The sequence below is a fragment of the Salvia miltiorrhiza genome, chromosome 3 (genome assembly GCF_028751815.1).
Source record: "Salvia miltiorrhiza cultivar Shanhuang (shh) chromosome 3, IMPLAD_Smil_shh, whole genome shotgun sequence".
Lineage (NCBI taxonomy): Eukaryota > Viridiplantae > Streptophyta > Magnoliopsida > Lamiales > Lamiaceae > Salvia > Salvia miltiorrhiza.
The window spans coordinates 46345275-46460666 of record NC_080389.1 but is presented as its reverse complement, the minus strand read 5'-3'; the positions used below and the strand labels follow the sequence as shown (position 1 = coordinate 46460666).

Below are 115392 nucleotides of genomic sequence, written 5' to 3'. Positions count from 1 at the left end.
GTTGGTCATTTGATGATTGTCCAACGCGATTGAAGGATGCCAAAAGCTCATTCAATGTCCTTTTGAGCCGCTTCTTGCACCAACTTGAATCTTCTACTCTTCTTGTCCGACGAAAATGAAGAACTCTTCACGAAAGTGGCCCAATTAGGGTAAATGCTATCGATCAGTTAATACTCCATTGTGAAGTAAGAGCCATTAGCTTGAAATGCTATCAAAATACGCATGTCAGATCCAAAGATTTTGGGATGTGATCACAACTCTGAGGATGATCGTTGACTCGCCCTGATCACCTCGAGTGTATGCTCCTTGCCACGCCACTGGAAAATTCTTCCACGTCCAGTGCATGCAATCCAGGCTCCCTAGCATCTCGAGGAACCTGTGCTTTGCCTTGTGCAATGCAAGAAGCTTTTGACAGTCAGTGGACTTCGGCCTCCTCAAGTATTTCGAGCCGAAGAGTTGGACGATGACTCGACAGAATTTGGTCAAGCACTCCATCGATGTAGATTCTATAATCCGCAAGTACTTGTCGTATTGGTCGGTTGCACCTCCATTTGTAAGTTGTGGAATAGCAATTGTGCATTTCTGTGCGGTGAGAAGTCGGGTCTGCCAAGTGCGTCTATATGTTGTTGGAAGTAAGGATCGGATTGCACGGTGTTGACGATGCCCAAAAACAAGAGGCCGCGCATACGGAACGACGCTAGAACAAGGAGTCGGGGTAGACAGGATTTGGGTCAAAGTAATCCTCGTAAAGATGTTATGCATCGGCTTCACGATCCCGACGAATGTAAGCTTTCTTTGTTTGTCGCCTTCATCTAAGAGGACTTTCCGGTAGACCAACAGTGTTTGCAATTTCATAATTGTGACACGAGTTGGACGAATTGGACAACACTTTCATCGCCAGAGCTTGAGTTAGATGAAGAGTGAGAAGATGATGACATTTTGTAGAAAATATGTTGGAGAGAAGAAGTTTGTTTGAAGAATAGTTGGAAAATGATGTGAGAAATGAAGTAAAAATGAAGTGATATTTATAGAAGAAAAAAAAATGGGAATAAATGATCACTATTTTTATAGCAACAATAACTGCAACTAAACAGTGTAATTGTAGTACGAAAACAGCAAGCAGAGTATCGTATCCACAGAGACTGTAAATCGAAATTACTATATCTATCTCCTACACAGACTCTCACAGTATGCAAGTGAAACGAAATTGAAGGTGAATTATGAACTAAGATTAACTAAATTAAAATTAAAGAGCATATAAATAATGATTGCTTAACTCAAATATATGGAAAACTCTGACCCTAGGGATGTACTTTCACTAATCAACTACATGCATTTAACCTATTGATTCAATTACCAATTTTAATCCAACCCTGATGGAAGATCACTATATTATTCACAAGCGTCTCTAACGACCACCTATGAACGTAGATTAATTAATCCCTTTTCGCATTCAAGACTCCAAGGAATAAATTAACTCCCAATAGCACATAAAGAATAGCTTCCTATAGCTTCACCTATCGCATTCAAGACTCAAGGCTAACACTATATCATGCATTCCTGAATCGGCTGAACAATTATCGCATTCAAGACTCAAACTGAACAGCTAGACATGTAAATCATTGATCAGATAATTCACAAGAGAACAGGCACCAGGAATCATGAATCATAAGTTGGAAGGCAAATTGATATCAATAAATTAAAAACACATAATTAATCAGCTATATACAAACCCTAGGTTCAGATAAAAAAAACTAGCCAGACATAGTAAAATCAAACATAAACATAATTAAATTGAACGCAATTGTAAAAACAAATTGTATAAAAACCGAATTGAAACGATTGTAGCGGCTTGAATCTTCAATCTTGATCCAAGCCTTGAAAACTGGAAAGCTAAAAAGTTCTAAAGCTATAAAACTGAAATATGAATGTTGGGAACTGAAAAACTAAAGCTGGGAACCCTAGATAGGTCTAAAGAGGACCTATTTATAGTCTTAGGGTGAAAAACCAAGTTCTAAACCGAAAATAACTTGAAAAATCGTAAAAACGCGGAAGGAAACGGAAACACGCCTCAATTCGGCGACCCGTTCGGCGGTCGCCGTTCTGGTCGCCGAATTTTGGCCGATTTGCACTAGAAAACGGCGACCGCCGTTTTTCTCTCTGAAGGCCAAAATCCATCCAGGGAAATCGGCGACCTGGCCGGCGATCGCCGTCTTGGTCGCCGTTTCACCCTTTAAAGCTCCAAAAATCGGCGGTCAACTCCCTTTGACCGCCGAGTTGCTCATTTTCCGTCCCGACTCCAGAATCTTCGTCTTTTCTCGATTTTTGGGCTCGATTCTCTCAAAACTCTTCTCTTCAACATGTTCCTTACAATCCATGCTCCAATATCACTCAATTCTGCATCCAAACAGTCAAAACTACACCCAAACGTGAAATCTCGAAATAATAGTAAATGAACTCCAAACAATAATGAAACGGGTGTAAAATCGACTTAAACTACAGAATATAAACCATAAAAACCTATGCAAAATGAGTGTTTATCAACTCCCCCAAACTTAAGATGTTGCTCGTCCTCGAACAACGAGAAGAACAAAACAATAAACACGAATGGGTAAGATGATTGGATCATCGATGCCTCAGAAAAATAAAACCTTTCGAATTCCCTCAAATTCTCAACACATGAACACAATAATCACCAACAAGCATAATCAATGGCAAATTTAACCTCGACATTCCAACAATTGACTCTCAAGATAAAAGTGTTTCGCTCAACTCTCAATTGATGGAAAAAGGACGTGTATCACTCATCGAAACTCATGAAATGCAGATTACTTACCATATGCTTGCCAATTGTCTCAAAATCTCCATCGCTAAAAGTGTGTCAAGGGTAAGATCAAATAGGTCTTAAATTTGGGTTCTAATGTAGGGACATTGGATTAGGTAGGGAAATTCGGCTAAGTGACTCAAATTAAATTGCTCTCACCAACCTTATGACTTCACCATTCAAGCATGGAATAAATTCCATCTTCCACCTAACAACATCTCCATAATCATCACAAACCAAGGGATATAATCATCATAAATCAAACTAGACATTCTTTTATGCTATCGTTTTTCTCATAACAACAAAGTCGACTATCCATGAATTTTTCAATTATCACTCGACTTTCTCAATCAACTTTCATCAAAATTTCTTTCTTTTTCTCTTTTTTTTTTTTTTTCTTTTTCTAGAGCTTATAAGAATGACTAGAATCATGTTTCACCCTTATTTCAATCAACCCACAGTCATTACCACACGACGATCCCCATATACTCCATCACCCCCTATCATCCGGTTAATGAATCAAAAGTTAAAAAGGCTCAAACACGGCTAACAAGGGAATAATATTTTTAGGACAGTGTTTGGGATATAACGTGGATCACGAAAAATGGCCTAAGATCATCTCAAACTCTTGAACACAACAAGCAACCTCGACCAAGACTCATGGCAAGTTCTAGAAGCGCACTACATGCATGACAACACTCAAAAACAAAGAACAAACTGCAAATATGGGCAGTTAAGGCTCAATTCCTCACTAGCTTGTTCAACGTCAAAAGTCAAGGCAAAATCTACTCATCAATCACACACATCGGTTCAAATCATGTCATCATATCAAGAAAAATTGAGAATTACCTTCTTTTTTTCGCAGAAATCGTCACAGGCACCTTACCAATCAACTAAATGGAGCAACAACCATTCAAATAGCACAGAAACTATGGAGTAAGTCTGAGAGATTATATCAATTTAATTACAGGCCCACGAATTAAAAGACTAAGAAACAAATCTCCTCAAAAACATAAAAAAGAACAAGAAAATATGCTAGGCTAAAAATGCAAACCATAACTAATCTCCATCCCCCTCCCCCAAACTTATTAAGGAGCGTATGCTCGAAAATAAGTTTGGAGGGAAAAATAGATAAAAGTTATGGTTAGCATACTTACACATCACTCAAGATGGCGGTCCTCCTTGTCTCCTCTGGAACTCCTGAAACTGTCGTAGGAGTTCCTCTTGCATAGCCATCTGCCTCGCATATTCTTGCTGCTGTCTCGCCATCTCAGCCCGCTGCCACGCCTCAAAGGTTGCCTGCCGGTTAAACTCCTCCCGGGCGTATGTCTCAAAAGCGCCATAATGAGCAAACTGCTCGCGCTGATATGCATCCATCGCTTGCTGCTGCAGGCGGACCGCTGTGACATCAGTGCGCATCACCGTGAGCTGCGCTGCTTGTTCTTCGGCGAAGGCCTGCAACCGCTGCATCCTGTCGGTGAGGTCAGTCACATCAAAATGGGCTCCTGCTCCCCATTGCTCTCCTTCTGCTTCTGCCGCGGGCTCCTCCTGCTCCTCTTCCTCCTCATGCACCTGCTCCTGCTGAAAGACCTGCTCATCAACCCGCTGTCCTGCAATAGCCCTCAAGTGGGAGTCAGTGTTCATTAGCCAATTTTGCGTCTCAAAGCGTCCGCCCACTCGGGTGAGAGGCGGGTTCGGCAGGGGGAAGTGGTCTCCATCACTTTGCACCAGCTTGAATGGGGGTTGGACGCTCGTCAAGAATCGCATGTGGACCATTCGGCGACCGTTGAGTAGCGTATCACCTGCCAACGCATCCCATTGAGCAACGGCGGGCAAGTGGTGTGAGCATCCCTCCAATTGTAATCACTCCTCTGGTCGCGCTGGATGCCTTAAACAACTGCTTAAGGCGAATGTAAGTCAAATCCATTGGGGTGCGTGTGAGCATCCCCCATATGATGAACAGCTCCTGCCTCGTCACATGAGTGTTGTCCTTCCTTGCCAACACCGTATAAGCTAAGATGCGGTGTACCATTCTGAGGATAGGATTTCTTATGTCCGCCGCATTCGACGTCCCCGACACAAATGCCCCAGCGCTCGGCAGGGCTATTTCTCTCCAGAATGCTCCATCATTGAACTCGGCACCAATAGTGTGCACAGGTGTAGCCCCCTACTCTGCAGTTGAGTGCCGTGGTGATCTCGGTCACCGCAGTATCCGCCTCCCAAATATTATTGAGCTGGAAAGAGATGGTTCTCGGTCTGTTTTCCTTGAAGGCCGACTGATCCAACGAGCTCAGAATCTCCAGCGTTGCTCGTTCATAGGTGGGCCATCCACCGTTAAAGATGTGGACCCACCCCACATGGTAGAACAAGTCTCTCACGTCGTCATAAATGCCCATCTCCCGGAGAAGGTCATGATCGGCATACCGTGTGATTTCAATCCCCTTCTTGGCAAGCTTCTTAAACCGGACCCTATCATCGTCGGATAGAAGGACTACCCCATGGAACTCGGGGTCCTCCCGTGTGTATTCGTCCGGTTGGCGGGAGCTTGAGGCGCCGGCGGTTCTACGCTTCTTTGGGGCCATGGTACCTGGATTAATTGCTAGTTAGAAACCATGTAAACATCCACAAGATTTCAAAACAAGCCAACTAGCACCCCCTTTCCCTCTCTCTTGACAAAAATCAACTTCTTGTGTCTATCATAATTCCCCACATCATGCTAAGTCTTTCAAAAGATACAAAGCCTCATGAATAATATCAATGCCACAATCAACAACACATATAATCTTCAAATAAAGACCAATCAAAATCAAAGTAAAGACAATATCCCCTTGAAACTTAGCAATTCTAGAACTAGCATGCTCTTGTGGATTCCATCACTCATCAACACCAACAATGATCTATCAATAAGTTCAAACACCAACACAAAGCAATTGATTCAAACTCCCTAAACAATGAAGCTCACAAAATAATTTCTAGCATAAACCCTAGCTCTACTAACTCATCAAAAATTTCACAATCAAACCAAAGAAACATAGTAGTAGCATAGGAATAACACTAGATTAAGAGTTAGAAGCACATACCTTGAGGATTTAGGAGTGATTTTCGAAAATTCAAGTGTTCTTGAGCAAAAACCCCAAATTCGTGAATCTCCCGATTTGGTGGATGAAAACCCGAAGTAATCGGATGGAATGGAAGATAATGATGTGGGTTGAGGGTGTATGGAAGGAATTGTGAAGATTCAAAGCCGTTTGGGAGTAATTGGATGAAGAAATTTCGAAATTCTTACTACTATGTGTGCTGAGTGTGTGTTTTAGGTGAAAAGTGGGAGAAAAGGAGAAAAAATCGCAACTTAAAAGATACCTGGGCAGTTCGGCGACCAACTCGGCGATCGCCGAGTTGGTCGCCGTTTTTCGGCAAAATCAGTCATGAATTCGGCGATCGCCGAATTTCGGAAACATGCGTAAATTTCATCCAGGGAAATCGGCGACCTGGACGGCGATCGCCGTTTTGGTCGCCGTTTTCAGAGCTGGGTCGCCGAAATTCCAGTCGAGTCGCCGTTTTTCGATTTTTCGATTTTTCAATTTTTTTTTTTTTTTACTGCAAAAACGAAACACACTAGGAAAAGCATAAAAACGAACATAAACTAACAAAAAAAAAACTAAGTAAAAACGAGAAGAAAGAAACGACAAACGAAAACAAAGAAAAACAAGCAAAAACTAACAAAGCAATAAAAATTGGGTTACCTCCCAACAAGTGCTAAAATTAACGTCTATAGCTTGACGATACCTCCAATCATGGATCAATAAAATTGACCACTTCCACGTCGTGGTCCAACTCAGCTTTGAAGTACGGTTTGAGGCGATGTCCATTAACAGTGAAAGTGGACCCATTCGATGCAAGCAACTCATAAGTCCCATTCCAATTGCTCTTGTGAACCACATATGGACCTCTCCATCTAGACTGCAGCTTGCCAGGAAAAAGTCGAAGCTTAGAATCATACAAGAGTACCTCATGTCCCGGCTTGAATTCCTTTGTGCGAATGCTCAAATCATGGAACTTCTTCGCCCTTTCCTTGTAGATACGGGAACTCTCATACGCTTCATTCCTCCACTCATCCAACTCCGTCAACATATCTCTTCTTGTATGACCGGCCTCCTTGAACTCCAAATTGATTCTCCTCGTCGCCCAATATGCCTTGTGTTCTATTTCAACAGGTAAATGACAGGATTTGCCAAAAACAAGTTGATAGGGAGACATACCAATTGGAGTCTTGTAGGCGGTGCGATACGCCCAAAGAGCATCATCCAAGTGCTTTGGCCCAATCTTTCTTGTTGGCGACACTCTTCTCCAAAATCTGCTTGATTTCTCGATTTGCCAACTCTGCCTGCCCATTAGCTTGAGGATGATATGGAGTCGTCACCTTGTGCTTTACTCCATACTTCGCCAAAACGCTTGCTAGCAGCTTGTTGTTGAAGTGCGAACCCCCATCACTAAGCAACGCTCTCGGTGCTCCGAATCGAGTCAAAATATTCTTTTGCAAGAATTTAATGACTACCTTTGAATCATTGGTGACAGTCGGGATCGCCTCCACCCATCTAGACACATACTCCACCGCAAGCAATATATAGGAAAAACCACAAGAAGGAGGGAAAGGACCCATGAAGTCAATTCCCCACACATCAAATAGCTCCACCTCGACAATGATGTTTTGTGGCATCTCATCCCTCTTGGTAATGTTGCCCATGCGTTGACATCGATCACAAGACTTTACAAAAGCATGGCAATCTGCAAAAATTGAAGGCCAATAGAAACCACTATGATTTACCTTCATGGCAGTGCGGTTGGCTGCAAAGTGACCTCCACTAGGTGAGCTATGGCACTCCTCAATGATCTTCGGCCATTCATGCTCCCTAACACATCGCCGAATAAAGCCATCGGCGCACCTCCGGTATAGGTAAGGATCCTCCCAATAATAGAACTTGACATCATGGAGGAACTTCTTCTTTTGATAGTGCGACAACCCCTCGGGAAGAGCTCCAATAACCAAGTAGTTGCTATAATCGGCATACCATGGATCCTTAAATAGCACCGCCCAAATCTGCTCATCGGGAAAAGACTCATTGATGGCCATCTTCGGATCATCCCCCTCAATCGGATTCTCCAATCGAGACAAGTGGTCAGCTACCACATTCTCACATCCCTTGCGATCTCGGATCTCCATATCAAACTCTTGCAGCAATAAGATCCAACGAATCAAGCGGGGCTTGGAGTCCTTCTTCGTGAACAAGTAGCGGATGGCGGCATGATCAGTGTAGACAATTGAATGAGTTCCAATCAAATAAGAACGGAACTTATCAAAGGCATACACCACAGCTAGCAGCTCCTTCTCCGTGGTAGTGTAGTTCATCTGCGCAGAATCCAAAGTTTTACTAGTGTAGTAAATTACCTTGAACAGCTTATCTCTCTTTTGCCCCAACACAGCTCCCACGGCCCAATCGCTAGCATCGCACATCAACTCAAACGGGGCACTCCAATCCGGCTGTGATCAAAACTGGCGTAGTGGTCAGTGCAGCTTTCAACTTCTCAAAGGAGGACGAGGACACTCATCGGTGAAGACAAACTTCACATCCTTCTCTAGCAAAGCACAAAGTGGCTTGGACAGCTTGGAGAAGTCTTTGATGAATCGCCTATAAAATCCTGCATGCCCCAGAAAACTCCGCACCGACTTCACAGATGTAGGAGGAGGCAACTTCTCTATAGCCACGATCTTCGCACGATCCACCTCCAAACCTTGGGCAGAAACCTTATGCCCTAGGACAATGCCTTCACGAACCATGAAGTGGCACTTTTCCCAATTTAGTACTAGTGCCGTCTCCTCACAACGCTGCAACACTTGAGCAAGATTGTCCAAACAATTATCAAAGGAGGAACCAAAGACAGAAAAGTCATCCATGAATACCTCCATAATGTTCTCAATCAACCCATGGAAAATCGCCATCATGCAGCGTTGAAAAGTGGCAGGAGCATTGCAGAGACCAAAAGATATCCTCCTAAAAGCAAAAACGCCATAGGGACAAGTAAAAGCGGTCTTATGCTGATCCTCCGGGGCTATCATAATTTGATTGTAGCCCGAGTACCCATCCAAGAAACAATAGTACTCATATCCTGCCAAGCGGTCAAGCATCTGATCAATAAATGGCAAAGGAAAGTGATCCTTACGTGTGGCTGCATTCAAAGCTCGATAGTCAATGCACACGCGCCATCCTGTGACCAGCCTCGTAGCTATAAGCTCATCTCTCTCATCCTTAACCACAGTCATGCCTCCCTTCTTAGAGACAACTTGAGTTGGGCTCACCCACTCACTATCAGAGATGGCATATATGATTCCTGCATCCAACCACTTGAGCACCTCCTTTCTCACAACTTCTTGCATCGCCGGATTCAAACGTCGCTGCGGCTGCACCTTAGGCTTGTATTCCTGCTCTAATAAAATACGATGCATGCAAATAGAAGGACTAATTCCTTTGATGTCAGAAATAGACCATCCTATAGCAGACTTGTATTTCCTCAACACTCGCATCAACTTCTCCAACTCCAACGGAGATAAATAAGCAGACACAATAACAGGAAACGTTTCATTCTCACCCAAAAATTGGTACCTCAAGTGCTCAGGAAGCGGTTTCAGCTCAAGTTTGGGTGCAGCTGCAGCTGCAGCTGGCGCAGGAAACTCAGCTCCTTTTTCCGTGGACTTGCTTCCCCCATCAACAGGTTTGTGAATATCCATGTAGGGCACAGGATCGATGGGATGGCTCTCTACGGCTTCCAGCTCTGCAATATAATCTAAAATCTCATCACACGCCTCATCAAGATCGGAATAAGGATATAAGGACTGTGTGATGCACTCCTCCAAAGGATCATCTACAGCTGCAGGAAAATCCACCATAGTATCAATTAGGTTGCAATCCTCAACTTGTGGCTCAGCTGGCTTCTTCATCGCATCATAGATAGACAACGTCATCTTCTCATTATTGACACGGAAAGTCAGATCTCCCTCCTGAACATCTATCAACGCACGGCCCGTGGCTAGAAACGGACGCCCCAAGATCAATGGAGTATTCTTGTCCTCCGGCATGTCCAATACTACGAAATCTGCAGGAAAGATAAACTGCTCCACCTGCACTAGAACATCCTCCACAATTCCCTTGGGATAAGTAAGGGAACGATCTGCCATCTGCAAAGCAATAGATGTAGGCTTGATTTCTCCAATCTCCAACCGGTTGAAAATAGAGAGAGGCATCAAATTGATGCTTGCCCCTAAATCACATAGAACACGTGAGAAATTCTGCCCTCCAATCACACAAGCTATAGTAAAGCTGCCAGGATCCTTCTGCTTCAATGGTAGCTTTCTTTGTAGCACAGCACTGCATTCCTCGGAAAGATTAATCGTTTCATATTTCCCCAACTTCTTCTTGTTGGAGACTGCATCCTTGAGGAACTTGGCATAGCCTGGCATATCTCTCAAAGCATCAAGTAAAGGAATATTGATATGCAGCTTTGAAAATACCTCCATAAACTTGGCTAACTTCTCATCCATCTTTGGCTTTGCCAGGCGACGCGGGAAAGGCGCTACAGGCTTGTACTCTGGCCTGGGAAACGTAGGAGTAGGATTGGGCTCCTTCACAGCAGCAGAACTCGATGCCTTAGAAGTAGGCGGCGAATCGCAAACAATCGTCTCCAAATCCTCCTCCTCAATGATCTCTACACCTTTTTCCTTTCCATCCTGCAGCTCTGGATGATTCTGATACTGAGTCCCGCTCCTTAGATGAATCGCATTACACTGATTTTTAGGATTGATCTCAGTGTTGCTAGGAAACTTTCCTGGTGTGTGCTGCGCAGCTGCTTGGTTGGCAATTTGACCAACTTGAGTCTCCAAAATCTGCACTTGTTTGGACAGTGATGAAACATGATTTCCTATTTGACTCACTTGGGTCTCCATGTTGGTCTTCCACGCACCTACATTCGTTTCCAAACCACCTATCTTTCCCAACACCTGCTTCATCATGTCTTCCATCGACTCTTTCTTTGGCTCATTGATAATTCCTCCGCTAGACACAGAAAATCCAGGTGGAGGCTGCAAAGCGTTGTTCGGATTGCCGTAAGAAAGGTTAGGATGCGGGCGTGCTCCTGGCTGGAATTGCTGATGACCTTGTTGGAATTGTTGACTTCTGCCATACATTCCTGGCTGTCCTCGCTGGAAATTCCCATAATTTCTGCCATTCACAAAATTTACATCTTCCATGACTGACGGATCTATCACAGCTTGCTCAGGACGTCCAACATTCAACTTCACCAAGTTTTGTAGTCAACTCTGCCAGCTGTGTAGCCATTGCTGACTGCTGCGTAGCCATCGCTGCTTGTTGAGTGACCATTGCTGCAATAGGATCAGAACTGGAAGCAGCTGCAAACCTTCTTCAATTGTATTCGCTCAGATGGCCATTGGTAGCTTGTGGAAGCCATACTATCAATAATGTTCCAAGCATCAGAACTGCTCTTCTGAAGTAGAGAGCCACCTGCAGCTGTATCCATGTGCATCCTTGTACGCTCCCCGCAGGCATTGTAGAACATTATCACTAGTGTGCCTTCATCGAATCCATGGCCTGGGCACTTTCTGAGCTTCTCCTGATACCGCTCCCAAGTCTCCGCTAGCTTTTCTCCATCGTACTGTTGAAACTGCACGATGTCCATCTTCAGCTTCAATGTAAGGCCAGGCGGATGGAACTTGCGTAGGAATGCATGAGCCAAATCTTCCCACACGATATTATTTCCCAGCTGTAGCGTATGATACCACGACTTCGCCTTATCCCGCAATGAAAAGGGAAAAAGACGAAGACGGATAATGTCGTCAGGGACACCATTCATCTTCACCGTGCTACACAGCTCCAGGAAATGCGCCAGGTGCGCATTAGGGTCTTCGATCGCCTGTCCACCATATTGGCTCTGTTGGACCATTGTGATCAACCCCGTTTTCAGCTCAAAGTTGTTAACGTTCACTCGTGGGGGCTCCTGGTACACATACTGTGGTATGAACGCTTCATTGATAGCTGGTTGTTTCTGAGCCTCTCTCGTCTCCTGTGCATCAAGCAGCTTCTTCAACTGCTCTTGCAGATCTCGAATTTGGATTTGCTCTGGAGTAGCCATCATTTCTGTCTCAACTTGATCGTTCTGCTTCTTTAGATTGCGCAAGGTCTTGTTGATTTCAGGGTCAAACTCAAAGAGAGGATTCCCGTGAGATCTTGTGTTCATATGCAACCTACAGAAACACAACTTGTAAAAGTTAGAAAAGAAAAATAAAAACAAAAAAAAAAAAACTTGCAGTACTATAAAGTCCTATTGGAAATATTAAAGCAAAATCTAAACAGTCCCCGGCAACGGCGCCAAAAAGTTGATCACTATTTTTATAGCAACAATAACTGCAACTAAACAGTGTAATTGTAGTACGAAAACAGCAAGCAGAGTATCGTATCCACAGAGACTGTAAATCGAAATTACTATATCTATCTCCTACACAGACTCTCACAGTATGCAAGTGAAACGAAATTGAAGGTGAATTATGAACTAAGATTAACTAAATTAAAATTAAAGAGCATATAAATAATGATTGCTTAACTCAAATATATGGAAAACTCTGACCCTAGGGATGTACTTTCACTAATCAACTACATGCATTTAACCTATTGATTCAATTACCAATTTTAATCCAACCCTGATGGAAGATCACTATATTATTCACAAGCGTCTCTAACGACCACCTATGAACGTAGATTAATTAATCCCTTTTCGCATTCAAGACTCCAAGGAATAAACTAACTCCCAATAGCACATAAAGAATAGCTTCCTATAGCTTCACCTATCGCATTCAAGACTCAAGGCTAACACTATATCATGCATTCCTGAATCGGCTGAACAATTATCGCATTCAAGACTCAAACTGAACAGCTAGACATGTAAATCATTGATCAGATAATTCACAAGAGAACAGGCACCAGGAATCATGAATCATAAGTTGGAAGGCAAATTGATATCAATAAATTAAAAACACATAATTAATCAGCTATATACAAACCCTAGGTTCAGATAAAAAAAAACTAGCCAGACATAGTAAAATCAAACATAAACATAATTAAATTGAACGCAATTGTAAAAACAAATTGTATAAAAACCGAATTGAAACGATTGTAGCGGCTTGAATCTTCAATCTTGATCCAAGCCTTGAAAACTGGAAAGCTAAAAAGTTCTAAAGCTATAAAACTGAAATATGAATGTTGGGAACTGAAAAACTAAAGCTGGGAACCCTAGATAGGTCTAAAGAGGACCTATTTATAGTCTTAGGGTGAAAAACCAAGTTCTAAACCGAAAATAACTTGAAAAATCGTAAAAACGCGGAAGGAAACGGAAACACGCCTCAATTCGGCGACCCGTTCGGCGGTCGCCGTTCTGGTCGCCGAATTTTGGCCGATTTGCACTAGAAAACGGCGACCGCCGTTTTTCTCTCCGAAGGCCAAAATCCATCCAGGGAAATCGGCGACCTGGCCGGCGATCGCCGTCTTGGTCGCCGTTTTCACCCTTTAAAGCTCCAAAAATCGGCGGTCAACTCCCTTTGACCGCCGAGTTGCTCATTTTCCGTCCCGACTCCAGAATCTTCGTCTTTTCTCGATTTTTGGGCTCGATTCTCTCAAAACTCTTCTCTTCAACATGTTCCTTACAATCCATGCTCCAATATCACTCAATTCTGCATCCAAACAGTCAAAACTACACCCAAACGTGAAATCTCGAAATAATAGTAAATGAACTCCAAACAATAATGAAACGGGTGTAAAATCGACTTAAACTACAGAATATAAACCATAAAAACCATGCAAAATGAGTGTTTATCAATAAAGCCGCTGAACATCATTCTGTAATATATATTCGAAATCAGACTGTTGCAGAAATTAAAAAAAAATCATATTTTTTAATGGGTGCGTGCACTGCACACGCCTTACATTAATCCTCTCGCACCCGGCTCCCCCCGTCCGGCTGGCTTCGAACCGCCTCAACCCTAAGAGCGCGCCAAGCTCTAGTGGCCCGAATCGATCCGACTGAGTCTGCATTGGAGATGCTCTAATTAAATATTATGGACTTGTTTATTCTATTATAAGTCAACAAAATATGTTATTGTTGCTGCGGTTTATACAATATGTATGGTGTCCAAATTAGATCAAGATTTGTGAATTTTTTTAGTAATGTCCTTTTATTATTTAAATAATTATTTTGATTTATATTGATCATGGTTCTACACTCCTCTGTGAGAGGTCTTGGGTTAAATCTCACCTACAAGCGGTGATGTTTTTCCACTTTAGGTGGTGTTGTATTCTCGCCTGCGTACAGTGTTGTATTTGTTTGATGTTGAGGTCCCACACACATGGCGTTTCTCGCCTGCGTGCGGTGATGTTTTTCCACCGTTTGGATGGTGGTGAGGTCCTGCCTAGAGCTGGCAAAATGGGCGGGCCGGGCCGACCCGACCCAGCCCGGCGAGCTTTTGAGATTGACCCGAATTTGACCGGGTTGCCAATTTTCAGACCCAACCCAACCTCGACCGGGCTATCGGGCCAAACCCGTCCAATGATTTTTTTTCACTAAATCATGTTTTTATTTTTACAAAAAATTAAATAAATTAAAATAAATTCAAATAATAATTATAAACAAAATAGAAATATAAAATTTGGTGTGGAAGTAAATTTCACCATAAGTCTGTATAAGCAATGCAACAAGGGCAACTGTATAATCCATATTCATAAAGTAAGAGAACAAGTATCACTAGTTTGTAACTAAAATGAAACTTTGACTCATTTAAGCATAGAATGCTTAGCAAGAAAATCAACATGCTGCACTATCGTATACCTATATTGCAACATCAACCATAATATTTGACCCTAAATTGCTGAAGCAAAAAAGTAGACATATCCGCCCAATTTTCCCTATCTCTCTCCATTCTTATTAGGTTCGTCTAAACTTGCCAGGGTGCTGCTGTTCCGCTTGGAGCTAAAATGAAAGACATGGAACTGCTAGGAGCTAAAACAAAAGACATGAAATTAATTATGCAAAATAGTCATTCACCATATCTTCACAAAGTTTACATACGATTCATCCTCAACGCTTTACCACAACAATCTCTAGTTGATCGACCAAATCTCACGGATTATCACCATGCCTGAGTAACAAACAAGAAAGAGAAAAATATGATTCATAACTAGAAGAAAACAACATTATCTTCTGAATAAATTAGAATCATAGTATAGAATGTAGTTCAACTAGCATACTATAGATATCATACTTTAATTGCCAGTGATTTTCTTTTTCAATCCACAGAGAATACTGTTGGAGCTTCTTCAAGTTCGAATCATGTTAAAAAAAAGTCTACCTTCCATTAGAAACAGAGAGCTTGCAATCCCACATTAGCTAGAGAAATGAGACTTCTTTCATAGTGGAGGGAGAAGGTAATAAATAATTAGAATAATAATTAATAAAATAAAATATTAAAATGAATCGGGCGGACTTTTTAGCCCCGGGCCCGATCAGCCCGGCGGGCTGATTGGGTGGGCTTTTTAGGCCCGAGTTTTTTTGGGCCTACATTTTGTACAGCCCAGCCCAGCCCTAAACACGGGCAGGCCGAGTCAATTTTGTCAGCTCTAGTCCTGCCTGCGTGCGAGTTGCATAATTGAATAATTGATTATATTCAGATACCTTTTGTAAATTCAAAAAAGAAAAATATAAGTTACTAAAATTAAGTAGCTATAAGACACAAGTAGTTTTATGTTTATTCTTTTTTTTATTGTTTATGAACAAATTATTCAATCTAAACAAATATTCTAGATGTCAAGTTCTATTATATAACAAAGCGCAACTCAATTAGCAAAACGTTTCTCCTCCGACTAATAAATTGAGAATTTAAGTCATCAAAGAGAAAAATGAGGAACTATTCTTAAAAAAGAAAATGAAAATGAAAAAAGAATTCTACCATACTCAGTGGACTTGGTTATTTATTCGAAGAACAATATGTTTTTTCTTCTTTTGCAATTTTAGAACGATTTGAAGTTAGGTCTTGTATATTTTCATTGGAAACTTGATATAGACATCTTTTAATTTAGTATGCCAGATTTATGAAAGTTTTAATACCAATAAATGAAGAAAAACAATTCATAAAGGAAGACTTCAACGGAAGAACACTACCATTTTTCAATTTCTCAATTAAGAAGAGTTATGGCTGAACGAAATTTTTGAACTGTTTGACGTCGAAATGGATTTAACATTAGCGATGTGTTTGTTTGGATATGGTCTTTTTCTTTTCTGCAACTAGTAAAAGATTGTGCTCGTTTTGGATTTTTTCTTCTTGTTTCTTATAAAGAAAATATTATCCGTTATCCAAATGTAGGATTTTGGACATTTTTTTAATAACTTGAAAATTTACACTAGGAAAACCTTATACAATGCGACGCGTCATGCCTGAATGGTGATAATAACACAATTCAAAAATTTAGGAGGTTCAAAATCCTAAGTTGAATATTTGATCATAAACTTTTTTAGAGGGATTTTTTAGAGTTAATTGTCTATAAATACAAGAATTATATTAAATTTTGATTTTTAATTAAATTTATTTTTTAGTAAAAAGATACATAATTTTTTATTTTGTAGTTATTGATCTGAGCACAAAGTTCGCTGACAAATAACTTGATTATTTGGACTTCGATGGAAAATTCTAATATACCATTGAAAAGCTCTTGATGTTGTATATCTTTCTAATTAAACTTATATTGTTGGGTTTTATCCACCAAAAGTGGTCTTTAACTGGCATGAAATTTGATATCATGGAACTCTACATTTTTTTTTCTGACCACTTTCAGTGACTAAAATCCAACAAAATAAGTACTATTATTATAAAGATAACATTAAGAGCTTTCCAACGGTACCTTCGGATTGCTTATTAGACCCCAAATAATCAAGTTAATGGTCAGTGAACTTTTGGGCTCAGGTCGAATTCCAAACAATAAAAAGTTCATGTACCTTTTGAACAAAAAAATAAATTTAGTTCATTGTATAGATTAATTATTAAAATGTATACGTTGAGTATAATTTGTTTATTTATATGTATTTTTTTTATAAGACACGCGTATGCATCAATTGATAGATTGATTTTTAAAATGTATATGTTGACCTAATGGTAAAATAATCTTAGATTTGAGTTTATTGTGATGCAATTTCTAAAATTTATTTAATTTTTTGATGATTTAAAAGTTTTAATAAAATATTAAAAGAGTCAATGTTTGACTAGTTTAGTTTTTTTTTTTGTAATAATAATAAAAAAGGTTAATTGCAACAAATATCACCAACTTTGTCCGAATTCTATTTTTCCTATAATTTTAAAAAAAATCATTTTTTTATATCACAGATTGAATTAGCCGTTCATTTTTTCCACAATTTTTAGCTCCGGTGACCGGAATGTTGACGTAGCGTTGATATGGATTTAAATTTACACATAACATTGATGTGGAATATATATTAATTTAAAATTACTCAAATAACAAAATCACACAAACAAAGCCCTAATATCACTTGAATTAGAAAAAAAAAATCTCTAAGAATTAGTTGTCTTCTTCTTCAACAAAAATAGGTGTCTTCTTTTCCTCCATCTAGGGGTGAGCAAAACCGGACCAAAACCGACGGACCGGACCGAACCGATCGGTTTTTTCGGTCCGGGTCGGTTTTGGTCCATGTATTGGTCCGGTCCGGTCCTATTTTCTTGGACCAAAAATATTTCGGTTCGGTCCTGGTCCCGGGGAGGCCAAAACCGACGAAAACCGAACCAAACCGAATATATATTTAATATTTTTATTAATATTATTAATATTTTTATTAATTTTTAATATTTTTATTAATATATTAATATTTTTATTAATTTATAATGTTTTTATTAATTTTTTTATTAATTTCTAATGTTTTTATTAATATTTTTATTAATATTATTAATATTTTTATTAATTTTTAATATTTTAAAAATTGTCGGTTTTGGACCGAACCGGACCGAGAACCGATGGCGGTTTCGGTCCGGTTTCGGTTCGGTCCTAGCGTTTCAATTGGTCCGGTTCGGTCCAAAAAATATTGAAAATTCGGTCCTCGGTTTCGTCGGTCCGGTCCGGACCGACTGCTCACCCCTACCTCCATCCCAATCTCGTCGGCCGCCACCCATCTCGCCGTCGGGCCGGCGCTTTGGGTCGTCGGCACCCACCACCACCTGTCTTCCATCGCGCCGCCAAAAGAAGCTCCGCCTATTTTCCATCGCGTCGCCATTCATCTCGTCGACCGCCACCCATCAATCTTGTGTCTTCCATTGGCTGAAATAGCCGAAGTCAACTGAAGCTCCGCCGTTCTTAGCCCTCAAGCTCGAAAATACAGAATCGAATTGTCCCTACAAATCATTGCAAGCCACCATTCAAATCGCTGAAGCTCCAGGCAATGTGGGTGAAGAATGAAAAAAATGAAAAATTATGGAAAAAATGAAAAATTATTGAAAAAATAGCAATATATACATTATCATTTTTTTTTCCAAGAAAAAAGTTTTTAAAAAAACTCATCATTCATCAAATCGAAGTGATGAAGTACAGTCTGTTGGTAAGACGCTTCTTTTTCAATTAATAGATTAGGAGTTCGAATCATTTAGAAGATTAGAATGTGAGTGTGTTTTTTATTTATGAGAGAGAAAAAAAGGGGGGGAAATCACCGTGGACCCCATTTATGAGAGAGAAAGAGGATTGGAAAATGAAAATGAAAATCCACAAAACAAAATACCAAACTGTCCAAACATGGAGGACAATTGAGTCCATTTTCAAAATGCAGTGACCGTGACCAAACACGCCCCACCTGTTTATCACGAGATTCATATACGTACAACTGTACAAGTTAGGTCTGTTTAGCTCCACCGTATTTTTCTTTCAAGATTTTTGGGGCTATTCTATAGTGATGAAGTAATTAATTTATTGTAATTTTAAATTGAAGGACTATATGCGTGAAGTAGTGTTTTATTTTTTATTTTCAAATAAAGAGTTATAGCGGAAAAATGAGGACTATGTATGATTCGCCTTAGAAAATATTTATTTTACTTGATGAGTATAAATATACATGGGGTTATTTCAAAATTATAGTCGAACTTTTATCACATGATGATTTATAGTTTGAACATTAAAAATTACAAATATAACATATACTTATTCTGGTTGGCCATTATCACTTAATAGCTTGAGTCACAATATATTTTTGGGTAATTTGAGAGAGTTTTTTTTTTCTTCTATTTTTAATGTACAAAAAACATTTTAAATCTTTTATAGGCATATAATTGGTTTTAATATCTATTTCTTGAAGATACATCTATAAGTTGGCCAAAAATTCCGAACTATTAAATGAACAACAGAGATAAGTGCATGTTATATTTGTAATATTTTAAAATTGAATTAGTTGTCTATAAATAGTAAATACACAAGTTATACTCTAATTTTGGTTATTAACCAACACTATTTTTTGGTCAATTACATGAATTTTCAACATTTCACATTTAGCCCGAATGAAATTTCAGCAACAATTAATCATATGTGGATGCCAAAAGTTTCTTACGTGGAATTTCAACCGATAATTAAAACGTTGTGTTTAATATAACATACAAACGACATTGTTTCTTCCTCTAATCACGCATTTAATATAATCATACAAACGCTTTTTGATTATCGGTTGAAATGTCACATAATAAAATTGCAGTGTCCACATACGTAGGATTAATTGTTGTCAGAACTTTAATTCAGGTCAACTTTTCAAATGTTGAAAGTTCACGTATTAATTAACCAAAAATAATATTGATTAAAAATTAAAATTTAAGTATATTTCGTGTATTTGCAAGCAATTAGCTTTCTAAACTAAAATGTCACAGTGAATCAAAATTCGAACTAGAGAATAACTCAGTACACAAGATACATATCGTATGTTCGGCCTCCACTAGCGTCTAAACAAGTTGAGAAGCGCAACTCAATTGGTAAGACGCTTCCACTCCAACGGATAGGTCGGAGGTTCAAATCACCAATGAGAAAATAGAGAATCATTATTGATCCTCTTTTCATTTTTTTTTTTAAAAGAAAAAGCAAAAACAAGCTAGTGTCCAAGTTCGTTTAAGTAAAAAAGAAATTTGGGTACGTGACGAATACTATTATGGGCCACTTTTGCCCAAATCGACGATTGTCACCACATACTAATCTAATGATAAGAAATTCGTGAATAATCGTGATTCCTACCTAAGCTTATTTAATCATGGGGTTTGGTGTTTGATAGATAGGAGAAAGATAATGTGGTAATTCTATATTTTCAAATAAATTGACAAGATATTGCTAAAAATCTAGGAAAACTTGAAGAAATCTCACATAAGGTTTAACAACTTTGACTTCTGCCACCTAGAAACTTGCTAATTTGTAACTTATAAAATATACCCCCTCCTATTCCTTATGTAGGTTGTCCTAAGCATGGACACCTATATTAAGAAATTTCTTTTTCTCAACTTAAATTTGATTATTGATAGTTTAATTATTTTGAATTCTGCAATCATTATCTGATAAGAAAAAAAAATGAAGAAAACACACATCATGTTCTTTCTTCACCGTACTTTTACCGGGAAAATTCATATACAAAATTTTGAGTTCGAGCAAAAAACTCAAAATATAATGGGAATTAACTCATGAATTGGTGCAAACTCTTATTTATAAACAATGAGGTCTAGGATTCAAACCATACCGCCCCTCCCCAAAATCCAAAAAAATAAAATCCTCATGAATTGAAACACTAAAATTTGGAAATAAATTTCACCAAAAGATTTGAAATTTGGTCTGATGTACATGTCCTACAAATTTGGTCTTATGTACATGTCTTACAAATTTGGAAATAAATGACATTTTACGATGTTAAAGTGTCATTTGTATGTTGAAGTATTGTCATTCGAAACCTGATTTCATCGTGAAACTGGTTTCACAGAAGACCACCTGGAGAAATAATTGACAAGTCAAATTTCTCTTGGTTTCCGAATTAAATACAATAAGTAATACAATCTTCATAATTTGTGTCATGAGATGATTGGAAGTATACTTTTTTGACTCAAATGTGTAATGCATGTAATAAACATGTTGGATAAGTATAAATATGATTGAGATCGATATCATGGATAGTTTAGTCCATTTGGGTAAATTCTAGTATTTTCCACATACACATCAATGTGAGTATTTTAAATTCTCAACCTATAATATTAAAATATTAATTATCAGTGTGTTATAAATAATAAGAACAATATTGTATAATAATCAATTATTTATTTATTGTACAATGATAAATAACAAATTCATTAGACAATTGTGAGTGCCTTTCAGAGGAAAGTGATATTCTTATAAGCCAACATTTGCCTTTTATACTAGTTATGGATACAATGATGTGGTATATTCCCCACGTCACCAAAAAAGATACTCCCTCCGTCCCACTCCAATAGGCTCGCTTTCCTTTTTGGGACGTCCCACTCCAATAGGTCCAGTCTAAAATTGGAAATAATTAGGGCTTTAATAAAATTCAATAGTTACTTAATTAAAGGAGATATACCCCTTAATCTACTCATTCAAAATAATTTCACTTCAATTTTTCCCCTCTCTCTCTCCGGGAACCTTCCCCTTCCCCCTTGCCCTTTCCGTCAACTTCCCCACTGCCGCCGTTCTCCGTCACCGCCGCCCCCTCCCCCTTCTCTCTCTCTCAACCGCTGACTCTCCAGAGCTCTTCCGCTTCGCCGTCGTCTTCCTCCTCCTCATCCTCCAGCGGCTCCTCCTCCGCGGCATCTTCTTCGTCCTCCTCCTCGGCCAGCAGCAGCGCCGGCGAAGATGAAGAACTGGGCCTATTGGCCTGGGACGGAGGGAGTACTTACTTATTTTTTTTATTTTAGTTCGTTTATAAAAAAATATACCTTTTCGCATTATTTTTTTTAGTAAGTATACCCCATTAATCATAATCATAAAAAATACTCATGTTCTTTTTATAACAATATTGTCATTACTAGATTCAACACTCAACCAAATTAATCGATTTATACCTTTGTTTTACAAAAATTTTATTTGCCTATTATATCACCATATATACTTAATGTAAGGTTATTTGTGTAATTTAATATACCATACATATAATAATCTAAAAATATATTATAGTATGTTTTATATTTTAATAATTATTTAAGTAGAAGTATCCGTTAGAACTCTTTATCCACATAAGTTATTACAAAAAGCATTTATTTATTACTCCCTCCGTCCTACGAATCTTGACATGTTTTCCTTTTTGGGCCGTCCCACGAATCTTGACACGTTTCCTTTTTTGGTAATTATTACATTCTCTCTCCTACTTTATCACCTTTATTATATTCTCTCTCCTATTTTATCACTTTTATTACATTCTCTCTCCTACTTTATCAATTTTATACTTTATTAATTACACACTTAAAACACTAATCTACAACTCCTTAATTCCCGTGCCGAATCCAAACGTGTCAAGACTCGCGGGACGGAGGGAGTAGTTTTATTAGAAGTTTAATTTTGCTATAATTCTTGGAATTGAAATTAATTATGTAAAGATGAAACTTAGAAAATAAACATGAATTTCATATCAATCTTATTTTCTTCCTAATGACGACAAAATGAGATGATGCTTAAGTAATTAAAATAATTGTTTTTATTAAATTTAAATGATTTTATTTTTCAATTTTATGAGTTCTATAACACTATAGTTTTTAAACATTATCTAATAATTGGTTCGAAAAGTATATTAAAATGATAACTGTTACTATAAAATGAAACGCAATATAAATTTAGACTCATAAAAAATCATTTATTGAAATAATTCATTTTTACATGTAATTGCACGTCATCTCTACTAGTCAATTTAAAATTATAATAAGAGCGAGACTCTTATTCCAATTTATTAAAACTTGTGTCATCAATTTATTAAAAATAATGTCATTATAACATAGATACTTTTTCAGTAGATGCATGAGTATTATTTAAAAAATTATGAAATCCCGGCTCCTTAGTAAATGCATGTGGTGTAGAAGCTGATATCAATTGTTATTGTGATTTAGCTGTTTGATTCATCTCCGTACGTTGGATTTCTCGCGTTACCAAAGCACTAGTTAAAAGCAAATATTTACATACACACATTTCACAAAAAATGTCAATATTTATGAATGTTGTGCACCTCCAAGAGATTGAGAATAGTTGATATCCAGATTTTAGATTGCATTTCATCTTCAAATAGTAGCTTTATAACCCCATTCTTGGTGTTCAGACATAGCAAGCAATTTCCTTGCTGCTCTCTTCTCTCCTGAGTGATATTAGTGACCTGATCTGCAAAACATGAGTGTTATAATCTTGTTGAGTTTTATTTCGGAAATTAAATTGATTTATTACACTCTTTTGTTGAGGTGAGGGCTCCTCTTAGGTACTTCTTTGTGAAGCAGAAGATGAGATGTTGATGCTTTAGGTAGACGCTCACCCTCGTGCACTCCTTCCGCCCTGCAACGCCGACGCGTTTCTTTGAGGCATTTGAAGCTAGCTAGCAGATGTATGAAAATAGATTACATACCAGAAGGCATGATTGTGCGTATCTCAGCGCTTATCTTGAGCATTTCTTGCACTCTCGATAGGGGGACGGCCGTCGCCCTCGTCTTCAGAAGGGAAGCTCCTCGTAAGCCTGCTTAAGCACATGTTATGTGTGTGTGTAATGTAACAGTACATGTTATGTTGAGATTAATTACATGTTGCTGCTGTGGCTGTGATGGCTATCATGTCGATAGGGGTCTGGATGGCCACCCCGGAGTCGACAGCGGCTTGGACCTCAGCCCTGTTGGCGCCCAGGGACTCTGCTGCCTCGGCACACACGTTGGTCACCAGCGCTGCAGCAGAGGACAGCACGTTGGCCATGTCCTGGCACGGCGTGCCTTGCTGGAATGGGGAGCCCTCTTCCTTTCCCGTGGTGCTGCTGATCCCGGCAATGGCTGCAGCTAGCTGCGTGAGGGAGAGGGCCGCGTGCAGCTGGGCTGTTTGGAGCCGTCTCTCCTCTTTCTTGCTCTCGTTCCTCCACCGGAATAGGCTGCTCAGGAACTGGCCCCTCGGCCATGTTCTTCGTTGCTGTGAGTCCATCTGTTTGTTGAGAATTTTGTTAGTTTGGAAGTTTTGGATTTGGATTGGAATTTGGTGGTGTTGTTACCTCTATGTTGTTGTCCTGCTTCAGTGAGGCTTTTGGGGTTGAATGTGCACTTCTGAAGTTCTCATCATCTTCTTCATTTGTGTCATTTGGCAGCAATGAGTTCTGTGAATTTAGAGAAATAATATATAGATAGTTGAGTTAGTTATAAGTTGCTTTTTAGCTAAATTTAGTTCTCTAGATCTGAGGAGTATCACAGTTACCTATATTGCTAAATGGGATTTAAAATATCATGAAGTATTTTATTCACTGAGCTGATTAAACATGTGCCATCAATTGAATTTTTCCCTGAAAATACACTTAACTACAGAGTTGTAAATGAGTCGAGTTGAATACTAACAAACTCGAACTCGACTCGTTTAAATATTCGGATGCTCGAGCTCGGCTCAAACTTGATTCGAGTTTTTGTCTTGTTGATCGAACTCGGCTCATCATCCACTTACTGAGCTCGAGCTCAGCTCGTGTAATACTCGATAATGTCGAATTAGATCTCAAGTTCGGCTCGTTAGATGCTCGTATACATGATGTTTGAGCTCGAATTCGTTAAAAGTTAGAAAAGATCGATAAATGTTTAAAATGTGCTCTCGATCTTAATTAATATGTTACTAACTCGATTGAATGTTTATGATCAGGCTCGCAAAAAGTTTGTGATTAATTGAATTCGAACATGTTCGCAACCTCAACGAGCCGAGTGCTGTCAGGCTCGAGTTCGGCTCATTTACTATCGAATCAAGCTTTGAACAAGCTTTTTCCGAATTGAATCTTGAATAAGTTACGAGTAGGCCTACTTAATGGGCGGGGCGAGCCCACTGGGCCAATGTGTCGACCCGAATATCAGGCTTTTGGGCCGGACCGACATTTTTTTGTGAACATAAAAACATGAAATGGTTAGTATCAAAAGGATTCTCACATTGGTTGTGAATATTTGCAGGAAATGATGAGATGCAGAAGGGCTCCAAAATCTACTGTGGAAATCCGTAGCTCGAATCGGGCTCTCCGGCATCTCCAGTTGCTTGTAACAGCACACATTCTTTCCTTTCATGCCAAAAACTTGTGATTTCTGTTAATATACTTTCAAATTTAGAACTCCCTCAACCAAAAAAAGAAAAAGAATAATATTAGTCAGTTCAACGTAACTCACTGTAAATGAAACATCATCTATTATTATCTCGTCCTGTAATGGCTCCATGCACCTACTCCTCTTTAAGGTCACCTGCATACACAACATATATATAGTTTAATTAATGTATGTAACAGTGATTCATAAATTTGTGCAAGAATGTAAGATGTTTCCAAGAAATTAAAAGAAGATGATTAATCAGTAATTTCACAGTTTAATGATGTATAGCATCTTAATTTAGAATATAAAAGAACAAATTAAATAATTATATATGAGTTTGCTCAAAAAAAAAAAATTATATATGAGAATGCAAACAAAATAAGATGGTGGTTACCCTTTCCTCTTGAAGCTTCTCAATGTACTTGTATCTCAAAGATTGCGAAAGCATACTATAAATGGAAGCCTCAACCCAACTACTTGACAAAGTTTTTTAATAGATAAATGCCAACTACATGTAGAAGTTTGGACATTGGAAAGCTCCAAAAATTCTAAATTGTCTGGAAATATTATTTCTGCATATAGTGCCGTGATTGACGTCCCCAGTTAGAAAGGAAAACATATATAGTTGGGTTCAATTATTATTTTTATAAATAAATAAATAATTTTAAAGATCGTACGATGAGGAATTCAAATCTAACACTTTTGATCTCGAATATTAATCACACTACAATTAGATCAATACTAGAAAATGCAGCGTTAACGACCGATTTTTATTTTTTTATATTTTTTAACGGATAGAAAATTCTATTGTTTATAATTGTAATTTTTAATATTTATTTAACAATCAAAAAATCGATCGTTAATACTCCCTCCGTTCGCCAAGATTATGTCACAATTACTATATTGGCGTCCGTCAAAATTATGTCACTTTCCTTTTAAGGCAATGGTCCCACCATTCTTTTTAATATTTTATTCTTACTAACACTCTTTATTTATAAAAAAACAACCCAAAATTCAATCTCAACCACGCATCTCATAAAGTGGTGAGACCATTTTTCCACTACATCAAAATCATCACCAATTTTATTAAATCATGTGCCCAACCAATTTGACATAATCTTGGCGGATGGAGGGAGTAGTATTTTCTTCATATTTTTATTTATTTTTAAATACTTTTTATATTTTTTTTAATGACCAAATTTTGATCGTTAATATATTTTTATCTTTTTAATTATGTTTTATATTTTTTCTTATTTTAAAATCGATGAAAATTTATTTAAAAAAATTTAGTGATAGCATTATCTTTAAAAAATTAATCATAATAGTTTTTTTTTTAATTATTTTAAAATCGATAGTTATTTCTATCGTCACTCTTCCACCAACACCACAAGTAATAGATATCCTTCTCGACATATTCTAAGGGTATGTCGTATGCATGAATGAGACTGTATATTAAAGCATAATTTAAATAAATTGATAGATAGTAGTTATATCAATAATACGCATCTTCTATACTGCTGTTTATTCAAAAAAAAACTTCAAAGTTGATCGCTCTAGACTTGGAGCACTTCCATGAGTGGGGACCCACTAGGAAGTAGGGGTGAGCAAAAAATCGAATGATCGAACCGATCCAAATCGAAATTTGAAAATATGGTTCGATTTTTTCGATTTTTCGGTTTGGATTCGATTTTTTCATAAAAATCTGGTTTTTTGGTTTGGTCCGGTTTGAATTTTTTAAAATCGAACAAAATAGAAAATTGAATTATATTTATATTATATATATAATATTTTAATTATAATTTTCTAATATCTAACTTCTAGTCTAACCCTGATTATAATATTTTAATTATTTGTTCTTAAAATGAATGATGGATAATGATAAAATATATAGTCTAATTTTGAACAGTTTTTTTTTGTAATTTTAGAAGAAAAAAATTGGTTTTTTCGTGTTTTTTGATTTTTTCGAATTTTTTGGATTAATTCGATTTTTCGGTTCGGTTCGATTTTAATTTTAAAAATTTCGGTTAATTCAGTTCGGTTCGTTTTTTTTAAAACCGAACATAAATTTGATTTGGTTTGGTTTTGACAAAAATCGAACTAAATAACCGAATGTACACCCCTATTAGAAAGTTTACCAACGCATATACAATTGAGTACAAAACACGTTAGAAAGACCCATAAGACAAAGCTAGCTAGGATGCCACAATTGAAAATGATTTTTTTTTTCTTTTTTCAATCGAATATCCGGTCGTTAAAAATAAAAATGAGTGAAAATTTTGTTATTTGGGTAGTGTAGAAAATAGGATGACGATAAAAGAATTAATTCAGAGCCGAGGCGAGATAAAATCTCTCTCCGTAAGGCAAAATTACTTCCGCTCTTGTGCTTGCGGATCTATAGTAATTGCCCCCAAGATACAACGGTATAGGGTCGATAGACGATTCCTTAGCACTAGGAGATCATTATCCGGTCGAACGGCTCGATACTCGGGACTTGAGTATGAACACTAACTAGTATGATAGGAGATGATGTGAATGGAATGATTTGAACCACATCCTGGAGGGCCTATTTATAGTATGTAGAGGGGTGCGGTGGAAGGGTGCGTCTGTTGGGAGAAGGCCTTGACCGAACCATCACATCCATTCGGTCAAGGGGTGCCATGACCGAACCATTGCAATGGTTCGGCCCAAGCAGCCGCCCAGCCCTGCCACGTCAGCGGAACCGCTTGTGCCACGTCACCCGGACCTTATCCGCCATGTCATGGAACCGCCTGTGCCACGTCAGCATCCGCCCACCCTGCCACGTCACCGAACCGCCGAGCCATGTTGCCACGTCACCCGAGCCACCGTTTCATTTGTCAAAACTAAAGGCTCCTCAATGCTCCTCGCGACGACGCGAACGAGCGAAGTGCAAAGTGCGCCTACAAAGCGCCCATTGCGACAAGTGCGACGTGCACGTGCTCGGCCTCGGCCTCGGACTCGGACTCGGAAGGTGCTTCGCACCTTCCTCGTAGGAATCGAGTTTTAGCCTTAAAAGGCTAAGTCAAAACCTACTTGGGTGCACCATAGGTCCACCATAGAGGAGCACACTTGATTATTCCTTTATGGTGGAGAGCACTTTATAAATAGCTTTACACTTCCTTAATTTTCCAATGTGGGATGACACTCCACATTTCCATCTTCAATGGCTATCTTTGGGCATTAATTACTCATTCAATTCTTAATAGATTTGAACAAGTAAATATACCAAATTAATCTACTCAAAATGTAGATTCCAAATATACCATTTAATTCCATTAATTACAAAGTAATTATGGACTAATAAAGCCATTTATTCCAACAATCCCCCACATGAATGATGATTAATGCAAATGCAAAAAACTAAGTCCCGACGACCCATTATTGCATTAGGATAGGTAGTTGTTAGCTTTGAACCTTCCTTAGTGTAATGCCATCGGATTTACTCGTTGCTCGGTGAACATGATGTCTTGAACCGGTCAACTTTTGTGTAAATCTAGTCAACAACATACACACAATAATAGATCTAATATCTTTCGTTCTCACGTTGTGTCCATTTCGGCCTTGGACCATTTCTTGGATTCACAAGTGTTATTGATAATTTGAAGCGGCCCCACTTCTTCACTTGTATAGGTGATCTCCTATAAAGAGTATCCTTCCATACTCCACCTAATAAGGCTATAGGAATCATTAAAAGCTTTTGACGGCTTACCCTTTACCACAAGCTGCAGGCTTTGCACTTGAGCAGCTATGAGAATGGATTTTGAAAATTTTCAAGTGCTCAACTTGAACTTCCATAATTTAGTTGTCTCATTGAACCAAGTTCTTGGGATCTCCAGTCATTATGGTTGAGTTACCACTATGAAAGTTCTTAACGTGTGGATTTTAATCCCATTCCCCTTACTGCGTTATACAATTGATCACGATTAATACCTTTAGTAAACGGATCCGCAATATTGTCTTTTGACTTTACATAGTCAATGCACATTATTCCTGTAGTGATCAATTGTCTAACGGTATTATGTCTTCGACGAATGTGTCGAGATTTACCGTTATACAAACTATTCTTTGCTCTCCCTATGGCAGCCATGCTATCGCAATGTATCATAACAGGGGGCAAAGGTTTTTCCCAACATGGAATATCTTCTAAGAAGTTTCTTAACCATTCGGCTTCTTCGCCGGCTTTGTCTAAAGCAATAAATTCCGATTCCATTGTAGATCGGGCTATACATGTTTGCTTAGAAGATTTCCATGATATTGCTCCTCCACCAATGGTAAATACGAACCCACTTGTGGATTTAGAGTCTTTAGTGTCGGATATCCAATTGGCATCACAATATCCCTCCAAAACTGCGGGATATCTCGAATAGTGTATACTATGAGAGATTGTGTGCTTTAAGTATCTCAACACTCTTGTCAATGCGGTCCAATGATCCTTCCCGGGATTACTTGTAAACCGACTTAATTTACTAATCGAATATGCTATATCAGGCCTTGTACAATTTGACAAGTACATTAGGCTTCCAATAACTCTAGCATATTCTGATTGTGATACGGGTTCTCCTCGATTCTTGGCTAAGTGTATACTTAGGTCAACGGGCGTTTTAGCCGGAGGCAGATCAAAAGCTTTGAATTTCTTAAGTACATTCTCAACATAGTGAGATTGTGATAAGACTATTCCATCGGGTGTTCTAAGGATTTTAATTCCTAGAATCACGTCAGCTAATCCCATATCTTTCATGTCAAAGTTTCTCTTTAACATCTCCTTGGTTTGTATGATTATTTTATTGTTGCTACCCATAATTAGCATATCATCAACGTAGAGACAAACAATGACAAAATTATCGGATGTTCCTTTAACGTATACACATTTATCACATTCATTGATTTTGAATCCGTTTGCCATCATTGCTTGGTCAAATTTCTCATGCCACTGTTTGGGAGCTTGTTTGAGTCCATACAAAGACTTTACAAGTTTACAAACTTTCTTTTCTTGACCGGGAATCACAAACCCTTCGGGTTGTTCCATATATATCTCATCTTCTAAATCTCCATTTAGAAATGCAGTTTTTACATCCATTTGGTGTATCTCAAGATTATATAATGCTGCTATAGCAAGTAGCATTCTAATGGATGTAATTCTAGTGACTGGAGAGTATGTATCAAAGTAATCATATCCTTCCTTTTGTTTGTAGCCTTTAACTACCAAACGTGCTTTATACTTATCAATAGATCCATCGGCTTTATATTTCTTCTTAAGAATCCACTTGCAGCCCAAAGGTTTATTTCCCGGAGGAAGATCAACAATAAGCCAAGTGTGATTGGATAAGATTGACTCGATTTCACTATTGATAGCTTCACGCCATAGATCGGCATCAGGACCAGACAATGCTTCCTTGATTGTCTTTGGTTCGTCTTCTAAAGTATAAACTACGAAATCCGGACCAAAGGTTTTCGCAGTTTTTGTTCGCTTTCCGCGTCTTGGTTGCGGTGTTAGTTCACGTGTTGGTCCGTTATTCTTAAGCGAAATTTCATCATAAGTTCTCTTTTTCGAACTTATGTCATTCTTCTCTTTCTTGGGGAATATTTTTTCAAAGAAAATGGCATTTCTTGATTCTATAATCATTCCCTCATTCATATCGGGTACTTCCGATTTGTGTACCAAGAATCGGTACGCACTGCTATTGTTTGCATATCCAATGAAGATGCAATCAACAGTTTTTGGTCCTATTTTTATTTGTTTGGGTTTAGGTACTTCAACTTTTGCTAAGCACCCCCACACTTTTGTATATTTATAGGACGGCTTCCTTCCTTTCCATAATTCATATGGAGTTTTTTCTTGTTTCTTTTGGGGTAATTTATTCAAAATTTTATTAGCCGAAAGAATAGCTTCCCCCCACATGTTATGTGATAGGCCTGAGCTTATCAACATAGCATTCATCATTTCTTTCAATGTTCTATTCTTTCGTTCTGCAACACCATTTGATTGTGGAGAATAAGGTGCAGTCGTTTGATGAATAATGCCATTTTCACGACAAAATTCCTCAAAAGGTGCAACGTACTCGCCACCTCGATCACTTCGAATCATTTTGATCTTGGTGTTAAGTTGATTCTCAACTTCACTTTTGTATGTTTTGAAAGCTTCGAATGCTTCGTCTTTGCTTCTCAAAAGATACACATAGCAAAATCTTGTGCAATCATCTATAAATGTTATAAAGTAATTCTTTCCACCTCTTGTTTGCACAAGTTTTAAATCACATAGATCGGTGTGAATCAATTCAAGAGGTTTCGTTGATCTTTCCACTGAATGAAAAGGAGATTTTGCCATTTTTGCTTCAACACAAATTTCACATTTTTGATGTTGATTGAAAGACATCTTTGGCAATAAGTCTAAATTTACTAAACGACGTAGTGTATTTAGATTTGCATGTCCTAATCTATCATGCCATAAATTAGGAGACTCAACCAAGTAAGAAACATTTTTCTTTATTTCATTGTCACGTACAAGTACAGGGATAGCATTAAGCTTGAAAAGGCCATTATCTAGGTAGCCTTTTCCTATATAGTGACCATTCTTGGTCATTACAACTTTGCCTGCTTCAAATACTAGTCTAAATCCGGCGTTGCACAAAGCGGATCCTGAGATCAAGTTCTTGCGAATGTCGGGAACATGCAACACCTTCTGTAGGGTTATCTTGAGTTCCGACGTCATCTTGAGCACAATGGTTCCAACTCCGATGATAGAGGATGAGGTAGAATTGCCCATATACAGCTTTCTGTCGCCGGAGAGAGCTTCATACGAGGAGAACATTGTCTTGTCGGCGCAGATATGCCGGGTAGCACCGGTGTCGATCCACCATCCTTTTGGACTCCCGACCATGTTGACCTCGTCTATGACGGCACACAAGTCAAGTTCGCCTAAGTCGAGGGGCACAGACTTTGTCTCCGTCACGTGGGCTTGATGGTGACCATTGTGCTTGTCTTTCTTCGGTTTGCGACAATCTTTCGCCATGTGGCCGGGTTTGCCGCAGTTGAAGCAATCTCCTTTGATCCTCTTCTGACCTTTTGAGTCGGGATTTTTGCCTTTGAACTTGCGTTTCTTCTTGTTGCTAGACTCGGCTAGGTTTGCTTTTGCCTCCATGGAAGTTTTGTTCGTCTTGTTTTCGGAGATTCTATTGTCCTCTTCGATTCTCAAGCGAACGATCAAGTCTTCAAGTCCCATTTCCTTGCGTTTGTGCTTGAGATAGTTCTTGAAGTCCTTCCAATGTGGTGGTAATTTCTCTATCACCGCGGCCACCTGAAAAGATTCAGACAATTCCATACCTTCGGCAAGAATGTCGTGCAGGATCAGTTGAAATTCTTGCACTTGCTCCACAACGGTTTTGCTATCGACCATTTTGAAGTCTAGAAAACGACCGACTATGAACTTCTTCAAGCCGGCATCTTCTGCCTTGTACTTCGTCTCCAAGGAGTCCCATAGTTCCTTGGACGTCTTGGCGCTAGAGTAAACATTATAGAGAGTGTTGTCTAGCCCATTCAGAATATAGTTGCGACACAGAAAGTCGCTATGATGCCATGCATCATATGCTATCCGCAGTTGCGAATCAGTCTCGTCTTCCCCCACAGTTGGAGGAGATTCATTCACAAAACGAGCCATATTCAAAGTAGTAAGATAAAACAGCATCTTAGACTGCCAACGTTTAAATTCAGAACCTGCGAATTTTTCCGGCTTTTCGGCAGCAGCAGGTGCTGGAGCATGTGGAACGTTGGTCGGAACTGGTGGAGCATTGTTGTTGGGCGGAACATTGTTGTTGTTGGTGTTGCTTCCTGTCGCCATCTTTTCACACTAATTTTGCCTTACGATTGTTATTTGGGTAGTGTAGAAAATAGGATGACGATAAAAGAATTAATTCAGAGCCGAGGCGAGATAAAATCTCTCTCCGTAAGGCAAAATTACTTCCGCTCTTGTGCTTGCGGATCTATAGTAATTGCCCCCAAGATACAACGGTATAGGGTCGATAGACGATTCCTTAGCACTAGGAGATCATTATCCGGTCGAACGGCTCGATACTCGGGACTTGAGTATGAACACTAACTAGTATGATAGGAGATGATGTGAATGGAATGATTTGAACCACATCCTGGAGGGCCTATTTATAGTATGTAGAGGGGTGCGGTGGAAGGGTGCGTCTGTTGGGAGAAGGCCTTGACCGAACCATCACATCCATTCGGTCAAGGGGTGCCATGACCGAACCATTGCAATGGTTCGGCCCAAGCAGCCGCCCAGCCCTGCCACGTCAGCGGAACCGCTTGTGCCACGTCACCCGGACCTTATCCGCCATGTCATGGAACCGCCTGTGCCACGTCAGCATCCGCCCACCCTGCCACGTCACCGAACCGCCGAGCCATGTTGCCACGTCACCCGAGCCACCGTTTCATTTGTCAAAACTAAAGGCTCCTCAATGCTCCTCGCGACGACGCGAACGAGCGAAGTGCAAAGTGCGCCTACAAAGCGCCCATTGCGACAAGTGCGACGTGCACGTGCTCGGCCTCGGCCTCGGACTCGGACTCGGAAGGTGCTTCGCACCTTCCTCGTAGGAATCGAGTTTTAGCCTTAAAAGGCTAAGTCAAAACCTACTTGGGTGCACCATAGGTCCACCATAGAGGAGCACACTTGATTATTCCTTTATGGTGGAGAGCACTTTATAAATAGCTTTACACTTCCTTAATTTTCCAATGTGGGATGACACTCCACATTTCCATCTTCAATGGCTATCTTTGGGCATTAATTACTCATTCAATTCTTAATAGATTTGAACAAGTAAATATACCAAATTAATCTACTCAAAATGTAGATTCCAAATATACCATTTAATTCCATTAATTACAAAGTAATTATGGACTAATAAAGCCATTTATTCCAACAAATTTACAATCAAAATCAATATTTATAATGATTGATTTCTCAGTTCATTAAATTAACAATCGAATTTTCGATCTTTAGAAGATGAAACTATCGTCCAAATAATGACCCCCCAAAAATGACCATTAATCATTTTAATGACTGAATTTTCAATTTTAGTGACCGAATTTTGAATTGTTAAAGTCTCATCTTCTAGTTAGTAGTGGAATCATAGCCTTTTGAAGAGTAGTATCATACTTCCTTCGTCCCATAATGAGTGTGTTACCTTTTTTTTTGAATTGTCCCACAATAAATGATATCTTTCTAAAATAAAAAAAGTCACCTCCATCACATTTTATTTTTTTGGGGGATTATAGCAAAAAAATACACGAACTTTGATAAAAGTTGCAATTTTCACCTGAACTTTCAAATTGGCCAAAATATACATGAACTTATATTTTTTGTTGTAAATTTCACCTCGACGGAGTTCAATCATTGCAAGTTCAGGTGAAATTTACAACAAAAAATATAAGTTCAAGTATATTTTGGCTAATTTGAAAGTTCAGGTGAAAATTGCAACTTTTATCAAAGTTCGTGTATTTTTTGGCTATAATCCCTTTTTTTTAGTTTTTAAGTATGTTTATTTAAATTTTCGTGCTGAAATAAATTAGGACATTTATTATAGGACGGAAGAGGTAATTAAATGAAGCTCAATTTTCATGTGTTGAAGACGCTACAAATGATATGGGTGCAATCGCGACACGGAAAGTTGATATCTTCAAAAACGCGTGGGCAAGGCACGAAAGTGTGTGCCTTTCAACTCCAAGAAAAGCATTTGGATTGAGAATTAGTAATATGATATGAATATCTTTTCTCACTCCTTTTCATTTCTTAGCTCGTCCAATCCTTAAACTCTTACATGCTACTTCAACCACACTTGAATCTTTTGAACATCATCCCAACTTGGATGTCTTCACGTGGCTTTACGTGAGAGCAAATAAAACCATTGATGATTTCAAATGTATGACCGATCAAATCGTTTTGTTACGTTAGCTTCAATTCAATAATGCTATTTCATTAATTAACTTATACTCTTCTCTATCAGAGTTAATTAGATTATTATAGACCATCATATTATAGCTAGGTTAATGTGAGGAGAAGTCTAATTAATTAAAAACCCACCTTTGTCAAATCTCGTTGTCCGATCTCACCAAAGGAGATGATGCAGTGACGATGCATAAAATTTCATGGTGATCATTATTGTTTAAGTTTCATGTATAATTGTATAGATCTTTTTTGGATCAAATATAGAAAAAGAAAAGGATTTACAGTGGTTTATCATTTATGTCTCGAACTTAATTTCAACATTTTTTGTAAAATGTCTCGAACTTTCGTTTTCTCCTAAAAAATCTCGATCTTTCAGCATTTTCTATAACTTAAATATTCCGCTATATACAAAATTCGATGACGAAAAGATGAGATCTTCTCAAACTGGTTGCAGTCAAGTTGTGAATCATCCACCACCAAGTTAATAACTCAAGATGTTATCTAGCGAGATGAGCCATCTTTCAATCACTGAATTTTGGATAACGGGAATAAGTTTGGATATCTAAATAATTAGACAACATGTATTTGGTACCCCAAATTATTAATCAAGAGGGCCTAAGATAAAACCAATTAAGATCCTCTCTTATTTCACCTCACCTCGCCCCTATGATAAATTAATCTTAATAATAGAGTAACAATTCATTATATTACTTATCTTATTTTTATTAATCAATCCATTTCTAGACATAGATACCAAACAAGTGATAAAGTGAATGTTTGATAAGCATTACTAGATAGTTAAATAATCGTTACATGTGCGTTCGGTACCCCAAATTATTAATCAAGAGGGTGGGATTCGGGATAAAACTAATGTCCTCTTTTATTTCATTATTTATCTTTGAAAAATAACTTCATCTCACTCTTGAGATAATTATTTTTAATGATAGTAATAATTATTGATTGATATTTACTATATTACTTATTTTACTCTTATTAATTAGTCCATTTCTAAGCATGAATATTAAACAAGTGCTAATTATATATTTTCTCCCTCAACCTCCAAATCCGAATCGTACATTTCCAGATACACAATTCAGTTTATGCAAGATGGTTTTTAAGAAGCTCAAACATTTAATAGTACATATATTTTCATTCCAAACTTTGGTGTCAGATATTTATTTTCACAACCATTTTTAACTCGACTTATATTCGCTGCCACTAAGAATTATCTAAGCTACCAAACACCCCCTTAGATATTCAAATTACTGACCTTTTAATTAACGAAAATGTGCAAACTATATAATTACAATTAAACCAACTTAAAATAACCTTTTTTTTTTGTCATGGAAATATTTCGAGGGTGTTTAGCTAAGCTTGTTTTAAGGGGACGTTTACTTTGAAGGATTAGCCTTGATAGATAAAAATAATAAGACTAATCCTTTGTTTACTTTGTTGGATTGAAATTTTGGGATATCCCAAAACCCTTGATTATTTATATCATTTAAGCTAGTTTTGCTTGTTTTGCTTGATTTTTATCTCATCAAAAGGGTGAGATTAAGTAATCATACTCTTGAGGATAAAAATACTCAATCATCCATTTTATCAATCACGCAAAGTAAACGTTCCCTAAAGAGCTTATAAGCTCCAACAACTTATAAGATGTTTCAAGAGTTTATAAGATATGGTTTCTTAAGAGCTTATAATTTGTTAAAGTGTTTGGATAATTGAGCTTATAAGTTAGAGAGTTGATTTTTTTTCATAAAAAGGAAATATATTTTGGAAAAATCCGAATAGAAATAAAATTGAAATGATATATGATGAAAATAACAATTCATAGTTGAAAATATATATGTAATGATTGTTCCATTAACACCATTGCTACAGTAACATGTTATTACTTTTGGTGATAACCATTTTGCCCCTCAAATTCGAAGATCCAGCTTTTATAATTTCAATTCGCGCTTCATTCACAGATCTGTTTTGACTCATTCACAATTTGGCGCTCTCTTCACCAGCGACCACCAGGTAGCAAGGTTACCGCAACATCAGTTTTGAATCTCTATAGATGTTAGGGCTTTTTTCTTCATCATTTGAGTTCGGGTTGCATTTGACTTGTTGACAGCCAAGATCGAGCAACAATTGTAGATCTGTGTTGCTAGTTACTTATGCTCCGAGTTTGTGATTTAATTTCCGAAACAAATTATTGCCTTTTTTTGTTTGGCTTGAATAAATTTCTAAATCAATTTTGTGATACAATTTCTGTCTCAATTTTCCGATTTCCCAGTTGCAAAGGGGCTTGAGTATCTTAATAATAATTCTTCCTTTTTTTGTGCACATCTTCTCTGAAACCTGTTTCTACATTATGAAGATGAAAAAATGTTCCTTCTCTGTTGGTAGAAATATGTATATTTGCAAGTACTTAGCCGATGCTATCGGCGCGGCGATTAATGAATCTTTGTTAAAAAATTTGGGGCGCCTTATGGATTCGAACTTCCAGAGTAGGAAAAATCAAGTTCAGGATGTTGATGATTGATTTAGTGTTTGGGGTCGTCGATTTACGGGGAACAAAAAAAGCAACAGGTATTATGAGTGCAAACATTCAATTAGGTAACACCCTCAACTTACGAGTGCAAGGATAATAAGAAATTTCAAACCAAAACCAATGACGCCCTAAACTTATATAAAGCAACAGGTATTAAGATGGTGCTATGACTAACAAAAGCTCTTTTCCACCGCAATACATATTTTACATGCAGCATACAACCCTAATCAGCTACAGAGGAATGCTAAATGAGATTATCAGACACGACCCATACTACATCAAGAAAACAGATAAAGTAAACTCACATTGGTGAAAAGAGCTCATGATTGTTCTACTCTTTAGACGAAAATATGTGAATTGTCCCCGCATGAGAATCTGCCGAGTTCTTCAGTTGAATCCACTGTCTGAATCAATGGAGATGGCCGATTTTTTTGTGTCCGTTGTGTATATTAACCCCCTTTGTATCTGAAAAGATCATGGTGTGAAACTTAATTGGCGCCTCTGTTGATTTTAGTTTCCCCCCGAAAGTGATTGAAGAAGAATTGAGGGAATTTTGATGTTACTAGAGGGTAAAAATGTCAGTGATTAAACTACATCCCCACCTACCGTATCAAACAAGAATACCCCTATTCTCAATTTTAATCTACCACTATCAAACACCAAATTTGTCTAATGCTGGTATTAATTATGAACTATCAAACATGAGATTTACTAATTAACCATACATTATCAACACTACTTCTTCACCAATAATTACTATTTGCTTATCTCTAACACCCTATCAAACGAGCCCTTAGGAGCTTATTTGTCAAACACTTTGAAGGATAACTTATAAGTTGTTTTGAAGAGCTTATAATAAGTTCATCCAAACTTCCCTAAAAAAAAAAATAAGTTCATCCAAACACCATTTATGTGTCTCGTTAAGTCGTGATGGGATTTTAACAAAAATATGAACTAGCATTAAAGCAACGAGCAATGTCGTTAGCTTCCTAAAATTTAAAATAACATTAACTAATTTTTAACCCGTCAAGTTTCAACAGAGAATCATTTTATGTTGTATTATAAGTAAATTTATAAAGATAATTTCATATTTAGTTAGTGTTCAATCATCTTGAATCGTTGATCGTGGGAGCACGACGATGAATCAAAATGATGAGGATAATACGGTTCAACCACTTAAATTCATCCAAAATATGTGTATCAGTACTTGTCTCAAAACCCAATTAAAAAGTGGTTCAATTACTCGTTATAGTTTCAAACACAAAGAATAATACTTGTTAATTACTCATGCCCGTTTGAATATTTATAAATATAATTTGTTACAATAATTGGTTAGCCATCTCAATAACAATTCAAACATTACAAAATAAACATTAATGATAAATATAATATATAACAAAATGTCCAAAATTATGAACCATTTAGAATTTATGTACTCATACACGTTTCAACCCGTTTAAAAAAATAATTTTACTACTCGATTATGTCTCAAATCCGTATAGTAGTAATACCCTCTAAATACTCAAACTCATTTAAATTTATAAACTTTTTAAATAATTAAATACAATTTGTTACAATAGCTTATTATTTGTATTAATAATACTAGAACATACTGAGTGAACATTAACACTACATAGTATAAATACCTAATAATTACCCTTCTACAAACTCGTACAGTAACTTATTGACTCTACAAACTCGTTTGGATTTAGAAAAAGAAGTTGTTATAATAATTGATTATTTATCTCAATAAAATTCAAATATTACAAAGTAAACATTAATAATAAATTGTATAAGTATAAAAACATTTTCATCTCATCTGAAATGGTAATTGAGTTTTGAAATATAAAAATAAATAAATTCAAAATATATATTTGGATATTATACAATTGATTAAACTCATTTCGAATTTATAAATCGATACCCGTAATCATTTGAAAACCAATAATAAAACTATTTTACTATACATTTTTTTATTTAAGGACAATTTATAGTAATACTCACTATTAATCGAACTTATTTAAGTTTATAAACGTAAACGCAAATTTTAATATATTCAATTTAATGAAATATAAAATATGTACAAATCTTAAAAATATGGATTGAGATGTATTAGTGTGCGGATTGCGATTCTCTACTTGATCATATGATTATCCTATTCAAAAGTTTCTTGAAATCTTTGGAGGGGAGAACGTCTTCTTGATTTACTTGAATTTGTATTTGATTGATGACTTGATTCATAGGGGTGGAAATCGGGTCGGGTTCGGGTACCTGAACTCGAAAAATGTCGAAGATCTGTACTGGTACCGGTATCGAATTTGAAACTGGGTGCCCTAATACCCGACTCAGGTATCCGAGTTCAGTATTCGGGTACCCTATATTACCCAAAGTAATTCAATTTTGAAAATTGTCTCTATATTAATCGGGTATTCGGGTACCAAATTTATCTGATTCAGGTTAATCGAGTATTTGAATACTATAATACCTGAAATTAAAAAAATAAAATGCATTCCCCATTTTAGTTTGCAGTCAATACACTTCAATTGTATAAAGTTTCACCTTTTGCTAAACAAAAATAAAATATAAATATAAATTTCCAGTTTAGTTTGCATAACAACAAATATGGTTCCATATTTCTTTACAAATAATTCCTAGAATGCTCTTGATGCGCAATGGTTGATGCTCTCAACCTTCGATACTCGACACTTGATGTGCAATGCTCAAGTATCGAGCAATAGTTCAAATTAAACTATTTTTCAATGCTCGACACTTAAATTTTTTATGCACGATCTTGCGTCGAGCATCCAAGTTAAGCATGTATGGTGATAGTAGTAGATATGTGGATTGACCGCGGTGGTAGTGGTTGATTTATGATTTACGATGACCGGTAGTGGCGGTGGCATGGATTTTGTCGATGTGTGTTGTTTGACTTTTTGCACAAATGAATTTGTAAGGTTTCTTATTGCCCATTATAGGCGTAGTTTGAGTGGTAGGTATAATGTTGATCCCACAAAAAGTTGGTGTAGCTTGTCATTTTGTCACGGTAAAAAAAACAAAATTGGGGGTGGACTTTTTTTGTGAAAGGTAAATGAGTTTTATTAAGGTAAGAAAAGTACCAACAATACCACTCTTTTCAAACTGGAGAAGTTACAGAATCTGCACACAGCACCAACCCAACCAAAATACAACAAAAAACACCCCTTCAGACTAGACTAGTTACAGAACCAACAAACATCGCCAGCCCAAGTAAAATACAACAAAAAAAAAAAAACACACCATTCACCAACAAGAAGGAGTCAAGACACTTTAGAAGGAAAACAACTAATGGGGTTCAACAACCACTCATAGGACGAATAACAAAAATGATTGGGAGACATGACTTTAAACCATCTCCACGTGCAAAAAATAATATCGTCCACCATTTTGGTGTTGGGAGTGAACTTATCATTGCCCTGATCATGGGAGACTTTGTCACGATTTCAAGGGACTGTATCTTGCCCAACATGAAGTAGAAAAAATAAACTAAAAAAATTAAACATGAAAGATTAATATTAAAAGAGAATTTGGGCAAGACATGAACTCGATTGATCATTGATCAAAACTCTCACTATAGTATGTACCTACCAATTATAAATTAAGAATAATACGTATCTTCGTCGCACGATCTTTAAATTTTATTTATTTATTAAAAAAAAAAAGAATGACATGTGCCTTCTATTATCACAAAATAGTAAAGTAGGATCATTGTTTAATTAATTTACTTTCATAAATTTTTGTAATGTTTAATATTAATTGTTAGATTGATAACTGTCAATATATATACTTTTATTTTCCAAAATCAAATATTTAAAATAAATAAAAAATAATTAATGCTATTAAATGTCAAAGTATGTAATTAGATTGAGATTAAATTAGCTCGTGATTATTTTAGATTAATTTTGTCGTAAGAAAGGTCAAAACTCAAGAAATAACATTAATTCTATGTAATATTATTTGAGATTAAAGTATGGAGTGTGTTCATCAAATCAAATAATTACTCTAATTCTAACACTAAATACTTTCTAATTTGATCTTGTTGGGAACCTTGTGGAATATCCTAACCCTTGTTTTGATGATACCAAAATTCATAGGACTTAACTGTAATAGACTAGAATCGTTTTTGAACTCAAGTGTTAGAGTTCGTTTCTAGTTTAGTTTGCGGTGTCGATGACTGAAGACTGAAGAACGAAGGACTGAAGACTGAAGACTGAAGAACGAAAGACTGAAGACTGCAGATACCAACTGAAGTATCAGTTGAAGAATCAGTTGAAGACTGATTACTTAATGCGCGCAAAGGACTGATACTAAAGTCAAGTATCAGTTGAACATTCCTCCTAGGACTGATCTTCCAACGTTCAGAGGAAGCCACGTACTCACAAAGTACAGCCGCATTAAATGCAGAGATCTCAGGATCTTATCTCTGCAGAGGTCATTCCTATCTGGTGGTTACTTTTCAGAGACGTCACATCTCCTATCCATCAAAGAGAGCCGTTTCCATCCAGACAAGGAACCTCGAAGATTGAAGCCTCAGCCCAAATTCGAATTGCTCTCCAACGGAAGAAATCTTGAGGACGATTTACGCCAACGGATCTATTCAAGAGTTCTCCTACAAATAGCGCTCGAGGATCACTTCAACCTTCACCGATTCAACAACATAAGCTGAAGCTCTGCCGAAATTGCTACTCAGCCTTAAGCTTAAACTCCCCAAAGCTTGAATCGAAGAAGAGAATTCCAAAGCCAAAATCAGTCACTGCTGATTACACACATTCTCTTAGACCCTAGGCATATATCTGTTTACCTAGAAGCCAAAGGTCAAACTTGCTTCAAAGAATTTGTTCTTTGTAAGTATAGTTGGCACTCGTTCAAACCTCCACCCATAAGAGCGTTTTGAGTGATTCGGAGGTCAGAAGGGTTTTCTGACTCTGAGAGTCTTAGCACGGGTTGTGTTAAGCAAGGGAAATTCGACGCGAGTGAAGCGTGGGTACTGGAGAAGGGTTTTCTTCAGTGTACGGTTGTGTGCACCCGGCAAGCACACGGTTCGGAGTGCACCTGTTAAGCACTTGCGGAGTGGATTGTTGGTCTGATCAACCAACCGTGGATGTAGGAAAGGGTTTTTCCGAACCACGTAAAAGTCTCTGTGTTGTTTACAGCTTTCAGTTTTACATTCTTACTTGTGTTATTTCAATTGATAAAACTGAACACTGACTAACTGCAAAGAGAAACCATTACCAACAACTTGCTCCACCGAGGCTATTTCGAAACTAAGTTTAATTTCCGTTGCGTACGATATCAGTCTGACTCATCTATCTTCTGATAGTCAGGAAGAGTGTTATCGTCTCTGTTTTAGCAAACTCGACTGAAGCCCTTACTTGCATCAGTTAAGTTCCAGCAACTTAACTGATAACTCTTTATTGAGGGAGTTGTTGTTTTTTTTTTTTGAGATAACTGATAACTGATAACTCATGCGAGGCTATTTCAATTGTTGTTTTTTTTTTTGTTCAAAATCTTTTCTCAAGATCCATCTTGAGATTGCTTGCTCCGTGTTCTTTTTCTGTTTCTTGTGTGCTTCTCCCTGTTTTCCCGACAATGTACAGGAACAAGAAAGACTCCTCCAACGATTATGTTCATACTTACTTCCGAGGAATCAACGGACTTGAGATGGGGGCACTGGATTCTGATGAAGAAGATAGATTCATCTTTCAGAAGAAAATCAGAGTCCAACCCACTATCAGTCAAAAGAAGCAAGCAGAAATGATCAAACACGACTAGAGTATCAACACCTAAGAACGAGATTTGAAAATCTCCTTAGGGAGCACAAACATATCATCAGAGAGATTGATCTTGTGCAAGATGCTCGAAGGATCATCATGCGCCACTTCATTACAGATGAAGACGAAGCAAACAAAAGAGATGTTCAGGAGCGCAGATTGATCAACAGACTGAAACTTCTTCAGTCTCAGAAGCAAGAACTTCTACAACGTCTCAAGGAAACAGAGACAGAATTCAAAAAGACGTCAGAAGTCTTCGAATGAGTGATCTGTGAAGAATCACTTCAATACAGAAGAAAGATGAAATGTGAAAGGAACGTGCAGCAACAGCCAACGGATTTGAAATCAAAGGAGAATCAGTCATAAAACTCAGGGGGAACTTGCACTTCAAACAACGAAGTATCTAGTGATAATCACTGTGTAAGCTTCTCTCAACGATTTCACTTGTATCTATGACTGCTTTTCTTTATCCTTTTTCGGCTGAATTGTGCTTAGTCTGACGTGTCATGTTATTTACACTCTCAAATCTTTTTAATTGACACGTGCAAACTTATTTTAAAACGGTTGACACACGATCACACGATCCCGCCCTTTTTACTAACAAGAGGAGTGATCCACGTGTCACGACTCCATTTGCACAGATTTCAAACGTTTATTGAAACCGCCTCATGCACGATCTCTCACACTCTCTTCAAAAATGTTTCATCTTCGACTAAGGATTTACTCAATCTCAGAGAAATCTTTTGTGCAAAAATTCTTTGAGTATATCTTTCTCTGCAAGACTAACAGTTAGAATCCACAGTTCAATCTCTGTGAGAACCAATTTACAAACTTTTGTAGAAAATCTCTCAAAAAATTCAAATGGGAAAATCAGCATCTCAACAAGTTGTCTGTTACGAATCTTTTGTAACACTGGAGTCACTCCATAATCTTGCTGATTTCAACGAGATCAACGAGATCTTAGAACGACATCGATGGATGAAGTTCATTCAATGTTCTCCGGAGTTTCTTCTCAACGAATCGATCATCAGAGAGTTCTATGACAACATCAAGACTGATGAATCGACTGGTGAACTCAAAACAGAGATTTCTGTTTTCACTAATGAAGAGTTCTCAGACTCAACAAGGATTTCCATCAACATCTCTCAAGCGGCAAGAGAAGTGTTCAGCCTCCCAACTGATGGACCAGCCCCATTCTTCACCGATGATGAAGCGACAGAGCTCATGAGAGAAGCTCTGATGAGCAATGCATCTGCCGACCGCATCATCACCAATGTTCTGAGCATTTCAAGAATACATCATCATCTCAGACCCATTGCCAAAATGATCAAGAAATGCTGGTTTGGCACTCTTGGATCCCCTGGTCATCTCTCAAGACCACACAAACTGGTGCTGATCGCCCTGCTTCAGAAAGGCCCATTCAATTGGGAGAATGCCTATCTTCAGATTCTTGCTGAAGAGAAGAAGGAATCCCATTCCACCAAGCATCTGCGACAAGGAACCAGAGTCTCGGCACTCATTCTTTATAGTGCAAAGGAGACACCATGTTTCTGGAATGACACCACTTAAATGTCTTCCACCATCCACCTGTTTGAAGGACAGAGAAGCTCAGTCAAAGGAAATTCAACTGAAATCCCTCTCCTCACTTCAGAGCCACGATACAAAACTCGAGGCTCAACCAAAAGAAAGTTCGATAGCTTGTCATCTCCAGTCAAGATCTCACTTGACACTCCTCAGAGGATTCTCATTAAGGATCATGAAGAAGCTGCACTAAAAGCCTCAGAAGAAGTGCTAATTCCAAGCACTGAAACGACTCAGCAACAGGCTCCCACTGTTCCTCCACAAGATGAAGGAAATCAACAGCCAGAGGAGACGCAAGCAACCAATGACAGAGAAACTGATTCTGAAGAACTTCCTCTCAGAGGTTTCTTTCACTACTGTCTGGAAGGGTTCAACAAGAAGGCAAAGTTTGATGAACCTGCTGACATCAATGCCGCATCCTCATCCTCAGACACTGTCAATCAAACTGCCCTTCTCAAAAACTTCGTGACACAACTGTCTGAACACTGTGTCACAACCCTTTTTCCCTCAGTCTTAGCTTCCCTGAATTCTGAAGAGTTCCAGGCTCTTGTCAGTTACTTCTTCTTCATCTTCGTCAAAACCTTGCCCAAATCTCAATACAGAGAGATTGATGAAATTCTCACTGAAGGAGAAATGGAAGCATTGGAGAACATCATCTTTGAGAAATTCAGAGTCACCAATGTTTGGGATGCTATTCACGACTGGGCACCCAACTTCAGACTGTACCTCACTTACAGAGGTCTTCTCAAAGAAGATGATGCTAAGGACACCGAAGTCCATCATGAATCTCCACCGCATCAGACGGCTCCAGCCGACAAAAGAGATGAAGAAACACCAGCTGAAGAGCAAAGATCTGCAAGACCCTGCACTGATGAAAGTTTTGAAATGCTGGTAGAGAGGCTGGTCATTCAAGAAGAAGCCACTTATGAGCTGAGAGTCAAAATAGCGATTCTTGAATCAACAGTCACTCATCTTCAACAGCAACTTGAAATCCAAAACAAATTCAGCGAGGCTCCTGAGTCTGATGACAAAGACAAACGAGAAGAAGACAAGAAAGGGAAAGGGAAGATGACTGAAGAACCAAAAAGAAGTCCCCCAAGGAAGCCAAGCAAACAACTCCGCATCAACTAAGGACTCAGGAGGATCAAGGAATGTCATCTTATCAGAAACTCTTTATTTTGTATATGATGTTCTTAGATTGTCTTAGTTCATCCTTCTTTATTATGTTCTTCTGCACAACTTTTGATACATTGTCTTTTACTGATCTCAAGCTAATTTATGATTATTCAGACTTTGTTCTCTTTGCCTATATTTACTTGAGTTAAGTATGGATTATCTATTTAGGGGGAACTATGTTTAAGTTTTTTCAGTACTTGACTGTTGTCCTGACTAATTGTTGGGAACTTGTTCGAATACACTTTTCGATTTGACTATTAAAGAAAATAGGGCCTATGAGTGATAATGATTAACTGACGACTTTGCGCGTTGCATTGGACTTCCAAATTCTGAAAACCTCTTTTTATGCATATCTTTTCAAATCATTGCACGCTTTGTACGCCGCCTATTTTCAGTATGAGATCATGCCAAATATTCCATATCTGTTTTTATATCTCTTATTTTAAGGGACTCCTCTGACGGGCATTAATCACGGACGTCAAAATTCATTAAAACTGATTTGGCGCGCAGATTTCAAACCGCCCACGTCTTTTCGATTGCCCTAGGAAACTGTTCATCTCCCACAATCACACTTTCTCCATTACATCTTCCATCATTTTTGTATTTTCTCTAACTTTCAAAATCCACAGCACTCTACTGTGAGATCACTTCCTGTAAAATTTTCTTCACAGATTTCTTATTCGAAATGGCAAAGACCAACATGAAGAAAAATGACAACAAGAAGGAGGCTTCGAGAGAGAAAGAAGTCAGATATGAGCAGTCTGTGCACAAGGAATCATTTGAGAAGAAGCCGAAATTTTCAAAGGTCTCAAAAATTCTTCACCGGCACGGATGGACCAAATTCATCACCAGTGAACCAAAGTACCTACTCGATGATGCTGTTAGAGAATTCTACGAGAATCTCAAGTTCAACGATTTCGAAGAACTGATCTCAAAAGTCAGTATCATCAACGGGACAATCTGCATTGAAGAGACTCTCAACGTCTCTGAGATTGTCAAAAAATTGTTTAATCTCCCAAACAATGGAAATTCCTTCTCCAGTCTAACTGATAAGGAAGCAAACAAAACTCTCAAGTCTGCACTGAAGGATGAATTCGAATCGACGGAAAGTCAAGTTACTCTTTCCCATCTTCATCCGGAATTTGCCATGCTGGGCAAAATTATCCAGAAGTGCTGGATAGGCGCAACCGGGACTCCCGACAAAGCTTCACAACCTCAGAAGAATGTCATGGCAGCTCTTATGGAGAATGAGTCCTACAACTGGGAAGAAGCCTATCTGAAGCTGCTCTTCAATGAAGCTCACAACACGAGGCCGGCGACGATGGTTCGACAAGGGAACATGGTCTCCCAAATCATCATCGAAGGAACAAAGAAGCACAAATTTGTGTAATGGCCGAAGATGATCGAATTCACAGACAGTCTTCGCCTCTTCAAACTGGCAAGAAGAGAACCCAAATCTTCTCCCAAGGCGAAGGTAATTGATATCTCCTCCATACCATCATCTGACTCTGAAGCCCCTGATTCACCTCCATCAAATCCTCCTACTCGCACAAATGTGCCACGCCGAGTTCGTACCATCCTCCCTAAAAGACCCTCCAAAAGACCTACTGAGATGCCTTGGAAACTCTCTCCAACATCCAAAGGCAAAGCAGTGTTGGAAGCTGTCCCAGAACCAGGCTCCATCTTTCTTTCAAAAGGTACCCATGAAGCTGTTGAACTTCAGACTGAAGCTCAACAAAATGCTACGAATCACCTACGACGTCTAATTGATGATGTTGATACGTCCTTAAAAGTCTACCGGAACCTTCATAGACTTCTGACGTATACCTTCCTGAAGACGGCGCCATGCCCAAGAATCAACAGTCTTCATAGCCCTGAAGCCGAAGACTCGTTCGAGATGGAAGAGGCTTCCCTAATTAGCCTCTTTCAAATTGAAAGTGTTTGGGATGTAATTCATGACTTTGACAAATTTGCCATGAATTACTTGTATTCTTCCAAACAATTCAGACGTATCATGTCACTCAACGACGATGCTGGAACGCCAAAGACGTCTGAAGAGCCTCTCATGATAGAACAAGTAACTGATGTTCTCAGCTCTCCAGTTGGTGACACTGATCAATCGGCGGAATCAATTGCTGATCCTGCTGCTGCTGAACAACCAATGACTGATTCGATCAGTCAGCCGATTTTGCCATCAACTCCTCCAACAATTTCTGCCGAAACAGACAGAACTTGCATCCCTGAAGTTGATGCTCCTCTACCAGAAGTCGAACAGAGATCAGTTGACAATGCTGATCACCCAGTTTCTGAAGGACAAGTCGAAGACATCTCCGAGTCTTCTCAGCCTTCATCGACACCCCTCTTGAACACTGATGTGCCTACTCCTCCTGAAGGCATCAACATCAGTCAAGAGCAGTCAACTTATCAGATCCCTGCTGAAGAAAGAGCGGAACGTCCTGCTCCAACCAGTCAAGCCGAGGTATCCACATCCAAAGCCCATGAAGATCGTCAGCAAGCGCAGAAGTCTCCTGCCGAATCAGACATTCCAATAGAACACGTAGAGCTTCCTCGCGCAGAAGGACCTGTTCTATTTGATTCAGATTCAGAAACTGACGAGCGCCTTACCCTCTGGAAACACAATCGGCCACACAGGAATCTACTACGGATTTCTGATGATGTTGAAAAACCGATGGATGCACTGCTTGAACAGCTTGCTGATCAACGGCTTGAAATCGACTTACTCCGACACGAGCTCGAACTACAGCATATATATGGTAAAAAGTTTGTGAAGAAACTTGAAGAAGTCGAGAAACAGGCAACCGCAGACATGGTCTATCATGCCGGCTTGATCAATGAGCTCCAACATCGGATGGGAGCAGAAGAAGTTGCTTTGATCAAATACAAGGTAGAAATGCTTGATCCAAAGAAAGGTCTCCCCAAAATCACGAAGGATCACGAGGAATTGCACAGACTTTTTCTTGAATCGGAGATTCAAAGGAAGACGCAATATATTGAGCTGTCTGAGAAGATCAGAGAAATGCATATTGACTTTTTGAAGACATTCATTCCAAGAACAGAAGTCAACCTCCTCATCACAAAGACAGTAGAACCTATTCTGCAACGACTAGCGCAGGTGGAAAGGCAAATCCAACGACCTCAAGAGTCCCCTAACTCCGCCCTCCTTCAAAAAATGTTCAATGATCTTCAAGAGCTGCAAAGCCGACTTCCTCCCGCTGATGCCAAAAAGGGGGAAGAGGATATAGTGAAGCGCATCCGAAGGGAAGCGGAAATGATCCCCTCTGTTTTTAATAGGGTTGAAAACAAGGCTGAAGAGATCATCGCAAGGGTTGCTCCTACTTTTGCCTCAGTCGAAGCCAACAGAAAGAGAAGCAGAGAAAGCTCTTCAAATGAGCCAGAACTGAAGAAGAAGAAATCGACTTTGTTTCAACTCTAAAGGAAGGTCAGAAGCTTGAACACTACTTCAAGAATGGATTGATGGTATCACATCTGGAAAAGTTTGAGCGACCAGACAAATGGATAAAGTCAGAGTTGAACGACTGGTGGGAGAAAACCAAGGAATGCTACACCAAATGGATGGTTTTTGCAAACGTCCAAGGTGATGGGGAATACAGGAATGAAGCCTGGAAGTATTTTCTGTTGCAACTGGAAGAACGAGACTTAGTTCTTCAAATGCAAGACGCTCAGAGAATATATGGAAAAAGGATTCCTGACCCTCAGAAGAAAATAGTGACTCCACCAAGGATCAAGAATGGAGTCGACAGAGAAAGGATCAAGAAAGAAGTCAGAGCCTTATGCAAGATTTGGAATATTCATCCAGACTCCAGGGACGGCAGACAGATCTGGGAAGCAGTTTTCAATCTCTACAATCAGAAACCGTGAGTCGTTTGGATGTCCTCTGTATTGTTCTTTTTCGTTTTCAAGTTGTAACTTAGACTGATGATTTATCAGTCTTTTATCAATGAAAAGAACTTCTTTTTGATCTCAACCTGAAGACAATGACTCTTTGTCCAGGCTCTGATTATGTCTTTCTGTCTTCTCCTTGTTCTGTTTTAGAATTGTTTTCGTTCTTAACTCTTAGTACAAGTTTTTAGGTTCTATTGTCAAGGGGGAACTGTTTTCACCCCATGTTTAGAACTTGTACTGTGAGTTCAGTCTTTTTGCTGTCTAGAACTGCTGTGTGGTTTTGGCATCATCAAAAAGGGGGAAATTGTTGGGAACCTTGTGGAATATCCTAACCCTTGTTTTGATGATACCAAAATTCATAGGACTTAACTGTAATAGACTAGAATCGTTTTTGAACTCAAGTGTTAGAGTTCGTTTCTAGTTTAGTTTGTGGTGTCGAAGACTGAAGACTGAAGAACGAAGGACTGAAGACTGCAGATACCAACTGAAGTATCAGTTGAAGAATCAGTTGAAGACTGATTACTTAATGCGCGCAAAGGACTGATACTAAAGTCAAGTATCAGTTGAACATTCCTCCTAGGACTGATCTTCCAACGTTCAGAGGAAGTCACGTACTCACAAAGTACAACCGCATTAAATGCAAAGATCTCAGGATCTTATCTCTACAGAGGTCATTCCTATCTGGTGGTTACTTTTCAGAGACGTCACATCTCCTATCCATCAAAGAGAGTCGTTTCCATCCAGACAAGGAACCTCGAAGATTGAAACCTCGGCCCAAATTCGAATTGCTCTCCAACGGAAGAAATCTTGAGGACGATTTACGCCAACGGATCTATTCAAGAGTTCTCCTACAAATAGCGCTCGAGGATCACTTCAACCTTCACCGATTCAACAACATAAGCTGAAGCTCTGCCGAAATTGCTACTCAGCCTTAAGCTTAAACTCCCCAAAGCTTGAATCGAAGAAGAGAATTCCAAAGCCAAAATCAGTCACTGCTGATTACACACATTCTCTTAGACCCTAGGCATATATCTGTTTACCCAGAAGCCAAATGTCAAACTTGCTTCAAAGAATTTGTTCTTTGTAAGTATAGTTGGCACTCATTCAAACCTCCCCCCATAAGAGCGTTTTGAGTGATTCGGAGGTCAGAAGGGTTTTCTGACTCTGAGAGTCTTAGCACGGGTTGTGTTAAGCAAGGGAAATCCGACGCGAGTGAAGCGTGGGTACTGGAGAAGGGTTTTCTTCAGTGTACGGTTGTGTGCACCCGGCAAGCACACGGTTCGGTTTGCAGTGCACCTGTTAAGCACTTGCGGAGTGGATTGTTGGTCTGATCAACCAACCTTGGATGTAGGAAAGGGTTTTTCCGAACCACGTAAAAGTCTCTGTGTTGTTTACAGCTTTCAGTTTTACATTCTTACTTGTGTTATTTCAATTGATAAAACTGAACACTGACTAACTGCAAAGAGAAACCATTACCAACAACTTGCTCCACCGAGGCTATTTCGAAACTAAGTTTAATTTTCGCTGCGTACGATATCAGTCTGACTGATCTATCTTCTGATAGTTAGGAAGAATGTTATCGTCTCTGTTTTAGCAAACTCGACTGAAGCCCTTACTTGCATCAGTTAAGTTCCAGCAACTTAACTGATAACTCTTTACTGAAGAGCTTTCAGTATCAGTCGTCAACCCTGTTTGGTCAAAACTGATTTCAGTAAAACAGGCGTATTTGTTTGCATGCAAAGTTTCGTTTTGATCTCTGACTGAAATTCCTCTGATTGAGGATTGATTGAAAAATAGCCCATAGGTGTATTCTCCCCATACACCTATTCGAGACCCTCAGGACCTAACAGATCTAATCCATCAAATCACACACTATCATTATTTATTACTCCATATAAATAGATTAAGAATTATTATAATGCTATTTATATTATCAAAATAAAAGTTGATGAGCAGAGTATAAGAAATTTCAAACGGTCGAGCTATTCGGCTCTTAACCCTCCAAAACAAATTGAGCTGCAACTTTTGAAGCTAACTATTGTTTCAGTTTAATTATTATTTCAATTTTAATTTAATTCTCAGAGAATGGGAATTCCGGCGTTTTACCGGTGGCTGATCGAGAGGTACCCGCGGTCAGTAGTCCCTGTGTTGGAGGATACGCCGCCGGTCGTTAACGGAATTAGGTTGCCCGTCGACGTTACGAAGACGAACCCTAACGGCGTCGAGTACGACAACCTGTATCTCGACATGAACGGCATTATACATCCGTGTTTTCATCCTGAAAACGGGGTAATATTTTACGCATAGTGTGTGAAATTCATGTTGGTTATTGACGGAAATATGAATTTGGTGTTGTTAAATATTGGATTTTTTTTGGTTATAGTCCACTCCGAAATCTTACGACGAGGTATTTGCGGCGGTTTTCAAGTATATCGATCAGATTTTTTCATTGGTTAGGCCTCGCAAGGTTCTCTTCATGGCAATTGGTAGGTGGAAAAGTTGTGTTTTTTGCTTGTTAGTTTGGAATAGTGTTTTGTTTTTTTGGTTGCTTTAGTTGTAGAGTAAGCACTTAAGCATTCAATGAAGGCTGTTATAAATGCTTGTATGGTGGTGGAAACAGTGTTCTAAATGCCACACGACGTAGGACGTCGTTTTGTCGGCGCTTATTAATCATACACACTATTTCTTTGAAGAAAAATCATTTATTTACAATTTAATTAGGAAAGGGGAAGTGGTTAGCATCCCATCCTTCCCTCATATAATATAATTTGACTTGTAACATCTCTTAGATGGTGTTGCACCAAGGGCTAAGATGAATCAACAGCGAGCAAGACGATTCAGAGCAGCCAAAGATGCAGCTGATACGGTAAGTATGGTGTTTGTGGTTTCAGAAGCACATTCTTAAGATTTCTGCATCTTGTTTAGGGTGGCTAATGAGAGTCGATATATGACTGCTATCAGGCTTCTGTATTAGAGAAACAAGGAAGTGACTATGTAAAGAAAGATGAACACTCAGAAAGTAAATTGCTCGACTCTAACTTAATCACTCCCGGGACTGAATTCATGGAATCGCTGTCATCTGCACTTCAATATTATGTACATTTAAGGATTAACAATGATCCTGGTTGGAAGGGAGTCAAGGTAAGAAATCTTACAGCTTTAAGTTAGTATTTTCATCTCACTATCTCAGAAGTTGATGCAAATATGTCTGGTAATTGCAGGTAATCCTTTCTGATGCTACTGTACCTGGCGAGGGAGAGCATAAAATAATGTCTTATATCCGCTTGCAAAGAAATCTTCCTGGGTTTGATCCAAACACACGGCATTGTTTGTATGGTTTGGTAAAATCATGGAGCAGTTTCGTTTCCTAACTCTCATTTATGATCTGTTCGCAAAGAAATGTAGAATAAAATGTTCATTTGTGGTGCTATTCCTTCAGGATGCAGATCTAATCATGCTTGCTTTGGCTACCCATGAAGTTCATTTCTCAGTTTTAAGGGAGGTACGATTTGTCAATTGATTTTTGTGTGACATCTTGAATTGCACCATGTTGCCAGGCCTTTTTTCTGAGAGAGTTATGTAACCTCGTCTTTGCCTTTTCGGTAACTTCATCCTAGTTGCCTGCTTGTGTTATAAGGTTTGTGACATTAATTAGATTCTCATTAGTTGTCTTCCCACTTGTTTGGCTTTCACTTTCACAATAAAAATTTGTTTATAAAACCATTTAACATTTTAGCAACTTCTGAAATTATGAACTCGAAACTAGTATCCATTCTCTGTGAAAAGGTATTCTATGAAACACTTGATGGCATGTCTATGTTAATTCTTTCCCCTTCTGCTTCCATATGCTTCTGATCAAACTTGAGAAAAATCCTTTCCCTCTGTTATATATCCACTATCGGTTCCAAGCTGATACGTCTTTCAGCTCACTTTTTTTCACCTGGTGGTTGTAATAATATGGCCATAAGGATAAAACCAAGAGTCTTGTGTCCTACTTGCTTCTGTTAAAGTGTAGCAATAATGTTGAGAAACTTTTGGACTTGATCATTGTCTGGAGGGGTGCTTTCTATTATATTGAGCTGATCATGTTGTTCTTGGCATTGGTTGTCCAGAGTGCGCCCCCCGATGGCAAAGGTCACCAGACTCACAACATGAAGAAGACAGCTGAAAAGAGCTATTTGAAGCCCAAGGAGGTCCCTTCTGAATATCTTGAAGACATCATATCAAAACAGAAGTTTCAGGTTAATCGTTTTGACTATTTTTTTTATGTTGATAGGTTTTAACAATGTAGCAGCTTAACTGTGAAAAAATGGGTCAATATCATGGTAAATTGGTGAAATTTACACAAATGATAACGGTATGGAGGTCGCAGCTATTGCTTATGTATTCAAGCAGCCCACTTTGTTTTTCCGATATGTTTGGGTTTGACTTGTACTTTTCATGTGTATGTATTTCATCATACTCTTTCTCAGTTACATAGGAACTAAAGCCAAAATCCTATCGTTCTATTTTATGCAATAAAACCAAATCTTTCTCTTTGCGTTTCTAGCTCTGATTCTTTCAATTAGTATTGTCTGCCACTTTATTGAGGGTAAAGCTATAATGTCATATACATATACATATACATATACATATACATATACATATTGATGTTAGAAAGAACCTTATAACTTGATGATGTTTGAAAATTGGTAGATGCTAGTACTTTTAGCCCATGATTGGTAGTTTGCTTCTTATAAAATATACGTAATGTATAACTCTACTTGCTCATAATATGATAAAATGAGAATGCAAATATTGATTTTTTTGGTGTTTTTGCTATTTTTTGTCATCATTTCAGTTTCTCAATGTATGGATACTCCGGGACTATTTGGCAGAGAGCCTGAGAATACCAGATCCAACAGTAAAATCTGACCTTGAAAGACTGATAGATGATTTTGTTTTCATGTGCCTTTTTGTTGGAAATGACTTTCTACCCCATGTGCCATCATTGGAGATATCAGAGGTTGGTATTCTATTAATTGTGTTCGTTAGTAAATTCATTGTAGCATGAAGCTACCTATTATCAGTTACAATGCATAAATTATGCACACAGTCACAATGCAGTATTGTTGCCTTTCCATGTTCTTTCCGAATTCCGGGTGAGTAAAAAAGTCCTACTTTCTCTGCGTGTATATTTGTTTCATCCTGTTTTCCTCTGAACTTGTAGGGAGCTATTGATTTGCTTATGTCTGTTTACAAAAAAGAGTTTGTCCGAATGGGTGGTTATCTCACTAATGCTGCTGAGGTATATAAATACAAGTTTGTTAGTTCATATAATTTCAACCCTCTTTTCCCCATTTTTGTGGATGGAACACAAAACCTTTCCTTCATTAGCCTCCTATCCTCTGTAGCTCTTCTATGGAGTATGTGATGCAAATATAAAATGCTTATAGACCTTGTTTGTTCAACTTTACTGGTGCTTTAAAAGTGAAGATCTACGTTTAGATATTCTATTTTCATTCTTTGAATAATGGATATGCATTGTTTATGTTCCACTAAAAAGATTTTCTAAGTTCAAAAAGTTTAAGTTCATATTAGTGAAAACTTGGCCTCCTATTGATGTGAAGCTTTTCAACACTTTGTGCTGGTTCTTTATTTGATCTTCAATTGAGATGCTGCGATGCGTGTTTTGTTTGAGACATGTAGATAATTTATTTCTAATTGCTGGATTATTATGAATGGCTTTTCCCCATTTTGTGTCCATAAACTATACTTAGCTTCATATTTCGCTAATACCTAGGTAAATTTGAAAGGAGTGGAGCACTTTGTTCAGACTCTTGGTTCACATGAGACTGCAATTTTCAAGAAACGAAGGCAGGTATAGTCCTCATACTGGCGTATCGCTTGAAACTGGATATGGTTTTCAATTGAGATGTACTAAGGTTTTGGACACCTTTAAGCTGTTCTCTTTTCATTATCATGTGCTGCAAAGCTATATGGGTGCTTAGATTGTCAGTTTATTTTGAGCCAGATATTTTTTTACTTTGCTCACTACTTGATGATCAACTCATTCTTAATTGAGGTGGCCGGAAGATTTTAAATGCATTCCACAATCTTACATGTATTATGATATGTACTTTCAGAACCAATTGCATTGGGAGGATCGTGTAAGACGTTTTCCTGCCATCTTGAATGTAATCTAACAACCTTCTAAATTTCTATCTTGAAATTCCCAATTTATGATTCATCTGCTTGATTCTGAGACTATCCTTTGCTTACTTTTGAATCAGTCCTATCCGAAATCTGATGCCACATTTTTGGTAGACAAGGTTCGACATCCTTTCCTTGGTCCTCATTTTTTAAACTAGGCATAGCATTGTGTTAAAGTTTTCATTGGCAGAGGAAGAGGATGATACATTTCCTCTTCAGGTAAATCTAGGAGAGGAGGGTTGGAAAGAGAGATACTACACTGAGAAGTTTCAGGCTCAAAGTGATGATGACCATGAGAGAGTTAAAAACGAGGCTGTAAGAAAAACTAGTTCATATATTCTGCTAGCTCTGTGCTTTTGAAGTTTAATAGATGCTCTGCTGACAATTTAACTTAGATCAGGGCTGATCATGGTATTCTTCTTTTTTGATTGCTTACAAAGTGTTTTTCATATTTTTTTATTTGTCAGTAGATATCTTAGTGAATCTTCCCACGCTGGTGTAGACATGCAGAATCTTATGTACATACGCATACATATATTTTCAGATCCTTTTATCCTGTATTTATTGTTATATTGCATATCTACTTGTATTTAAACTGTATCTTTGTATTTACTGTTTTGCTGCATATGATTTGTATATTTCTGGTGACGTGTTTATGTAACTCTATATCTTTCTATGTAAGATGTATCTTTTAATTCTGTTATGTTTAACATAGGTCTTGAAATATGTTGAGGGGATATGCTGGGTCATGCATTATTACTACCAAGGAGTGTGCTCGTGGCAATGGTTTGTAATTTTTTCAATGTTCTATGAGTGTTTTCATGTGAACAACTATTAATTAATTATTAAAAGGATCTGAAAGTTTACATAAATATGGTCCTTCTATTTTTATAATACATTGATGATTCTGTTCTACCTTTGTGGATCGTGGTTCGCATATGTACTATTGGTAAATGGCCTAGAGTTAACATTCTCTGATGTGCCACTCATGAAAGCAACACATACATCACTAAGTGCTTCAAATATAAATGTCCAATGAAGATTTATTTGGAACTTCTGTTGCTAGCATTGTTGAGAAGACCTGATACCTAGTTTTGGCTTCTCGAGGATTTTTTTTACTAACCTTAGTTTTGGAACTTCTCAGTTGGTTACGTGTTAAGTGTTTTTGCTGCTTCACTTTTTGATGGTTTATTCACTGAACTGGTAATAACCATACCAACTGTTTGGCACTATCAGGTTTTATCCATACCATTATGCTCCCTTTGCATCTGATTTTCGAGGCCTAGACCAGCTCGATATTCACTTTGAACTTGGAAAACCCTTTAAACCGATCGACCAATTAATGGGTGTCCTCCCTGCTGCAAGGTTTTTTCTTAAATGATTCTTGTAAACAATTAATGGATGTACTCTTGAATTCAAGTAATCTTTCTGAAAGCTGTTGCGGTGTGCAGTGCAGGAGCACTTCCTTTATTCTACAGGAAATTAATGACAGATCCATCATCCCCTATTCTGGATCTCTATCCTACTGGTATTGTTTTCAATTAACACCACAATTTTCTCTCTATTTTCCGTTGTAATAATTAATGATTTGAATGTCCAATTTTTCATTTAGAGTTTGATCTTGATTTGAATGGGAGAAAACAAGAATGGAAGGTATGATTCGTATTCATAAATTGTGTTTCCTCTAGTAACATCAGTTCCCCATCAGGACCTCCCTGATTCGAATTCAAGAATAGTTCATTGTTCAAGATTCATTTTGTTCTTGGGAACTCGGACTAATACTTATTTGCCCTTGTTATTGGATTGGCTGATTGAAGTCCATAGTTTTTACAAGCTCTTGATTTGTCTAGTGTTTTTAATTCTTTGAGAGATTTCATATTGTTCTCTTGCTGATTGACAGGCTATCTGTAAATTACCCTTTATTGATGAGGCTCGTCTTCTTAGTGAAATTGCAAAAGTGGAAAATACATTAACGGTAACACTTTAGTGCTTTTAGTTATTGCAAATTTGCAATAATGTGAACTTGCCAAATCTCAGTTTCATGTTGTTCGCCTGTGCTTATGAGTTTCTGAATGATATGATGTGTTTTAGGATGTGGAGAGGCGGCGGAACACTCTGGGCATTGATCAACTATTTGTTGACATGTCACATCCATTAGCAGCAAAAATATTTACTTTCTGGGAACGGAACAAAGATCATCCGAAGCTGCGGAGAGCTAAAGTGAGAACAAGAATTAACCCAAGATTTAGGTGAGATATACAGATTTTGTATAATTATGTCATTTTCCCTAGAGGCTCTTTTTAGGTTTGCATTGGGTTTATGCCATGTCTATATCCTGAATTATCATATTATATGCATTGAAGTGATGGAATGAATGGGTATGTGTACATTTCCGACAAGCCCATTTGCCCTCCAGAGATCCTTTCACCTTTACATGACATGAAGATAATCACGACGAACAAAGTCTTGTATGTATATCCTCTTTGCACCTTTCTTGGATACCTTAGCTGCATGCCTGGATTGATGAATGTGATGTTTTTTCACGTCCCGTTGTAGGCTGGTCTTTTATAAATTTCCTGATCTTCATCCTCACATCCCTAGACCACCAGAAGGAGTTAGAATGCCTCAAAAGGTACCTATTTAATTACTATTTATCTTGTAGATATATTTCTTTTATGTATTATGTAAGCCAACAAAATATTTAAGAAAAAGATTCTCTCAGCGGAGGTCTTGATGTTAATTCAAACAGGTTACAGCCGCATCAGACCCAGCCAGAGCTCTTAGTATAGAATTAATTACCTGATGTTTTTACGCGTTAAACTTAAACCATCAACTTGCAGTTGCAGTGTGTGTACAGAAAATGCCATCTGAATTGCTTATCATCTATTCTACTTTGGCTCATCTTAACCTCTTCACCTTGAACAGATCATTGGAAAGCACGATTTGCTACCTCTTAGTATAGAATTAATGACCTGATGTTTTCATGCGTAAAACCACCAACTTGCAGTTGCAGTGTGTGTACAGAAAATGCCATCTGAATTGCTTATCGTCTATTCTACTTTGGCTCATCTTACTCTTCACCTTGAACAGATCATTGGAAAGCACGATTTGCTACCTCCACCAACGCTGTGGCATGAGTCGACTATTTCTCAGAGCAGATTTTCCACCCGGTAAGAAACTACCTGCTCTGTGTTATGTGCATTGACCCTCGACAAAGTGGATTACAAGAGCGTATAAATTGGACAAAGGTGTTCCTAGATATTACAGTGAAATCATTAGCAGTGATACGCATACAAATATCACCAATTTGGAAACTATGTTTTCACTTTTCAATAATAAGCCTCAGACCATCTATTAAATTCCTATGAGTAGCTCGAAGCTGATTTAGCTGCTTATTTGATTAGTCGTTGAAGAGCCATCTAGGGGTTAAAAACCTAAAATTGGGTTCAGGGTATATGGTTTAGAAAAAACGGTCTTACTGATACTGAGTCAGAACTTTATGCAGACCTATTCCTCCAAAGTCGATTGCAGGGTCGTCTCTTGCAGAAATATCTCACCACCTTGTTGCTGGAATTTATAGCAGTGAAGATCGAGGAAATGTCGGGAAAAGAAGCCATAGCGCTTTGAACCAAAGTGGAAAGAAACACAAGAGGCGTAGTAAAAAGAAGAAACTGAACAATGCCTAGTGTTGCTGCCAAGAGTTTCAACCAGGTGGCATGTTCCTCCTCAACCTTGCACAACGGCATGTTTCTATCTGCTAACGTGAGGAGATGGAGCGCATGGGCCGTGTACCTGTAACTGTAAGTGGGCGTTTACTTTGGAGGATTTAGCCTTGATAGATAAAAATAGTATGACTAATCCCTTGTTTATTTTGATGGATTGAAACTTTGAGATATCCTAAGGCCCTTGGTTATTTTTATCATTCAAGCTAGTTTTGCTTGATTCTTATCCCATTAAAAGGGTGAGATTGAAGATATCCTACTATTAAGGATAAAAATACTCAATCATACAAAGTAAACGCCCCTAAGAGTTTTTTTCCGCAAGATGAACTCCTATTTGGTGGATTGGTTTCCTCGAGATGTATCTTTCAGTGTTGTACTGCACTGTTTTTAGCTTCAACCTATATTTTGTAATTTTGTAGTTTCTTTTTTTTTTGTTTTTTCTTCCAATGTACCCTGTTGTAACTTGTAACCTGTGACATTCGTGAGTAATGTTGTACCATTTATTTGTTGAAGAATCATGTGTTTATACATTTGGAATCTTCAACTCAAGAAAGAAAGAATCCCATTTCTTCTACTTAGTATACAAATAATTTCATTTATCTTGGAACCATACAAGATGCAAGATTTCTTCCCATTCATGAAGCAAGGTGAAGACTTTGAAGGTAATCTGGGAATATTTTGGCTCTCGTTTCACTTCCCCCATCTCGAGAGTACAAGCAGCCCGACTGCAGTCGCGCATAATCCAACCACAATTCCTGCAACAAGGCCAAAAGCATATGTAACACTTGGGAAGTTGAAGTACTTCTGTATTCTCCTTAATCCTGTGTCGATGAGAGGTGCCATTGCAGCAGCTCCGGCCACTCGAAATGGTCTCGTTACGTTGTTCCCGCCCCACATCAGAATAACTATCTACATGCAAGAAGCAGGAACTAGATGTCACCAGTTTTTATATAAACAAGAAGTTATAACATACATGTCAATTCTTAATTGTGATCTACTCCAAAATGGAGAGGTTTGACTGTAATTCAGCTATCAAGGATGTAATCTTTTGTTAGATCAAATTTTATACCAAGATTCATGCAAAATAGATCCTTAAGACAGAAATTCCGGTTATACTTGTTTGGACCTCACTTGCTTCATCAATAAAAATATCCTACTTTTAGTTTCACACTTTTGTCCAAGAAAAGCAGCAAATCATATACCCTTTACTTTGAACTGCTTATCATGTGACATGAGAGTTGGAGGATAAGAATACAACACATCACATGATCTTACACATATCACATGATCCGTGTGGTTAGCTTAGAGGGTGACGAGGTACACACACACACAATTAGACTATGTTCTTTCTCAAATAGTATCAAAATATGTCTTGCCAAATGTGACAAAGATGCCAAGTAGCAGAAATCAAACTTGAAGAAGTAATAGGTACATCATAAATATGTATGAATATAATCAAAAGCAGATATGAAGTAAAGCGTTAGAAAAAGGCATAGGTGTTACCCCCAGTAGAGCTTGAAGATTAGCAGCAGGATTGTTGCCAGTGCTCTTCTCATACCCAAGAAATGCAGCCACAAAGAAACTAGTGTATGTCACCCCATCAAATATACCGTATGCAAGAACTGCCGCCAGCCCCAGTTTTGCCACTTTTCGGCTCATTTTTGCTGAATTTTCCTAATTAAAACACACTTAAATCGTTAAAAATCCAATCTTTGACATGGGTTTTGTCACACACATATGTTTCTCAACTAGAGAGAGAGAGAGAGAGAAAGATTATCTTCCATTTCTGCCAGAATCCTTTGTTTTCCTGATTCTTGATAAAGCACAGAAGGAGGTTTAGAAAGAAAAATAAATGAATTTGTGTTGAACAATGTTGGAACTATAAATCAACTAACATTACTGAAATCTTGATTTGGATGGAGGAAAGAATCTTCAGAAGTAGCACAAAAGCTGACTGAAACGGTGGCGGGCTCGTTGATTTGCCTTGGATTTCGAAGCAATTTATGAGTAAAAATCGAGTCTTTATTGTGAAAATATTTAGTTTTGATGGGTTTGTGGAATATTGTGTGTAGTGCAGCACAAGAAGGTGCAGAGAGAGAAGCAGCAGCCCACATCCTTCACACACTGTCTTGATAAACAAGTGGTTGGAGTTGGGTTTAGTTATTTTACATATCAAAATTTACTCAAATTCAATAAAAGTAAAATTCGAATTTTAATATTTGTGATTGATCTAAAATCACTCAGAATTGAGCTTCAAGAAATCTTGTGACACTGTTATTTGGGTGTGGATTGGTTGATTCAATAATGAATCAAACTTGCAGGCTGATTGTTTCATTTATGTATTCACTGTTTCTTGACCATTTCCTTACCACAACATAACTGAATGAATGAAGCAAGCCATCAAGAATCAAGATTCTTACAACAAAAAACATTTCGAAACATGATTATAAACTGAAACAGAGTTACTTCTTAATCAGCACTTTCAGATCCACTTCTTGTTTCATTCGGCGATTTTAAGCAATAATTCGAGCCATAAACTCGAATAATCATCGTTCGAGTCGAGGTCTAGATAGATCAGCAGTTTCTTGGTCTGAGCTTACTGCTATAACTAATTTAAGATATCATTAAACATGTAAGAAATCAGTAGATTATAACATGACAGCTACATAGTTTTCAAGAAATAAAAGAATGAATGTTTTACTAGTAACAAACATAGGACTACATTTGACTGTTTCTGAGAGCTTTGCTCCTCGAGCAACACTCATCCATCATGTTCCTGTTCTGTACTAGATTCCTTGACGCAAGACGCGATGTTTGAGTCGTTGCAACGTGTAAAGACGATCTATCTTTAGGCTAACAAACAGATTCTTCCTAATCATTCACATCATGTTATTCTGTAACACCAAAATACCAGACCTTCTGCTTGTGTTTGGCATATGATCAAGCTTGATGCATCGCGTTATTGCATAGAAACGAGTTTATGGATTAAACCTAACCTTGCATCAATCCTTGCAGCACATGATCTTGAGCGTACGAGACCAGAATCCAACGGCCTCCTTCGTCTCAGCTGAATCAACAGGCTCCTTGAACTTCGCTTTCGCACTAAGCTCCTCGAACGAGTTAACCAGATTCTGCAGTCTCGCAACGAATTCTATCAAGAGAGACGTGAAAGTCGCAAGAGAGAGAGCGCTTGCACTCTCATAAGTCCGCACCTCACGCTCGTTCATGAGGGTCTCACCCACAATGGAGAGACGCGATGGCCACATAGATTGCTGCCTGAGCAAGTCCTCTCCGGAACCCCATTGCGAAACCGAGTGATGCATGCTCATGTTCGAGTGTTGGGGCTCGTGGTTCCTTATCGATCTCAAATGAGCTCCATCACTTAGCGAATTGATCGCGACATGCCTCTCTTCGTTGTCTTTGAGCTCCTGAAGCAGCTCTTGATCCACGGCTTTTTCGGGTGGTTTTGCACCATCCCAGTTCTGTGCATTCACCAAAAGATACGATTTTTGATCGATCATCATCTGCAAATCCTCTGCTGCATCATGAATCTCTTGCAGCGGATCGCCAGCCGATAGTTTCTCCATCTTTTCGACTTTGTCGCCGAGCAATCTCAACACTTTAGCACCCTCCGTCCCAACTTTATGAATCCCATCCTTGAATGCTTGTCTTAACTCGGACGATGCCTGCATACCACACGTTTCCACTCAATTGCCACAAATAACACATTTTCACACCATACATAAAAATATGGCCTGGACTTTACCACTCTTTGATTTATAACCTCAACTTCAATCTATATTCAAAATGGTCTGAACCTTGCAAAACTGTTTAATTATGCCCCGTGTAAAAAATTCCGGCATCAGACTAGAATCATCCGTAAAACATGTTTCCTGGGCTGGGACGTCGAAGAATGAAGCTACGATGTAAGAAACATGTTTTACGGGTGAGCTTAGTCAGATTTGTACGCCGAGATTTTTTACAAGGTCTGGAGTATTTTAAAAATAAAATTGAAGTTGTGCTCATAAATCAAAACAAGAACTAAAATTCATGTCACAAACTATAACTAAGCCTAAAAATATTAGCCTAGTGATGAAATAAGATTCTCTAGTACTTGTAAGAGAGCTCGTACGACTCAAGATTGTCAGATAAAAGAAGCAAGTTTGAACATTTGGAAGCTCGCAAAGCTCTTGATATGAATGTAGTAACAATGTAGCTAGTCGTGCAGTTACTTTGAATGATAGAATCGACATCAAGATGTTATCCATCTAATGAGATTAAACAAACCAAGTACGTCGCTCATTATGTGTGGGAACAATACCTGTATTTCAGACAGTATACATCCATGCATTGCCATTACCATGAATGCACAATGCCTTAGAGCACCACTCACTCTCACGTATTCGCTCCATGGATATCTGTACATCTTGTAACGGCCATGAGGCGGCTCCCAAACTGCGAATCCCAACTGTGACAGAAAAAAAAGGTTTTGAGTTGGGAAATTTCACCCTAAACGGCCATATAGAGGCATACCAGCGTCTCCTCTTGGCTAGTCGACTCAACTGCAGCCCTATATCCCTTGTACAATGGATCGTCCGAGGCCTGGTAGATCAAGATTTTAGAGGGAATTCTTGAGTATTCCACACACTGCAGGTACATATTCACACAGCCTATAAATGGACAGATATATCAGTTTCAAAGAACTTGGTCTCCTCAGATATAAGGAAAACTAGTTCTAAGGGGAAAGTGTGTACCTTCGATAGAACTAGCAACGCCCTTGAAATTTTTCACAACTAGTTTATGCAAATCTTCTCCAGCCCAAATGGGGTATATACATACATTTACGACCAAACAAACACCAGCCCCAACAGCGATAAGCAGCAGTCGAGAGACAGCTGTTTGGAAAAAATGTGAAGTTCCGGACACTAGCACAATACAAAATGTCAACAAGAAGACGCGGAAGCCATACTCGTACTGCTTCATGGCTGGATACAGCTTGAGATAGCTAGCAAGAAAGCCTGAAAACCAAGATTTCAACGAAACAACTTCTTATCTCACACTACCCATGTTTTGAGACAGCAAAAATCGCATAAGTCAACTTGATTAATGATAGCAAATCATCTGACCTGCTAGGAAAATGTTGATCAAAACAATAAATTCATGAAATTCACCAGCTTTCACGGACAACTCTGCGATACCTAGAGCCAATGCTCCAGCAGAGAATGTTCCTAACGCACGATTAAATCCTTTGTTTAAGGTAGCCCCTACCAATTAGATTAAAACAAATTCAGGCATCATTAAGGATGTGTTAAAATACTAAATTGCAACCTTAGCAAAGCAAAGAATCAAAGAATCAAGACTGACTTAAGCTAAAACTAGAGGGAATGACTCAAGCATCAACACACGCCTAAGCTAAAATTCAAGGGTGACTAAGACGAACTGATAGCAGCAGATGATCATAAATCAAGACTCACTACCAAACTCAAGCAATAACTACAATGCAAATTACAAGGCTTTCACAAACCAAGATAGAGATTTGTTCACATGTCAATTGTCATGCAGATTGAAAAGCAAAGAATCAAACTTTAATAACTAGCCTATGCTCAAAACAAACACGACACACACACACACACTATTACAATACTTGTGTAACAACCAAGACAAAGATTTTGTTGATATAGGAAAGCAGAGGGGTGACGCAACGACTCACCAATGCTAAACTCAAACACAACAACAACAGTGAGAATAGCCCAGATTGAATTTTGGCTAATAAAATTGGAGGGCTCTTTGAAAAAAATGAGAACCGAAACCAGAGACAAAGAAGCGCCCATTTTGACAGCAAACACCACTTTTCTCGGGTCGGATTTTCCCATTCCAACCAACTTAACCGTCGTGCCCTTGACATTATTCCAGAATCTCGAAATCCTCTCTCCCGCAACTCGGAAAATCCAATGAAAACACCCCTCACGGACAATGTATGGATCATTAAATCCCACCTCTGAATTATGTTTTCTTGAGAGCAATCTCTCCTTGCCTCGTTCCACGAAGCTCTGCCTCAAAGATCCGTAATTTGCAGCCATCAATGGTGGGTTCTCGGACCAAGAATCATATGATGATCAAATCTTATTTGTTTCCGTCCAACAACTTGAGTTGTTTTAAGGTTGTTGATTGGAATGTGCATTAAGATTGCTCATGTTCGATTGTTTCTTACTCGTCTATTATTTTTTTTAATTGAAATTATTTTTAATAATAATAATAATTAGCCCTCAAAAAAAATAAAATTGGTGGATATCTGAGATCTTGATGGTGAGGGGACAGTTGCAAAGCTTAGTTGGATTGAAATCTCGGTTAGTGTGCTAAGAATGTTTCATTTTTTTTAGTAGAATAATATTGAGATGCAGATTATAACGACATATGCACAAATTCAACCCATTTTTAAGGAAAATTTGAAAATTACTAATACTACTATATAGAGTAAAGTTAACTAACTTACTTTTTTTAGGACAGTTTCATCTCATCTATATTAGGATGTAAATTTGATTCCTACGAGAGAAACAAGAATGATTTAATTTCGAGATGATATAATAACTTTTATTCATATAAATATCATGTCCTTTATATTCTTCTTTATTTTCATGTGATATACTCTTTCCGTCTCATTAAAAGTAGCGGGTTGCTTTATTGCACGTAAAATAAGGATCATGTGTTAAATTTTGTTATTTATGAAACAAGCCACTTATAATGGAATACAAGCCATTTTTAATGGGACGAATGGAGTAATTTTTAAGAATAATGTCACGCAAAACTCAATTATCACATAATTTAAAATTTAATATGAGACTCCTATCCTAAAATGTGTTAACATGCATAAGAATGTATTCACACATTATTCCATAAAAAATGGTCAAGAAATCCTTCAAATAAAGAAGTATGAACATTTATCATTTAAAGTTCAAAACTTAAAAGCCCCCCCCCCCCCCCCCCCCCCCCCAATGAAATTTTAGGGTAATGTGGTTTGAGATTGTGAGGTGCGAGAGCCCCTTCGGCATCAAAACGTTGAATCTTTACTTGTTTTTCTAAAGTAAAAAGATATTGAGTGCCAATGGCACAAAAATGAAGTTACATAAAGCAATAAAATTAATAACATGGGGTCTATTACTTTATAGATGTGCTGAATGAATAAAATGATGATTGATAAGGTTGCAATTAATTTCACACATGCTTCACTTTCAATAGTGATACGAGATAGAAAAAGAAAAAGAGCATGAGAGGTATTCTCAATCCAACTTTATTTCTATAAATTCCTCAACAATTAAAAGTAAAAAATGCACTAAGAAAAGGGAAAAGGAGTGATAATGAAGAATAAGAGAGAACATATACAAACTGGACTTAAAAGGCGTGAAATTCAAATTACTCGACAATTCGAGTGCAACAACTTTTTTTAGTTGAGTGGTTTTATAACTTAAGATGGAAGGCGATGGCAATTCGATCGACTATTTACTATCCTTTATATTGCAATTATTTGCACCACAAAAGAGGCATCATCAATCATAATGAACAAAGAACACGGTCAATTAAATTCACAAGGCCTCGTCTTGTTACTTGATAATCACAGAAATTATTTGAAGGGAATAATTACAAGAGAAATGAAGATAAGTATAACCGAATATTCAAATTTAAATTAAACTTGTCCAAGTTTATTACTAGATTAAGTTCTAGCGAATTATAAACTAGTTCGCATTGCGTTGGTCAAATTAACAGTGTCTACAGATACTTCAATCCTACAACACTTTAGAAATGTTTAATTAGATGGAGCTTAAATATATACAGATATAAAAAGTACATCACCTAATCTACCACAATGTAAATGAATTAAAGAATTTTTAATTCGTTTGTGCTCAACATCCTTAAAATCCTCAATCATGAATCCCACATTTATCCAAGTCCCGTATTTATCAATCTATCGTCTATACGATGAAATCCATTCGTAGAAAATATTGAAATATAGTAAGTTCATCCATGACAAAACGATAAAAAGATTTGCTGTCTCAGATAATTCAATACAAAGAGCTGAAAATACTATGAAAATTTCAACCAAAATCAAGATAATCGGTCCAGCCCCAAAGCAAAACAGATTAAACAGTTTGCTGAATCACAAGCTCACAATCACTTCACTTGTACCTACTTCTTGTCTTCCTTCTCAGCTTCGGCTGCCCTCTTGGCTCTAACACCGACGTGGCGTGCATTCGTTCGCTCCAGACGCAGCTTGTCGTATGCCTTGAATGACTTCATGTCTTGTGTGATCTTCACAAGCTCAACGTTTGGCTTCTCACGTACAATAGGCAAGAAAGGACCCGTAACTTGCGTGGCTGTTGCCAACTCCTCGGGTGAAGAATCACCAGCCTATGGTGAAAAAAAAGGGTTATCCATAATGAACTTTGACCAAGGAAGATGAGATATTCAAACGAGCATCATTACCTTAACCTTACGAGCACGTCTTGGGAAGACAACAAGCTTGGCCTTGAATGTCTTCAGCCTCTGAACATTGGTCTGAAACCCTTCCAAGGAACTGTTGCGACGCCTATGATCAACAGCAATACCGATAGTTGGTGCAAGTTTCTTTGCGATGCCTGCAGCCTGGTTATTGAAAGTAAAATAAGTGTCAGCAATTTGAGGTACTCCGACAATAGCAAGACAATGTACACCTCAACAACTACTTCTAATGTTATTAAATATCATCTACCCAATCACGCATGTCACAGCAAATGATGCAATAAATTTGTAGTAATATAGAAAGGAAAAAGAAAAGATATCAAGCAGAAGAAATCTAAGCTATTTGAAGGATATTAAAATGTGGAACATACACATAGCAAGGTGGAAAAACATACAAGGAAACCTAAACGACAACAGAATTTACAGGCTTTGAAACTCCAATGCAGAAACAAGTGAAGAACATCAAGTAGTTACAAGCTTGAGAAATCCCCAACACAATGAATCATGTGAAAATAAAAATAATTAAATAATCTTAGATCATAAAATGCAGTTTGGTAAGATAGCTCACCTTCAACTCCTCTAGAGAAAATCCCCTACCAGCTCTGACCTTCATGTTGTATTTTAGTGTCTGGCCACGTACGACTGGACGAAGTGGCCCAGCTGTGGGCCTGGGAAAAATCTTGATCGCCTTCTGCTGCCTCGCTGAACAGAGAAACATTACACAATAACAAGACCATCATTTCAAAGTAGATCACAATCACTCAAAGCATTGCAATAAAAACCAAAACTGAAAGATTAAAATTAGTTATAATTTGAAGTATTACCATTTCTTCTTCTGGCCTTGCGGGCAGGCTGATTAAACCAAGTCTTCACATAGTTTTGCCAATGTTTCTTGAAGTGCCCGTTGGGAATAACATTGTTGTGCTTCATGGTTTACCTAAAGACAAGGAAACTATAAGATCAACTCTCCTAATTCCACCAATCAATTAGCATTGACATTACAAGAAATGGCATCATACATGGAAACTTGAACACACAGTATGACATTACATAGGATAGCAAGACTAACAAAGAGGCGATTTTGTCCTTCTAGCACAATGATGACACGCAAAACTTCAAATTTCAAGAATTGAACATGGTTAAATTGTGCATCCTGAAGACTATTGTTCAATAACTACTACACTATACAAATTTTACTTCAAAGTCACTCCAATTTTTACAGGGCTTTGTGACACCACCAATTCCCAATCACTCATCAAACATAAATATAAATTGAAAACATGAATGAATTTCTCCACGTTAGCTACAGAAAATCGCCATCTACGCTGAATCAGAAAACAATTTAAACGATGAACAAATCTTTTACCCCAAAAATGCAGAAGATTAGACATTTTTACAGACTCAAATCACAATTTACACTAAACACATCGAACAAAACCATTCGCGCATATTATCAACAAACAAAATAAGTAACCCATTCCCAACTCCGCTGAACCTAGATTTATCGGGCAATTTCCACAACTATACAACTCAAAAAATGAATAAAAGAAACGTTCAATGCTCTAAGCTCAGATTTCACGCAACGCATTTAAACGAAGGATACAAAGAGGATGAGCGAATTTGCGCAGCTTATATGTTAAGGTTGAGACTTACAGCGTCGGTGATGAGCAGGGCGGACGACGGGGAGCTCCTCCTAGCTCTGTACTGCTGCAAATTCCATTGAGAAATGGGCGCCTCTTCTTTTATATAGAGCGCCAGAAACCCTAGGTTTTGGACGGGTTTTGGGCCCAGAAATTGTAACTGAAAAATCCTGTTATGTTAGAAGAGTTAGGAATTGGGCCCGTTTGTCCAATTGATGTTTGTGATAATGGGCTCTCTCTCACCTCAAATGTATATGCTTTAGTAATGCATTTTTACATTGGGTAATTCTATTCATAGCCCATGTTTTACTCAGTATTGCCCCCTAATTAAAATAATAATAATAAATAATATAAATTTACTATTTCGTCCTATAGCTCATAGCCCCAAATTAAATAATTCTATTCATAGCCCATGTTTTACTCAGTATTGCCCCCTAATTAAAATAATAACAATAAATAATATAAATTTACTATTTCGCCCTATAGCTCATAGCCCCAAATTAAATATCCTATAGCCCATAGCCTTCAAATTAAAATACCCTATAGCCCATAACCCCATATTTTTATTACGACATACATGGTTTTCAGTTGAGTTCTGCCAGAACTTCACGAATCTGAAAATTGGTATGAACGATATTTTCTATCTGCTAATACACACAGTTGATGCATATTTCACTACGTAATTTTTCAAAAGGCTTCCTTTGGAAAAAGAATTTGAGAGGCTTCCCTGTTGTGATTTCCGAAATCAAGTTGGTTTTATATGCTTCTCAAAAGTTCAGGTAAGAATTTATACGTTAATTCACTTGATTCTTTGTTTATTCTAGTTATTTGAAATTATTTGAGAGTAAGTATTAATGTAGAAGAAGTTATACAACTTTTTGCACTTGATAAAAGTATTTAGGGCAGAAGATTGAAAATTGAGTCTGATTAAGATTCATGAAGAGGAAGAGTAATTAAGATTGTATTTTTTTTGCAATAAGTAATCTTCGTATTAATCAGAAATCGATTCCAGAAAACATTGGTTGTTAGAGCTACAGTATCAAACATATATTACCACAAAGTTAAAAAACGAGAATCAATAATTTTATATAAACATGGAATGCACCTATAACATAGAATAGAACACACAATTGGAGGATATAAGAATGTTAGAATTGAATTGGAAGAGTAAGTTAGAAAACGAGAATCAATAAGTATGTTTTGAACTGCAGGAAGAGTAATTATGATTGTATTTTTTTTTGCAATAATTAAGTAATCCAACTTATTTGGATTACTTAATTAGAATTGAATTGGATATCGAGTCTGACGATGAAATATATTTTCTTATTATTTTTATTTTCTTGGTGCAATCAATATCACATAAAAACTATCCCAAATCAACAACCCCAAAACACATACACACGAAAAAAACTACATTATCCTAAAATTTTCGAACATTCAAACCTGTTTCCAACGTGGACATCCCCATAACCTTCTTCCTAGATTAGAGCTGGTATACGACGTCCAAGGTGACAAGGCCCATGTCTACAAGATGGTCTCACCCTCGAGTATATCAATGCGTCGTGGCTTGAATCAAAAGACATTCTACGTTATTGTGTATACCGTTGCCTCTCTGCTTCCCCTTCTCCCCGTCGAAGCTACCAGCCTTCGACTGCCACGCAAAGATCAGTGCAAATCCTGAGAGATTCTGTCGGCGCTGGTAGAGAGGTTAACGCGAATTTTTATATTCAATTAGGGTTTGGAATTTTATTACTAATTGGAACTACTTTGAATTTTAAAAAGGGTAGAATAGATTTTAATTTCCAGGATGGATTTTCATTTATAAAATGATATGCATTAAAAAATAGAATATAAATTACAGTGTTGCATCCGGCGAGCCACGTCACGTTTCTGGTGAACGAAAAAGAGATGTGAGATATATTTGATAAAACCCTGATACTTTGAGGATTTAGAGAACATTTTGAAACTTTCAGAGTATTTTTGATAAAGCAGTTATAGTTCAAGGTTTAATATAATATTTACCTTAATTTATAATACTATGCATTTAATATCAATTTTTATATAGTGAAAACTGATATTGATGAATATATTTCATTTCACGTCTAGATTAACAAGTGAGGTAAAAAACTCACATAAAAAGAAGGAGATTAATGAATCAAATTAGGATTTAAAAGTTGCAAGCATTATTAAATATGGAGAGATTCAACTAAGAATCATTAAATAAAATAAGATCATAGATAACCATTTTCAATATTTTAATCATTAAGGTCTACGATGAACGCATTATCTTGATAGATGCAGCAACTGGGTTCAAATCAAAGCAACAAATTTGTTATTTTCGAGTGCAGTAAAATTTAGTGACGAATGCATTAATCCAATATAATTATCTCAAAGTTCAATAAAATCATCACAAACAAATTAGTCACACATATTATTATTCCATCAAAATAAATATAATTAAAACATAACATGCTATAACTACTCAATAAATCAACAATGTTATTTATATGAACAATACTGTTCAATCATTCCATCAACAACAAATAACAATATAACTATAGTATGTAAACTCAATGCCAAAAGAATTAATTACAATTATCCATATAAATTACAAGACCTACTCATCAAACTTCCCAAATATCACCAACCAATAAAGTTTAGATGAATACAACCTTCTACTCATTTATATGTTTTAGGTACAATTTGCCCACTCTAATCACAAGTAATCTATCTGTTCATTTGAGTATTTTTCGTTAGCATTGACCTGTTAGGTATATATATAATTTAGAAAATCAAACAAAGATAAAAAAAATATATTAAATCACTGTAACAATTTAATCTACACAATTATTACCAAAAATTGTAATGAACTCATCGTCCAAGTATGATCATTCATCACTATCTCTCTCATGCACTTCATCACATAGAAACCACATTGAAAGTAGTCTGATTATTTAGAAACCTACATTAAAATTTTCATTATTAATTAATTAATTAATAGTTGTAATTCCACAAATTATATTTGGTTAAATACTTTGATGACTGCCCGTGTATGTTTCTTTTTTCGTTTCTTCTCCATCTACATATTGAACAACTTTAAGACCCTTCATGTATAAAAATACATAAAGCATTGGCAAATATGCATTAATAAGACAAAAACATATTTTTACAAATCAAAACTTATAATTCCACGTGCTTGTTTCCAAATTTCATCGTGAATTTATTTGTAGAGGGATCCAAGATAACAATTTGTTCCTTGTCAGGGTCAACGACCGTAAAAATCCAATGAATAAATCGAGAATGTCAAATGCTGATCTAAATTTATCATGTAAATAAAAAATGACAAGTAAACTAATTTAAATATACGAATAAGCTGCTTGTAATATACGAATATCCGTTCAAACTTGGTTTTGAATCTTGGAGGAGGCGAAAATTTCATCATATAACTTAATATATTATTCGTACATTGCGCGCTTATTCATATATTTATATATATATATATTCGTTATTATCATTTTTCACGAAAATATATAATTATTTTCACTATAACCTAACCTCTTGCGGGTGTATCTACAATACATAACATAACATATAAGGATATGAATTCAAATAAAATATATAATACTGATATACGTTAATGAAATTAAAGTATATACATGATCAAATAGGGTATCATCACATGCAATTAAACAATGAATATTCATTCATGCTTGCTTTTCATTAAGGAAAAAAAAAAGCATGCTTGCATTCATATTAATTAATAATATATATGCTTGCAGATATTTCATGTAATTTTACAAAATCTCGCACACATACACCCACATAAAGATTATATATGTTTTCATAAAGTAATACTATATTCGTTCAAATTTATAGTAATATTTTACAAAAACGTTGAAAATATACTACACCATTTTTTATTTTTTTAACGAAGTATGTCCAAGACTCTAATTAAAACGAATATCACCCACCGTAATTTTCTTATTAAAAGTAATTAAGAATATTGTAATTGCAAGAATAAAACGTGTTATTTTATACAGTACTACTACAATTTAGGCCTATGTGAAAATTACAATTTATACGTACGCTTTTTTGTACTAGTGATATTAATTCAGTCAAAATAAAAATATAATTAAATCCACCCTCAAATTCTTTAATTAAGGCAAAACAAAGCCATGGCAAGATTCCCTCAAAAAAAAAAAAAAAGCCATGGCAAGATGATATTAATTGAGTCAAAATACAGTGGGAAAATATAATTAAATCCACCCTCAAATTCTTTAATTAAGGACAGTCAAAACTCAAAACTAGCAATCCGTGCAAATTGTATTAATCACATAACATAATGTTAAATCAAATCACATGCATAATATTGCCTCCTCGAACTCTATATATACACCGCAAAACCAATTTTAATTTCATCACATATCAAACCAAATAAAAACATAAAAAAAATTTAATCATGGCAACCAAAACCCTTCACTTGTCCCTCGTCGCTCTCTCACTACTCCAAGGCATCCTCGCCGTCCGATTCACGGCCACCAACAACGCCTCCGCCACCCCCGGCGGGCAGCGCTTCGACCGGGAGATCGGCACCGCCTACACCCTGACCACAATGCCCAAAATCGCCAGCTTCATATGGAAGATATTCGGGCAAGCCACGGAAGCGGAGCGGCGGCACTACTACCCGAACGACGTCGTAAACCTGTACGTGCAAGACCTCCAAGACGGCGCCCTCGGCGAGACCGGCGACAACAACGTGTACATGAGCGCGAAAGGCATCGAGACCTACCCTCCCGGCGACGCAACTAGGTTTATGTTCACGTCGATTCTGTACCATGAGATGACGCACATTTTCCAGTGGTCGGGGAAGGGCACGGCGCCGGGGGGCTTGACGGAGGGGTTTGCCGACTACGTGGTGCTGAAGTCGCCGTTCTACGTGGAAGGCTACTCGACGCCCGGGGAGGGGAGCCGCTGGGACGAAGGCTACGGCGTCACGTCGAGGTTTTTGGAGTATTGCGACGGGCTGAGGGAAGGGTTCGCGGCGGAGCTGAACAAGAAGATGAGGGAAGTGTATAAGGAGGAGTATTGGAAGGAGCTGTTGGGGAAAGATGTTGATCAGCTTTGGGAGGAGTATAAGGCTAAGTACAGCAATGTTCCTGCATCCTTACATCATTAGGTAAATTAATAAGTAAATAAAATGTTTGAGAAGAACCGGATGTAACGCTGCGCAATTTATACAAATATATATATAGCAATCGTTCATTGCGAATTTCCATCTTTTTCGTGTTTATTCATATTTTATATTTAAGGGAAAAGTAGCGACTAAACTTCTAACATGGATATCCCTGTAACGTTTAATCCTCTATTACTCGACATTGGATCAATCAAGTCCTCGATGTTCCAATTTGGATACAATTAAAATCTCTCCTTGTCAAATATTTTTGCCTCCGCCAACTTCTTATTTACTCTCTCCCACTGCTCATTGGCCGAGTTCCAAGCTCCACGTCTTCCCCATCTCTTTCGCCGATTCTCACACCTTGGACCCTTTGTTCTAGAATCAGGAAAAGGATCTCCAGCAAATCTTTCAAGTAGCCGAAATCTGCGAAAGCGGCCACGTTGGCAGCTAGGGTTTTGGGGTGGCAATCGTGCAACCACAGTGCGGCAATGTAGAACCCTTCTTTGTGATTTTCCAGTGCCTTTAACTCCTCAGAGATTGCAGACAAACTTCAGGGCCAACTACCATCGCCAAGTACCAGGAGGAACGGGTGTTACGGGGAGGGGTTTAATTGCACCAAAATTGAGACTTCGAAGATCTGATTAATCTAATGTTGAGTATTGGGGGCTAAACGTGTCTATGTTAGAGATTCAACTGCTACTTTTCCCTATATTTAAAGTTAGTTCACTTAATGAGTTTGAGCATCACAACTAGAACATTTTTTATTAAATCGAAATCTAAGTAGCCTGGCTTATTGACAAATGAATCATATGCACATTGTTTAGGCACAATATATTAAGTGTATTATTCCCCCAAAAAAAGTGTATTAAGAGTGGTAAAAATGTGTTGCAATTAATATTGAGAGTAGTGAAAAGATGAAACGTAAGGGTAAATGAGGTATTTATAAGTGGTGAAGTATAGTTCAAAAGTAAATAGCTAGGAAATTCTCTTGCAAACGTTCCAAAAATGAAAAGTGAGAAGTTTTTCATAACAAAGAAAGTATATGGTATTTTATCTTTATTTTTAGGTAAGATTGTATGTAGTTCTTATTCGTAATAGAGTTATTGATTGAATATGTTGTAAGATTGTGTGTAATTCTTATTTGTAATAGAGTTATTGATTGAATATGTACATAATGCACAATTTTTTTTTTAAGATGATTAACAATTAATGATTTTTTTTGTCACTCGAACCTCTAACTTAATGATTGGAGGAAAGTGTCTCATCAATTGAACTGCATTTTATTATCTCGATATTTTGGTTTCATCATAAAAATTTAATTTGGTTCTTTTTTTAATTTTAAAATAGATGTTTCAAACCATTTCTAGATTTTTTTTATCGGAAGTAACATATTTCTAAAGTTCGACATTACTCGAATTGTTAGATATCATGAATAAATTTATTAAGTAAATTAGTTTGAAATTAATTATGAAATCATCAATTCAGTATAACTTAGTATATATTTTTATAAAGATTGTAATAAGTATAGAATTAGGTTCTAGTGAGATTGTTATTTTTCGTGAGGATTGAGAATAACTAATAAATCAATATATAGTATTGAATAAAGCAGTATATTATATTGAATAACGATCTTCACAAAATTAATTAGTAAAATTTTTCGCTCCCTTTAAGATTCGAACCCAAGTAAATATCAATTATATACCTACAAACTAATTTAAATCTCACCATATATATATTCCCGTAATAAGTATACATATATATCCAAAATCTCTAATTCACCTCAAGAAAATGACATAGTTTTAAGTATAAAGTCGTATTTGATAGTAATATAGTAATAAGTAATTTACTTCTTCAAAATTGGTAATTAATATTTAAATCTAATTAATCTAAATATATTATAGAAAAACTCATTTAAATCCAATTAAGATCGTACGCCTCAAAATTAGCATTCAATAAATTGACTTAATTACACTTACACATAAAATAATTAGAAAAACTAATATTAATATGAGTAAGACCGAAATTTGCAAGGAGCGACTTGGGTCAAATGGGATCCTCTGTCCCAAAATATAGTGTGTACCACCGTGTAGCACTCGTATTATGTTATAATTTTTAATTATTTTGTATTTAATTTTAATTTATTATGCTTTTACATAATATAAAGATAATTAACAAGGGTTCACTCATCCATTTTCGGATTTATAATTATTTTTTATATTTATTTGAATTAATAATAGATTATTTGGGTTCATTAATTCAAAGTTAAGGTATATAACTTTTTAAATTTTATTTTTTCAATGATAAATATTAATTAGAGTTTATAATATACTAATTTTTTTATTTTTATAAAATAAAGAAATGAAGAGTGGTACACACCATATTCTGGGACAGATGATCCCATCTGGACTCAAATGGGATCCTCTGTCCCAAAATATAGTGTGTACCACCGTGTAGCACTCGTATTATGTTATAATTTTTAATTATTTTGTATTTAATTTTAATTTATTATGCTTTTACATAATATAAAGATAATTAACAAGGGTTCACTCATCCATTTTCGGATTTATAATTATTTTTTTATATTTATTTGAATTAATAATAGATTATTTTGTACTTATACCCTAATTTTCTCATATTTGTATTTTCTTTCTTCTTTTCTTTTAGTCGGAAAAAAAAGGAGGGAAAATGAGAATTGAACCCCCCAAATAATCTCTCAAATATTATGAACATTAGTATACTTAGCCTTAGACTCCCTCCAAAGCTGATCAACATCTTTCCCTAACAATTCCTTCCAATACTCCTCTTTGTACACTTCCCTCATCATCTTATTCAGCTCCGCCGTGAACCCTTCCCTCAGCCCTTCGGCCTTCGCAGTACTCCAAAAACCTCGAGGTCACGCCGTAGCCTTCGTCCCACCGGCTCCCCTCCCCTACCCGGCGTTGTAGAATGGCGACTTCAGCACCACGTAGTCGGCCATCCCCTCCGTCAAACCCCCGGGCGCCGTGCCCTTCCTCGACCACTGAAAAATGTGCGTCATTTCATGGTACAGAATCGAGGTGAACTCAGACCTAGCTCCGCCGCCGGGAGGGTAGCTTTCGATGCCTTCCGCGCTCATGTAGATGTTGTTTTCGCCGGTTTCGCCGAGGACGCCGTCGTGGAGGTCTTGGACGTACAGGTTTACGACGTCGTCGGGGAAGTAGTGACGTCTGTCGGCGTCGAAGGGTTGCCGGAATATCTTCCATATGAAGCCGGCGATTTGCGGCATTGCGGTGAGTGTGTAGGCAGTGCCGATCTCCCGGTTGAAGCGCCGCCCGCCGGGGGTAGGCGTTGTTGGTGACCGTGAATCGGATGGCGAGGACAGGGACGGAGCCAGGGGGGCTAGAGCCCCCTCCCAAATTTTGAGTTTTTTTTTTTTAATATATATATAGATATATGTTTATACCTATTATAAAATAATTTTGTTTTATAAAAGAGTGTTTGATTATTATATTCTCTCATATATACTTAATTTAAGGATAATTCTGTTATTTAAAACTATATATATAATCTATGAAATATTGTTTGTTATTATTACTATTATACTTGTCTTTTAATAAAAAATGCCTAATATGTATGAAATGCTAAAAAAAATTATAATGTATTGAAACTAATTTGTAATATATACAAAATATATAATCTATGAACATGTTGTTTGTTATTATTATTATTATGCTTGCCTTTTAATAAAAAATGTCTTAAATATACGGAATGTCCAAAAAAAGTTTTGTGATATATTGAAACTATATAATCTATGAAAATATTGTTCGTTATTATTAGTATTAATTATGCTCGTATTTTAATAAAAAAAATATCTTAAATATACAGAATGCCCAAAAAAAAATTCTCGGGGGCTGCTGCCCCCAAACCCCCGTACAATTTCAGCCCTCCCCGAACTAAATTCTTGGCTCCGTCCCTGGGCGAGGATGCCTTGGAGTAGTGAGAGAGCGAGGAGGAGTGATGTGAGGGTTTTGGTTGCCATGATTAATTAGTGGAAGTTTATTTATTTTAATTTCTTTTTTCGGGGTTTGAAATGTGATGAAAATGGGAATTGTATTTTGTGGTATATAGTCAGAGTTCGAGGAGGGAGGATTATGGAAACTAAAATGACGATTGATTTAGTGATAATGGTAAGATTGTGTAGTTGATATTTCGGAAAATTGGTGATTTTGAGTAGTTTGAATTTCAAGAATTTTTTAGGCTAGCTAGATTAATGATATTTTTTCGCTATATTTTACTTAAATTAGTATTATTATTATCTTCGTTTTGTCTTTAATTCTCCACCCACTATAAATGTACGCGTGTGTGAGAAATTTGTAAGATTATATGGAATATTTACTGGCATGCTTCTTTTCCTTTTAATGAATGCAAGCATGATTGAATATTATAATATTTATTTTATTTGCTTCAAAAATTCAAAAAAGCAATGTTTAACTGTAATTTAATTAATTCCTTAAAAAAATCATTAGCCGATTTGAATTCTTTTTAAATTCGTTTCCTTATGTGTTGTGTCACGTACAATCGAAATCTAATAGGATGTAAAAAATGTGGGATGAAATTGAGTATCCTACAATTTTGTGTATGCCATCACGTTTTACTATTGTAACTATTATTTTAATAATATTTTATATAAAATAAAATTTATTACTCTCTCAGTGTACGAAAATTTGCCACAATTTCATTTCCGACCGTCGACGAAAAATTTACCATTTCCATTTATAGTAATAGAGTTCACACTCCACTTACAACTCTACTGACATTTTATTAAAACATACATCCATAGCGTAGTAAATTATTTTGAAGACAAAAGGAGTATAAAATTATGAATTATATTTAATTTTTATTTTTAAAAATTATATACTCTATCTTTGACTTTATCAACTTACTATTAGCTAATAAAATTTAAAAATGATAAAAAAATAATTATATACATATTTTAATTGGATGAAATAAACCCTAGCTAGTTAATAATCACAAAATTAAACTAAAATAAATAAAATTGAAATTACAAAAAAAATGCAAGAAAATTAAAAAATAAAAATAAAAGTGAGACACAAATCTCAAATACAAAAATGTATATGGAATAGAAACATTTCCTTTTTCTTTCTTAATTATCATTAATTTTATTGGATTATGTACAAACTAGTAATTATTAGACAAAATATCCAAATAAAATGGAATTACAATCCATACTTGAGACTTAGGACCTAGTATTTTAAAGAGAGATTTATTGGGTAAATAAATTTATAAATAATACAAAGTACCGGATACAAAATTCAAAAAAGAGTCGAGGAGGGGAATATATTAATTAAAATAAAATAAAATAATTAAAATTAAAATTACAATAAAAGTTTAAAATTTTAAAACAAATAAAAAATTAAAATTAAAAAAATATATAAATAAAAATTATAAAAAATTAAAACAATACCCCACCCAACAAAAGGAAAAGCCGCCCCAAGCCAAACCCAATAATTTTCGCACATCTTCCCCATCTTCCCCACAACACAACAACAAGGTTTTTCAGAATTTTCGCAGGTAAATTTCCTTTAAAAAAAATTAAAATTGTGCGTACTTCCCGCGTGGATCATCTCTTCTCCACTCCATACCCGACACCAACAGCCGTGTCTAGCACAAGCCCGTGCGGCACCTCGTTCGTCGGCTCGGTCCGTGTCTAAGAGCTCCGCGCTGCGGATGCTCTTATAAGCTTTTAAAAAATTACTACATATTTAAAGAAAAAAAAGGTTACATCTTATAAATTTTGAAATATTTTATAAGCTTCAATTAAGAGCTTATAAACTCTTTAAAATAAGTTTAGCTAAACATCCTCTCCATCTCAAACTATGTTCGTCAAATGTACCCTTTAATTTAATTCATCATGTTGTCGTATGTCAAAAGAAAAATAACTTAAATGTCAAGTGAAAAATGAAGAAATAGAAATATTTAAACACGTGGTGCACAACAAATTAATTAAATGAAAAACCCAATTTTGTTGTAAATATATATAATATATATATTTCCCTACTTAATGACCTAACCCTAAACCCTAACCCTAGCTTTGTATCTCCTATAAATAGAGGCATTTAATCCTCATAATAAAAGGCTCCTACAGATTTATTCTCTTTACGCTCTATACGCTATTCTCTTCTATTCTACTTTTCTCTCTACTTTCAACACGATATCAGCACGAGTCTCTAACCAATTGAGTGATTTTGGAGATGTGCTCTCTCTATCCAATTGAGTCAATATTGGAGGTATACCCTAAGAAAGAATCGTGTCTTTCCAACAAGGTAATTCCATTCGATTTATAGGTGTGATAATCGAATTGATATTTTAAAATTGTGAAAATTAATGAAAGAAGAATTAAAATGATTATAGATTCGACTGTAGCTAATTTTCTTCCTGCTTGATCTAGCTGCTTTTCTCTCTGGAAAAAGTAGGATGAATTTTGGGTTGAAATTCTTAAATGTCAGTGGAATTTGATTGCTTTTCTGATTTGTAATTAAATCAATCCATGAAAGATTGCTACAGTTTTAAATATGAGTAGGTTTTACTAGTATTGTATTCTGTTTCTCACTTGACCTCTAATTTCATCTGAATTTTTTTCAAATTAAACGGATTGTGGCTTTGGTGTGTTCGGGAATGGTGATGAATTGATATCATGATATCAAAGTTTTAATTTAATACATTCTTTGCCTCTTGGAGTATATTACATTAATATGTTATATATCGTTTCCCGAAGAAACATAAATTTACAATTCTTAATAATCCGGAAGATTATTAAAAGATAAATCGTTGAAGTTTTTGATGACACACAACGATATCCCTTAAGTTTAAATATAATGTGTATCCGATGAACACATTTGAATTGATTTATTAATACAATCCCTGAAGGATTGCTTTATTTTTTTAATTCATCATTGTGGAATGAATTTATGATTCTTAATAATCTTGAAGATTATTAAAATTAAATCGTTGAAGTGTTTGATGAAAACACAACGATATAGCCAGAGACGGACTCACGTTTCCAAGTACGGGGGCACGTGCCCCCACAACTTAATTTCTTTTTATTAGTTATATATGTTCCCAAACTCAATTCCCATCCCATATCCAGCCCAAACTATAATACTGCCCTTTAACCTTTTTTATTTTATAATATTCCTAATCCCCTAAAAACCCCAAAACTAGTGCAGACTTGAAAAGTGATATGATTATATCAAATAAAAAATTATTTTTATATCAAATAGTAAGGGATATCATTATATCAAATAAAAAATTCTTTTCATATCAAATAAGGAATTCGTCATCAAAGCTTGATTATCAAAAAATAATTTAATATTATAAATTTGTAATATAAATTAATTTGATTGCGTCTTTTAAATTGGATGGGAGATCATATATCAATGATAGTTTAATTATATACTCCTTCTGTCCACGAAAATGAGTCCTACTTACCCCATCTTTTTGTCCATGAAAAAGAGTCTCATTTAACTTTTTGAACCATTATATCACACATTTTCTCTTACATTTAACAATAAATTGTACTTTTATTCCATTTTTTTTAACTAAAAATGTACTTTTATTCTACTTTTTTGTACTAATACTATCCCTACAAATTGTACATTTATCCCACTTACACCTACTTTAACGACTTACTTAAAACCCATGCCGAACCCCAAATGAGACTCTTTTTCATGGACGGAGGGAGTATATTGGAAAAAAGATTTTTTATAGTTTTGAATTGTAATAGACTTGAAGTACTATGTAGTACTCCCTGCAACGTAGATTAAAAATTATCTAGAAAGTAGATAAAGTAGATTAATGAAAATTATTTAAATATTAGGTTTAGTGAGAGAATATATTACCAAAAATAAAATGAGACATTTGTAATTAACATCCCATTATAAAAAGTGGGGCATTTGTAATGGGACGAAGAAAGTAATTGTTTTGAATGTACTTTTTATGTATATAACTATTTTGTGCCCCCATAAAAAAAAAATTCTGGATCCGTCCCTGGATATAGCTTCATATTAAATATGAAATATAATGTGTTCCCGATGAACATGTGAGATAAAATTAATATTCCGGAAGAATATTAAAATATTGAGATTGAATTTTTATTTTAAGCTTTATTCTGATATTTTCTTATTATTTAGTATTTAATTTATTATTAAATTGCTTTACTTTATATTGAACTAATATTGATGCTCCCGAAGTAGCACAATTAATATTCCTGAAGAATATTACATGTTCTTGAAGAACAATTTATATTTTAGGTGATATATGTTTATTCTTGATGAAAAACAACATATACACATAATTTAAATATTACAAGCTCTTGAAGAGCAATTGATCTTCTCAATTCAATTGTTTTTGAACTATTATTGAGAATATGAGTTATACAATTAAAAATTGATAACATTTTTGTGTGGGCTCCGGAAGAGCTTCATTGATTTTCCCATGAGAATTGAATAATTATACATGATCTATTATTTTTATCACATAATCATGTCAAAATGAATTTCAAATTCATACACCCCAATGATTTAAAAATAACTCAAGACTTTAGTACTTGGGCTGTTTACATTACAATTAGTGCGTGATTAAAATACCTCCCGAAGAGGATTTTCCATCTACTAAATTCTTTTATGACCATTCAAATGCACTCATAGCTCTATGAAAATTATATGTATACTTTGTGAAAAATACATATATAGAGCCAATAATTGAGGATCAATTCATATGTTGATACTTTGATTTATCCAACTTAAAACTTTTTTCGGCATTAGGGGGAGATATGAATGATGAATTGTACAATGCCGTAAATTTCTCGTTGGATTAATTATGTTAGATTCATGCATTAATGAACTAGAAGTTCAACAAGTTATTATTGACTGCCACATGAGTGAAATCTTATACATATGTCATATTGCACCACAAATAATTGAAGTCCCTGAAGGACGAAATTGATTTAATGATTATTGACGCCAGAAGCGTAAACGATCTATTGGTGCCCAAGATAAAATATCCGCGGATTACAAAATCAAATAAAGAACTCAAATAACTTCGAAACCTCACGAAAAGGATCGTCCTGAAGACGATAATCCCAATACATTTTGCACGTGCACTAAATTATCGTAATATTGGGATTACGAAACAACTAGACCAAATATTATGAAAAATGGTGAAAGTTTGGTTTTACTAAAGTTGCCATGAACTTTGTGAATACGTGAGAATCGTATAATAGAAAAAATTATAGCTGTCGACAACAACTTTTGCCTCAACAAATTGCTAGTTCAACTTGAAGATTATTTGGATCCAAAACAAATGATATTAGAGTGCCAAAAGCACTGAAAAATATAGAAATAAACAATGAGGCAGAGCCTAACTCGCTAAATGAAAGTAATAAGATGTTAAGCGAGATTAGTAGCTCAAGGGTTTGAGAAACCTAAAATCAATCAAATATATTCTCATGTTATACGTGACATTATGTTTCGTTATTTATATAACATTTATAGGCAGTAATCATTGACATAGCTATCAAATTTATGGATGTTAAGGTTATATTATTATATAGGTCATTAAACATGGACATATATATGAAAGTCCATAACCGACTAAGTGAATTCTTCCCGAAGAAAGAACATTTATAAATACTCAAAACATGAGGAAGTTAACTCATATCTAAAGATGAGTTTTGAATAACTTAGTTGAAACTAAGTATTGTCTCGACTTGTAGATCGAGCATCTTTTTGATAAGTATTTCGAACTAATCGAGTTGTATTTTATATGAATTAATCGACTTCCCCGAAGAAGGCTTTGATGAATATGATTATATCATATTCATTCACCTAGACCAAAAGAAAATAACGAAATTATTTAGGACCCGAAGTTCCTTACTTGTGTGCTATTGAAGCACTGCTTTTATCATGCATGATATACAAATCGAAGTTTACTTGCTAGCAAGATTTAATGTTTCTTCAAGAATGAGAATTTTAAATGATACTAACCATATTATTGGTTATATTCAAAGCAAATTACGATTGGTTTATGTTATGAAAGAAATTAAAATTCGAAATTGGTGGATGATGTTGATAATTTATTTAATTTCGAAAACTATATTGAACACATTCAAGATTGTTATCTTGAGGGGGAGCAGGATTTTTTAAATAGTTTCGAAAATTAGACTTTGAAGGTCAATGGCCCTGAAGGCCAAATGGTTGTACTCTTTTTCCCTTACTAAGTTTTTTTTCCTACGAGGTTTTCTTAGTTAAGGTTTTTAACGAGGCAACTAGTGTAATATATGAGTAAATATATGTCTTGTACTTTTTTTCCTCTATCGAATTTTTCCCATAGGGTTTTTACGGTAAGGTTTTTAACAAGGCATGAACATCTAGACTCTAACATCAAATGAGGAGTTTCTTTCAAGTCAAATTGCACGCAACTCAAAGGATACATGAAGATTCGATCAATCGATAAATTGGTGGACTTATGCACAAAGACATTACCAACATCGACTTTCAGAAAGCTAATACACAAGATCGGCATATATCGACTCAAAGATATACAATGATCATTTTCAGGGGGAGCAGCTGTACTCTTTTTCCTTAGACTAGGTTTTTGTCACATTGAATTTTTCCTAGCAAGGTTTAATGAGGCAGCACATTTTTAGGGTTAGTCATTTAAGGGGGAGTGTTGTAAATATATATAATATATATATTTCCCTACTTAATGACCTAACCCTAAACCCTAACCCTAGATTTGTATCTCCTATAAATAGAGGCATTTAATCCTCATAATAAAAGGCTCCTACAGATTTATTCTCTTTACGCTCTATACGCTATTCTCTTCTATTCTACTTTTCTCTCTACTTTCAACATCTAATAAAAAAATACTACTTACTTTTCTTTTTTGTCTGTCCCACAAAAATATGCACAATTCAATTTTGGACATAACCACACCATTAATCCTTTTACTTTTTATTTACAACATAAATGGACCTCTTTCTCTACTTACAACACATTCATTCACTTAATATTTATTAAAATTTATGCTAAAGAAACTAAACATACTTTTACCGTTTTACGGAACAAAAGAAGTAGTATAATTTATGCTCAGACTATCAGCATAACGCACTATTTACTTCTATCAAAAAGACATAATTAAATAAAAAAAATATTTGATTATTTCACTAATTTAATGATATACAAATTTGGACGTTTTTCGCTTATTGTGTTGTATTGACTGTACAAAAAACAAAAACAAAACAATTCTTTTTTCAGAAAATCTTATTTCTGTACTCCACTTTCTGCTTCAGAAAGAGAAGCCCTCCTCCTAGTAAACTTTCCCTTACTAAACCTGCTCATCTTCATCTTCTTCTTCATCACAACCCCGCCATTTTCCATCTTGGCCAACTTCTCCCTTCTACCTTCTACATCAACACGGATAACTGCGTCCCGTTTCTCGTCTGAGAGTAGCGCAAGTCTAGCAAACTTCCTCGGCCTCACCTCCCCGAGCCTCTCCCTGATGTCGCTGAAAGCTGGAACAAGCCCTCGTCTGATGTAGCATCCCTCGACGAGCTGCATTGAGTTAGTCTCTGGGGGTAGAGGGCTGTCTTTCAGCTCGAGATCCGAGCAAAATGCAGAGTCTTTCAACCACAGCCTCAAGGAATGCGCTTTTGCAATGAGGACTCCACTCCTTGTTTTACAAGGTAAGAAAGGAGAGCCCATCTCCCAAAGGTAAGCCTTCAAAGTGCTGTTCAAGGAAACTTTGTTGTATTCTGCGTTTCCGGTGATCAGCACGACGGACTTTGGAGATTCGGGGAAACCTTCCAATGATGCGTCCTGTAGGAAGCAAGGGTCGAATAGCAAGAAATTAGTGTTTCAATCTAGCGTTCAATTTATGTTGATGGCAATAAATATTTGATGAGCATATATATCTGAATGATTAAGTGATGTATATGGTTATGAACAACTTTAGAGTACAAATGTACATGAGAAGAAATCATTGTAATGCAGCATCAAGAACATATCAGTCAAGAAAAAATTGAAACAAAAAGATTTGAGGATAGTGGCCAAGATCAAAGCCAATTCTCTCAAAATATATAGCAAGAAACTCATGGAAGATGCAATATATGAGCAATCCATTTTCCTCTTTGAAGAATCGGAAGTTGAGTCTTGTTTGGTTAGATATAACTGAAGAAATGAAGAAGGATCTTTACGAAAAATTAGAAAGAGTATCAAGGCTCGAGCCCAGCCACAGCGTTCTATATCAGTACATTTCGTATCTGAAAATATCGAGAGAGTTGAAGAGAAAAAGCTCGCCTGCATGTGATCAAGCCATAATGTTAGACCAACAAGAGCAGCACCAGCAGATAGCTTTCTGAAGTCGGCTCCCCAATCCTTGTCAGCCACCCTGTAAGCCAAATCAAAATCGACTGAAACAAATCGCAAAGATCTAATACAGAAGTTATCTATCATGATACATCAAGGATTTGTCGTGGATCATCAGAATACAAGCATAAGAAACAGCAGGTTTTTCAAGTAATTAAGCAACTCTTCTTGTTTAAGTAGCATTTAGCATTTACCTTCATGAAGCCTTTAAGAAAAAAAATTCAAATTCTTTAAGTATATTCTTTGGAATCTATAACCTATAATTAAGCTTGAAAGCATAACAACATAAAAGCTACAAAATGGAAGCAATAATTGAATTTAGGAGTTACCTGAAAACATCTTTGTGATAGATGTTTCTTTTAACTGCCAGTTGGAAAATCCATGTGGCAGTCGCCCGACGCTCAAATGCCCACAGCAAATCTTCCAAAGCATTGACAAAGTGAAATGAGGCATTATCTTCTACAGCTTCCAGACTCTTGAGATAGCAGTCTATCTCCGACAGAAGCAACATAGAATTATCCGTCAAAAGCCTGTGAAAGAGGATAAATCTTAGTTCAAGAATGTGTAACAGATAAACTCCACCTTCCACAGATAGAAATAAAAATATTGCCTTATTGGAAGTCGAAAACCAGCATCTCCAATGGCATTTAGTAGCATAGTGGCTTCACCGAAGCTGTGGCACAGACTAGCTGCCCTAATGAAACAAGTCCATATCCTGTGGTCAGGATCCAAGCCCTCGTTTCTCAACTCCTCGAGCTTCTGGATGCCAACATCAAGATCACCATTCTTGAGGTAAGCATCAATCACTGAACTATATGATAACGTGCCAAGATCTGAACCAGTAGCCTTTAAACTATTAAGCACTTTTTCAGCTTCCTCCGGACGCCCTGAGCTTCCGTATGATGTCATAAGTAGGTGCATCGTAGCAGCAGTGGGTTCGATTCCTGATTCTTTCATGGTCACCAACAGATTCTCTGCTTTAGCGTGGTTCCCAGATGTTCTGTACATTTTCATCATCAAGTGGTAAAACGACCGGTCTAGCTTGTTCCCTTCCGATTTTAGGCCATAAAAGAGCTCTTCAGCTTGCTCAATCATCATCTTCTTACAAAATGCTGCTATCAGGCTCTTGTAGGTGTCCGATTGGGGTTTCAGACCAAGCCGTCTCATTTCATGCATCAATAAAGCAGCTTCTTCAGGCCTACAGTCTCTACAATACATTAGGATTAGAGTACTGTAAGTTTCCTCATCCGGTTTCAGTTCACATTCTCGAATCCGTTGGTATATTTGAATCGTCTTCTTATAATCCTCTATTTTCATGTACATCTTAAGCAACAGATTGTATATAACAAGATCAGGAGTGAATCCTGCTGCCCCCATCTCAGAAACCATGGCCTCAACATCCATTACTTGTTTTGCCCTCGACAACAGCCCAATAATAACCTTGTACAGATGCATAGTAGGAAGATAGCCTGCAGCTTTCATTCCATGATATATCTTCTTCACCTCAAACACGTTTCCAGATTGGGCGAATGCCTCAAGCATCAAAATAATCGAACTCTTACTAATTTTGAACCCCATATCTTGAAGATCCTGAATCACAATGTAAAGTTCATCTAATCTTCCATCAACAACCAGTGCCTGCAGTAGAAAGTTCATGGTATCAACTGTTGGGGACGGCCCATCTCTCATCATTGTGTTGAAAGCAGCTCTTGCTTTCTCATAACAACCACTTAAAGCATAGGCTTCAAGCAAGGAGTTCCAGACCTTACGGTCCAAAACTTTGCATTTCTGCCTCAGCCTTCCCACGACACTCTCTGCCTTCTCCAGTTGCTTCACTTTTGCATAAGCTTCAATAAGGGAAGTACAAACGGATGTATCATGAAGAGGAACCCCCTTTATTTCTGCCAGGTCGTACAAATGATGAGCCGTCTCAGGAAGATCTAACTTACAATACGAAAGAGCCATCATCTGATACACTTTCGCTGAAGGTTCAATCCCATAGAATTTCATATCCGAATATATCTGAGAAGCTTCAACATAGCATTCGTTGTCAGCACAGGACACAATCAGGAATTCATACATTGCGGAGCTCCCTTCAAACATAAACATGCTGTTATTTTTGTGATATTCGTCTAAAGCAGCATCTAACTGCCCAGCATTGCAATAAATAACAACTAAAGCCTCAGCTATCAACTGCTCGGATCCTGGCGCATTTTTCTGTACAAAATTTAGTAGCTCTATCGCTTCAGAATGTCGCCCAGATAAACTATATGAACCCAAAATTGATAGTAAGTTTTCCTGATTAACTCTAGAGTTCTTCATAACTGCAAGTCTTAACTTTTCTGCAGCAAAATCATAGCAACCTGCTTTAGTAAGTATAACAGAAATCCTCTCTGAGCTCAAGCCATGAAGTTCTTCAAGATGCTCGACTACTTTTTTGATAAATTTTTCGTTGCTCTCTCCTGCAAGTACACGGATCAGTGCTTCATACATGGAAAGATCAAGGACATAACCATCAGAAACCATATCCTGGTACAGCATCACTGCCTTCTTTGTGTTTTTCGACCTTATATGCACATCCAGCATGACTGCGTATGCAAGCTTGTCTGGCTTAATTCCAGAACGCATCATGCAATCAAATGTCTCCTCAGCCTGAGCTCGCTGTCCAGCTTTGGCATAGCCACATATCAAAGCACTGTAAGTTCGTATTGTAGGCCTTACACCGGTATCTAGCATCTCAGACATCACATTTGCAGCTTCTGCCATCTTATTTGCTTTCCCTAGTGAGTCAATGAGGACAGTATATGTCACTGCATCAGGATGCCGACCAGAGGACTGCATCTCTCTATAAGTTTGCAAGCCAATGTCATGCCTGCCTTGCTTCCCATACATGCTAATTATGGTGTTGTAAGTCATCTCATCTTTTACAAACCCCATCTCCATAAATTCTTGACATATCTCTTTCACCTTCACCACATTCCCTTCTCTTGCAAATGCGTAAAGCAGAGAGTTGTACGTGACTGCATCTGGTAAGAAACTCTTCGAATGCAGCTCTTTAAAGAGACGTTCTGCTTCACCCGAAAGCCCGCATCTCCCATACACCGATATCATGGCATTGTACGTCCATAAATCCGGCTGACATCTGTGCTCCTCCATGTCGTTAAAGATCTTCACAGCCTCCTCCAAATTGGATTCACGCGAACATCCACTGATCAGAGTGTTATACGTGATGATGTCAGGCCGTATGCCCGATCTCCTCACTTCACCAAGAAGCTCAATCCCCAAATTCGGAGTCATGGGACCTGATCTCAGCCGCGCATTGATCAATGTGTTGAAACTAACAAGGTCCGGCTCACACCCCCGTTCACGCATCAAGTCTAGCAGCTCCTTAACCTTTGTAAATCGACCATTTCTTGCGTAAACTCCCATCATTGCATTATAAACTTGGACAGTGTTGCCCACTGCCGATTCTGCTCGAGTATACATCTCCACAGCTAAAGCTTCTTGATTGGCTTTTCCAAGCACAGAGAGAATCGTAGCCAGCATTCTTGCATTTGGTGCATACCAATGGCGAAGATTCAACCACTCGTAAACCTCCAAGGCCCTCTGCCAACTAGACTGCCCCACCCATTTCACCACGAAGCAGAAATCAGTAGGCGTCATCTGCACCAGCTTCTCATCCAAAACATCCGCTACAAACTCATCCGATTTCAGCTCCAAGATCCTGTCCGTCAAGAACTGCACCCTCTTCCGCCAGTCCTTGGCCCTCTTCAACGCCAGCTTGTTCATTTTCTTCACTCTGTTTCTGCTAGGCCTTTTGTCGAACACCTTGTCTGCTTCATCTTCCGCTTCCGCACCCACGAACCCCTCTCCGCCGTCTACTCCGATTTCATCTCTAACGTCAGGAACCGGTGTTTTCATCAGCGGTCTCTGCTCGGTCTCGGTGAATTTCAAGTGCGGCCACCTCACAGACGGTGAAGCTCTGGAATACGTGAATTTTGTCGCGGTTTCATGCTCGTTTGTGGAAGTGGAAGTTGAGCAACAAGAGAAAGAAGTGTCCTTTCTTTGCTGCTTTGATTTTCTGCTCGAATTCAACGGCGGCGTAGTGAATCCCAGAACTCCGGTGCATGCCATGTTTAACATGGGATCTTTCTTTGATTCACATGTGCAGTTGTGGGAGTGAAGCCATATACTGGCAAGAATGCAGTAGAAGATTGCATTCTACCATTTTTGTGGAGTCAATTTCACCGCATTCGGTTAAGGATGTGAGGTGACTTAATAGCTCAGTTGATCTTTTTAGTTTTGATTTTTATATTTTTTATTTAATTTTAATTACACACATTTAAATAACATAATTTATTAAAAATTAAACTTTATTACTTTTAAAAATTCTAAAAATTACATTAAAAAAAAACTAAAGACATAATTTAAAATTACTTAATTAAAATCTAAAAACATAATTAAAACCTAAAGGTCTTCTTGTTCTTTCAACCTAGCTACGATCTTCGCCACTCGAGTCTTGTGGATTTGGAGGGTTTTCGGATTCATGTCACCCGTCTTCATGAATAAGATCCGATCATCATGGATCTCTCTCTTCAGCTCGTTCTTCTTGGCGTACTCACTGATGATTTTTTTTCCAGCTTGTCGTCTTATCTATCCAAACTCTCATTGTATTGCGGTGGAGGCTCCAAGCTTTGTGACGCCTTCCCCTTCCCCTTCCCCTTCGCCGCCTTGTTTCTAATTGGCTGGGAAGACGTGATCTCCTCGCCCGACGCCGAGGTGGTGAAGTCGCCCGTCTCCGACATCTTCGTCTTGTTGGAGGAACAGATGTCGCCCTCAAGGTGCATGGACTTGAACCTCCGGTTGATTTGGAGCATCCTCCATGCATTCCAGTAGTTGAAAGGGCTAGAAGTTGGACTCCTACATTGAAAGATGACTTGGGCCTTCTGTTGGAGCATGTCGTCAGAATGGCCGGAAGGCCACTTCACGCAAACCTCCACCCAAACATTCTCCCACAACTTCACCCCGCAGCCACTCGGGAGAATTGTCGCTTTATTTGGCAGGGTTTGAAGGCGACGCCGAGGAGGGCGTTCAACTGGTCTAGATACCGGCCCCAATAGGCCTCTCCCTTTTGATCGACAGCCCAGACGACATCGTTGATCTCCTCTGCCCAAACATGGACAATAAGGTCCGTCTCCTCGAGGGTGTAGGTGTGCTGAGCGGCCCTTCCTTCCTCCGGGATAGGAGCCGATGCCTTCTCTTTGAAGGCCATAGCCTTCCGCCGCCCTCCTTTCTTGGGCTTCGACGCACCGTGGGCGGGCGGTGACGAGGTTCCTCCTCCAAGTTGATACTCGCCAAATTAGGATGATAATCGCCTCCGCCGAAGAGGTCGAGAATCTAATTTGGGTCATAGCAGTTTGGATTGTATATATGGATCTCTTTTTTTTTTAGAGAAATTGAGAGAGAAAATAGAAGAAGATAGAAGAAGGAGAAGAGTATAAAAGAAGAAAGAAAGAAAGAAAAGAAAAAAGAAAAAAAAAAGTTAAAATAGTTGAATTTTATTATTATTATTATTATCTATTTATTATATGAAAACACAGTTTGTGGCAAATTTGTAATTAAAGAATCAATCAAATGGTATTTATAAAACTCAACAAATCCCATATATTTTCTCTCTTCTCTCTTCTCTCTCCTCTCTCCTCTCTCCTCTCTTTCATCATTCACATTCTTCAATTTTCTATACTCTCTCTCTCTCTCATATTCTCTTTTTCATATTTTGATGATTTTTTTAAAAAATCAAATTTTATTTATAAAAAAATTCTATATATATCTTAAATTAAAGATAAATGCAAGATCTTTGATTTGGTGTCAAATAATTATTCAACTCTTTTATTAGTATTCTAATAAATTATAATAATATAATTTATTTTCCTACTTATCAATTGAAGCTTTTCTAATAAGATGACATAGGTAATGAACTAACTTATAAAAAATAATTTTATGCATGATTAGCTCATATTTTAAAAATATATATTGTGACGTGAAAACTCTTTTTTTAATTATTTCTTCGTTTCTTTTAATTTGATTGATGTGTTTATTCTATAATTTTAGGGAAGAAAATAAAGTTTTCCATCAAATAGATGGAAAATTAAAAACAATACTTTTCAAAATTATAAAATAAAATTAAGGATCTTTACTGAGTAATTGATGTAGATTATTTTATTTTTTAAGAAAAAATAATTTACATTTACTTATATTCTAACTATATTTAATATTTATTTTTTATTTATTTGATACATTATTTAATTTATTTATTTTTGATAAATTAACATGATTAAATAAAGAAATTTAAAGGCCGCGCCACAGGGGGCTCGAACCCAAGACCTTCGATTTTAGACATTAATCCCTAATCGCTTAACCGACACACACACTACATCGTTTAATTTTGATGCAAAACTATGTTCGTCGTGCATCGCACGAGCGAATGTACTAGTTATTATTATTATACAACACGCGCCTTCCTCAAACAACATCAGGCCAGCCCCAATAGATCGGGACACCTTTGAGACGCCGCCGTTTATAGTGGGTGACCCGATGTATTGGTGACTCGAGTGGGGGCTATCGAGTTATTCACTATGGGTGCTCTGAGAGAAGTTTGAGGGGGTGATTCGAATATAGAGATTTATGTTATATTTTTTGACATTTTCAATTGGATACTATTACGACATATTGTCATATTGAAAATGATTTGTTAATTGTTATATAGTATTTATAATTTTGTGAAGGGTAATTTTCAATTGAGCATTTTATCAAACATATCTCACCCAAAGGGTAATTATAAAATAACACACATCATCAAACAATATTCGTCGAAACAAATGAATATTTAGTCTTTAGACATAATTTTATACTTCCTCCGTCCACAAAGATGGTGTGTTTTCCTTTTTTAGAAATCTCTTTTATATTTTAAACTTCATTTATACTTAATATTTATAAAAAAAATTCACCTTTTACTTTTACAAATTGATGGGTTCAATATTATCCTTTGTGGGATTCTTCAACACTAAAATCACATCTTTCAATTATTTTATTAAAATTTATATCCTCCACTCTATGATACACTCTCTGTGAAAGGAAAGAGTATTAATCAATTCATTAATTTCAATTCGGGAAAACATCACACAAAACATGGATATGGATAAGTATAGTCCTAACTAACTTTGAAAAAAAGAAGAAAAATTTGTGTTACTTTACTTTGTGATTATTTTAATTTAATCAATTGATGGGTGTTAAATACTCCATCCATTCTAATTTTTAATATTTATTTATACTTTTAATAAAAGTAGGTGAGATTCTTACTCCATTTTAATTATATTAACACTTACATAAAAGATGAGACTCTTATTTATATAATACTCTCTCCGTCCCACTCCAATAAGCTCATTTTCCTTTTTGAGATGTCCCACTCTAATAGGTTCATTTTTCATTTTGAGTTAAAAATGTATATTTAATTGGTGTGGACCACACCACTTTACTATCACTTTCTTACTAAAAAGTAAGTTTTCTTAATATTCGTGCCCAAAAAAAGTGAGCCTATTGGAAAGAGACGGATGGAGTATATAATAACAACACCCGATTCTATAAATAGTAACTTTCTTTCAGCCCAATTAATAATTTCCAGATTTGGAAACTATGTTTTTGTAACTTCCGTTTATTATATAGAATCTATATAATATATCACAATCTTTATAATTTCCAGCCCAATTATTTTTATAACTTCCGTTTCGAATTATTATCTTTAAGCCTATTGATAATTACGATATGTAGCTCTGTTGAAAAAAAAATAACTATCACATTTACGCAAGGATGCCACGTAGCATAGGCAAACGCCACGTTTGATGATTTGCATGCATATAAAGATTGTGGTTTAGTTGATGGAGCAAGTAAAATTATAAATAAAATAAATTCTTGATGTTTTGGAGAAGCTCACAAATAAATTCTTGATGCAAATAAATTACATATAAAGAAATGAGAAAATTAACGTCATTACTTAGACTACTTTGACAATTAAATCGGTGATTTAATTTTATGCACTCTCTTAAGATAATATTTTTGTTTTTGTTTTGTTTGTGTTTCGGAGAAGCTCGCTAAGGCAGAACATCTTACAAGCTAGAATTTGGAAAATTAAGTTTTTATCATTGTATTATCTATCTATTAATCTATTAATAATTTATATATTGAGTATTAAATTCAATAGTTAAGATTTAATTTCCGTTTCTGCCTCATTTCTAAGTGAGGTAAGCATTGTTTGTGGAAAACACAAATTATAGGAGAAAATTGAGATAATTAAAGAGGAAATAAATGTATGAATTTTAATTGGGCGAAATATGTTGTGAAACACAGATTTATGAAAAACAAAAATTTTAGGGGGATCTATAAAAAATAATTAAAAGTTTCAAAAACTATATTTAGACTAATATAAACTTTGAAAGAAAAAATATTTAGATAATCAATGAAAATTTTAACAAAATAATAATGTTCAATAGATAGAAAATGTGTTGTCAATGTATTGATCATTGATTTGATTTTAATGATACTATATTGATTAGAGCTATTTTATAATTCTTTTCTCCTTGAAACATCTTCGGTAAAGTAGATAAAGAATTTAAGAAAAGTTAATTGTGTATTAGAACATCTTTAATGGTTCCATTAAAAAAAAGAACATCTTTAATGGAAGCTTGCAAAGGAGATGCATCCTAATGTATTATCATTGGAGATGGTAAATGAAATTGGTGAAACAAGGAGAGAGGAGTGAGCCAGTGAGGGATGCAAAATTGTCTCTAGTGAAGGCAATTGAAAAGGGTGTCACGACAATTTTTTTATTAAGTATTATTTATTTGTTACTTTTATTTTGAGGTAAATATTTGTTACTTTACTGTTTAAATTTATTTCCATTTTCCCACTCTCCCACTTGTTCACAACAATAAAACAATAATTGGAAACTTGAGAAATCAAATCAAATGAAAGATATGAATGATCTAAAAAGAATTTCTTAAGTTTTACAAGAATATTTGGAGTTTTATACGTGGTAAAAAAAATCTATAGAAGAAATCAATCTCACTACATTTATTCCTACAATTTTCCATACTTTCTTCTTCATCTATCTCTTAAAAATTATTCTTTTTTTAAACCAAAAATGTGTGCAACACTAAATTAACAGGAGCTAGAAATGTAATTTTCCCGTTTTAGCTACGTATAGATTTAACAAAGTACAAATACACCCTCTAAAAAGCTTACACATATGCAAAATACACACCCCTCCCATCATATACACAATTGTTGCTTTCCAATTTCAAATAGGACACAAAATACATACAGGTGGCTATTGGTAACCACACAATTCTTAATTTTATTTGTTGGGAAATGAAAAGATGTTCAACTTTATGTTTTGATGATACGAAAATTACTGAAAGGCACATTCTAGCTAATGATGGTTTAAGCTTCTTGGATAGCTTGACAGGACAGTGAATACACTGAAGGTGTCAGCTCAACTGAAGGACGCGCACAAGTCCAGAACACACCAAGAGATGCAGGCTCAACTGAAAAGATTCCAACTGAAGGAAACTGCATCATAAGTAACTGAGGAATCCACGAGTCATGACATTCACCTCAACTGAAGTCGGGAAGGCCACGTGGACAGCCTCCAAGATATGCTGCAACACCTGAAGAAGTCAAAGGCATTGACCTTAAAGGACGGAGTTTCCTCTTTTGTGTAAAATCCTGCAGCATCCGTACCAAAGGACAAGAAGGTCATCTCTCTATCTGTAAAAAAGAAATGAAGACAGAGTACCTGAGCAGATTCAAGATGTTATCTCACAACGGCAGGATTCAAATAAGATATCTCCACCAACGGATCTATTCTTTAGATCTGCCTATAAATAGTTGAGGAGGACACCTCAAGAAAAGGGGATCGAGAGAGAGAAAATCTGATTCAATCATCATTGTAAATCTATATCGAAAGATCAATTCGAGCTCAACCGCTACAAGCATTGAATCGAAGAAGAGAGCAACCAGAGATCATACAATCAGAATATCTTATTACAAGAACTCTCTTAGAATCTATAGGCAAACAATAGATATATCTTAAGCCTAAATTGATGATGACTTGAGAGCATGTTCTTAGTAATCCTAGTTGGTTATTACACCTTTTTCTGAGATAAGAGAGTATGTAATAAAGTTCGAGACTTAGACCGAACTCAACAGTTGTTTGGTACCATCCAGCCAAACAGATGGTCCCTTGGCACCAGTCAAGCCAAGTGGTTGTTGTTTAGTACCATAAAACTAAACAGCGGTTTTGGTTTAGTACCGGTCCAAAAACTAAACCAGTTGGGTTACCTTGGTACCTAGAAAGCTAAGAGGGAGTTCAGCTTAAAGGCGTTGGCTCCAATTACCTTAGCGTTAGCTGATTGGACACGACAGTGTCAAGGCATGCCAAGTGTTAAATCTAATTCCTGGTGGATTGGTAGGTTTGTTGTGCACATCTAAGCATAAGCCCAGAGTACTTGTCAGACAAATAATCTGGCTGTGGATGTAGGGGAGATGTCTCCGAACCACGTTAAAATCCTTGTGTTCTTTACTTGCTTTCAGTTATTTCCTTTCTCTGTGCTTACTGTTTTCAACTGAACTAGACTAACTGAAAAATGCAACGAAGGATTTTACAAGTGACAAATATTTTCTAAAGGTTATTCGCATTAAGTTTAAACTCCGCTGCTGAGTTATTGATCTTACTGACGACTGATAGTAAGAGAGATTAATAACTCTACTATGTTTTACAAACTAGACTGAAGCCTTAATTGGATATCAGTTAAGCCCAGTGTTCGACTGCTGTCAAAATCACTGAATTACCTTCAGTATTAGTCTACAACCTTTTCATATTGAATTTGGTTAAGTGTTAGGTCCGGAGGGTCTCGAATACGTGTATGGGGGGAATACACCTATAAGCTATTTTTCTTAAAAATAGAGGGATCTCAAGATAGAGATCAAAATGAAACTTTACACGCAAACTTAGACGCTTGTTAACTGAAAGGAGTTTTGACCAAACAGGGTTGACGACTGATACTGAAATACTATTCAGTAAAGAGTTATCAGTTAAGTCACTGGAACTTAACTGATGCACGTTAAGGCTTCAGTCGAGTTTGCTAAAACAGAGATGTTACAAGTCTTCCTGACTATCAGAGGATAGATCAGTCAGACTGATAACATACGCAACGCAAATAACTTTGTTTCGAAATAGCCTTTGTTGAGCACGTTGTTAGTCTTATGTTTCTCTTTGCATTTAGTTAGTGTTCAGTTTATCAATGGAAAGAGCACAAGTAAGAATGTAAAACTGAAAGCTGTAAATAACACTGAGATTTTTACGTGGTTCGAAAAAACACTTCCTACATCCACGGTCGGTTGATCAGACCAACAACTTTACTCCGCAAGTGCTTAACTGGTGCACTGCAAACCTATCTGTGTGCTTAGCCGGGTGCACACAACCGAATCAACTGAAGATCCAATCTTCAGTACCAACACTTCACTCGCGCTGGATTTTCCACTCTTAGCACGAACCTGCACTAGGATCTCACAGAGTCAGAGTACCTTCATGAACTCCTTTTCAACTCAAACACTCGATTCTATCTCTTGAAAGGAGGTTTGAAATCTTGCCAACTAAACTTCAAAGAACAAGTTCTTTGGAGTTAGTTTTGACCTAGGCTTTGGGTAAACAGAGGTTTGCCTAAGGTCTAAGAGAATGTATGTAATCGACAGTGACTGATTTTTGGCTTTGTTATTCTTTTCTTCGATTCAAGCTTTGGAGAGGTTAAGCTTTGGCTGAGAAACAATTTTGGCAGAGTTTCAGCTTATGTCGTTGAATCGGTGAAGATTGAAGTGATCCTCGAGCGCTATTTATATGAGAGGTTTTGAATAGATCCATTGGCGGAGAATGTCTTCAAGATTTCTTCCGTTGGAGAGCTTTTCGAATTTGGGCTGAGACTTCAATCTTCGAGGTTTCTTGTTTGGTGAGAACGGCTATGTTGAAGAGCAGGAGATGTGACGTCTCTGATAAAGTAGCCACCAAATAGGATTGACCTTTGGAGAGAGGGATGATCCTGAGATCTCTGCATTTAATGCGGCTGTACTTTGGAGTATATGGCTTCCTTTGAACGTTGGAGGTTCAGTCTAAGGAAGAATGTTTAACTGATACTTGACTTTAGTATCAGTCCGCTGAATCCACGTGGCACGCATTAAGTAATCATTTCCGGACTGATTCTTCAACTGATACTTCAGTTGGTAACTTCAGTCTTCAGTCTTCATTCCTTCGTCCTTCGTCCTTCAGTCTTCAGAACAACAAACTAAACTAGAAAAGAACTCTAACACTTGAGTTCGAACAGTTCTAGTCTATTACAATTAAGGCCTATGGATTTTGGTATCATCAAAACAAGGATTATGATATTTCAATAAGTTCCCAACAATTTCTCCCTTTTTGATGATGCCAAAACCACACAACACTTCTAAACTAACAAAAGATAGAACTCAGAGCACAAGTTCTAAACCAGGGTGAATACTATTGCCCCTTAACAATAGAACCTAAAAACTTGTACTTAAGAGAAAGAACACAACAGTTCAAACACAGAACGAGGAGAATACACAAAAATATTAATCAGAGCCTGGACAAAGAGTCATTGTCTTCAAGTTCAGATCAAAAGAAGTTCTTTTCGTTAAAAGGTAATAGTACTCTATTAAGGTGTAAAGGGAATTTTACATGCCAAGAAAGATTTCAATTTACCGTAGCATTGCGCGCGCGAGGCAAAGCAAAGCAGTTGTTCCGCTGCAAAGTTATGGAGATGCAGCAAATGATGCTACCTAGACCACACTCCCTCGCAATTCTTCACAAATTTTCATTCGTTCTTCCATTTTTCTTCAAATTTAGCCACAAATTCGCAATACCCATTTCATTAAGTCCTTTGGGAATGCCTAGAAGCAAATTCATGAAAGAATATGATTCGGAATCGGTTAGTTTATCACTGAGTGATGTTTCGGAGCATGCGGCTTCCAACTGCAAGGAGATTTCATGGGATACGTACAACGAGATGCTGTGCGAACTGTGCGAGGAAGGAGAAGTCGACGACGCCATGGCTCTGCTCTCGCAAATGGAGGCGTTGGGTTATCGCCCCAATTCGGCGTCGTATTCGTGTTTGATAACTAGCCTCGGAGATGTAGGAAGGACGTTGGAGGCCGACGCGATCTTCCAAGAAATGGTGATTTCGGGAGGTAGGCCGAAGATCAGGCTGTTCAATGCAATGCTCAAAAGCTGTTTGAGGAAAGGCCTCTTAGAGCTGTCTGATAAAGTTTTGCGGGCGATTGATGATATGGGATTGGAGAGGAATCGTAAGACGTTTGAGATTTTGATCGAATACTATGTTAGCGCTGGGCGTTTGAACGATACATGGCTGGTGCTTGCTGAGATGAAGAGGAAGGGATATGATCCCAACTCTTATGTGTATAGTAAGATCATCGAGATTTATAGGGATAACGGGATGTGGAAGAAGGCAATGGGGGTTGTGGCGGAGATACGAGCAATGGGGATGATGATGGATAGGAGGATATATGGTAGCATCATTGATACTTTTGCAAGATATGGTGAATTGGAAGATGCTTTGGAAGTGTTTGAGAAGATGCAAGAAGATTGCATAAAGCCGGATGTTAAGACATGGAATTCTTTGATCCAATGGCATTGTAAATTCGGGGAGACTGATGGTGCTGTGAAGTTGTTCAGTAGGATGCAGGAACAGGGGATTTATCCTGATCCCAAGATTTTTATGACGATCATCTCCCGTTTGGGGGAGCAGGGGAAATGGGACATCATAAGAAGGATTTTCGAGAATATGAAGGGTAAAGGACACCAAAGGAGTGGAGCCATTTACGCAGTTCTTGTTGATATATACGGGCAGTATGGGAAATCACAAAATGCAGAGGATAGTGTAATGGCACTGAAATTGGAAGGTGTTCAGCTTGATCCTAGCATGTTTTGTGTTCTGGCAAATGCTTATGCTCAGCAGGTTTTGTTATCTTTTACTCATTTGCAGTAAATCTTTCAATAATCTTGATGTTTGTTGAGCTATATGTGGATTAAGTTATAAGGAATGTTTGCTATTGTAGATTGTGTCATGGATGATTTTGGAAAAAGATGAGCTTGGTGTAGCAGATGAATAGTATAATGAGAATGGAGATTATTTGGCTTAATTTGTTGAACACACTCGAACTAGACTAACAGATTTCCAGTTCCTTTTGAGCTTGGATATTTCGCGCTTTCTACCTCTTAAGATAGTCGGGTTTTGAGCACTAGAGTTGTTTCTTCGGAACAACTTGATCTGCATGTTCAAGATTATCATAAGTGAGGCTGTGATGTTTATTTATTTAGCGATGTTAGCGCATCTGGTCTAAGTTTTGCTGTCGATACTCAGGGATTATGCGAACAAACTGTTAAGGTACTGCAGCTGATGGAAGCAGAAGGAATGGAAATGAACCTGATAATGCTGAACGTTTTGATCAACTCGTTTGCAATTGCTGGACGACATATGGAAGCGCTATCGGTCTACAACCACATGAGAGAGAGTGTGAGTTCACAACTGCATAGAATTCTTGAATTTGTTGTATAATTAAGCACTGTTTTTTTCTGATAATTGTGTTGTTGTTGCTTGTGAAGGGTATCAGCCCTGATGTTGTGACCTATAGTACTCTAATGAAGGCGTTTTTGTGGGCCAAGAAATTTGATCAGGTAAGCAATATGTGATCCAATAAAAATTTAAATTGTGTGATTTCTCATTACATTCAACTCAGAAATCAATTCTAATATGACAGTGGCAACTCTCTGTCTCCAGGTCCCAAAGATATACAGTGAAATGGAGGCTTCAGGATGTTCACCAGATAGAAAGGCCCGCGAAATACTGAAATCTGCTCTGCTTGTTCTTGAACAACGGCATTCATAGCGCGAATTCAGCCTGGATTCTTCATCGCGAGAGCTGAGATCAGACAAAGATTGTGATAGACAAGTAAGACCAGTTTGTAAATAAGAAACCAGCACTTCTGTTTACACCCTTGTTGTGCATACAAATATTTGAATGAAGTAAATGTAATCACAGTTCCTGAAATGAGCATGCATTTTGATGTTTTATTAGATTTGTAGATTCAACCTCTCAATTGCATATGTTTTTCTACTAGTCCTCCCAGCTAAATAGGCTGATTTAAGTTGCAATAACATCTTATCATTAAATACTTTTAGAAATAATAAGCACAACCTGAAGTCTGATTATCATGGTCATGGGAAAACCTGTATTATTTTCATCTATGATGATTCTTTTAATTTCTCTTATTTTTCTTTTCTTAGTAACTTATGCTTGTTGCCAGTAGTTTCTATAAAATACTAAGAGGCATTTACATTTTGGGATTAGCCTTGATCGATAAAAATAATAAGATTAATTCTTTGTTTATTTAGATGGATTGGAATTTTTGGATATTCTAAGACATTTAATTATTTATCATTTGAACTAGCTTTGCTTGATTTATATATTATTGAAAGGATGAGCCGGAGGAAATTCTAATTTTGAAAAAAAATACTCAATCATGTAAAATAAACTCCTCAAAGTAAATTACTTGACTGAGGTCAAATCTATAACAACATGATTGAGTCACATTCCAACAACGACTTATAAGAGGGTGTTTGGCTAAGTTCATTTTAAAGAGCTTATAAGTTTCAGTAACTTATAAGATGTTTCAAGAGCTTATAAGATATCGTTTCTTAAGAATTTATAAGTTGTCAATGTATTTGGATAATTGAACTTATAAGCTAGAGAGATAATCTCTTTTATAGAGAAAATATTTATTAGAGAGAAAATCGAAGAGAAATGAGTTTTTAAAAACACAAATACTCATGTGCAATCGGTTGCACCGTGCAACTGGTTTCCAGAATTACACTACTTCATTTGGGAAATGACACTTGAACATTTTCGAATGACACTACTTCAACATACAAATGACACTTGAAAATCTTCAAGAGTGATTAGTATGTTAAAGTAGTGTCATTCAGAAATCAGTTGCACGGTGCAACCGGTTGCACGGGAGAATGCCTCTTTTAAAAACGGGTTATATGGGGTGATGTTATCGTATCCTAATACGGCCAATGAAGAGATAATATCCACTATTACTTTTAAGTTTTGGAGATGAAAACAATTTTTAGCGTAACTCATCCGAAAACGACGCCTAAGGCGGTAGTCTTGACTCTGGATATGCAGATAACACATTTCTTTTAGGGTTAATGGTGTTTTTTACCCTATTTGAAAAAGGAAACATAAAATATACCCACCCAAAATTAAACATATAAAATGTACCCATTTTGAGGTTGAAAGGACTAAGATACCCTTAAAACAAAAAGAAAATACCAAACAAATCCCCTCTCCAAAAAAACACCAAAAATCGCAACCTCTTCCCCCCACCCCCAAAAAAAATTGCAGCCTCTCCCCATCTCTCTTTCTCTCAGCGCGCCTCCGCCTCCGCCGCCGCCGCCCTGGCGTCGTCGCCGCAGCCACAGATCCCGTCGTCGTGGCCGCCCAGATCCGCCTCCGTCGCGCGCCGCCGTTTTTCTCTCCAGCGCGCTTCCGGCGCCTCCACGCACGCCTCCGCCGCAGCCTCCCGTCTCAGCCGTCCAGCCTCTCCTCCTCCTCTGCCTCGCCGTGACTCCTCTCCAAATCACAGGCGCAACCTTCTTCTTCTTCTTCTTCTTCTTCTTCTTCTCTCTCCCATCTCTCTCTCAGCGCGCCTCCGCCGCCCTCCAGCGTGCCTCCGCCTCCGCCGACCTAGCGCCGTCACCGCAGCCACAGATCCCGTCGCCGTGGCCACAGATCCACCGCAACCTTCTTCTTCTTCTTCTTCTTCTTCTTCTTCTCTCTCTCTCTACCGATTCCCCCACCTGCACGATTTCCGATCTGATGTCGCACGATTTCCGATCTGATGTCGCACGATTTCTGATCTGAAGTTTGATTTTTGAAATTGTGCCAAGATCTGAAGTTTGTTTTTTGAATTTGTGCCAAAAATGTTCAGTGCTCGACGGTTCACATTGCTCGACACTCAATGCTCGACACTTAATATCGAGCAATAGTTCAATTTGAACTATTGCTCGTCTTGCTCGACATTGAACTATTGCTCGACATGCTCGACAGTTCTTAATTGCTCGACATGCTCGACAGTTCTTAATTGCTCGACATGCTCGACAGTTCTTAATTGCTCGACACTCGATGTTCGAGGCGTCGAGCAATAGTTCAATTTAAACTATTGCTCGACATGCTCGATGCTCGATAGTTCAATGCTCGACGCTTCAGTGTCGAGCAATGCGAGCAATGCGCGAATTACACATAGGGGTAAAAATGTCCTAAGTGGGTAGATTTTATTGTTTTAAAAAAAGTGGGTATATTTTATGTTTCATCTTTCAAAAAGGGTATATCACATTTTGCCTCTTTCTTTTATGTACATTTTAAGCCAACTTTTTTATTGGATCATGTGAAACTATATTACTTAAATTGCGTATCGATTTATTTGAAAATAACTACTCCCTCCGTCCCAATAATGAAGACACACTTTCCTTATTGGAACGTCCCAATAATAAAGACACACTTCTAAATAAGGAAATAATTAGGGCTTAAGAATATCTAATTAATTGCACCTTAATTAAGGTATAAATATGTCACAAAAAAACCCTAATTTCTAAACACATCTCTCACTCTCCTCATCTCCCTCCTTCTCTCCTCCCCCTTCTCGGCCAAGTCGCCGCCGGCGAGCCATGGCCACCGCCGAGCACCCCACGTCCACCGTCGAGCCACCTCCAGTCTCCTGACTCTTCCTCTGCCACCAGACCCGCCTCCTTCAGAAATCCCGGCGAGCGCAGCGGTCATCGACCACCACCGACTGTACCGCCGCGTCTCCACCTCCGGCGAAGTTAAGCCATACCTTTGGGCCGCCTTGAGCCCTAGACATCAATTGGCTTATTTTCCACCCAATCCGCCGCCTCATCCTCTGCCGTTTCCAGATCTCCACCACCATCACTATCACCGGTATCCACTGGTTCACAGCGAGTCGCCGTCGGATTCTTTCGCAATACCGGCGGCAATTCTTGCAGAATTTGGTGTTTGTGGAATCACAGCGCGGGCATTTCACTATCAAGATTTGATTTTTGAGCGAATTCTGCAGATGGGTTGATGGTTTAAGCTCGTGGTGAGAAAATCAGAGAAGATCGGAGGTTGGGTTCCAGAATTATTGCTTTAGACTGATTTTTGATTTTTAGTTTCCAGATGGATTTGATTTTTGAGCGAATTTGGTGTTTGTGGAATTCTTGCTTTAGACTGATTTTGGGGATATGATTTTGGGGATCTCAGATCGGAGACGTGGGGCTCGGCGCCGGTGGCCGGCATTGGCATCAAACGATGGAGGCGCAGTTGGATCGTTCACCGCTCATGTAATTTCGCCGCTCAGCAGACGATGAGAGCACAATTAATTTCGAAGAAAAAAATGTAATTAAATTAATAAAAATATTTGTAAATAATGAATTTATAAAATAAAATTTTCAGTTGCAATTTAAAATAATATAAAAAGAAATCATTAAACATTAACTAATCAAATACACTAATAAAGTGGGATACACTACTTTATTCTATAATCTAGCTAACCTTAATCTCCGTGCCCAAATGAAGTGTGTCTTCATTATTGTGACGGAGGGAGTATGATTTACGATAATTGCGTGAAGTAAGAAGTAAGAACCTATACATGAACCTTTTTCTGACTTGTATTTACTTCGTCAAACATGGAGTATTATATTTACTGATATTTACTTCCTCAAACATATTGCACGCGCACGCGCACACACACGTAGCATGCACTAATTCAACTAGTATATATGTTACATATAGAACCGATCACCTACACACTATGGGCAAGCATAACGAGTCCATCATTGATGTGACAACTTTAATTAGAAAATATAATTAACAATTTAACATATCTTATTCTAATTAAAATTATCACATTAACATATCTTATTCTAATTAAAATTATCACATCAATGTGGGTAGACGATCGATTGTGATGTACTCCCTCCGTCCCACTCCAATAGGCTTATTTTCTTTTTGGGATGTCCCACTCCAATAAGCTCATTTTCTTTTTTGGGTAAAAAAATTGTACTTAATTGGTGTGGACCACACCACTTTACTACCACTTTTCTATTAAAAAATAAGTTTTCTTAAGCTCCGTGTCCAAAAGAAGTGAGCCTATTCAAGTGGGACGGATGGAGTATATACTAACATTAGAACAACAAAAAAGTGACAACTATATTCTATATATGTTACACATACTAAGATTAGAACAACAAAAAAGTGTGTAAGTTGGCTTAAATTAATATTTGTCTAAAAAAAATTATTAATATTTGTAGTAAAAGATCTTAGGTTTAAGGTTAATGTGGCACAATCTCTAAATTTAATTGTTAATTCATATAAAAAATAATTAACCTTTTTTTTTCCTGGTAGGAAAAACAATTATTTTAGGTCTTTAAATATAATTATTAATTAATCAATCAAAAAAACAATTAAGTATTTTTTAAATAGGAGAATCAAATAATTTAGGTCTTTATATTTAAATGTTAATTTATTAAAACAAAGAACAATTAAATATATTTTTCAAGTAGAAGAAATAAATATTTTAAAAGACCACATGACGAGGAGCTCAAATCCTAAATCTTTGATTTCAGACATTAATCACAATCATTAAAAACACACATTAAGTTGCTAGATTGTGTAACAAATTAAAGTCTATCTTCGGACAATAAAACGCAACTCAATTGATATGACGTTTCCTCTATCTTGTTAGGTCAGGGGTCGAATCATTACTAGAAAAATAGTGAACCATTATTTATCCTCTTTAAAAAAAAATGGTGTCCAACCACAAAAAGTTCAGTAAGAAAAGTGATGGCTAGAAAAGAATGGAGAGAAACAAACTTCCTATGTCAAAAAAACTAAAGGCAAAAGATAAAAAGCAACAGCATATATTCACAACAAAGAGAATCACATGTGACACAGCATCCAAACCTATTCCCATCATCAACACACTGAAAGCATTCTCATAACAATGCAATTCTCTCTCACACACACCCCCTTACTAAAGGGGTATCATCTTCTGCGGTTTAGGGTCAAATCACACAAGTTTTTATTCATAATTGATGCAGATACAACCTAGCTCTATGCAACTCAAGGTTGGACGGGAGGCTTGTCCAAGTCCTCTTGAGGGCGGAAGAAGGCCTTCTCTTCCAACACCGAGCCCCCGTTGGCGGCACCAGGGTTGTGGCCCGAACCCGGATTCTCATCCGTTGCAGGCCCGAACACCCCTGTCTTAGGATGAGGAGCCCAGTACTCGTCCGGCTGAGGCGGGATTACATGGTCCGGGACCACAGTCGAGTTCACATTCTCCTCCGGGTTCTTGTCGTAGGCTGAAGCTTGCACACTCCTGTTGTATACATACATTGTGCAAGATTATGCAAATGAAGTGAGGAATATACTCAAATTATTTGTAAGAAAAATCGAGCTCAAAATGGGGTTTGGCATGTAAGTTAAACTCCCATAAGACAAAAGATTCAGTTGAAATTAATCCTTGTTGGATAATTTGATGGTCACATGATAAAACAATATGCAATTTATGAATCTCCCACCTTCCGTTACTCCATGTGTCCCCGAATAAGTGTTTCCCCAGCAGTCAAAATGTGTATATCTTGAAAGTGGACAATTTTACTCTTTTACTTGCATGGAAAATCGAAAATGAAATAAAGAATTTGCATTCGGACACAAGATTTATCTGCAATAGGAGAATTATTCGGGGATAGAGGGGAGGTTCCCTAGTCATCAAAATGCGTATACCATGAAAGTGGGCAATTTTACTCCTTTTACCCCCAATTATTGCATGAAGAAATGAAAAAGTAAAGAATTTGCATTCAAGGATAGGAACAAGATTTATATCCAAATAGAAGACTTATTCGGGGACGAAGCAGGTACAGTTCAAGAAATATCTACGGCAATATAACCAATAAAACAAAAGCACCCCCTAAATAGAATCAATCAAGCAAAAGTCACATGGAATTCAACATCTCCTCCTCTAGTTTAGATAGAATCAAGGCATCCAAAGCCACCACTATATAAAAGTTAGAATTGAAATAGTCACTATAATAGGACATTATTTTTTGATAAGAATAAATAGCCAAAATGTCACGTTCATGGCAAAGACAGCAAAGTCCTATCTACAAAGATGATCATTCATGGAATCTTGAACGCATGTAAATAAGTACAGAAATACAGTCCTATGCTTGATTGAGACTTCTGAATTATCTCAGCCAAAAAGGGTCCATCAACCATAAAGGGATATTATATGATACAAAGGTTTTCGTGATGCTGCAAAAGATCATGCATCAATTAAATTGATTTGCTCCCCACCATTAGCAATAGAATTATAGAATCAATGGAATACCAATCATCGATGGTACTGGTAGATTATTTAATTTAAAAAGTTTTAGACTACTCAATCTCCATGTGTTTAAGCTTTTCAAGTCTCTCTTTCTGTTTTAATTTTTTATATCTCGTGATCTTCACTGAAAAACACACCATCCATTTGACTATAAAATCTCATCATCAATCACTATATCGAATTCAAGAATTATCAATTATATATGTGAATTTAAATCCCCAAAAAAACACCACGATAGAAACATTAATTAGATTTTAACAATAATCACAAAATAAAAACCAAAAGAGTAAAGAATTGTCAATAGCCAACAAACTTGTCAAAATGCCGAGAAAATTCACAGATTTTCAGCAGGGAATTTTGTATGATACATATAACTTCTTTTCCAAGAGATAAGAAGCATGAAAAAAATAGAATTATTGGACAATGACATGTGAGCTCTAGCATCAACTCCACATTTCAATTTAATTACATTAACGTTATCCAATTCTAATTAACGTCTTAATCGCTTAAGAAAAAATAACACAATTTTTATTTTTATTTTCAGAAAAAATGTCTTCTAAAGATCATGATTAAACTACCAACAAGTCTCAGCAGAAGTAATTAATCATGAAGAAACTACCAGAAAATAGAACGGAGAAGCTCGATATCAACAACTGCTAAAAATTTATGCTGAAAAACAGCTTCGATCATATCAATCCCATGATCATTCCACAAATTAATTGCTAACTACTATTCCTGAACAAAAAAATTAGGTGAATAATCGACATCACCAGCAACAGCACACACACCTGCAGTGGAGCTGAGAAATGGCGAGGGAATCGCGAGAGCGGATCTGGCCAGCTAATCTTTTGCCCAATTTCGCCAGTCCACGAGTGCGCTGCAAATTAGCGGCCATACAAATATCACTCACAGTCTTTGCGGAGAGAGAGAGGGAGGTTTCAATAAATTCTAGAGAGAGTGGGAAGAGTTGAGAGAGAAAGCCAAGTTATTGGGAGGAATTGAAACTGGGGGACCCCTTTTTATATAGAGGGGCAGTGGATAGTGTGTGTAATGCCCCCCCCCCCCCCCCCCCCCACACACACACAAACAGAAGTTGACTGTCGCCTTGAGGCTGCCATGGCTACCACCTACCACCGTACTACGGACGGACTTCCATAGTTCCGTTAACTTTTGACGGAATTCGTCACGGTATATTTGTATTAATGGTATATGCTCTCACTCACGTGAAGGTCGGTTATATATATAAAAATAGATAATTGATAAATAAAATCAATTTAAGGTATAATTAGTGATTTATATAAATGTACTTTTACAAAAATAAAATATAAGTGAAAATACTGCAAATATTAGATGCAATAAAATCTAATCTTATGAAAAGTTCAATTAAATTATCCACCACTTTAATTTAAACAAAGAGTGAAAATTTAAAATGTCACATTCCTTAAGTTATATGTGAAAAATGTCATCTTCTATAAACATAAGCATTTTATATCCTATTTTTTAAATACCCTTCGATTTGATGGGTTTGTTTAGTTTTTTGTGAAAGTCTTATACATTTGACTGATTTGACAGCTATCAGTCATAAAAGTCAACGCTTTGACAGCTATCAGTCAAGAGTATATGTGACCGGTGGATGGCTAGATCATGTCTCCCCCGGGCGGACACATAATTTCACCGGGCAGACACATAATTTCACCGGACGGACACATAATTTTTCCGATCGGATACATGATCCGGCCGATAAAATCATGTGGCCGCCCGGGCGGACACATGATTTCATCGGACGGACACATGATTTTATCGGCCGGACACATGATTTGGGTGCTAGATCATGTGTCCGACCGGTAAAATCATGTGTCCGCCCAGTGAAATTATGTGTCCGCCCGGGCGGACACATGATCTAGCCACTCACTGGTCATATTTACTCTTGACTGATAGTTGTCAAATCGTTGACTTTTATGACTGATAGTTGTCAAATCGGTCAAATGTGTAAGACTTTCACAAAAAATCAAGCAAACCCATCAACATCAAAGGGTAAAATAGGTACTTCACATTATTAGGGCATAAAATGCTTAAGTTTATAAAATAGAGCATTTTTCATATACAACATAAGGAATAAGACATTTTTGCCTATTAACACTTAAATAAATATAAATCACCAGGTTGTATACATCTACTTACTAATCCAAATACTCACATCATTAAGCATTTTTAGGCTATTATCACCCATTACACACTACAAGTCAAATTTGATACAACTTTATTATAACTTCATTCTTATATTTTTTAACAAATTTTAAAAAAAATAAGAGTGAGAATTTAAAATACCAATATTTATAATGTGTGCATATGACAAATACTCACCCTTATAACAAATATGTTAAATCTATTCAAATTGACTTATACTCCTTTCGTCCCGCTATTAACGGCACGTTTATTTTCGGCACGGGTATTAAGGAGAATTGTATTAGGAGAAAAGTTGTAGGGACCACATATTTAATGTTATTGTTAATTAATTTTAAATATTGTTAATAAAATAACTCTCTTCTTCATCAACACCTGCGAGGCTGCTGCAGGCGCCTCGTCAGATCTCAACCCAAACCTCACCAGCATTCTACTCGGTGTGGCCGACACAGAGAAGCCCACACCAACCCTCCCCTTTGCAGAATTTCGGCGACACAAACCCCAGCCAAACCCTTCCTCCGTCGAAAACCCAAATCCCACCTTTCCTCCGTCAACCGCCACCGCCACCTAGATCCCTCCACCATCCAAACCATCTCCCACCGCTTCTACAAACTTAACACCAACAATAGAAAAGCCAAATCCCTCCACGCAAGTCGACTCAACACAAACAATAGGAAACCCAAATTCCTCCACCGGAACCGAATCTCCAGGAATCAGTGAGGATTTAAAAAAAAAATCCCAAAATGTCATCTTTGGGCGCAGAGAAAGAAAATGGAGGATGGAGAATGGAGGCGGTGTACAGATCTCGCCACCGATCGCGGAGGAGATGGGAGCGCGGAGGCGGCACACCAGTGGAAGAGAGAGGGAGCAGAGGCGGCGGCGACCGCTGGCTCTGCATGTGCCGCCGCAGCTCGTAGCGGCCGCCGCGAACACTAGAGAAAAGGAGATCGAGAGTGAGAACAGAGAGAGGGAAGCGGAAGAGGGTGGGTGGACGCGGAGGCGGTGGGTCGCCGCTCCGTCACCGTGGAGGAGGAGAGACGGCGAGGGAGTAGCAGCTGAGAGAGAGAGAGTTAGAGTGAGAGTGTTTTATTTTTTATTAAAGTAGGTTTTATTAAGTATTTAATTAGTGCTTTAATTAAGATTAATTATCCCTTATTATTTCCTAAAATAGAAACAAGCCATTATCGATGGGACAACCCGAAATGGAATACGTGCCATGAATAGCGGGACGGATGGAGTATTACTTTTAATGTCTCAATTATGTTTGTTAATTTCCAACACGTTTCCTACACTTCTTACACATTTGAGTAAAAAAAGTATCCCTTTGCGTCATATCATGACATCAATTGGTGAAGATTTTCTCATATTTTGAATTTAAATCATGTTCCAATAATTATGTGTGATTAGTCAGCTTTTGTTTTATTCCAATTACCCAAGAGCAATACCCATTATACAACTAATGTACTTTATGTCATTTATTGAATGACCTTGATTTAATAGGTAATGGGTTGTGGCAGGACCCACTAAATTATTTTAGGTTAAAATGGATGGGGGACACAGCTACACAAGGAAAACTCAACACTCACAAATAGTTCACGACGGCTTGAAATATTTAAATTCTCGATGGCTTCAACCTTCAAGTTCCTAACTAAAATCTCCAAAAATTCAACGGCTACAACCTTCAAATTCAACGGCTTGAAATCTCCATATTTTTTAAAGTAATTCTTTCAAAAAAATCGACGGCTACAAGGGGTCACCATACGTTGGATTTCTTCTAAAATCTTTCTACACAAAGGCACATATGGCTTCTTCTTCAAATCAAGTAAGTTTCGAAGTTTTTAACTTGAATTTATCATTATTATGTGGTATCGTTTAAGGTGTTCTAATTCTTGTTGGATTTGAGCATAATTTAATTATTTGAAGCATGTTTTATTCTAATTAATTTTGCTTGATAACAAAAAAATTTAGGGATATGTGTACTTTGATAGGATATAGCGAGACAAGCCGGAAAATGGCATTAGTAGTTGCAAATTAGGCGTTTTACACCATTAGTCGTCGACCAACCATCGTGGACGGCTAATGCCGTAAAACGCATTTGCACGGCTAATGTCATTTTTCGGATTCCCCAATTATTTATATGTGTATTGATATGTTAAATATTTACTATTTTATTTATGCTTTGTGAATTTATAAAATTGATTAATTCGTTTAAAGGTATTAGCCATGTAGAAAAATTAGAAGTACTCAGGTTTAGATAGGAAATAACGAGACCGATGACTCAACCCAAAACACCTATGGACTTGACTCGCAACCACACGAAGATATCCTAGTGTAGTAAGTTAACCCAAGTCGTCTCTAAAGGAAGGCTAAGCAAGGCGACTAATCATGCTACACACATAAAGCAATAAAATCCTAACACTCTAAACAATGACTTGAGTCTGACGTTACTCTCACTCACCCTAGGCAGGAAATAAAGTAATGGAAAACCAAGACTCAACGAGCAAGAAAGCTAAAGATAAACTCACAACCAACATAATTCATCATAGCTCAATCAAAACTAGACATGAACAATACTAAGCAATACTCTCACTATAAGTGTAGCCAATTCAACCATGAAATCAAGCAATACTAGCAAGATAAATCGTTAATCGTAGAGCAAACACACGAGACCAACTTAAACAAGAACTTAACATTCACTTAGAAGATAAACAAGATCAAAATCAAGAGTATCCTAATTTTAAGACTTAATGCAATTCCAACACCAACAATCTTAATCAATCTAACATCAATGACTCTCAAACCAAGCATTCAAATCAATAGAGAACATTCATCACCATTAATCCAATAGAAAAAGTAAATGAAATCCACAACGCCAAATTCAATGGATAACTCAATAAATGAATCAATCAACTAGCGTACTACTTCAACTAGGTGATGAAATTATCAATTGCATCAATCAACATATATAAAACTATAAGCAACAAAGTGAACAATCAAGAAGCAAATGTAGCAATAAACCAAAATGAGGAGTTCTTATAATAGTTCAAAGTAAAGGACAATCCAATGCGATCTAATGAATCCAAATGTTCCCAAGGCGTAGAATCTCTCAAAAAACTCAAGAAAAAGTGTAAGAACATCAGCCGGAGGCTGTAAAATTGGATAGCCCAAGAAAACCCTAAAGAAAAGGGTTTAAATATTGAAATTCGTAACTGCCAGAAATAGACGCGGGCGGCAGCCACCGCCTATGGCCTACGGCGAATCTAGCCAAATCCACGCGGAGAGCGCAACAGGGCGGCGGTGGCCGTGACTTTACTCCAAAAAGCGTCCAAAACTCCAAGAATCGTCCAATAATGCCTCGGCTCCCTGCAAAAAACAACACAAACATGCACCAAGCCATCAATCTAGTATAAAATGACATAAATATGCGTAGAGCAAGCTCAAATGTGCATTCAAAAACCTGCAAATAACACCAAAAAATGAGGTAAACACCAAAAAATGGCATTAGGCGTAAAAAATAGGCATTTATGCCATTAGACTTCGACGATGGTTCGTCGACTTCTAATTGCGTAAAACACCTAATTTTCGACGGCTAATGCCATTTTCTAGCCTCCCCCACCAGTTAAATGGTGCGTGTATTGTTATGTTAATTTATTATTATATATTTAATATTTTATTTATGTTTCGTGAATTTATAAAATTGATTAATTCGTTTGAATGTTAGTCGCATATAAAATTTAGGAATG

General features: G+C 37.1%; 9 protein-coding genes and 1 long non-coding RNA gene across 12 annotated transcripts; 4 read left to right on the top strand and 6 right to left on the bottom strand.

The window, feature by feature from the left end:
* Positions 1-23099: 23099 nt before the first annotated feature.
* LOC131018880 (uncharacterized) lies at positions 23100-25683 on the bottom strand. The gene is made up of 8 exons (XM_057947574.1): positions 25630-25683; positions 25317-25388; positions 25086-25235; positions 24179-24280; positions 23727-24111; positions 23555-23662; positions 23380-23484; positions 23100-23316 (listed from the first exon to the last, which is right to left on the bottom strand). Exons 1-8 carry the CDS (start codon positions 25681-25683, stop codon positions 23144-23146), a joined length of 1149 nt encoding a protein of 382 aa, XP_057803557.1. The 3' UTR covers positions 23100-23143.
* A 26500-nt stretch (positions 25684-52183) lies between these two features.
* On the top strand, positions 52184-60673 carry LOC131016073 (5'-3' exoribonuclease 3-like). Of its 2 annotated transcripts, XM_057944646.1 has the most exons (23): positions 52184-52518; positions 52613-52715; positions 53019-53095; positions 53191-53370; positions 53451-53570; positions 53669-53731; positions 54342-54470; positions 55070-55234; positions 55439-55516; positions 56012-56089; positions 56355-56405; positions 56502-56540; positions 56641-56736; positions 57137-57207; positions 57658-57786; positions 57873-57949; positions 58034-58074; positions 58322-58396; positions 58513-58670; positions 58785-58889; positions 58978-59053; positions 59512-59591; positions 59927-60673. In XM_057944646.1, the coding sequence occupies exons 1-23, from the start codon at positions 52315-52317 to the stop codon at positions 60105-60107; spliced, it is 2376 nt and encodes a 791-aa protein (XP_057800629.1). In that variant the 5' UTR covers positions 52184-52314; the 3' UTR covers positions 60108-60673. The 2 variants fall into 2 exon arrangements, with proteins under 2 accessions (XP_057800629.1, XP_057800630.1); XM_057944647.1 differs by lacking the exons at positions 59512-59591; positions 59927-60673 and adding an exon at positions 59347-59482 and having other exon boundaries at positions 52231-52518.
* Positions 60626-62432, bottom strand: LOC131016122 (uncharacterized). 2 transcript variants are annotated; one of them, XM_057944738.1, is made up of 4 exons: positions 62039-62432; positions 61923-61950; positions 61647-61819; positions 60626-61052 (listed from the first exon to the last, which is right to left on the bottom strand). In XM_057944738.1, exons 1-4 carry the CDS (start codon positions 62255-62257, stop codon positions 60834-60836), a joined length of 639 nt encoding a protein of 212 aa, XP_057800721.1. In that variant the 5' UTR covers positions 62258-62432; the 3' UTR covers positions 60626-60833. The 2 variants fall into 2 exon arrangements, with proteins under 2 accessions (XP_057800721.1, XP_057800719.1); XM_057944736.1 differs by having other exon boundaries at positions 61923-61956; positions 62039-62427.
* Positions 62433-62734: 302 nt separating this feature from the next.
* LOC131016082 (aluminum-activated malate transporter 4-like) lies at positions 62735-66394 on the bottom strand. The gene is made up of 6 exons (XM_057944655.1): positions 65854-66394; positions 65270-65407; positions 64898-65161; positions 64677-64813; positions 64465-64611; positions 62735-63829 (listed from the first exon to the last, which is right to left on the bottom strand). Exons 1-6 carry the CDS (start codon positions 66221-66223, stop codon positions 63146-63148), a joined length of 1740 nt encoding a protein of 579 aa, XP_057800638.1. The 5' UTR covers positions 66224-66394; the 3' UTR covers positions 62735-63145.
* A 1700-nt stretch (positions 66395-68094) lies between these two features.
* On the bottom strand, positions 68095-70540 carry LOC131016124 (60S ribosomal protein L13-1). Its single transcript, XM_057944741.1, has 5 exons — positions 70290-70540; positions 69461-69573; positions 69205-69338; positions 68622-68780; positions 68095-68546 (listed from the first exon to the last, which is right to left on the bottom strand). The coding sequence occupies exons 2-5, from the start codon at positions 69564-69566 to the stop codon at positions 68325-68327; spliced, it is 621 nt and encodes a 206-aa protein (XP_057800724.1). The 5' UTR covers positions 69567-69573; positions 70290-70540; the 3' UTR covers positions 68095-68324.
* A 4118-nt stretch (positions 70541-74658) lies between these two features.
* Positions 74659-75496, top strand: LOC131016118 (uncharacterized). The gene has a single exon (XM_057944731.1). The coding sequence runs from the start codon at positions 74736-74738 to the stop codon at positions 75450-75452; it is 717 nt and encodes a 238-aa protein (XP_057800714.1). The 5' UTR covers positions 74659-74735; the 3' UTR covers positions 75453-75496.
* An 11151-nt stretch (positions 75497-86647) lies between these two features.
* Positions 86648-92134, bottom strand: LOC131016060 (pentatricopeptide repeat-containing protein At3g18110, chloroplastic). Its single transcript, XM_057944615.1, has 4 exons — positions 88488-92134; positions 88207-88407; positions 87809-87899; positions 86648-87328 (listed from the first exon to the last, which is right to left on the bottom strand). The coding sequence occupies exons 1-4, from the start codon at positions 92018-92020 to the stop codon at positions 86774-86776; spliced, it is 4380 nt and encodes a 1459-aa protein (XP_057800598.1). The 5' UTR covers positions 92021-92134; the 3' UTR covers positions 86648-86773.
* An 8426-nt stretch (positions 92135-100560) lies between these two features.
* On the top strand, positions 100561-103094 carry LOC131016084 (pentatricopeptide repeat-containing protein CRP1, chloroplastic-like). The gene is made up of 4 exons (XM_057944659.1): positions 100561-101976; positions 102382-102534; positions 102624-102695; positions 102799-103094. Exons 1-4 carry the CDS (start codon positions 100756-100758, stop codon positions 102904-102906), a joined length of 1554 nt encoding a protein of 517 aa, XP_057800642.1. The 5' UTR covers positions 100561-100755; the 3' UTR covers positions 102907-103094.
* A 1145-nt stretch (positions 103095-104239) lies between these two features.
* LOC131016141 (uncharacterized) lies at positions 104240-106409 on the top strand. The gene is made up of 2 exons (XR_009098864.1): positions 104240-106205; positions 106342-106409. It is a non-coding gene; the product is annotated as an uncharacterized LOC131016141 (long non-coding RNA).
* A 1574-nt stretch (positions 106410-107983) lies between these two features.
* On the bottom strand, positions 107984-110567 carry LOC131016133 (late embryogenesis abundant protein At5g17165). Its single transcript, XM_057944759.1, has 2 exons — positions 110254-110567; positions 107984-108457 (listed from the first exon to the last, which is right to left on the bottom strand). The coding sequence occupies exons 1-2, from the start codon at positions 110358-110360 to the stop codon at positions 108202-108204; spliced, it is 363 nt and encodes a 120-aa protein (XP_057800742.1). The 5' UTR covers positions 110361-110567; the 3' UTR covers positions 107984-108201.
* Between the last annotated feature and the right edge of the window lie 4825 nt (positions 110568-115392).

What these genes read in the sequence shown, in the direction of transcription:
- LOC131016060 (XM_057944615.1), bottom strand. Translation starts at nt 92,020, where the DNA reads ATGTTAAACATGGCATGCACCGGAGTTCTGGGATTCACTACGCCGCCG. An exon ending in GGTTTTCGACTTCCAATAAG is followed by an intron (nt 88,408 to 88,487) that starts GCAATATTTTTA and finishes CCTCTTTCACAG; the next exon opens with GCTTTTGACGGATAATTCTA. An exon ending in TATGGCTTGATCACATGCAG is followed by an intron (nt 87,329 to 87,808) that starts GCGAGCTTTTTC and finishes TGCTTCCTACAG; the next exon opens with GACGCATCATTGGAAGGTTT.
- LOC131016082 (XM_057944655.1), bottom strand. Translation starts at nt 66,223, where the DNA reads ATGGCTGCAAATTACGGATCTTTGAGGCAGAGCTTCGTGGAACGAGGC. An exon ending in TGTGTTTGAGTTTAGCATTG is followed by an intron (nt 65,408 to 65,853) that starts GTGAGTCGTTGC and finishes TCTAATTGGTAG; the next exon opens with GGGCTACCTTAAACAAAGGA. An exon ending in CTAGCCAAGAGGAGACGCTG is followed by an intron (nt 64,612 to 64,676) that starts GTATGCCTCTAT and finishes TTTCTGTCACAG; the next exon opens with TTGGGATTCGCAGTTTGGGA.
- LOC131016084 (XM_057944659.1), top strand. Translation starts at nt 100,756, where the DNA reads ATGGAGATGCAGCAAATGATGCTACCTAGACCACACTCCCTCGCAATT. An exon ending in ACAACCACATGAGAGAGAGT is followed by an intron (nt 102,535 to 102,623) that starts GTGAGTTCACAA and finishes TTGCTTGTGAAG; the next exon opens with GGTATCAGCCCTGATGTTGT. An exon ending in GGGCCAAGAAATTTGATCAG is followed by an intron (nt 102,696 to 102,798) that starts GTAAGCAATATG and finishes CTCTGTCTCCAG; the next exon opens with GTCCCAAAGATATACAGTGA.
- LOC131016122 (XM_057944736.1), bottom strand. Translation starts at nt 62,257, where the DNA reads ATGTGGGCTGCTGCTTCTCTCTCTGCACCTTCTTGTGCTGCACTACAC. An exon ending in AGGATTCTGGCAGAAATGGA is followed by an intron (nt 61,820 to 61,922) that starts AGATAATCTTTC and finishes TGTGTTTTAATT; the next exon opens with AGGAAAATTCAGCAAAAATG. An exon ending in ATCTTCAAGCTCTACTGGGG is followed by an intron (nt 61,053 to 61,646) that starts GTAACACCTATG and finishes TCTTGCATGTAG; the next exon opens with ATAGTTATTCTGATGTGGGG.
- LOC131016133 (XM_057944759.1), bottom strand. Translation starts at nt 110,360, where the DNA reads ATGGCCGCTAATTTGCAGCGCACTCGTGGACTGGCGAAATTGGGCAAA. An exon ending in ATTTCTCAGCTCCACTGCAG is followed by an intron (nt 108,458 to 110,253) that starts GTGTGTGTGCTG and finishes TGTATACAACAG; the next exon opens with GAGTGTGCAAGCTTCAGCCT.
- LOC131016073 (XM_057944646.1), top strand. Translation starts at nt 52,315, where the DNA reads ATGGGAATTCCGGCGTTTTACCGGTGGCTGATCGAGAGGTACCCGCGG. An exon ending in CATCATTGGAGATATCAGAG is followed by an intron (nt 55,235 to 55,438) that starts GTTGGTATTCTA and finishes CTGAACTTGTAG; the next exon opens with GGAGCTATTGATTTGCTTAT. An exon ending in TCTGGATCTCTATCCTACTG is followed by an intron (nt 57,950 to 58,033) that starts GTATTGTTTTCA and finishes TTTTTCATTTAG; the next exon opens with AGTTTGATCTTGATTTGAAT.
- LOC131016118 (XM_057944731.1), top strand. Translation starts at nt 74,736, where the DNA reads ATGGCAACCAAAACCCTTCACTTGTCCCTCGTCGCTCTCTCACTACTC.
- LOC131016124 (XM_057944741.1), bottom strand. Translation starts at nt 69,566, where the DNA reads ATGAAGCACAACAATGTTATTCCCAACGGGCACTTCAAGAAACATTGG. An exon ending in CAAGGCCAGAAGAAGAAATG is followed by an intron (nt 69,339 to 69,460) that starts GTAATACTTCAA and finishes TTCTCTGTTCAG; the next exon opens with CGAGGCAGCAGAAGGCGATC. An exon ending in TTTCTCTAGAGGAGTTGAAG is followed by an intron (nt 68,781 to 69,204) that starts GTGAGCTATCTT and finishes TTCAATAACCAG; the next exon opens with GCTGCAGGCATCGCAAAGAA.
- LOC131018880 (XM_057947574.1), bottom strand. Translation starts at nt 25,683, where the DNA reads ATGCTTTCGCAATCTTTGAGATACAAGTACATTGAGAAGCTTCAAGAG. An exon ending in AGAAGCTTCAAGAGGAAAGG is followed by an intron (nt 25,389 to 25,629) that starts GTAACCACCATC and finishes TTGTGTATGCAG; the next exon opens with GTGACCTTAAAGAGGAGTAG. An exon ending in TAGATGATGTTTCATTTACA is followed by an intron (nt 25,236 to 25,316) that starts GTGAGTTACGTT and finishes GTATATTAACAG; the next exon opens with AAATCACAAGTTTTTGGCAT.